Raw genomic sequence first — 136,871 nt, 5'->3', positions numbered from 1 at the left:
TCCATGTCCTCCTGCTACTTGGAGGAGCATGTGAGCAAGGAGGCGGAAGCCCTCATTGCCAAGTTCCAGGAGCTGATGGTAGAGGCTGGGCGCTTCGACCCCTACGACCAGGTGGTGGTGTCGGTGGCCAAAGTCATTGGTACCATGTGCTTTGGGCAGCACTTTCCCCAGAGCAGTGAAGAGATGCTCAGCCTTGTGAAGAACAGTCAGGATTTTGTGGAGTCCGCCTCCTCTACGAACCCCGTGGACTTCTTCCCTATCCTGCGATACCTGCCCAACCCCACCCTGCAGAGGTTCAAGGCCTTCAACCGGAGGTTTGTGCGCTTCCTGCAGAAAACAGTCCAGGAGCACTACCAGGGCTTTGACAAGGTGAGCCCAGCATGCAGGTGGGGAGGGGCCACCCTGCAGAGCCTGGGGTGGCCCCTCTCACCCAGCTCCAAAGGCTGGGAAGTCTCTGGGACACCTTGGAGCAGCTGTGGGACCTGAAGCCAACCCCTCTCCCTGTGTGGCCTCGGTTTCCTCATCCCCACAGCCTCCTTCTCAGAGCATCTGAAAGCCTCAGAGAGATAAGGCTGTGCGTGGGGCCCTGGCAGAACCCTGCCATGTGGGGGGCTGTTACTATGTGTGAGAAGGCTTTTGTTGCTTAGGAACCTGTACCCTGAAAGAGACTAATCCCCAGCTCAGGTGTCACTTTGCTTCCTGTACTCAAACCCCCCCCCTTTGATATTGGACCCCTGGGGTTACTGGGAGGAAGGGTCAAAGAGGCAGGAAATGATACTTTAAGCCCTCCCCTAGGCTGCTACCACCTCCTGCTGTGAGCAAAGCCCACTGCCTAGAGGTGTGGGGGGTGCCGCATGGGGTGGGGCAAGGTGCTGCCTTTGGTCCTGGAAGTGCTGGCGTGCTCCTGAGCGTCTGCCCCCTCAGAACAGTGTCCAGGACATCACCGGTGCCCTGTTCCAGCACTGCGAGAAGGACTCCAGCGGTGGCCTCGTCCCCCATGAGAAGATTGTCAACCTTATCAATGACATCTTTGGGGCCGGTAGGAAACAGGCCGCAGCCCCTCCATGCATCTGTGCCTGCCATTTACCCACAGAACTGCCCAGGCCCAAGTGAGGCAGATAACTCGCCTCCACACACCAGACAGTACAGAACCCGGAAGTCTGCCCAGGTTCAGGGTGCCAACTCAGCAAAGTCCCTCTCCTCCTCGGGGCCTCAGTTTCCCCATCTGAACAATAAAGGGCTCTCTGGCCTATAAGTCTAAGCCCCTGTAGTTCCAGCAGCTAATTATGAAACCAGTGACTCAAGTTGGGGGGTGGGGGTGGGAATGAGGAAGGCAGAGAAAGACAACGCTTGGTATGTACGCGGTGGGTGCTTGGTAAATGTTGGTTTCTTGTTCCTGCTTTCCTTCCTTCCTCGCCTTGCCCATTCCTCACCTTGCCCATTGCCCATTCCTCACCTTGCCCATTGCCCATTCCTCACCTTGCCCATTCCTCACCTTGCCCATTCCTCGCCTTGCCCATTCCTCGCCTTGCCCACGCTGCCCAGGATTTGACACAGTGACAACAGCCATCTCCTGGAGCCTTATGTACCTTGTTACAAATCCTGAGATGCAGAGAAAGATCCAGGAGGAACTGGGTATGTGGAGAGAAGCCTGGGGGCCCCAGGCCATTTGTTCAATCTATACATAGCTGCTTTGTACCTACTATGTGCAAGCCCTGGGCATACAATTGTGTCCACCCTTGTCTAGAAGATGCTGGGAGAGGGTTGGTGGGTGTCAGACGTGTAAATAGACGTAGAGTGACACCACATAGAGTGACATTTGGGATAATAAGGGATGCAGATATCATGGAGCAGGCAGGCAGCCCGTAAGCCCTGTCTGTCCTCTGTGGCCTGCAGACACAGTGATTGGCAGGGCACGGCAGCCCCGGCTCTCAGACAGACCCCAGCTGCCCTATATGGAGGCCTTCATCCTGGAGACCTTCCGACACTCCTCCTTTGTCCCCTTCACCATCCCCCACAGGTGAGTCCTACCTATTGTGCCCTCCCTCTTCTCATCCTCACATGGTTTCTCCTCCAAGCGTCTCAGTTCTCGCCCTGCTTCAGCACCGGCTTCCTGACCACGACACCATGTTCCTCACAGACCCTCGGCCTCTAGTCTGCCTATTCAGTCCAAATATGACCATACTCCCCATTTCTCAGGAGAAAGTCACACTCCTGACCTCAGCTCTCATTCACCACTGTTCACATTCCCCGCTACAAGTGCTCTCACCGCGGCCAGGCTGGCCTCACCCTTCCTCACAAGCGTGATCCAGCCAGCCCCCAATCTCACTTTTGCTGGACCTTTTGCTTCGAGTGCCTTCTAACCTCTTCTCTGGCTAACCAGAATCCTATCCCTGCCCAAGGTCAATCCTGACACAAACTTCTCCCCTAGAAGCCTTTCTTGATTCATCCAGCTGGCACAGCTCATTTCGGATATCTTGTAGGACTTACAATCATTTGTCCCTGATTATGTCCTGGGATTTTAACAATGTCAGGAGAGTTTAGTGCACACTTCCTCTGCCCATGGGTTGGTCTAGTTATTCCCAGAGTAAGAGGCCTAACTCCTCGACCATGCTGGGCATTCCCCAGGCTCCTGAGGGTGGCCAAGTACACAGCTGGGCACAAATAGAAGTGTCGTAAACACTTGTTTAGGTTGAAGAACAGGAGCCAAGGAAGGGGAAGGACCATTTTCCCCCTTTCCTCCTCCTGACATTTCCTCCCTGTGGAGGATATAGAGACCGTGGTGGGCAGGCTGTTGGGGTGGGGTGGATGTAGGAGCAAGAAGCTCCCAGAGACATGCCTGTTTTTCAGCCCCTGAGTCTGACAGAGCCCTCTTCCTTCCGCAGCACGACAAGGGACACAACACTGAATGGCTTCTACATTCCCAAGGAGCGCTGCGTCTTCGTAAATCAGTGGCATGTCAATCATGACCAGTAAGTACATACCCCCCACTAACAAGCGTGTGAAGTTCAGCGTCGGGAAGGATTGGCTGTCCCTCTAGAAACTGGTTATGTCGTATAATAGAGGAATAGTGCCTCGATTGCTATATAACCTTCTCTAAGTGACAAAATTTAGGTTCATGTTTCTCAAACTTTAGAGCACATAAGAATTAACCAGGGGGAAGAAGAAGAAAAAAGAATTAACCAGGAAGTTGGTTGCGGATTTTGGCACCTCATCCCCCAAGCTTCCCCTTTGGTAGCTAAGGTGGAGTGCTCAGGTGATTTGGTGTGAATGGCCTAGGACCCTCTCTTTGGAAAACCCCTCTTTAGTCTATAGGTAGGGGGACCACGTCATTTACCATCCAAACAGGGGCACTTCTGAGTGTGGGATGCTGTCAGTAATTACTCTGAAACAATAAGCATAAACCAAGATACACTATGGATTCCCCTTGTATACTAATGAGACAGAAGATAATTTAATATTAAAAAACACTATTTTCAAGGCTGATTGTTTTAGAAAGAGCTATATAAACACTCAAGTATAGTTTGGTCCCTTTCCCCACTCTCCTTTCATTGCTCTTGATCTATTCTAACACTTGTGATATCAACAGAAGTCTGTTCAGAAGCCTCCCTCCAGACCTTTCCTCCCAGGGCCTCCCAGCCCAGAGATCCCAGTTCCTCTGTTCCTCTTGCAGGAAGCTGTGGGAGGACCCATTTGAGTTCCGGCCAGAGCGATTCCTCACTGCTGATGGGACTGCCATCAACAAGACCTTGAGTGAGAAAGTGATTCTCTTTGGCATGGGCAAGCGCCGGTGCATAGGGGAGGTGCTGGCCAAGTCAGAGCTCTTCCTTTTCCTGGCCATCCTGCTACAGCAGCTGGAGTTCAGCGTGCCACCGGGTGTGAAAGTGGACCTAACCCCCATCTACGGGCTGACCATGAAGCACGCCCACTGTAATCATGTCCAGGCACGGCTACGCTTCTCTGTCAAGTGAAGAAGGCACCAGCATGCTGATGCAGAAGGACGGATACCGGTCACCCATGAGCCTCAGCCTTTTTTTCCCTTTCTTTATTTCTTTTAGTAATGTCTTTATTGAGATATAATTCATGCAGGAGAAGAGAATTTTTCCCATTTTCCCTTCTAGATTCTTTGGATGGCTTAAAATTAAGTTGACATAGACAGAGTAAGAGGAGAAAAACAAATTTAATTTTGTGCATACAGAAGGCCATAGAAATATGAGACTCAAAGAAGTGACCGATGCAGGCTGCTTTTATACTTTTAAGACAAATAAACAATTATTTGTGAAGATTTGACAAAACAAAGGAGTTTGGGCTTCAGGTAGCAAATTAATGAAGAAGTAACAAAGTTTGTTTATATAACCTTCTGGGCCTTGAATTCCCTATCTCAGGTGATAAGTATGCCTGGTATAGGAAGGAAATCTTCACATGGGAGATTTTTTATTTCCTGCTTTGAGGGTGACAAAGAAGGGGTAGAGAGTTCTTCTTGTACCAGCTGTTTCTTAAGCAACTTTAATTCAAAATAATCTATATGCTGAAATGGCAAATTTTGGGGGGCTTATTTTGCTCCCCCTTATTCACACAACATACAATTCACCTCCTTAAAGTGTACAACCCATGGCTTTTAGTATATTTACAGAGTTGTGCTATCACACAACAATCAATTTTAGAACTTTTCATCACCCGAAAAAGAACCCCATATCCATTAACAGTCACTGCCCATTTCCCCTTAACCCACCTTCCCTGCCCTACCAGCCCCAGGCATTTACTAATTTTCTTTTTGTCTCTATAGATTTGGCTACTCTGGACATTTCATATAAGTGCAATTATACAATAAGTGGTCTTTTGTGACTGGCTTCTTCACTTAGCATGTTTTCAAGGTTCATCCATGTTGTAGCATAAATGGTTTTTTGAGTCCTGAAACTAGGCCCAGTCATTGATGAGTACATCTTTCCCTGCTCTCTCTTTTCTCTTTTCCTGTATGATTCAAGTCTTTCAACACTTAAAGAGAACAGGGAGGAAGGGACCCAGCCTTGTGGGCCAAATTCAGCTGGGTGAATGGGGATCCCTCATGTCTCATCCTCAAAAGGTAGAGCATCTGACTCCCCACAAGGTCCTGATTTGTTCATCCTCAGCTAGGAGAAGATAAACTCCCCAGAAATACTTAGATTACCTGCAAAAGACCCAGGTCTCATCAAAGAGCACTATCAAAAGAGTGAAAAGATAAGCCACAAAATGGGAGAAAACATTTGCAATTCATATATCTAATAAAGGATTAATATCCAGAATATAATTAGGAACTCCTACAACTCAACAACAACAACAACAAAACACAATTCAAAACTCAGAAAAAGACTTGAATAGACAGTTCTGTAAAGAAGATATGCAAATGGACACAGACACTAAAAGATGCTTAACATGATTAGTTATTAGAAAAATGCAAATAAAAACCACAATGAGATACCATTTCATACCTACTAGAATAACAATTTTAAAAAGCTAGATGGTTATAAATATAAGTTGTTATATGGAAGCCTCATGGTAACCACAAAGCAAAAACTATAGTAGATACACAAAAGATAAATAGAAAGGAATCCAAACATACCATTATAGAAAATCATTATATCACAAAGGAAGAGAGCAAGAGAAAAAGAAAGGAACAGAAGAACTACAAAGTAATTTGCAAAATGACAATAAATACATACTTATCAATAATTACTTTGGATATAAATGGACTAAATTCTCCAATCAAAAAACAGAGTGGCTGAACAAATTTTTTTTTAAAAAAGGCCCATCCATAAGTTGCCTACAAGAGACTCACTTCAGCTACAAGGACATACAGACTGAAAGAGAAAGAATGGAAAAGATATTCCATGCAAATGGAAACCAAAAGAAAGCTGGGGTAGATATACTTACATCAGACAAAAATAGACTTTAAAACAAAGACTGTAATAAGAGACAAAGAAGGTCATTATAGAATGATAGTCAATTCGACGAGAGGATATAACATTCATAAGTATTTATTCACCCACCACAGGAACACCTAAATATGTAAAGCAAATATTAACAGACCTAAAGAGAGAAATAGACAGCAATACAATAATAGTAGGGAAATTTAATACCCCACTGTCATCAATGGATAGATCATCCAGACAGAAAATTAATGTGGAAATATTGGTCTTAAATGACACATTAGACCAGATAGCCTTAACAGATATATACAGAACATTTGATCCAAAAGCAACAGAACACACATTCTTCTCTTCAAGTACACCTGGAACATTTTCCAGGATAGATCACATGTTAAGCCACAAAACAAATCTTAATAATTTTAAGAAAACTGAAATCATATCAAACATCTTTTCTGACCACAATAGTATGAGAAAATAAATCAATTGCAAGAAGGAAACTGGAAAATTCACAGATATGTGGAAATTAAACAACATGCTACTGAGCAACAAGTGGATCAAAAAAGAAATAAAAAAATACCTTGAGACAAATGAAAATGGAAATACAACATACCAACGCAGAAGCAGTTCTAAGAGGGAAGTTCATAGCAATAAATGCCTACCTCAAGAAACAAGAAAATCTCAAGTAAACAACCTAACTTTATATCTCAAGGAACTAGGAAAAGAAGAATAAACGAAGCTCAAAGTTAGTAGAAGGAAAGAAATAATATAGATCAGAATGGAAATAAGTGAAATAGAGACTAAAAAGACAGTAGGAAAGATCAATGAAACTAAGAGCTGGTTCTTTGAACTGATATTATAAATAAAATTGACAAATTTTTAGCTAGACTCACCAGGCAGATAAATAAATAAAATAAATAAAATTAGAAATGAAAGAGGGGACAGTACAACTGATAACCCAGAAATACAAAGGATTATAAAGACAGCGCTATGAACAATTATATGCTAGCAAGTTGGGTAACCTGGAAGAAATGGATAAATTCCTAGAAACATAAAACCTACAAGACTGAATCATGAAGAAACAGAAAATGTGAACAGACCAATTATTAGTAAGAAGATTGAATCAGTAACCAAAGACCTCCCAAAAAAACAAAAGTCCAGGACCAGACAGCTTCACTGGTGAAGTCTACCAAACAGTCAAAGAAGAATCAATACCAATCCTTCTCAAACTCTTCCAAAAAAATAGAAGAGGAAAGAATAATTCCAATTCATTTATGAGGCCAACATTACTCTGATATCAAAACCAGGCAAAAACCCCACAAGAAAAGAAAATTACAGGCCAATATCCCTGATGAACATAGATTTAAAAATCCTCAATAAAGTATTAACAAACCAAATTCAACAACACATTAAAAGGATCATAGACCACGATCAAGTTGGATTTCTTCCAGGGATGTTAGGGTGCTTCAACTTCTGCAAACCAATCCATGCAATACACCACATTAACAAAATGAAGGATAAAAACCATATGATCACCTCAAGAGATGCAGAAAAGGTATTTAACAAAATTCAACATTCATTTATTATAAAAACTCAGCACAGTGCAAATAGACGGAACGTATTTCAACATAATAAAAGCCATATGTAACAAGCTCACAGTTAGCATCCTAGTCAATTATGAAAAACTGAAAGCTTTTCTTCTAAAATCAGGAAAAACGCAAGGATGCCCACTCTCGCCACTTTTATTTAACATAGTATTGGAAGTCCCGATAAATTAGGCAAGAAAAAGAAATAAAAGCCATCCCAATTTGAAAGGAAGAAGTAAAACGGTCACTATTTGCAGATGACAATACTATATATAGAAAACCCAAAAGGCTCCACCAAAAAACTATTAGAGCTAATAAATGACTTCAGGATACAAAATCAATATACAAAATTCTACAATATACAAAAATACACAGAAATTGAATTCTTATACATGAATAACAAACTAGCAGGAAAAGAAATTAAGAAACAATCCCATTTACAATTACATCAAAGAAAATAAAATACCTAGGAATAAATTTAACCAAAGAAGTGAAAGACTTATACACTGAAAACTATAAGACTTTGATTTAATGAAAGAAATTGAAGAAGTCACAAGTAAATTGAAAGATATTTCATGCTCATGGATTGGAAGAATTAACATTTTTACAATTGTCCATACTAACTGCCCAAAGCAATCTACAGATTTGGTGTAAACCCTATCACGATTCCAAAGGCATTTTTCACAGACATAGAACAAACAATCCCAAAATTTGTGTGGAACCACAAAAGACTCAATTATGAGAAAGAAGAACAAAGCTGGAGACGTGCTCCTTGGTTTCAAACTATATTACAAAGATACAGTGATCAATACAATATTGTAAAATATCAAAATCGACACATAAATCAATAAAACAGAATAGAGCGCCCAGAAATACACCCACACATAAAGAGTCCATTAGTTTATGACAAAGGAGCTATGAATATATAATGGGGAAAGACAAACTCTTTTTTCGTTTGTTTTGTTCAATTACAGTTGACATTCAATATCATTTTATATTGGTTTCAAGAGGACAATCTCTTTAATAAATGGTGTTGGAAAAAGTGGACAGCCATAATGCAAAAGAATGAAACTGGACCACTCTCTTACACCATACACAAAAATTACCTCAAGATACATGAAAGACTTGAACATAAGACCTGAAATCATAAAACTCCTATAAGAAAACATAAGCAGTCAACTATAATTAAATATATACCAGGGGAGCCAAAAATGAATACAAGTGGACACTTTGGTCACACTGCTCAAGCAGTAGTTGGCCATAATCAGAAGTGTCTGGATGCTGATGGTAACCACTTTGAGCACCTCTTGTAATGGCAGAAGTTAAACACAACTTGTATTCATCTTTTGTTACCAGTATATATTGTGTATTACAATTTTAATAGTTTTTCCTTTCTTAAAATGTGTACACATTTTTGGCTATATATATATGTTATATATACATATGATGTGGAGTACAGCATAGGGAATACAGTGGAACTGTAACAGCTATATACAATGTCAGAGGGGTAGTAGAGTAGGAAAGGAGGTTATCACTTTGTGAGGAGTATAAATGTCTAACTATTATATTGTTTTGTACACCTGAAACTAATAAAAAATTAAAACAAAAGAAAACAAGCGATAAGCTCCTTGATATCAATCTTGGCGATGTTTTTTTTGGATTTGACACCAAAAGCAAACGCAAAAATAAACAAGTGGGACTACATCAAACTGAAAAGCTCCTGTGCAACAAAGAAAACTATCAACAAAATGAAAAGCAACTTACTAAAAAGGAGACAATATTTGTACAACTCAATAGCAAAAAATAATCTATTTCTTAAAATGGGCAGGTTGGGGTGGCCAGATGGCTCAGTTGGTTAGAGTGCAGGCTCTCAACAACAAGGTTGCCGGTTCAATTCCCACATGGGATGGTGGGCTGTGCCCACGGCGACTAAAGATTGAAAACGGCAACTGGGTGCCGGCCTGGTGGCTCAGGCGGTTAGAGCTCCATGTTCCTAACTCCGAAGGTTGCCGGTTCGATTCCCACATGAGCCAGTGGTCTCTCAACCACAAATTTGCCAGTTCGATTCCTTGAGTCCCGCAAGGGATGGTGGGCTGCACCTCCTGCAACTAAGATTGAACACGGCACCTTGAGCTGAGTTGCCTCCCAGAAGGCTCAGTTGGTTGGAGCGCGTCCTCTCAACCACAAGGTTGCCAGTTCGATTCCTTGAGTCCCACAAGGGATGGTGGGCTGCGCCCCCTGCAACTAGCAACAGCAACTGGACCTGGAGCAGAGCTGCACCCTCCACAGCTAGATTGAAGGACAACTACTTGGAGCTGATGGGTCCTGGAGAAACACACTGTTCCCCAATATTCTCCAATAAAATTTATTTAAAAAAGAAAAAGAAGGCAGTTGAAGCTGGCAAGGTCACCAAGTCTGCCCAGAAAGCTCAGAAGGCTAAATGAATATTATCCCCAATACTTGTCACCCTAGTCTTAATCGGTAGTGTAAGAACGGTCTCAGAACTGTATGTCTCTGTTGGCCATTTAAGTTTAATACTAAAAGACTGGTTAATGAATACAATGCTTCATAAAACCTTTAGAAGGAAAGGAGAATGTTTTGTGGACCATTTATGTGTGTGTGTGTGTATGTGTGTGTGTGTTTAAGTTATTCGTTTTTTAAATCAGTACTTTTTAATGAAAACAACTTGACCAAAAAATCTGACACAGAATTTTGAGCCCCATTAAAACAAAGTTTAATGAGAAAAAATACATATCTACTAATGCAAGATGTTAATAGGGAAACTGGGAGCAGGGAGAGCAGATATATTGAAACTCTCTATTTTCCACTCATTTTCCTATAACCTAAAACTATTCAAAAAAATGAAATCTACTCACAAGACCACTTTCTGTACATCACACAAGACAGAAGCTGTACAGCCACTGTGGGAAATAATCTAGAGGCTCGAAAACTTCAGAACAGAATTGTCACATGACCCAGCAATCCTTCTTATAGGTGTCTATCCGAAAAGATTGAAAATATTTATCTGTAAAGATACATGTACACCTATATCCATTGCAGCACTACTCACAGTGGCCAAGACGTAGAAACAACCGAAGTGTGCTTTGATAGATGATTGGATTGAAGAACCTGTGGCACATATACACAATGGAATACTATTCTGCCATAAGAAAAGATGAAATAGTGCCTTTTGTGACAACATAGATCTTGAGAATATCATACTAAGTGGAATAAATCAAACATAAGTCAAGAACCATGTGATTTCACTCACATCCACATATGAAACTGAGAGCAACAAACAAACAAGATCCAATCGACACAGACAACAGTATTGTGGGTGTCAGACGAAAAAAGGAGCGGGGAGAGGTGGAAAAGGGTGAAGGGAGTCAAATATATGGTGACGAAAGGAGATTTGACTGGGTGGTGAACACACAATGCAATATACACATGATGATATTTATAGAATTTTATACTTGAAACCCATATAATTTTATTAGCTAATGTCACTCCCACTGCATTTAATAAAATTTTAAAAAGTGTTGCTAATACTTTCTTGTGAATAAATTGCCAATGTGAATTTTAAAAACTTGAGAAAAAATTTTAAAACGAGAGAGAGACTGTAGAGAAGGCTGGGAAAAGACAGGAGCTTTGCGGGGACTGCAGGAATTTTCCGGGGCCAGAGGGGCCAGTGAGTGCCTTTATGTACCCTTCCACCACCATAGACTGGGTGAAGGCTCTATTCGGGTGCTCTGAATTATCTACAAGGTTGCTGCAGTGTAGTCACACAGCAACCTAGCAGTCTGTCCCCTCCAATCTTTCCTTAGGGAAAGGTGACCCTGCGGAATTGTCCCTCATTGGGGTTGAGTTTACGCTACTCTAAGTCTCCATGTTTGGTCCTTGTAAGCAGGGTCTGCAGTCAAAGACGGGTAAGATTTCTCACAGGAGAAACAACCTAAGCCAGACGGGACCCACCTAGGACCCCCATGAGCTAATGTAAAGTTAGGAGGTAGCTGTGCCCCTCCTTCTGAGAACTGCTGACGCATGCCTCAACTGTTGTCCTTTACCCTCAGGTGTAATGGACCCATTAGAACAATAGCATCTCGCCCCTCCTGTTTGGCTCATGGGATAATCTTATCTTGTGAGACTTGTTCCCCCAGGGATTGTATGCACCACACCTTGGTCATTTGGGGGATGGTATGCATCGGTTGCTTTGGGATGATTATGGGATTTGGAATAAATGATTATTGTATGGTGTAAGAGTGCCGCAGACCCTGCCCCTAATCATGTGATCTCTATTGTGAAAAATCAATAAATACCCACGGTGACCCGATTCGGGGGCTCCAGTCCCTTGAGGCTGTGAGTCCCTTGGTCCTCTGTGATTTAACTATATTTGAGTCTCTGTCTCTTTATGATAGTTTAACCCTCGCCGCCTCCCTCGCCTTCCCACGGTTTGTGTTGTGTAGGACGCAACACTGCAGCATGTTCCCAGACATACCACCCGAGCCCATTTTGGCCGGAACTAAGGGAGCATGCAGGATCAACAGGGCATTACAACACACACAGCCTCCCCACCTGAAGCCTCTCTGGCTCAGTGGGCTGGTGTCCTGGACACCATAGGCACCTGCTTGGCCCCAACCAGCCTGCCAAAACCACCCAGCACACATAGCCAACACAGAGGCTGTTTATACATAAGAACACTTTTTAAAGACTGGGAGACATAGATATGTCTAATTCATATAAACATAGAAAGTCAAACAAAATGAAAAGACAGAAGAATATCTCTCAAATGAAGGAACAAGAAAAATCTCCAGAAAAACACCCTAGGGAAATGGAGATAAGTAATTTGTCTGATAAAGAATTAAAAAAAAAAAAAGGATCATAAGGATGCTCACCAAAGTTGAAGAAGGAATTGAGGAACTTAGGGAGAGCTGCAACAGAGTTAGAAAGTACACTAAACAACAAAACCAACATGAAGGATACAATAACTGAAATAAAAAAATACATTAGAAGAAATCAACAGAAGATCAGCTAATACAGAAGAACGGATCAGTGACCTGGAAGACAGATGAGTGGAAATCAACCAATCAGAGCAGCAAAAAGAAAAAAGAATTTTTGAAAAATGAGGATAGTTTAAGGGACCACTTGGGCAACATCAAGCACTCAAACATTCACATTATAGGGATCCCTGTAGGAGAAGAAAGGGAGAAAGGAACAGAAGCTTTATTTTAAGAAATAATGGCTGAGAGCTTTCCTAAGCTGGGAAAGGAAATGGATATCCAGGTCCAGGAAGCATGGAGAATTCCAAACAAGATGAACCTAAAGAGACTCACACCAAGACATATTGTAATTAAAATAGCAAAAGTTACAGATAAAGAGACAATCTTAAAGGAAGCAAGGGGAAAACAATGAATTACATACAAAGGAAACACCATAAGACTGATTTCTCAGCAAGAACTTTATAGGCCAGAAGAGAGTGGCAGGACATTTTTAAAGTGCTGAAAGAAAGGAACCTACAGCCAAGAATAATTTACCTGGCAAGGTTATCATTCAGAATTGAAGGAGAGATAGTTTCCCAGACAAGCAAAGACTAAAGGAATTCATCACCATTAAGCCAGCTTTATAAGAACTATTAAAGGGCCTTCTTTAAGCAGAAAAGCAAAGGCCATAAGCAGAAATAAGAAAACATGAGAAAGAAAAAATTTCACAGGTAAAGCCAAATAGTTAATAAATACAGTAAATCAGACATTTAAAAAGTTACTACAAAGGTCAAAAGAAAAAACAATGTATCAAACTCAACTCAAACTACAATAAGTAGTTAGGACATACACAACACATAAAGATATAAAACATGACATGAATAACAAAGCATGGGTGGGGTGTAAAAATGTAGTCCTTAGAGAATATATTCTAACTTAAACTCCTATTAGCTTAAAACAGACTGCTATATACATAGCAGGTTTAATATACATAAACCTCATGATAACCACAAAGCAAAAGAAGCTTTTGCATATGAAGGAAACCATCAAAAAAAAAAACCAAGAAGACAACCTATTAAAAAGAAGAAAATATTCACAAATGATACATTTGATAAGAGGTTAATATCCAAAAAATATAAGGAACTCATACAACTTAACACCAAAAAAAAAAAAAAAATCTCATTAAAAAATAGGCAGAGGACCTGAATAGACATTTCTCCAAAGAGGGCATACAGATGGACAATAGACATATGAAAAGATGTTCATCAGATAAATGAAAATTAAAACCACACAATGAAATATCACCTGTCAGAATGGCTACCATCAATAAATCAACAAAAAAAGTGTTGGTGAGGATGTGGAGAAAAGGAGACCCTCATACACTGCTGGTGGGAATGTAAATTGGTGCAGTCACTATAGAAAATAATATGGAGGTTCCTCAAAAAATTAAGAATAGAATTACTATATGACCCAGCAATCCCTCTTCTAAGTATCTACCCAAAAAATTTGAAAACATTTCTTTGTAAAGATATATGTACATCTATATCCACTGCAGCACTACTCACAGGCCAAGACATGGAAACAATTAAAATGTGCTTCGATAGATGATTGGATAAAAAGATGTGGCAAAAAAAAGATGTGGTACATATATACAAAGGAATATTACTCAGCCGTAGGAAATGAAATACTGCCATTTGGGACAACATGGATGGATCTTGAGATTATCATGCTAAGCAAAATAAGTCAGACAGAAAAAGTTGAGAACCATGTGATTTCACTCATATGTGGAATATAAAACTGAAAACAAATAAAAACAGATAGACACAGACAACAGCGTGGTGGTTGCCAGAGGGACAGGGGAGTGAGTAGGGAGAAGTAGAAAAAGGTAAAGGGGGTCAAATATATGTTAACGAAAAGAGATTTGACTCTGGGTGGTGAATACACAATGCAATATACAGATGATGTATTTTAGAATTGTATACTTGAAACCTATGTAATTTTATTAATCAATGTCACCCCAATACATTTAATTTAAAAAACAAAATCAGATTTATAGATATAGAGAACTAGATGATGGTTGCCAGAGGGCAGGGGGTGGGAGGATGGGAATCAAAAAGTAAATAAAGTCTATCAATTACAAAAACAAAAAGTCGGCCAGTCCGGTGGCTCAGGGGGTTAGAGCTCCAGACTCCTAATGCCAAAGGCTGCCAGTTCGATTCCCACATGTGCCAGTGGGCTCTCAACCACAAGGTTGCCAGTTCTACTCCACAAGGGATGGTGGGCAGTGCCCCCTGCAACTAACAACGGCAACTGGACATGGAGCTGAGCTGCGCCCTCCATAACTAAGACTGAAAGGACAACAACTTGACTTGGAAAAAGTCCTGGAAATACACAATGTTCCCCAATAGAGTCCTGTTCCCCTTCCGAAATAAAATCTTAAAAGAAAAAAAAAAAAAGACTGGTAACACAATAAAATATTGCCCCCCCCCAAAAAAAAAGGCTCCGGCGTTCCCCTCTCTCTACATAGCCCTGAGAGAGGAGCACTCACTGTGCTCACTTCCATAGTGGTAGAGCCCCCCTTTTCCACTCTGAAAGTCCCTAGTTTCACCTTCAGTCTTTCCACCTGCAAAATGGAGGCAGCGTTGGATTAGCTGATCTCATTAAAGCACTAGGTTCTATGTATATAATACGTTTGTTTTGTTCTTTACAAAATGAGAGAACTGTTCATTATGTTTCATCTCCTGTGTGTGAGCAAGGCTCCTCCCCACACAAAACAGAGACAGAAAACCAGAGTTTGAGGATGCTGAGATTTAGGCTTCTTCCCTCCCCACACACATCTGAACTGACCACCGGCATTCTTCATGTCCCTCCACCCCAAAGCTCTTTCCAAGGACACAAAGCTCTTTCTTTGGAGGGACAAACTGGTTATATTGTGACTCTAGAGTACCCACCCAGGTGTGGGGGGTGGCGGAAGGAAAATAATGGAGGACTCCTCAGGGAGGGTCCTATAAGGAGGTAGGAAAGAATGACACGTAAAGAATGCCTATGCCCACCCATCTACCATGACCCCCTGTTTTCTGGAATAGACTCATCCAGCAACATGGGCAGTAGTGTGGCTCTCTGCAGAGTGAATCCTTTTTTCCTGTTGACTTTCATTACTGTACGAGAGATGTGTTCTGTAGGAAAACATTGCCACTAATAGTTCAAATTGAAAAGTTCCTAAGAAGGTGATTCAAGTGGGGACCAAGGCCTAGGTGTTGGAGCCTAGGGATGAGCCTACAGAGTTCTGCTCCTGCCGGCACGGCCTTCCGAATAGCCCACATACAGAACCGCTGGGCCTCACTCACTTCCTACTTGTCTGACTAGAAGCCACAAAGGCTAATAGAGGTGAGGTGCAATGCCACCCTTGACCAGCAGGAAGTGCTAGTCCATAAACGTACCACCTGCGCTCTTGCGGAAACCTTCCCTCAGTTTATTTTTGTTTACTTTATTACGAATCAAGACTCAGCTTTATCTGTCCTACAAATTATGATTCTCTGAGATAACATGAAAATGAGCCAAACCATTTCCAAAGTGTTCATCCAGTGGCATTCTGGAAGTAATCATTGCTGTCTGTGACTTTGAAGAAAATAATAAATTTAGGAAGTAAAATCAGCTGGACTCTGTGCTAAAATCCTGGAGGGAGGAAGCACCTCACCTGAGCTTCATCTGTCTGTGTCCATGCCTGTCCTTAAACCCAAAGCCAATGCTTCATGGAACCTCCTTCTGAGAGGAGACTCAGCTCACCAGTCAAATGAAGGCAGCACAGCTCTGCCCTTGGGGACCCCATCTGAGGGGGCAGGCAGAGTCCTGCCCTGGGAAGCTGAGGCTAAGCAGCGTGTGACTCTGTCCTGGACATCACAAACTGAGGAGGAGACACAGTCATACCTGCAGGCTCAAATCTGAGGGGAAATGAGCCTGCTCTGAGGGTCCCAGTCTCAGGAGAGGACCACAACTGAAAGTTGGGAGTCTCAAGAAACATGGCCCTATTTGAGGGAAACATGGCCTTGCTCTGGGAGCTCCAGTCTGAGGGGGGCATGGTCCTATCCTTCAGAGCCCCTAACCAGTGGAAAACATTTGTCGTGCAGGGCGGCCTGCGGGGTCTCTGGTCCCGCTCCCCACATAAGAACGCAGGATATGGTGAGGCCAAAGGGAACACCCACGGAGCCATAGATGGGGAGTCATACCACTATAGTCTCACTGGTGGCTGGGTTGGAGACACAGGAAGCAGGAGCCACACTATCTGCAACCTGCCGCCCACTTCTTTGCCAACCAACCTTACTTGCTAGCTGTAATCCGCCTCTCTGCAATCCGCAATCCACACTCTGCCGCTTGCTAACTCAGCCACCATCTTCTTGCTAGCCCCCCTTTTTGCTGCTAGCGTAGCCACGGCAGTTATATTAGTGGCCAATGGCTCACTAGCCATAGTGGCCAACTAGCCACAGCTGATGGCCATCCAGTCACAGTTGATGGTCATTTACTACCCGAGCCAGCACCTCTCCACATACGGCCAGTAGCCTGGAAACTGCACGCCTGGCTCTGTCCCCACAACATTGATGCACCCTAGTGGCATACGAGTATATAAAGAGCCAACAAGCAACAAACAGATATGGCCAGAGTTTCAGGCCCACTAGTCACCCAACGGTCACTGCCCCACTTGGCTCCCTGTGGTCAGGAGTTGACCTGAGCTTCTCACGCACACCTGGCCAATCTTTAACTCACTCAGGTTAGCCTAGGGCTCCCCTCTGGCCATGTCCAAAGTGAGAGGAATTGGACCTGGAAACTTTGCTCCCTCTCCTCCCCCTCCCCACTGCTGCCCCCCACAGCATGCAGGCTGGAACAGTTCTGGCCTGTCCCTTCCTGGGCGGGCTCTGGACACACACATCATCCCAGGCTGTTCTCACAACCCGAGGAGGTGGGCGTCATTATACCCTGTGGAGATAAGGAATCCCAGGCTCAGAAAGCTCGAGCTGGGAATTGGTTGGGAGAGGGTAACTCAGGGCTATGTCCCCTCCACCTTGCAGAGCCCCTCCCCCTGCCTTGCCTCACGCCCTCAGCCAGGGCTGCTCAGAAATGCTACATGATCAATGAACCACGGCTGGACAGTTAAGAGCCCTGAGCTCAGGTACTCGGTGTGGGTGACACTGGCCAAGTCCCTCCCCCTCTCTTGGCCTCAGACCCCCATCTTTAGCCCCCTCTGAGGTCTTCTCCAGCACTGAAAACCTGAGGACTGGGCCAGTAACAATGACCATGTCCTGCCAGCCTCAGTTAAGTGTATGGGCAAGATCCCGTGAGGGGCTGTCCAACTTTGAGGTGCGGAGCACTAGGGCGAGGTACGTTTGGTGAAGATGAGGTTGGTGGGGAACCCCACCTATGCTTCACAGGGAAAATTAAGTAACTTCTCTAAGTCTCCCAGCATGTCCAATTCAGATCCTCAAATCCTTTCATCTGAAATGTCTACCACCACCCTTTCTATATCTTAATTTAGGTTCTTGAGAGAGGCATTTGATTGGCTCAAGCCATCTTTTTGAGCAAAGCCGTATAGGTCAAAGGTCACAAGTCAGTCAGCGATTAGGTCCACTTGGAGCCATGCCCACCTCTATCCAAATAGTCATAGCATGGTAGTGGCTTTGTCAGGTGGGCCCTGCACACTGGGCAGGAGCGACAACGGCACAGGGGAAAAGCTAGAAGAGCTGCAGAAGGGCACAAGAGCCTCCAATCGTCATTTTCCTATCTTCACACCCTCAGTGCAAAGCTACCTGCCCTTGCTCTCAGTCGTCCCTGATCCTCTAAGACTGGATCTCCTGATAAATTAAAGAAAGAACCACTACTGTTCTTATTCTAAACCAGCTCACCCCTTCACTAAAGAAGGCTGGCACTGGGCCTGGTGGTCCTGCCTGGCTCCTTTTTCCCTCAGGATGACCTCTCTCCCAGAATCACATGGGACCCTATGCAAATGTACCCAGCCCCTGAGGACCCCCAGATCTGCCCAGATAAGTTTCAGCCTTAAAGAAACTTACTCCCCAAGGAAGAATTTCCCAACTGACAAAGAAATCTGAGGAGCGAGCAGACTGAACGAAGGGTGGCAAATGCACTTCTGAGGGGGAAACCAAGCAGAAGCTGGACTTTCTTAGTCCAAAGTTTGCATGTCAAAAGTCAGTCAATGAATCTGCCCTCCACCTTATCCTTGTCATGGGCTCTTGACCCTGAGATAGCCACACCCTGAGCCAAGCTCCCCATCCCTCCGTGATACCCGCCTTCGAAATTCATCCCCAGGACCCTGCACTCTGGTTCCCCCTCCACCATGAGGTAACACCAGGTACATAGGACCCCTGGAGTTAGAGCGGTAATTCAAAGACATGCAGCTGTGCTGGGCTCTCAGGCTGTGCAGAGGAGAGGGCACTTTTGGGCAAGTGCCCCTTACCTTGCACTAATGAGGGAGGTCAACTCTGGTCCTCACTGAGGCCACTTGCACTCTCCTGGTGGGCTCTGTGTACCAGCGGATTTTTCTGGTTTCAGGATAACGTGGTGATACTTGATATGCTTCCCCAGGCCACCCCATCCACTGCCCCCACACACACACTCCATTTTGGGCCAGTTTTTAACGATAAGAGTCCAATCCCCAGCATGGCCTGGGAAAGGGAAAGGGGATAAGGGAGGAGGCTGGCTCAGAGGGAGGTCCAAATCCCAGCTCATTCACTAAGCCTGAGCCAGTTGCACAACCTTTCTGAGTCTAAATTTTCTCATCTTGCAGCTGGGCATGGTAATCCTACCCCACGGGGTTGGTGGGAGGCTTAATGAAATAGAGCGTGTAAAGTGCCAGGTATCAGGTTAATGCTACACACACACACACACACATACAGAGGCTGGGAAGGATGGGCTCAGGACAGGACCAAACCCATGACATATGTTGCATACGCTGCTGTGCTTACACCAGGCACATATGTGTGAGCCGGCATTCCCAGGACCCTGTACCCTCTTACTATTGGGGTCTTGCCAGGGCCTGGACTCAGCCCACTTCCTTCCACTGCTCCCCCCACCCAGAGGCTGGGGGGGGATGTTGGCGTGCCAGGGAACAATGGGCCCCCAACCCCTTCCGGCACATTGCGTGAGAAGGAGCTGCCAGAAGGAAACCTACCTCCCAGTGGGACAGGCCACCGCCCACCCCCTTTGCCTGCCCCAGGAAAGCCTGGACACCCGCTGTGCTACTCCAGAGGAGGGCCTCTCACTCTTAGTACATTGTGTCCCTAAGACCTGCTCTGGCTCCCCCACCCTTTTTCAGAGGCATCCCTGAGCTCCTCCCCAGGGGCTGGGTTGGGTCCTCCTGAAAGAGTCCAGGGCCCTGTTCTTCATCTGTGTCCCGTTTGTGGCCTGGCTACAGCAGTCTTCATGAGTGTTGACCAACTGAGCGCAGGAAGCCAGTCCAGAGAAGGTCAGGGGCCTGGGGACAGAAAAGATGAGAGAGAGGGATCCAGCTTGGGGCTCAGCCAAATCTCCTAGACAGCCGACAGGGGTGAGGTCAGAGCCCCATAAATCGCTCCAGAGGGCATAGGGCACACTGCTGGGGGGCCGAGAGTGCTTTCCCTGGAAAGTCCTTTCAGCACTCAGGGTTCCATCTGAGTAGCAGCACCTTTGCCTACACCCCCACCCCACCTGTCTCTCTCTCTCTCTCTCTCCAACGTGTTCCACTGCCTCCACCATCAGACTAGGGGCCCACTGAGGTGAGGGTGTGGAGATGCCACTCTTCATGCCAGGTGGGCTGCTGACCAGAGGCTCTGGACAAAACGCCCTGTCTGGGCACCACTGACCCCACCTAGGAGCTGTGTGTGGGGTGTGGAATGCATGAGGCCTTCCCTGCTGCCGGGCCTTCCTGACCTGGGAGTGAGGTGGACACTAGCCCTGAGCATAGCCTTCTTTGATGTGTGGGTGGAAGCTGAGTTCTGCCTGGATCTCACCCAGTACTATTTTCCACACCGTGGCCCCCAAAGCTCTGGGTAGGGTGTCTGCTCCCAGTCACCAGGTTCAGGACTCCAGGTTCTCAGGTGTGACCATTGCCAGCAAGCTGCAGCAGAAACACACTTCACAAACCTGCGTGATTAACCTGCCTGCTGCTTCCCCACATCCACCCCCACCTCAGAGGAGACGCAAATCTGGGACTAAGATTCCTTGATTCTCACGGCAAGAAGGACTCTCAAGCACACGACGGAGTGGCTCCCTTGGCCCTGAGGGCACAGGAGATAGGAGGCACACCTGCAAACACCCACCCGGCTGCAAGCATGCACATTCCTGGCTGGCGTGCTGACCCACCTGAACATAACACCTGGCACACTCGCGCACATGTGTACACCTGACCACGCCGAGCCCAAGCTTGCCCATGTGCATGCACCCGCAGAGAGTGGGTGCCCCCACATCTGCTGTCTTATACACACTCCCCCAGGACTGGCATTTGACACGCATGCCCACCCCGCCCCCACCCTCGCTGGCACACTGGTACTCGTGCCTGGGCCAGCCCAGGAGCTACACCTCCTTGTGGACGACCTTGGAGATTTAGAGGACACTGGGGTATGGCAGGGCTCTAGGGGGAGACCCCAGGCAGGGCCTCGCGCTGTGTGACAGATGACAGAGCAGTGTTCCCAGCAGTGCTGCCAATTCACTCATTCATACAAGCTTTTATTAAAAGGAAACATTTCAAATCAGTGGGGAAAAGATGTATTATTGAACAAATAATGTTGAAAAAAATTGGGTCCTACCTCCCTCTTAACACCAAAATAAATTCAAATGGATCAAAAATTTAAATATTAGTTATAAAACCGTAAGAGGCCAGAAGTAAACATGGAATTGATTTTTTAAAATAATCTGAGAGTAGAAAAAGCCTATCTAAATCTGATATAAGCCAAAAAGCTATAAAATATCGCTTCTACGAAATAAAAAGAAATCATTTCTGTATTTAAAAGAAGCATGAAAAATCCAAAGACATACAATGAATATGTGCTGGACAGCTTTGCTTTTGCCCCTCCAGGATCCCTCCCACCCTTCACCCTGCTCTCTGTAATGGGAGGCTGACCGCCCAGCCCTCATCCATAGGCTCTCCTGCCCTATGGTTTCTAAGCTGGGTTCAAGGAATGGAAACTCTAACAAGGGGAGATGGGAGATGTCCCCTCAGGCATCTGTCCCCATGCAGCTCTCTCCCTGGGGCTCAAGTAGCTGTCCCCTCCAGTGGTACCTTTCAGGCAACGAACCACCCCTCCAGCTCCCCTACTCCCTGCCTACCCACTTGTAAATATCCCCGTTTGACACTTTCTTCAGATTCAACTGGTTTGAGCATGCCATTTGTTTCCTGTTGGGACCCTCCATGATACATGGGTAAAAGATTAATTTCCTCAATATGGAAAGAGTCCCTATTTTTTTAAATCCAATAAAAAATGGACAAAGAAAATAAACTGTTCACAAAAGAAAATAAAAATTTTTAAAATATAAAGAGATGTGTGACCTCACTTGTAATAAAAGAAATATAACTTAAAATGATATGCAGTTTTTTACCAGATTGGCAAAGATGAAATGTCAGATGACACATTGTGTTGGTAAGGGTGTTGAAAAAAAACAGGCACTCACATTTAATACTGGTGAAAGTGAATTTTAGTTAAAAAGCAAACTTCTAAAACGTGAATTTGAGGTCCAGCCTGGTGGCTCAGGCGGTTGGAGCTCCGTGCTCCTAATGCTGAAGGCTGCCAGTTCAATTCCCGCACGGGCCAATGCCAGATGGCTCAGTTGGTTGGAGCGCGTCCTCTCAACCACAAGGTTGCCCGTTCAATTCCTCGAGTCCCACAAGGGATGGTGGGCAGCGCCCCCTGCAACTAACAACGGGGACTGGACCTGGAGCTGAGCTGCGCCCTCCACAACTAAGACTGAAAGGACAACAACTTGAAGCTGAACGGCACCCTCCACAACTAAGGCTGAAAGGTAAACAACTTGACTTGGAGAAAAGTCCTGGAAGTACACACTGTTCCCCAATAAAGTCCTATTCCCCTTCCCCAATTAAAACCTCTTTTTTTAAAAAAAAAAATTGAATTTGACAATATTTGTCAAAAATTTTAAAGTACAAGTACCCTTTGAACCAGACAATTGTGCTTCTAGAAATTCGTTTCAGTTTACACAGATGATAATAATATGTTGAAGGATTTTTGTTGCAGCATTCCATTAATTCCAAGAATCTGGAAATGACTAAATCAACTATGGTAAATCCACAATAATATAAATGACATTGAAGATCAGGGTATCTAGTTTTTTATGTTTTTAGCCATACTATACTAATATTTGCAGAGACTATCCTGCAGATATGTATGAAAAAAGCAAGTTTCTTCTCCAGAGAAGGCAATGGATGTCTAGGGGACCTGGGTTTGAGAGAGATGTCCTCCGTTTGTAACTTTTGGATTTTGTACAGATTTCCTATATCAAAAAGGAATTTATATTGTATTGATTGAACACCTACCATGTACTAAACACCATGACAGCTCGTGGAGATATGGCAGGGAACAAGATTAGCCTGGTTATCTTCTGCTGTCAGGGAGCTTACAGCCTAGTGAAGAGACAGACACTAAAAAAGTAAACATACAAATAAATACACAATTACAAATCGTAATGGGTGCTATGAAGAGGAAGTTACGGCGCTATGAAGAGACAAATAGGGATGACGACTTCAGATGGGTTGATCAAATCAGGCTTCTGAGAGGAGGTCGAATTAAATAGGAAGAGCAGAGGAAAAAGAGCTCTAGTCAGAGGGGCCAATATGTGCAAAGGTCCTGAGGCAAGAAAAGGCTTACTGTGTGCTCATGGGCAAATGACCACCCCTCTCAGGGAAGGCACAGCCTCACCTGTGAAATAACCCCATTTTAGAGGTGGAGAGACAGAGGCTCAGAAAGGGGAGGGGGCTTTCCCAGGAAAGTGGATGAGCCAGAACCAGCACCTAGATCTTTTGGGTCCTTGAACACAATGCTATTCCAGTTGTCCATTTCGGATCTCTTGCAGAATCGCAGAGACCAGGAGTGGAGGTTAAGGGGGTAAGAAGTTGGCCACTCCCCTGGCTCTGCTCTCCCTCCCCTGCCAGCTCACAGACTGAGGGAGGGGAAAAATCAGGTTTCATGCATGTGCAAGTATGTACACACATGCCATAAGCACCAACCAAGGCCTACAGACAGCTGAGCTGGTCATCTTGGGCCGGGAGCCAGACACCCTCTACTTTGAACCCAGCCTTTGAAAGGCACCCCTCTTACAATGCTGCTTCTTTTGTGTACAAACATCAGTGCTTGTGAATGTGTGTGCTGGTGAATGTGTGTGCTCATTCTCGGTGTGTTTACACCAAGCGCTCCCAGAGGGCCACAGCCAGTTCCCGTTTTCCTCATGGCATCACGAACATTTAAATCTCACAACAATCCCCTGGGGCGTACACTATTATTTACCCCTTTTTCAGATGAGGAAACTGAGGCCCAGAGACATCACATACATGGCCCAGCAAGTAAGTAGCAGAAGAAGGACTCAAACCTAGGGCTGCATGATGGCAAAGTGCCTGCCGTCAGCTGAGCACTAGATAAATGTGCAATAAATGAGCAAATAAGTGAACCTCATGGCACAGATGAGGAAACTGAAGGTTTGATAGGCACCTAGGAAACTGGTGTATGGGCAAGGCTAAACACCCAGCCTTCAATCTGCCCGGCCAGGCCCCCTCCCAGCCTCGGCCACTCCCTCACCCATCCTGCAGGATCCCACACAGCCTGATAGGCAGACAGTAGGTGGGACTGGGCAGGATCTCCTCTTTGCCATCCTTGGATCTGGCTGGACTCTCTGGCCCCTCCCCTGCACCCCTAGGGATGTACCTGGGCAGGCTGACACGGGGCTGCCTTCCCCCCAAGCGACTCTCCCCAGGGGCTGAAGTCCTTGAGTTTGTCTTCTCACGAGGTACCTGTGCTGAAAACCAGTGCAGAGCTGCGAGCTCGGAAGTGGGCTCATCTACACAGGCCTGCTCCTGGTGCACCAGCGCCCCCTGTGAGCCTCCTTTCTCTGCCAGGTCTGTTTCCCTGCAGGGGTGTGCAAGCCCCAGACACTGGAAAAGCAGCACATGGTCTGCACACCCAGGCAATGACCGGGGGTACCCCAGGAAGGTCCGTGCCCATGCCTGAATGTTTCCCACCTGGGCGTGGGCACTACCCTGGAGGCCCCTCTCCGCCTGTGCACTGGGCCCCTTCCTCCCAGCAGCCACACTTTCACGTTTTCTTTGCCCCGGAGGAGGGCAAATTGTCCCTAAATGCTGAGCTGGAAGTTTTCCTAGGCACTCGCTACAACTATAGTCTTCAAAGTCTGCAAACTTTTTCCAGTAGCAGGACTCATTGTTCAAAGGAAACCTTGTCACTTTGCCCTTGCCATTGCCCCCCAAAAAGTCAGGCTGTGATCTGCAGAGATGAGAATGGCCCTTCCTCCCTCAAACCCTGCAGCTGTCCAATTCTGCACCCCTCTTCTCGGGCCAGCCATGTTCTCAGTTCCCAGGCCAGGATCTGCCCCCAACCTCCTGCTCAGAGCTGGAGCCACGAAGAGTGCAGTCTGGGCCACCCCCTGGTGGCCACTTAGAGAAGCACATGTGTCCCACTGCCACTGACGGTCAGTCACCACAGCCCTGGGGACCCCAAATAGACAAAGTGAATTTACTTTGCAAATGCAGCTTCGAGACAAGTCTCCAGGCCTTCCTATTCAGAAATTCTGGAGAAGGCACTAAGACTGGCCAGGGATTCCCCACCCTCTCCCCATCATTCCCTGGTCTGGTCATCATACACCTGAATAGAAATTCCTGGTCCAGTTCCCTACCAAGAGTCCAACTTCTTTCTTTACATCTGGGATAGGGAGCTCACTACCCCCAAGGCTTACCCATCACCTTTTCTGCGCTGGGAGCACTGGGAACACTGACCTCCTGGGACTCACACTGCTCACTTACCTGTTGTGAGAGGTGAGCAAACCAGGGTTACAGATGTGCCGACAGGCACAGAGATTGAGTGGCCCATTCTACAAGCTTGTACACCCCTACCTACCTCTTCTCAGGGCTCTTGTATTCAGAGGAATTAAATCCTAGAATCTTAGTGATGTCTGGAGTCTAGCTGCCCCCTAGATTCTGCCAATGCCACCTGAGCACTTGCTTTCACCAGGCCCCTCCTGGTGCTGTGCCCACCAGTCCTTGCAACACTCTGTAAGGGCAGTGTGCCCATGCCCAACAGGCAGATGGGTACAGGGGTGCAAACGGGAGGTCACTTACCCAGGGCGACACCAATAGGCATTTGCAAAGTTGCACTTAATGTCAGGCGTGCTGGTGGCTCCTGCAGCTCAGAATTCCCTGCACCCACACATGACACCTGGGCCAAAGCCAGGCCCGCCAAGAAGGCTCAGAGCAGACTGTGAAACCAGCAGTTTGTCCCCAGCCTGTCCCTCATGCCCCTTCATCCCAGTCCTGCCTCCCACCTGGAGGCCCAGGACCATTCCACCCAGACCCTGCACCAGCAGCTCCTGCCTGGATGGAAACATCCCCCCCCCCATCCGCCCCCAGCCCCTTCATGCCAAGCAAACCCAGGACCTGGGGCCTGGGGCCTCTGGAACTGCGGTCTGAGAGCCCCCTGGTGGGGCAGGAGAGAAAGCGCAGGCCTCGGCTGATTTGGCGAGTCACCACTGTGGGCCTCCAGAGCCATATAGATAAGGTCTAGATACTACTGTTTTCCTTGAAGGATAACGATCAAATGAGAACAAATGTACAAACACCCAGCACACAGTAGGTATTCAACAGTGTGCCTTCCTCATGCTCACCTTGCTCTTGTTAGCCAGGAACCCCCAGGGGTGTCAGCACTGCTGAGGCTAGGCCAGGTGCCCAGAGGGCCAGCGTGGTGGCGGCCTTGGAATGGGACGGCAGCGCCAGGTGGAGAGCCCTGGGGAATCCTGGCAGCCAGCTGTGGTCTGGCTGTCCCCTACTAGCACCCCATCTGGAAAAGCCCTTCCAGAGCCATGCAGGGGCCACTGGGGTTTCTAGAAAGGCTGCTTTCTGCTCCTCTGTGGAGGAACGACCAACCCGCCCATGCTTTCCGGAAGTGGCCACATCCCCGCCCTTTCCAGTTGCCCTTGTTTTCCTGTCGTCATCTCTCCCGGCCAGCCCTGCCACACTCCCACTCGGGGAGGGTCAGCTCTGCCTCTGGCCCCAGCTGAGCCCGGGAGAGGGTCCTCTCCAGGCTCCTGGCAGCCAGCCTCTTCCAGAACACACATATGCCTGCTCTTCTGGCGTGGCCCTGGGGCTGCGGGCCAGAGTCTTGTGACTTTGCTCTTCCTCCAGCCCCGTCGTTTTCCCTTCCTCGTGGGATCTGCGCTCTGGCCACCAGGCGGCGCTGTTTCCCCCAGACCTGATGAGACCACAAGTCAGGACCGTCAGAGACCAAACTGCAAAAATTACTTTCACTAAAAATTGTACGTATTTACTTAGTAAGATTAGTAAAACTTCACTTAAAAATAATAAAATAAAAGAGGGCAGAAGCCAAGCCATCACGGGGAGTGCAAGGGGAAGACAATGGCCTTTGTCTAATCGCTGCTATGAATCTGGCACTTCCCACGCAGGACCTTACCTCATCCTCCCACCGCCTCAGTAGGGGTGGGGTCAGGGGGCACCGGGCAAGGTTCTCAGTCACGAACAACAGAAACCGACCTCTGGCTAACATAAGCAAAAAATAAACGTACTGCTCACAAAAGCGGCAGAAAAGGGCTCCAGGAAGCCGGCAACAGGAGACAGCTAAGATGGGGCCCCCAGTGCGGTTTGAACAGGATGCTGCCCCTGGCCTCTCGGCTCTCAGCTGCCGCTGAAAATTATCTCCGAGGTCCCTAGTGCTTGTGCTACTTCTTCCCTCCGCCACGTAAGCTCACCCTAGCTGACCTGAAATCTCACGCTGCTTCTGCGTCTCACGCACAGGGAACCAAGGGCTCCTCCCAAGCTTTAGTCCTGTCACCCCAACCTCAGCCCTGATTCATTCAGCCAGCGCTAGGTCCCCGTCACACCAAGCACCGAGACCCAGGCTCGCAGACTCCAGCAGGCCAGCTTTCCCTCCGGCTGCTGCGACTGCTACTGCCTGTGGGAGGGTTGAGGGGGTGGGGGTGGCAGAGGACTGGCTGCCCGACTAGTGGCTGAGGAATTAGAACCGCATGGCTCCAGGGCTGGTGGGGAGTCCTGGGGGAGAACAGATCACCTCTGTAACCAGAAGAGCCCTGCCTGGGGGAAGCAGCGACCTGCACTTCTAGGGGGCTCCCTCTGTCGGGAGAGTGCCTCTGGAGACCCAGTGACAAGGGTAGGGGTTCAGGAACATGGGCTGGGGGCAAGGACAGCAAGGCAGCAGGCAAGGACCTTCTTCTGGGAAGGGGAGCCGTGAGACCTGTGGCAGGAGTGACAGTGGAAACCCCAAGGAGAATTCAGCCACTCATTTATTCCCTCAATACATATTTACTGCGACAGGCTCAGTGCCACCCCGCGGAAGGACAGAGAAAAAGGAGCCCGTCCCTGTCCTCAGAGAGCTTCCCCCACCCAGACACACACTACTTAGAATTAAACTCGCAGGGGCTGTACAACCAAAGGGAAGGGACGTATCCCACGGGGTCCCTGGAACCCACTGAAAAAGGGCACGCCAGGCCCCATCCCTGACGCACAGGTGGCTTCTGGAACTCCTTTTGGCTCAGGAAGGCTCCCCTTCCTATCCAGCCCCACCCCACTCTCAACCACGGGAGGGGACTTTTGAAAGCAGCCCTGATCTGACAGGAACAGATGTTGGCACCAGCTTATTCACAGGTATAACACCTGGACAACAGGATTTGCATGTGATTTGCGAAAGCGTGGCCTGACGCTCGAGCCAGGCAAACCTCTGGTTCCTGCTCCCGGTGCTCTGTCGCCTCACCCTAGGCCACGTTTCCAACCTTTGCACTACAGAGAACACCAGGACCCTTTTCTTGCTTTCCCCTAGACAGTTCCCACGAAGAAGCCAGAACAGGACCGACTGGGCTCCCAATCCGCAAAGCAGAGCCTGGGGACTTCTGGGTGGAGGTTGGTCCAGCTCAGAGCCGAGAGCTGGCAGGTGAAGGTCTCTGGGCAGCTCTGAGCGGAAAGCCCTAACGTGTAAGAGGTTTTGCAAGCCCAGGACTCCAAGGGAGAACCAAGGAAGCTTCTGGACCTGCCCAACCCCAGTGGTCCCTGGGCCCTGGAAAGTAGTCAACACGCCCTCAGTATTGAGTGAATGGATGATGGAGGGCTTCAATTCATCAGCCATTGTGAAACTGTCAGCTCAGGAACAGACAAAAGTCTCAGGGAGCTGGACTTGAATTCATAGAGGACAGCAGGGGAGAGCCAGGACTACACAGCCTGCTTCAGGAGTCAGAGAAAAAATATTCATCTAACTGTCGGCAAGTGAAAGGTGCCTTGAGCCAAAGCACTGTGCCTGCAATTCATACCTCATCTCATCTTAGCATCATAAGTACCCTGTGAGGTCGGCCTCTCACTCCCATTTTAGAGATGATTAAACTGAGGCCCAGGAAGGTTAAGTGCCTTTTGCTTAAGGTCACACAGCTGGGCAGGCGTGAGGCCAAGACTCTAACCCAGAAGCTATTAGGATAAATTGGGTGAGAATGATGCGATGGCATCCTGGGTCCTTCCTCTCCTTCCTAGGATCTGATGGCTGAGTTCCCAGGGATTCCCTCTTCAGTTTCCTTAGCGGCAAAATACAATGATACTTACCTCACAAATATATTGCAAAGGTTAAATGGCAATTAAGACATCTAAAGTGTTTAGGATAGGGTCTGGCACATGGGAAGCCTGGTATCAGTGTTACCTATTATTATTATTACTACTACTACTATTACTAACTGAAATTCATGGCTGGCCGGATGGCTCAGCTGATTGGAGCACATGCTCTTGACAGCGGGGTCGCCAGCTTGATTCCCACATGAGCCAGTGAACTGCGCACTTCACAACTAGATTGAAAACAAAGGCTTGAGCTTGGAGCTGAGCCAACAGTGGGCGACCAGTTGGTTGAGGGTCACTGATTCGATTCCCACCTGGGCCAGTGAGCTGCGCCCTCCACAACTAGATTGAAGGAGCTGAGCTGTGCCCCCCACTAGATTGAGAAAAACGAAAACAAAAAACAACAGCAGCTTGACATCCTGGAGAAATGCACTGTTCCCCAATATTCCCCATTTAAAAAAAAAAAAGAGAGGAAGAAATTCACTCATTCATTCAACCAACATCTGAGAAGCGGGTTCCAGTGGGTTCCAGCCTCCAACTACAGATCCAGAAACCCGCACCCAGGGGAAAGTCAGTGCTACAATGCTGAGAAGTGGGCCATGCGGGGCACAGGAGGGAGGGGGAAGCCTAGCCTTGAGATTTGGGAAGTGTCACTGCAGCTTCCTGGAAGACAACAAGCCAGTCAATTCTCCACCCAGAAGCAGGAAGGATCTTTTAAAAATGCAAATATACAGTCGAGGCTATGGTAAGCCCTCCAATAGCAGGGTCCCTCTGCCCTGAGGAGGGGATCCAAAGACTCCATGGTCCACAGGTGGCCCTGTAGGCTCTGGTCACTCGGTCTCTGCTCCCAAGGCTCGGCCCCCATGCCCTGCACCTTACCCCATCCTGGCCTCTTTCCCTTTCTCCCAAAGCTCAACCCCTTCCTGCTCCAGAGCCTCTGCTCCCGTCGTCCCCTCGGCCTCCCTCGCAGGCCTCTCTCCTCCTGCAGGGTCTGAGCTCTCAGGAGGCAGCTCCAGTGTCCTGTACCTACATCGCTGCTGCACATCCCTCCTGGGGACTCATCGCCTTGGTGACCATCTGTACTCCCCCCAGACGGAACATTCACCAAGACAGGGACTAAGGAGGAGGAAAGAAATATGTGCCATGAGGGAAGCATCAGGAAAGGTGGCAGGGATCCCAGGTACCTTGGCCAATGCATGTCGTGAAGTTGGCTCTGGATCTGCCCACTCTGGGGAGATTGCAAATCAGGGAGCCCAGGACCCTTGACCTTCAAGGTAGAGGACCAGCTCGTTAACCCCCATGGTGTGGTGCGGGAGGCCCTATGTGCATGCTGCCTCAGGCCATAGGAGTGGGGTCCTCCAGCTCCCGATGGCCTCTCAGTTGGGTCACCACCACTAAAGCCCCAAAGCCACCAAGCCACCACCACCAAGACTTCTGCCACCATCATGTGGGAAATAGAGACTAACTTTCCTAGGAAATCCCCTTGGAGCAAATTGGTGCAACGAAGAGAACAGACTTTCATTTGACATTAAAAAAAAAAATGCGTGTGCCTAGTAAGTACTCAGTAAATGTTAGCTATCATCATCAGTAATAATAATAAAGTACCTGGCACATAGGAGGTGCTCATTTAATGGTAATTCCCTGGTCCCAGGGGGACAGAAGTTGGAGACAGTTGGCAGCCACCATCCCCATGGAGTCAGAGCTGCAGGAGAACACCAAATGCAACCCTTTGGTACACAGATGGGGAAACTGAGGCCTGAACAGGGAGGACTTGCCCAAAGGCAGAAGCGATTTCTGTCCCTTGAACTTGGGTCTCTTATGCCAACGCATTGTCCTCATGATAAACTCAGCCAGCCCAAGGAGAGAGATTTTCAACGTGTGACACCCCTAGATTCAGATGGGCAATGCTTGCTCCCAAGGAGAGCTTTGTGCGTTTGGGAGTTCGGGCTCCTGGAGGAGAATGCAGGCTGAGGCTTTGCTTTGCCTCTGCAGGAAGCCCAGCACAGCTTCCTGACTTGGTGCAGCTCATGGAAGCCTGTTCTCCTGCAGATCAGGAAGGGAGAGAGGTGACATGGGAGGTCCACCTGGCCCCCTGTCGATTCCACAGCTGCTGAGTCTTTAGCAGGTGTGGATATCAGCTTGGTCACCCAGCCAAGCAGCCCCTGGTGTTCAGAGAGCAGGGGCCCCTCTGGGCACTTGCTGTCTCCTGGCTTCTGGCCTTCCCTAGGGACCTCAGCCCTAGCACTGGTCTGGTCTCCCTGACCACCTTCCTTAAGCCCCCCTTCGCACTTCTTCACCCCTTGACCCATCCCCACAGGTCAGTGAGACCCTGCAGCAGGGAAGTGGCATTCACACTGGGCCTGAGTGACCTCAAACTCATGCCCTTCCTGCTTGGTCTCCCTGCCCCCCAGATATCCCCAGTGCTGTGTCCTGTTGGTGCCAACACCAGCCCTCTTTCCCAGTGACAACTCCTTCCACCTTCCAGTCTTTTTCTGGAGGAGGCTCATTCCCCAAAGGCCTGGCAGAGTTCCGGGGTGTGAAGGTGATGACAGGGCCAAAGAACAGCTCCCAAAGCGGGAGGGTCAGCCATGCAGGGCACCCCAGGTGCTGTCAGCGAGGGAAGCTGCTCACATCAGCTCAGCCTGGGCACCTGCTCTGCAGGAAGTCGAGGGGACTTTGCTGGAAATCTGCCTTTAATCTTGGCTTCCTGTTTTCTGCCCTGGGGGACGCCCAGACGGGACTGAGTTTCAAACTATTTCACACCAGCTTCTCTAAACTGTCATCTCAAAGCAAAAAGGCTGGGGGGGGGAGGAGCTAGGGTGGCTGAGAAGAGGCCCTTCCCTTCCCAGGAGACCCTGAGAACAGAGTGCAGCCCACCCATGAAGGTGCTTAAGCTCTGGACCTCTGGCCATCAATGACCAACCTAACTTTGCATCAAGCTAGCCCAGTTGGATCTTATCAAAAGGCAGCCCAAAGTTCTGAGCTCCATTCCCGACATCTGGGGTCTCCAGTCTCTCCTCTTTTCTCCTTTCCCTCACGCCAGGGACAGGTAGCCCAGCCTGGGAAAGCTGGTGCTTGTGCCTACCTGGCTGGGATGGGGCTCCTCATCAAATCCTCCCAAATCCTAAAACCCAAGGCCCCTGCTCTAATGATTTCCTTTCCTAAAGTCCACTCCATGGGGAAGCTTTGGAGGTCCTCAGACCCGAAGCCCAGGCCTGGGCGTGGACTCCGAGAAAGTGTTCTCCTGTTCTGAGCCTTGCTGTGTAAAAGGTGGCTCCAAATCCTGGCCTGACATCTCCATGTCTCACAGGTGTCTTCAGCTCAGTTTGTCCAAAATCCAGCTCCTGAGCGTTACTCCCAGCCTGCCCCTCCGCCAGGCCCTCCCACCTCAGCTAACAGTACCACAGTTTCCTCTATTGCTCCAGCCACACCTGAGGACCAGGCCTGCTTTGTCCTGTGGCCTCACTCCCCATACACAGCCCTTCATCAAGAGCTGTCACATGGCTCTCCTTTGTCCCTCAGAGCTCACTCCTGTCACCGCTGACAGGACCATGCAAAGCATCATCCTGGTCTCCTGCCCTTCACTCAATCGTGTTGCTCCTCTGCTTAAAATCCTTCAACAGCTCCCCATTGCTCATGTAAAAACACCCAAACTCATGTAACAAAAGCCTTGGTCCACAGTGCCCTCCAGGACCTGGCCCCTTCCTCATACTACTCTCCCCTGCTTGCTGATCTTGTCACTCAAGCTGCTGAGCCATCTGTATCTGACTCCTGGTCTACTCGCCTCCATCAGGCACTCATACCAGTGTCTAATTGCCCTGATTTATCCTCGTGGGCAAGACCCATGCTTACTCTTTGCTCACTCCTTCATCTCCAGCATCCAGAACAATGCCTAGCACTTAGTAGGTGCTCAATAAGTATTTGTTGAATGAGTGAATGAATGAATGAATGAATGAGGAGGTTGGAAGTTACTTGGCTCTTCCACTAGAGGAGAGTTCTGTGGGGACAGGGCTCTTTATTGATTTGTCCCCTGTGCCTATGGTTCAGGGAAGTTAAAAAAATTATTTCACTCTGCTGTGAAGAGGTGGAGTCAGGATTCAAATGCAAGTCTGTTTGACTCCAAAGTTCACACTCTGGGCCACATAAACCCAGGGAAAATGTCAAATGTACTTGGGGTTAAGGGAAGATGGGTAGGTAACAAACTGGGACAGGGATTAGAGCCTTTTCCCCAAGTCCCCACCATCCTTTCCCATTTTGCAAGCTGATTCAGCCAGGGTAGGGGAGATGTCAACTTCTCCCTTCCAGAAGGTTTTGCAGAGCTGCTGAAATGCTTCCCTTTAGGCTAAGAGGTGGCCCCATCCGGCCCCACTTTATCATTCCATCTTGACCTCAGAGGAAAGAAAGGGAAACCAACTGAGCACCCCTCCACCCTCCCCCAAAGATGTTATCTTGCTGAATCTGTACCATCTCTCATAAAAGAGATGTATTTTGAGCCTGATCTTACAGAAGAGGAAACTGAGCTCCGAGACCTTAAGTAACTAACCCAAGGTCACACAGCTAGTAAGTAAATGGCCCCGCTGAGATTTAAGATTTGAACCTTAAATTCGTGGTTTTTTACACCATAGTATCTCTAAGACTTACTGGATATCTCCTCAAAGGGTAGGGGTGTGACTACCACTCCCCTCCTTAAAGGACTGGAGCCTTAGTGGCAAGCTGACCAGGGGTGCATTGGGTCAGAAGGTCACCTGTGGTTTGGGTGAAGGCACACCCAACTCCTGCTCCTGATATGTAAGGCTCTTTGCAATCTGCAGCCACAGTCTCCCCAGCTCACTCTCCCACAGGACCCTTTACTGTCCACCTCACTCCCTCAACCCCTCGCTTATTGTGAATTCCAAGACTTTGTCAGTACCTCATTTCCCCTACCGGAGAACGTCCCTCCTCTGTGCCCACACAACCTTGATTCTTCCTTCAGGGCCCAGTCCCTAGGAAACGCCTCCACATGTCTTACCTGCACTGGAGTCTCTGGTCTCTCCCCCTCACCGACCCCCATTCTCTAACCCCCCACCCACACCCACTGTCTGCTCCTGTAGCTCAAAGTGGATCTCCCCCCTGCTCCTTGTTAATAATGATATTTAATAACACGCGAGACTTAACTGAAGGCTGACCATGTGCCAGCCTCTGCTCACTAAGCACTTTAAATGCATTAACTCATTTCCTGTCCTACAAAATCTTAAGAAGTTGGTGCTATTATTTCCCCCATTTTATCAAATGGGGAAACTAAAGCCCAGAGAGGTTATTAACTTTCCCAAAGTCACATAGCTGTTGACAACATCCCCGTTGCCTCCAGGCTGAAGACAAAGTCTAAGAAAGTCCCACAAGGCTCTTTGGATCTCTCTGGTCCCTGGTCTTCTGGGGACTTCATCTCCCACCACTCTCCTGGACGTACACTGTCATACTGAGCTATTTCCAGGTTCCAGAGCATCAAGCTCTCTCATCTCTCCCTGCCGTGGTCCATGCTGTTCCCTCTGCCTAGGGTCCCAGCGCTATGAAATCGCCCCATTAGTCTCCCCCTTCTTTTCTGCTTCCTGTGGACCTTGTACACCATTATCAGTTATTTCTTTGAGCTTGTCTGTTGGCCAGTCAGTAGTACCGAGAACACCTTGACAGTAATGTAGTGGTCCTACTAGTAGACTCCGGAACCCCGCCTCTCCCGTCGTCAGCGCCATTAATCGTCTGGGAATAAATGAATGAATGAATGTTTCCTGGTGCAAGTGAGGCCCACTCTTCACAAACAGATTCAAGGAGCGGGGCCCAGGCCCGGCCTCAATCGCTCCTACATCAGGGGAGCTGCGCCCAGCGAAGGCTGCAGGTGGCTCCACGGCGGGCTGGTCGGCCCACTGCGCGGGACCTTCCGGAGTCTCCGTCGCAGGCCTGCAGGTGGGGGCAGGGCGTGGGCGCGGACACACCCCCCGCAGTGCCCCCGGCGCCCGGCAGGGGGCGCGCCCCCCGGCCCACGCCCCACTGGCCCACGCCCCGCCGCACGCCTGGCAGGCCCCCTCGCGCAGGCGCGCTGCGGCGGGCGGAGGATCCGGGCCGCGCTTCCTCTCGCCAGGCCTGTGAGCTTCCTCCCCGCAGAGCCCCGGGCGAGCTGCGCTTGGCCGCCGCCGCCGAGCCCGCCGCCGCCCTCGCGTTCCCGCCCCACCCCGCACCCTGTCGGGGGTCCTGCCGGGGTGGGGTCCGAGTGGGGCGACCCGGCCTCGCCGCCGTCGGGACCGGCCCCCCAGCCAGCGGTCCCTCCCGCCCCAGCCAGCCTGTGGCCGCCGGCGCCTCCGGGGCGTGGAGCGCGGGGAGCCCCCCGCGTCCTGGGCGGCCCCCGGCAGCCGGCGCGACGCTCCAAAATCAAACCGTGGTGGCGGCGTTCGGAAACGGAACTCTGCCGGGGCCGCGCCGGCTACATTGTTTCCTCCCCCGATCCCTCTCGCCCTCCTTCCCCCGCCCTTCTGCCCTGCCCGACCCTGGCCGCGCGGCTGCCCCCTGCGTCCGTCGGGCCGTCCCTCCTCACCCTCTCTCCGCACCCCTGCCTCTTTGTACCGCATCCTCCGGGGACCCCTGCGCCCCTCCCCTCTCCCTGGCGGCATGGACCGTCCCGCAGGCCGCTAATGCTGCCCAAGGCGAGGTGGCCCGGACCGCAGTGCCCTGAAAGGTGAGTGCGTTTGAGTGTTTCCCGAGGGAGGAGGGTGGCGGTCTCACGTCCCGCTTCTGTTACTGCTGTTGCAGCTGCCGTCGCGTCCACTCCCATCCCCCACCGCCCTTACCCCCTCCTTCCCGGTTTCGAATTCTCCCGGGAGTCACTGTCAGCCCGACTGGGAGGGGAGCACAGGACGGAAGTATTGCCCTATGAGCCCCCACAGACTTTGCTCAGGCCAGCCGAGTCTGTCCCCGTTTCCCCCGTGTGGGGTCTGGCTGTAGCCGGGAGGGAAGGGTCAGCCTGGGCCAGAGCCCTGGAGAATGTGCAGTTTGCCATGCCCTACCCAGGGCCTCCCTGCAGGTTCCCTGGTCTGCCTGGTTCCCCTCCCTCGCTTCCCGACAGAGGCCCTGTCTGCTCTAGGAATCCCAGGGCCCAGAGATTGAGCTTGTCACCCTCGGCCTCCCAGAAAACCAGGCTTAAGCCAAGGAACCTCTGACCCTTGGGTGGGGAAACTGGGCAGGGCCTCTGTCCTGGGTAGAGGTGACACTGGGCATTAGGACCATGCCCCCACCTCCTGGCAGCCTGGTCAGCCCATTCTCCCAGGTTCCTCAGGGCCCAGGCCAGGTGTCAGGAAGGGGCGTGTCCAGCCACCAGATCCTTGGAACTTAACTAGGGGTTCCCTTCTTCTCCCCTCCTAGTAGACCAGGGAACTGAGGCTCTAAGGGGGAAGTTGCTCCTCCAGGCTTCTGGCAGAGCTTTGCTGTCTGTCCATCCATCCCCTTCTCACAGAGCTGGACTGCTGTAGGCGGAGGGCAGCCGGGCAGGCACCTTCACTCACCAGGGACACAGGCCCCCACCTGGCCCAAGGGACCCTGTGGGGTGAGCATGTGCTCCCCTACAGAGGGCTGTAGAGGAGGCAGAGGACTTCCGGCCCCAGTTCTGCCTGGGTATGGGCTCAGGCATCTGCACTGCCCCTGGGGCTACCCCCTGGTGCCTGAGGCTGGGTCCCACTGGTGAGGATGTGGGAGCGTCTGTCTGGTGTGGCCCTGGCACTGAGCTGAAACAGCCTGGTATTCAGTCGTGACCCTGCCCTCCCACACCGTTGGCCCAGATGGCATAGGAACAGCCAAATTCAGAGTGTGAACGGGGTCCACATGGGGAAGGTGAGAACCCTGTTTCCACAGGGAGCACCGCACAGCCTTGGCATAGGAGCATTTTCAGGGGTCTGTTCCAAGCTCCCCACACCATGGGGATCTCAGCGTCTTTCTTGATGGGACCCCAGGATAAAGGCAGCAGCAGGAGACTGGGAATGTGGCAGGATCCTCTTGTTCCTGGAAGGGTGGGAGTTTCCCAGGAGGACGCCGAGCCATGTCTGGAGCCCTGCTCAGGCTCTGCCCTTGATTAAAAGTTTTGTTCCAGTCTCCCTGACATGCACAGTGGAGAGGACCCAGATGAGGTCGGCCTGTGAGGCTCCCCTCACCCAGCCCTAACTTCCTTTCCAGCCTGGGGCTGGGGCTGAGGCCTGACATGGTTGAACTGTACCCAGGTGGCCGGGGTCCCACGGCCTTTGTAGAAAGGGGTCTGGCTGCAGGCTGGCACATGTGCAGGGATGTGTTTTCCTACCTGGCGAGCTAGGTGCCTTCCTCCCTCTCAGAAGTGACTGCTTTTCTCTTTGTTGGATCGGGGGCAAGGAAGGACCAGAAAACAGTCCCCAGCACCACTGCAGGGGACACTGGGCCCCAAGACGTTGAGACACTACAGAGCGTACAGGCGGGGGCCGAGGCCCAGGAGCCACGGTTAGCTGCCCCAGCAAGCTGCCAGGTGGGCTGAATGGGCAGGACAGCCTGGGTCCACTTCTGAACTCCCATCTTTTGAGGAATTTCAAAGCCTTGGCACATAACCCCCAAAGAACAGAGGTATTTGGTACCGGAAAGAGAAGGTAGGGAGAGACCCTCATGTGTCTGAGGGGCTTTGCCGTGGTAGAAATGGTCCCAGACACCAGGGCCAGAGCTGGGGGCAGGCGGGGCCCAGGGAAGTGAGTCTGCGCTCATTACGAGAAAATTATGTATGTATTAGTTTCTTAATTTAGAAAGTAACAAAGCACTACAGGAAATGTAGAAAACAAAACAAAAATCACCCACTGTTTCTTCCCTGGCACAGTGACTAGCATTTTGGAGTCCCCTGCCAGTCTTCCCTGGGTTTTTCTCCTTCGTCGCTATTGCCGTGTCAGTGTGCATGCCATGAAACTTTTTTCATTTAATACTGTGTCTGTGGGCATTTTCTCATGCTGCTACATGGTCTGTGTAACTTTGCCTCGGGAAAGCTGTAGAAGTTTCCAAATAGCTGCCACAGCAGCCCTACCCAGACCCTCTTACTAAGAGTATGCACTGTTGTTTCCTGACTGTTGTTGGGGTGGTGGTTGCTACAGGCCCCCAAAGCAGCCAGGAGTATCAGAGAGAGCAGGCAACTTGACACCCATCCAACCTGGTTTCCAGGCCCAGCCATGCCACTTAGGCCCGGGAGGAGGGACCTTGGACAGGTCACCGTTTGAGCCAGGGTTCCTCTATGTACACACCTGGAACAGTGTCCCTGCTCCAGAGGGGAATGTGTGGGCAGTGTGAATGCGCCAAGGTGCTAGAAAGTGCCTGGCACAGCCCCTGGCCGTCACAGGCACTTTGTCGGGGCGGGGGAGGGAGTATTATTGATGGAGTGCCCACCACACGCTGTGGAGAAGACGCTGGGCCAGAGGTGGCTGGTGGCTCACCAGCCAAGGGCTGCTCTGTGGCCCTAAGCCCTTCTAAAACCCTCTGGCCCTGAGGCTCTGGACTGCTCTGGCTGGTGCCTGTCCCGCCTTCCTGCCTGCCCCCTTCCTGTCACCCTGTGATTGGCCGGCCCAGATCATGGCCTGGCCCTGAGAAGATGGGTTACTGGTCGGTTTCTGGGACCTGACCCTACCCATCCTTCTCTTCTGTCAGCGTTGGAGCTGAGTGAACAAGGCCTCTTCTCTGAGAGCCCAGCTGCCTCCCGTCCCCCAGCTTTGGCTACTTCCTAGGCAGGCCCCTCATTTCCCCAGTGGAGATAGAGGCCTACTTTCCCTGGGAAAACTGAGACTTGGGCAGGGAACCCAGGCATTCTGACCCTCAGCCAGCCTCGTCTCTGCACCCTTTCCCAGGGCCCAGGGCAGGGGGGAAGCTGGGGCAGGCAGGGCTTTTAGGGCTCTCCCAGCTGGGAGTGGAAGAGGACCTAGGTGGCCAACAGATCCCTGGGGAAGTCTTATGTGTCAGCAGCCTCCTCCTGGGGAGGTGTTCCCCATCTAACCTGAGTGTGCATTCCCGTGACATTGCGTGCTTCTCTTGTTCGGCTTCTCTGGAGACCAGAGAACTGGGAGTGCCCTCCTGGGACCACCCCCTTGGACAGGAGGAGGAAACCAGTCTCAGCATGGCACCCCTGAGCCTGGGATGGCCCAGGACTACCCCAGGCAGAGGGTCCTCCCCTAGGTGGCCCATTCAGCGCATGACCTCGGACTCTGGCTGCCAGACCTCTGCCTGTGAGCATCTCCCCCCTCCCTGGCCTGGTGCAGGGGAAGTGGGGATTACAGCTGCCCTCCTGTCCCACAGCTTGGGCTGGGATGAGGTCACAGGGTGGGGTCCTCTCCAAGATGCTGGCCTGGCTGGGGTGAGCCCTTTGGATGTTTCTCAGTGCCTCCCCTCCTTGGTTGGGGACAGGATGGGTGGAGGAGCAAGCCACCCCCCACACTAGGCAGGGAGCACTACCTCTCTTTCTCTTCTCTTCTGGGTCCCTTCATCCAAGGGCTGGAAATAGAATCTGCTAAGTAATGATTAAAGTCAAATTTAGACCTAAAAATAAAGAGCTGGTAAAGGAAGAGCTAGTGTGCTCCCTGCGTGGCTGAGGGGAGAAGTGGGCAAGGCGGGACTAGCTTCGGGGGGCCAAGCCCCTTCTTCCCAGGAGAGGCCAAAGCCCACTGGGGTATTGGGAGTGCTTCACCAATTGTGGGGTCTCAGCGAGCAAGACGTAGCCTGCGCCAGTCGGGCAGGTTGGCAGGACCAGGGAGAGAATCCCACTTTTCCCATGGGGAAACTGAGGCCCTGAAGGACGAAGTGGTCTCTCCAGTGCCTGTCTCACCTCTCCTTGGTAGGCCCCCAGGGACCTGAGGGCCCCATGCTGCCCATCTCACCCTTTCTGCCTGCTCAGTTTCTCTTCCTGGTTTTGAGGTACTGTGATGAGAGCAGCTTCTCATCACACACTCGCTGTGTACGCCTCGATGGGGCTGGGCCTCCAACCGCAGCCTTCCTCCGCCTCCCCCGCCCCCACCCCTTCCGTGCTCTGGGCCCAAGTTGCAGGAGCAAGTAGGAGAGAGGCTGCCGGGTGCTCCCCTCTGCCTGTCCTGCTCTCCGCACAGATGGAAGCTTTGTGGGTGGGTGAGAACCTGGTGTCATCTGACTCCTGCCCACCCTGGCTGCTGCTTCTCAGCCCTGCCCAGCACCTGGTCCTCACCCAGACCCGGGCATCTGTGGCCTGTGTTGTCCACACTGCAGTGAGACTGGAGGGGAGAATGAAGAAGGAACCCTGTGAGCTCCCCTGCTGGCCAGTAGGGGAGATCAGACTCAGAGAGGAGTCAGTTAGGGCAGGCTTGTGGTTCCCACTTCCTGGCAGGGCTGGTGGGAGCGCAGATCACAGAAGCTGGGGATCTGCGTAGGCTGGAGCAGCCAGGAGGGCTTCCTGGAGGGGAAGGGCTATGAAAATCAAGAAGCATTTGCGGAAGAAGCAGGGTGCGGGCAGAGGGCAGAGGACGTTGCTTGAGGCTTCTACCCTCTAGGGCTGCGGCTTCTCTGTGTGAGACCTGGTATGGCAGAACGGAGTGGGCACGGATGTAGCTAACCTGTGTTTCCCAAAGCAGGAGGGCCAAGCTCTGGGCAGACCTCCCCTATCTGTCCTTTTTCTTTTCTTTTTTTTTTTGTAAACTTTTATTTATTTAAGGGTGTTTTTCCGGGACCCATCAGCTTCAACTCAAGTAGTTGTTTCAATCTAGTTGCAGGAGGCGCAGCTCACTGGCCCATGTGGGGATCGAACTGGCAACCCTGTTGCTCAGAGCTTGCGCTCTAACCGGCTGAGCCAACCGGCTGCCCCCTATCTGTCCATTTTCACGATGTCATCTGTCCTGCCCAAGGGAAGGTTGGAGGTTTTTCTCCTGACCAAGTTCAGAAAGTTCTGAGCTCAACTCCCTGTTTTACCCCTTGGAAGCTGGGTGACCCTGCTCAGAGCTGTTCCTCATCTGTCAAACAGATCAGCAGGAAAACCTCACAGGGTTTTTGGAGGATAAAGTAACTGAGGCAGGATGGCTCAGTGGGCTCTCATTCTGTGCTTTCCTTTTTGTAGCCTGTCCTTCTGGGAGAGGTGTAGCTATCCTCCTCCCCCACGTGGCAGCAAAGCTGGATGTCCTGTGTGGGGCCCCCATCACTTTCCCTTCCGAGCTCTGTGTTCTGGGGGTCCCATTCTGAGATGGGGAGACCAGGAATCTGGGACCAAAGTTCTAGACAGCCCATGGGCCTCTGGGTTTCAGTCTCCCCACCTGTTACCTGACTAGGAGACGTGGGGTGAGGGACAAGGAGCTGCACGGCTTGTAAGGGCTTGTTGGAGGTCAGCGCGGAGAGGCTGTAAGTAAATGTAGGCACATGAAGAGGCAAACACCACAGCCAGTGCTCAGGGGCAGGCCCCCACTGCCCAGTGATGTAGGTAATTAGGCTCCTGAGCGGTAATTAGAAACCTTTCTGGGCCAGGAGTGTCAGCCTCCAGCCACAGGGGGCTCCCACAGGGGAGGAGATTCCCACTGGCGGCTCTCACTCCAGCCTCCACCCCTCCCACACCGCTACACGCTACACGGAATTTCCAGTGCCACCGAACCATTGGGGTCAGGAAAAAAAGCCAGTGAGTTGCTGTAATTTCATTTTAACATTTTTCAGCCATTAAAGTCGGCCCTCCCCTTAGGAAAGGGGTGCTGAAGGCCAAGGACGGGCTAAGGCGGGGGAAGGGGCCAGGCAACACACTGGAGCCAAATTGGGGCCATCCTTCCAGCACTCCCCTGACCCCCAGGGAAATTTAGGCGTCTCCGAGGGTCTTGTGCCCAGTTCTACAGCTGCCCGACCCTGAGACATCTGCGCAGTGGTGAGGGCTCTGGGACCACCTGCCGAGGTCAATGGGGACCCTCCACCCCCACGGCCTGGTGTGTGGCCAGGGCGTCTAGTGCCTGCAGCCAGGGTGTCCTTTTGCAGAACCAGAGGTGGGGCTGATTTTAGTGCTGCCGAACCAGCCCGACTGCTGACAGCGCCTCGCCTTTCTCAGGTGCACTGCCCTTTCGGAGGGGGCTGCCCAAATTGGAGACTCAGTTATGCTTGTACCTGTCTTGTGACCTGTGGGAAACTTCCCTCGACTTCGACTTCGGAGCCTCCTGGCCCCTTACCCTGAGCCTTCCTCAGCTTTAATTAACTCCCTGTGTGCCAGTTTGAAATCCTCAGCCTGGCCTGATCTTGCGCAGCCCCTCCCAGTGCTCTCAGTCCCCCGCCCCTTCTTCCTGGAAGCCCTCCCTGTTGCCCGTGTCTCCTGTCTGTTGAGGTACTGAGCGCACCTGGCCATAACTGACCATGTGGTAGCCAGGAGGACAGGAGCAGGTCTGCATTTTGGTGGGGCATCGAGTGGAGTTCTTGGGGCCACAAGGGCAGGACCCCCTGAGCCTTTTCCTCCTCCTGCCCATCCCCCCCACAAAACATGGGGCTGGGTGCCAAGGGAGGCTCCTAGAACACTGGTGTAAAGAATGAGAAGGTAAAGTGGACCTCTTGCCTCTAGTGGCTGCCCGTGCCCCGCCCCCCAGACTCCAGCTGGGTCCTGTGGCAGAACCAGTCTCGGGGGGCCATGGCCCTGCACTCCCCCAGGTCTCTTGTGCACTTCCCCTTTCAGTGGGTATTTTTAGCCGGGTGTAAACAGTTACTGAAGGCTCCCACGCCCCATCAGGCAGTCGTTTTGGTGAGAGGTCATGGCAGGAGCCCTTTGACCTACCCTCGTCCTCAGTGGGTGCTTGGCTATGGGGGTCTAAACCAGGGCAGGAGTTTCTGGGCTTTCCCCCCACCCCGCTCCACCCTGCCAGCCTAGGCTCCCAAGAAAGGCCTGCCTGAGGCTGTGGCCACTGACCTCAGTGCTTGGGCACAATGCCCAGCCTGTTCCCGGGGCCCCGGCACAAGGACTGCTGGGAGCAGGCTTTGCGACAGAAAGTTAGAGTGAAGCATTGACTTCACAAAGTTCCCTGTCCCCTAGCCCTGTGGGGGTGGGGTGACAGCTGCTGTCCTTTGGGGTTAAATATAGTCCCATTGGTTATGGGACCTCAATGTGGTGCAGTCAGCCTAGCTTCCCCCTTTTGTTTGTTGGTTCATTCATTCATTCAGCACTCATTTACCCAGCAGCCACTCTGGGCCCAGCCCATGTGGGGACATGCATCAGCCCCCAGCTCTTTCCCTGCACAGCTCCCAGGCCAGGAGCAATGCGGTTCTTGCTGGATGGAGCATGGGCATGTGGGAGAGGCTGTGAGGGCCAGGACAGCCAGCCCAGTTGGGGGACCACGGAAAGCTCCTGGTAGAAGTGGCTTTCCAAAAGTTGTGGACTTTCAGTCTTTTTTTTAGGGGAGATGCATGGAGTTAAAAAAAAAAAAAGTCAAAAAGGACAAAATACACAGTGAAAAGGAAATTTCCCTTGAATTTGATACACCCCCTTCCCATCTTAGAGGCAAACTCTGTCATCAGTTTCCTCTGTGTTTCAAAGATCATCTGTGCATATCTGAATTTGCGGATGAGTTGTATGTCCCCTTGAAAAACACAGTTTGGGGTATACCATATACCTTTCTCTTTCTTACTGCCTTTGGAGTGTTTCAAACCTACCAGAAAGCTGAAATAATAGTATAACGAATACCCATACACCCTTTACCCAGATTCGCCAGTTCTTAACATTGTGCCCCCTTTGCTCAGCCTGTTCTTTTGGATGCATAGACCTGTGTGTGTCTGTGTTGTTCTGCTGATGTGTTTGAGTGTTAGTAGCAGACATCATAGCCTTCACTCTCAAGTAGTTTAGCATGGTCGTTGCCGTAATCACAGTTCCATGGTCACACTTAATGTTGTCTAACATTCCCAGTTTCCCAGTTGTCCCCGAATGGTTTTTACGGCTATTTTTTGCCTCTGAAGCAGAATCCGATTCAGAATCACTCATTGAATCTCATTGTCATGTTTCTCTTTTTCCAGCTTTACTGAGAGATAATTGACGTCACACGGCGTGAGTCTATAAAGTGTGCAGTGTAATGACGTGATGTGCGTGCATGTTGCAGGACAATTACCACAGCAGGGGTAACACGTTCTTCACCTGGCGTAATCATCATCTTGTTGTTGGGGGCGTTCCCTTGGTGTCGTATTTCATCTAGAATATGCCACAGCCTTTGTTTGTTTCGTCACTTATAACATTGGCTTTAAGAATCCAGGCCCATCATTCGGGCCGTGGTTGCACCTCCCTGATGGGAGTCAGGTGAAACCGCTCGGCAGAATACCACCGTGGAAGCTGTGTCCGCGGTGCGTCGGCCGGCGCAGGAGGCAGGCAGTGTCTCTTCTCTCATTGTCGGTGATGCTTCACGTCAGCGTCTGGTTAACGAGGTGTCTGCCAGGCCTCCCTATTGTGAAGGTGCCTTTCCTCTTTCTGGTTCATCGGTGGGGTGGTCCAGCAGCTTCCCGATGACGTGGGCTTGCTTTCGCCATTTCTCCTTACTCTGTCATGAAGCTTGTTGTGTACCGGCAGCTAGAGCTGTTATGTCCCCGTCCCGTCTGGAGTCTGGTGTTCCCTTTTAGGGGTAGTTGGTCATTTATTTACTTGGTCCCTTATTAACAGGCATAAAGATTGTCTCCCTGTCTCCTGCTACTACAAACAATGCTGCAGGGACTGTCCCAGCACATTTTGTTTAGACACATGTGCAGCAGAAGCATTGCTTCCGTTGTGCCCTGAAGGCTGAGTGGAAGTTCCCTGGGTAGAGCAAGGGGAGGGAGTGGGAAGGAAATGCCAAGGCTGATGTGAGAACAGCAGGTGGGAAACAGGTGTAGCTGAGTTGCTGGAGCACCAGCAAGTCTCAGAAAGGTCAAGTGACTTTCCCAAGGTCACACAGCAGAATTGGTGGCAGAGCGAGGAACAGGACTCAGAGCCCCTGACTTCCAGGACAGTGTTCCTGCTGCCTCCACAAAGTGGCCTGAAGCCAGGTTCGCATAACCCGGGAAGGGTCCTCTGTGCCTGACCCAGGACAGCCGCTCTGGCTCTTAGTCCCTGACCTGGAGGGGGTGGCCCAGCTGGACCCTCAGCGCCTTAAGGAGGGATTCCCAACTGGGAGGCTGCTGAACCCCCTGGGCTACGCCAGGGAGGAGCCATCAGAGGCCAGAGCACCTGCAAGCAGGGATTCTGTGTCGCGGCAGGTCTTGTTCCTGGTACCGAGAGGCGGCAGGCCAGCCCTCAGACTAGCCCTGGAGCTGCAGAGTTACCACCAACCCGTTGTGCAGATGGGGATACTGGGTCCCCAGGCCGCAGCCAGCAGAGCAAAGGGGAGAGGTTAGCTCTTCCCTCTTCTCTCCAGATCTTGTCTTCCAAGCCCAGCCCCTGCAGGAAGCCCGTCCTGACCACTGCCGCCTGGGCTTGCCCCTCTCTCAGCACCGCTTGCTTCTCTCTGCTCTGGTGCGCATGCTCTCCTAGGCCAGTGTGGTGCTGGCATGGTGTGGGCAGAAGAGGCAGGGAGGCACGGGGCGGGGGACTGGCCTGAGAGCTCAGCTGTCCCGGGCGAGGATTCTCACTTGAGTTGTGAGCTCAGGCAAGGCCACCTCGGCCTTGCTCGGGGTCCCCATCTGTAAAATGGGGAGAACAGTTGCCTCTCTCTCAGTTGTTAGAGGACTTGATGAGCCATACATGCCAAAGACAAGGCCTGGCACAGAGTAAGTGCTCAGAAAACAGGGCCTGTTATTATTTTTATTATTATCATCAAGTCATTGGGGAGGCGGCGGCAGCTGCTGCAGGCCGGGAAAGGAGTGTTTGCAAACTGACAGCTGGGAGGGTGACTAATGGTGCCACAGCCTCCACGCCCTCCTGCGGTGGCTTCGAGTTATGGGGGGAAGAGGCGGTGTGAGGATATGGAGAGCTAGCAGAACCTCTGTTCAGAAGGGCCTGAAGACTGGGGGCCCCAATTCAAGGTCTGGGCTGTCACCCCTAACTAGCTGTGTGGCTTCAGGCAAATCATTCAACCTTGTGAGCCTCAGTTTCTGCTTCCATAAAATGGGGGTAAGGAGCTTACAGCTCGCACAGCATGTGGCCCACAGGAGCCCAGGGGGTGGTTGCTGTACTCCAGGTGGCTCAGTCGTGCATGTGTGTGATGGTTGGGGGGGCAAGGCTCATCCCCCTTGGGCCTCAGTCTCCCTGTCAGATGGCAGAAGTTGGCCGGCTGGCTTTTGGGGAAGGGAGGAGGGGCAGTGGGTGAGGTTTATGCCAGGCCCTGTGCCAGGTACTTCCGGGCCTCATTCCACTCCCTCCACAGCCTGCTTGCAGGGTATCCCTGTCCCCACCTTTCTGGGTAAAGGATCTGCGGCTCAGAAGGGTTGAGTCATTCACCCTAGTTGCATACTCACCAGAGACAGGTCTGCCTGACTCTAGAACCAGGAGTGTGGCCTGGAAGCGGTGTTGCTTCTCCCAGGTCTGTGCTCTGACACCTTCTTGTTTCCGAGACTACATGCTCTGCTGCTGAGACCCCCAGGTCAGAAGCAAACCCTGGTCCCTCAGGTTGGCATTTGAAGCCCCTATGCCAGGCCCACTCCGAGCAGTGCCCACAGCAGACTGGTGGCTGCTCAGATGGTCAGGGTCTGTCTCCCAGCTCCCCTCTCCAGGGCTGCCAGCTAGGCCAGCTTCGCACGGCTGTACCTGTCTCTCCACCAGCACCTTTGCTCAGGCTGTCACACTAACCTGGGGTGCCCTCTGCAGCCCACTGTGCCTTTCTACGTCCTCCGGTCTCAGGGCTCAGCCCCAGCACTCCCTCCTGCAGGCACCCTCGTAAGCTCTGCAGCCCTTGCTCACCTCACACACACCCCCAGCCACTTCCACTCAGAGGCCTTCGCCCACTACCTGGCCTGGGGTAGGTCATGTTGGTGACCATGGGGAGTCACTGGCCTGGTCTAAGCCTCAGTTTCCTCATCTGTAAAAGAGAAGAGTAGCCCCAGCCCCTGCTTCCTCAGACAGGTACAAGCACGTGTGTGCTGATGGGTTGGCTTGGGGGGCTCTTTAGAGGAGTCAACCTTTTGAAGAAAACATACGCACCAGAAAGTACACTGATCCACGAGGTACGGCTCTGTGAACACAGTGAACCTCCCGGCACGGGGCCAGACAGTCGCATAACCAGCACCCTGAGCCCCCCCACGCCCATAACCAGCACCCTGAGCCCCCCCACGCCCATAACCAGCACCCTGAGCCCCCCCACGCCCATAACCAGCACCCTGAGCCCCCCCACGCCCATAACCAGCACCCTGAGCCCCCCCACGCCCCTTCCAGTCTCGGCCCCCTCCCAGGAGCAGTCGCCATCCTGCACCGTGGATTTGGCCCGATTTTGAACTTTATACGAATGGAACTACATGGCACGTGCTTGTCTGTGTCTGGCTTCTTGGGTGACATGTTTGCACGTTCATCAGTGTGGTCTCATACCTGTAGCTTACTTGGTGTTTGCGGCGATCCCCTGTTCCATGGACATCCCACACTTTATCCATCTGACTCTTGGTGGGCATCTGGGCAGTTCCCAGTTTGAGGTTTATAATAAATCGTGCTGCACTGGACACCTGCCCTGTTCTCCCTTGGGTGTGCACACAGTTGTGGGGTAACTAGGCCATGGGGTCGGTGGACCTTGGCTTTAGAGATACTGCCTGGGCAAGTTTTCATAGACAAAGGGGCCCGTAGAGGACAGGTGGCTTTCCCGAGTCACACAGCACCTTCCCCAGGTTCACAGAACTGCCCTGGGCCCCTTTTCCCCACAGAACAGTTAGCTAGCATCGGGGCTGGGGGAGGATGGGGCAGGTGGCACTGGTGATCCCCAGCCCCCAAACCTTCTTGGCCTGTTAGCCACTGTCAGGCAGTAAGGTCCCCCATGGGCTGAGGGATGGTGGCCCCCTCTGTCCCCCATGGTCTTTGGCCCTCATGCTCCAGCCCCCTCCCCGCTTCAGGGCCCTTAGTCTGCTGAGACTAGGGAGGATGACCCTTGCCCCCAGTCCCAGCCCTGGGGGCTGTTGGCACCGGGACATATTGATGTGGGGAAGGACTGGGGTCTCAGTGACTTGGGACAGGGAGCCATCTCCTCACACCCCTCCCTCCTCAATCTTCCTTTTCTTCCCACAGCTCCCATGGTACCAAGTGACAGCGCAGCCTTCCTGTGACACGGGACGCCAGGTCTTCTGAGAAGATGTCAGCAATACAGGTACCATGGGGGCGGGGTCTAGGCCAGTGAGCGTCCCCCATGGGGTTGCTGAGCAGAAGAGAGAATGAGGGTACAGATCGATTCTTTCCCAGCCCTCTGTCCCAGCCCTGGCTTTCAACAAAGTAGAATTCCAGGGTGCACTCAGACACAGGACCCTCGAGATGGGAGCAGTGGGGGAATCTCAGCTGGAGGGGCCCCAGAGTTCTTGTGGGAGGGGGCGCCAGCCAAGGTGTGTGGCTTCGGAGGTGTGGGCAGGTGGGTGGAGAGGCCCGGCTGCACCCGCCCACTTGTCTGCTGCCCTGCAGGCCGCTTGGCCGTCCGGTACAGAATGTATTGCCAAGTACAACTTCCTCGGTACAGCCGAACAGGACCTTCCTTTCTGCAAGGGAGACGTGCTCACCATTGTGGCTGTCACCAAGGTAACGCACCTCACACACCCACCCCACCTGGCCTCCCACCTCTGGGTCCTGGTTCCCCTGCAGGGAAGCAAGGGCCTGAGAGCATGTCTGAGCTGCCCTCTCCCCAGGACCCCAACTGGTACAAAGCCAAGAATAAGGTGGGCCGTGAGGGCATCATCCCAGCCAACTACGTCCAGAAGCGGGAGGGCGTGAAGGCCGGCACCAAACTCAGCCTCATGCCGTGCGTATCTGAGGAACTTCCTCTTCCAGCCGGGGAAGGAGGGAGGACACGGAGGCGCAGTTCCCACAGAAGAGAGGCAGGAAAGCAGGGAGGTCCGAGGAAAGAGCTGGGACGTCCTGAGGGCTTCTTGCCATGAGGGGAAGGGCGTGGGGCTGGACCTTGGGGGTGGGTGGCGCTAGGACTGAAGAGGGAAGGGCGGCCCCAGGGGGAAGGCCTCCCGGAAGTGGAGCCTGGCAGCCACAGGGGCTGCCGGGGGCACCAGGCTCCGTAGCCCTGCGCTGCTGTGACCCTGGCCCCATGTCCCCCAGCTGGTTCCATGGGAAGATCACGCGGGAGCAGGCGGAGCGGCTCCTGTGCCCGCCAGAGACGGGCCTGTTCCTGGTGCGGGAGAGCACCAACTACCCTGGCGACTACACGCTGTGCGTGAGCTGCGACGGGAAGGTGGAGCATTACCGCATCATGTACCATGCCAGCAAGCTCAGCATCGACGAGGAGGTGTACTTCGAGAACCTCATGCAGCTGGTGGAGGTGAGCGGCCACCGCTGCTCTGGCTGGGTCACGGGCAGTGTCCTCGTTCTCCACGGGGCCGCTATGTGCCCGGTGGGTCCCCGGCCCCATAGGGCCCTCACAGAGAGGGGGCACTACCTACTTCAGGAAATGAAGGGTCAGAGCCATTAAGGCACCCCACCTGAGGCCACGCAGCTATCAATTTGAGGTGCTAGGACTTGAATTTGAGTGTCTTATCTCAGAACTAGCTTCCCTCAAGCCACGCACAGAACTGCATGCCCAAGTGTGTGTATATGAGCATGTCCTGGTGAGCTGCACCTTGATAGCCAGGGTCCCCGGGCGCCTGCCCCCCGTGGATATGCCCTCGTGTCCCTGCAGCTCTGAGGCCAGCTCTGTCGGGCCTGGCCGGGCCACACCGGGCACCCAGGCAGCCTCCCACGTGCCTTCCACACCAACTCTCAGCTCCCTCCCCCTGCAGCCCGGCTGGGCCTCTGGCAGGGGGTGGTCCTGGGCACAGCGAGTATCTGGCCTGAGTCGGGGCTTGCTGTCTGCCTGGGAATGCTGGTAGCAACAATGGTGGGTCTGTCCAGCACCTAGGTATGGGGTGCTGTGGGCAGTGGGCCAGGTGTGCGAGGCTCTCGCCTCCCTAACCCCAGCCCTGCCAGAAACAGGGATCACCCCCACCCAAGGAACACAGGGCTGGGTGGGAAGAGCCTCTGCCTCCCTCTGGTGGTCAGACCTGGGCAGTGCGTGTGAGCGGCTGGTGAGCCTGCCCTGTCCCCTGCAGCACTACACCTCGGATGCAGATGGCCTCTGCACTCGGCTCATCAAGCCAAAGGTCATGGAGGGTACAGTGGCAGCCCAGGATGAGTTCTTCCGCAGTGAGTGGCACCCCATCCCCAGTCTTCACTTGCCTGCCCGCCTCCTGCTACCCAGGCTTCTTGGCATTGCCCCATCCCAGAGGCTCTGGAGACCTCCAAGGGTCTGCACACATGACAGGCCAGTCGGCCGAGGGCAGCCCTGCTGTGACTCTGCTCCAGCCTCAGCACCCCTCATTGCACCCCTCCCTGTCCCCCAGGTGGCTGGGCGCTGAATATGAAGGACCTGAAGCTGCTGCAGACTATTGGGAAGGGCGAGTTTGGAGGTGAGCCGGAGGGGCTGGGAGCCCTTCGAGGGTCCCAGGAACTGTGGGGAGTCTGGGAACAACCCCCACCTCTTTGTTTCCAGACGTGATGCTGGGCGACTACCGAGGGAACAAAGTGGCTGTCAAGTGCATTAAGAACGACGCCACTGCCCAGGCCTTCCTGGCTGAAGCGTCGGTCATGACGTGAGTTGTGCAGGGCTGGGTGGGGAGGCCCCCTGGCGCGGGGGGAGGGAGGAAGAGTCTGGGCAGCCTCTGACCATCCCATCCCATCCCATCCTGTCCTGCCCCAGGCAACTTCGGCATAGCAACCTGGTACAGCTATTGGGCGTGATTGTGGAGGAGAAGGGCGGGCTCTACATCGTGACCGAGTACATGGCCAAGGTGTGTGCCTGCCCCGGGACCCATCCCCCAGGCTGGAGTAAAACACGACTGCCCCAGGCCCCCGCCCCCACCACGCCCTGGGACCCTGCTCTCAGTCCCCTCCCTCCAACTGATGTTTGAAGTCTCCAGGGCTCAGCTTTTGTCCTGGCTCATCACTTACTCACTATGACCTTGGACAACTTGTGTCACCTCTAAGCTTCAGTTCCTTCATCTGTGAAATGGAGATACTAGCAAAGTTTACCTTGGAGATTGATGAGAATTAAGAGATAATGGCTGAGCATAGTGTCCAGCACGAGATTCTGATATTCATGTCAGCTCCTCCCGTGCTCTGCCCCTTTCCTCACACCTCCCAGGGTGTCACCCTTTCCCCAGCCCCAGGCCCGCTGCTCCTGAGGGCTGGAGGGCAAGTCTGACCTGTGGGCCGGTGGGTCTGTCTCCTGCCCCAGGGGAGCCTGGTGGACTATCTGCGGTCACGGGGTCGGTCGGTGCTGGGCGGAGACTGTCTCCTCAAGTTCTCACTGTGAGTGAAGCAGCCCCGGGGGGAGGGGGCCCACCCTGCTATGGGAGCCCCGTCTGAGGGGACATGTGGCTGGCTCGCCCCTAGAGACGTCTGCGAGGCGATGGAATATCTGGAGGGCAACAACTTTGTCCACCGGGACCTGGCTGCCCGCAACGTGCTGGTGTCTGAGGACAATGTGGCCAAGGTCAGCGACTTCGGCCTCACCAAGGAGGCTTCCAGCACCCAGGACACGGGCAAGCTGCCTGTCAAGTGGACAGCCCCCGAGGCCCTGAGAGAGAAGGTGGGTGGGCCTCCCCCGGCCTGCACAGTGGTAGACAGGAGTCCCGGGTCACCCCACCCCCAAATGCCCAGGATCTGACACTGCTTTGCCCATCCACCTGGCAGAAATTCTCCACCAAGTCTGACGTGTGGAGTTTCGGAATCCTCCTCTGGGAAATCTACTCCTTTGGGCGAGTGCCTTATCCAAGAATTGTGAGTGTGGGTGCTGGGGTGTGGCTGGGGATGAGGGAGGGCTTGGCAGGGTGTGGGGGCCTCCTGGGTCTGGGGATGAGGCAGAGCTGAAGGGGACCTCGGAAGAGGGGTGCTGAGTAGGGGTCCGCTCCAGGGATTGGGCCCTGCACAGACTCATGCCCCGCCTGCCCGCAGCCTCTGAAGGACGTTGTCCCTCGGGTGGAGAAGGGCTACAAGATGGATGCCCCCGACGGCTGCCCGCCTGCAGTCTACGAGGTCATGAAGAACTGCTGGCAGCTGGATGCCGCCGTGCGGCCCTCCTTCCTGCAGCTCCGCGAGCAGCTCGAGCACATCAAAAGCCGTGAGCTGCACCTGTGACGGCAGGCCTTGCCCAGGCCCCGGGCCTGTGGGGACTGACCCTGGACAGACTGGCCCTCACGCCCCACTTGCTGGGTCCAAGCCTGACTGAGCCCAGTGGGCCTCTTTCCTGTGTCCCCGTCTGCGCCCCTCTGGCCCCCAGGGACTCCGCCTAAGCCTGGCACCTTCTCTTATGGACCCCCCGTGGGGCGTGCGGAGCCCCTCCGCGGAGGGAAGAGGCCGAGGAGCGGGAGGCAGACGCCCCACCGCGGCCAGGTTTCTCCTGGCCTCCCATCTCTCACCTTCCTAGAGTTTTATTCCTTTCCTTTTTTTGAGATTTTTTCTGTGTGTTTATTTTTTATTGTTTTTCAAGATAAGGAGAAAGAAAGTACCCAGCAAATGGGCATTTTACAAGAAGTACGAATCTTATTTTTCCTGTCCTGCCCTGGAGGGTTGGGGAGACCAGGCCCCTCTCCAGGGACCATGGCCCAGCTTTGTTCCCCATTCCGTGTTCCGTGTCGCCTCGGTCGCCCCGTGTTTGCGCTTGACCATGTTGCACTGTTTGCATGCGCCCGAGGCGGACGTGTCAGGGGCTTGGAGCTCGTGTGCTGCCGCCTGCCTTCCAGATGGAATTGTAATAAACCACTCCATAGGACACCGCTGCCCGGCCTCGGCGCTTCCTCCGCCGAGCCTGCCTGCCCGCCCCCATCCCTGTGCCATCCTGTCCATCCCCTGTCTCTTGTGAGTGGGCCTGCGCTTGCCCTGTGAGTGGAGCGGGTGGGGAGCACCGCCGGGAGAGGTGGCCGCCGCTTTGTGTCAGCTGCACGAGCGAGTGTCCTGTGTCTGCCGTCGGGGGCTCTCATCACCTGCCGCCCCCCACTGCCCTGCTGCAGCCCAGGCTTGGCCCTGGGACCATCTGGGCTCTGGGGCCCCATCCACAGGGTACTGCCTGGGGCGTGGCTGCCTCTCCTGCTGTGTTGTTCAAGCCATCCGTTGAAGGAGGGGAGGAAGCCAGGCCTGACAGGATGGAAATGAGGGTCCCCCTGGTAGGAGGCAACATAAGTATCTCATGCCTCAGAGAGGATGTTGACCCTGGAGGGAGAGGAGAAAGAGGCTCTGAGCTGCTGCTGCTCACGGTTCACCAGAGATGTAGGAACTACTCCATCCCTACCTCCACCACATGCCCAGCCCTGTGCCTGAGGGTGTAAGGGGGGGGAGGCTCTAGGAGGGCACAGATGGAGAATGAGGACCAGCCATGGCATTGTCTCCCGCTCAGGTTCCCCAGGGCAGTGCTCAATGCAGCGGGGGGTTCCCTTGTCCAGTTGGGGCTCTGTCCCCTCCTGCCCTAGCCCACAGGGCCTGAACCCCAGGGCTAAAATCCTGGCATTGCAGTGTGCCTGGAGCCTGCACTGCGGCCCAGCGCCATCTCCCACCCCACTCCCAGCCCAGTACAGCAGCCTCCTTACCCCCCCCCATCTGTCCTCTGCACACTGCCAGGTGCGTTTTTCTAAAATTAGGCCATTCATTCAACAACAAAATATTTGAATACCTGAAATGTGCTAGGAGTGGTGTTCAGTAGTGAGCAATGGACCCTGTGGAGATCACAGGAAGACAATCACAGACAGTTAATTACAAACTGATAAGTGCTATGGAAGAAACACACCATGGGAATCAGATCTTATCTATAGATCAGGGAGGGCTTCCTGGAAGAGGCAGCATGTAAGCTGAGATTGGAAGGATGAACAGGTGAGGGGGTGGGGGGTTAGGTAGCAGCATTCCTGGAACATTTGCTGAGACTGGAGGTGGGCAGCTTGTTCCAGGGTCTCTAAGAAGACGGGAAGGGAGCAACAGGTTCTGAGCAGGAGGGTGACATGTCAGATAATGCATTTTTGAAATGATCGCCCTAGCTGCTGGTGGAGAAAGTCTGAAGGAAGCACAGTGAGGACTGATCCACGGGAGAGGCTGGTGGGAGTGGACAGACCCCAGAGGGAGGTAAGATTTGGTAATCAGTCAGGACAAGGTGAAGGAGAGAGGAGCCATAGCAACGCCTGACTCCAGCAGGATGGATGTGGGAGAGCAGGGGCAGGGGACCGTCTGAACCGGGAACCAGGAGACATGTTGAGAGAACAAGTTCTGTTCAGGACATGATGAGTTTTGAGTGTGCCTTTGAACCTACCAAGAGGGGTTAAGTAAGTTGCTGGACCCCAGAGGCTGGAGAGGGAAATGGGAGTTAACAGCATCTGGCTTGAACCTGAAGCATGTAAGGAGGAGGTCACTGTGGGAGCACATGCATAAGAGAAGGGGGCCCAAGACCAAGCCTGGGGGCACTCTCAACACTCAAAGGTCAAGAGGAGGCTGACCAGGCCAGGTGTGGAGGAGACAGAGTCCCTGTCACCGGCCGAGGGAAGAGTCCAAGACGAGCTAGCAGGTCCCCGTGTCCCAGAAGACACGCGGGAGAGGCCGAGTGCCCATCAGTGCTGGCCACGAGGAGGTCACTGGTGACGTCGGTAGGACCTTGGTTTGGTGGGGACAGATTCTAGATGACAATGGAGGGCCATGCAGGAAGTTCCACACTGAGAAATTTAGCTGTAATGGAGAGGACAAGAGGTAGAGAATTAAGAGGGCAAAAGCTTGAGCAAATTTGACTGCCGAAGGGAAGGACTGAGAGGGAGGCAGAAAATAGAGAGAGGGGTGGGGAAGGGAAGGGAGTGATAGAAGGTGGAGCCTTCCTTAGAGCAAGGAGGGTGAGCTGGAATGGGCCTGCGATGGGAGAGGGACTGTCCTGGAGAGTCAGGCAGCGGTGCCTGGTGAATGTCCGGAGTCGGCTGACGCCGCAGTGGCTGGGAGCTCTGAGTGGACTGTTGCTGATCCAGCGGTCTTCTCTTCACTAAAGGCAGCAGCATGGGCTCTTACTAGCTGGTCCATGCCGGCTCGGTTCAGAGACAGGCAATGGTCTGGTGGCCGTGGGCCATGGAGAGGCCAGGCAGGCACCATAACGGAACTGGAGCAGGTGCGACAATCTTGAACGAGGAACAGGGTCCTGCTGATGGCGCCCTGTGGGAATGCAGGCCTGGGACCTGGACGTGACTATTCTTCCCACCCGGTGGCATGTTAGCTTCCTTTCCATTACTCCCTTTCCTCTCACTTGGTTTATAGCTTGTTTGTCTTCCCCTCTTTCTTTTCTCATCTTTCCCTTCTGTTCTGTGCTGGCCACTGGCTCATCACAGATGAACAAGACATAGGACTCGTGGACTCAAGGAGCTCATGGACTGATGGGATCCCACTCAGAACTCATCTTGGTGCCCAGAATCTGGTGGGCATCTCCCATCGCCCACAGAGAACCAGTGAGATCGAGGAGATGGGGAGCAGGGCAGCTTCTCAGATGCTTGTAGGACAGGCAGCGGCAGAGAGCAAGGTGTTCTGGCGAAGGAAGGGCACTGCCCGGCAAAGGTGGTGAGGTGCACAAGTGGCTGCGGCTGAGGTGCCAGTGGCGTGATCTGGGAGCAAGTACGGCTGGAGAGAAAGCAGGGCCCAGACCTACCAGGCTTTGCAGGCCCCACAAAGAGTCACTTTATGCAAAGATGACCAGGAGCGATTGAAGGGTTTAGGACAGAGAAATGACATGGTCAGATCTGCATTTTAGAAAGATCCTTCTGACTACAGTCTGGCCTGGGAGGTGAGGAGGTGTCCCAAGTGGAAACAGGGAGACGGTGGGGAGGCTGCAGTGGCCAGGCAGGTGATTGACTGGCTGGGCTGGTGAAGCCAAAGCCGGTAGGAGGTGGAGAGGAAGGTAAACAGCTGATGTCTTACTGAGCTGAGCACTCGTTGTCTGCTGGGCCCTGTTCTAAGCACAATAGGTGTGTTACCTCATTAACCCTCCAAACAACTCCTGGAGATATACACTATTATTATCTCCATTTTACAGATGAGGGAACTGAGGCTTGGAGAGAATGGGTACCACAATATGAGAGGGCAAGAGCAGATTGAAGAGCTTGCTGATGGCCGATGAGAGGATGAGACAGAAAGGACTGGGGGATTCCAGTCTCTGGCTCAATAGAATGGGGGTACCATGCATGAGACCCCAACCCTGGAAGAGGATGGGCCAGGCGTTGGAAAAGAGGGGCTTGGTTTGGACATGTCACCTGGGGGCCTGTGTGACATCTGAGCAGAGCTGTTCCCTGCGGAGTTGGATGTTCATTCAAGCCTGTGGCTCTGGAGAGAAGATGGGCTGGAAGTAGAGCTTTGGGGATCATGGCCACAGCAGAGGTGCTTGAAGCCACAGGCATGGATGAGCTCGGCCAGAGAGTACGTGGTGAGTGGAGAAGATGCGGTATATGGAGCCCAGTGTAAGGACTGGGGAGAGAGCGCAATGTCAAAGGAGCAGCAAGCAGTGTGGGGGTGGGGGGCAGGAAGAAGCAGGTGAGCCCTGGGGGGGGGCCTCAGCATGGAGCAGTGGGGGCAGGGGATGTCCATAGTGTTTCACATTGCAGAGACTGGGTTAAGAAGTGTCTACTTGGGTGTCCAGTTAGCTCAGTTGGTTAGAGCGTGGTGCCAATAACACCAAGGTTGCCGGTTCAATCCCCGCATGGGCCACTGTGAGCTGCTCCCTCCTTGAAAAAAAAAAAAAAAAGTGTCCACTCAGCACAGAGAATAGGTCATGGTCAGGCCTTGCATGTGCCGGCAGGGCCGGGATGGGGCCCCCGTTTCCACAACGCAGCTGGGAAAGTGCCGGGAAAGCAGGTGGAGGTGGCTGAGGGCTCAGTGTGGAGAAATGAGCGTTTTCTTTCAGCATGCCCTAGAAGTTTCCATTTACAGCCTTGATTTAATTAACTTGCAGAGCTTCCGTAACTGAATCCTACTGGGAACTTACAAGGATTAGCAAACTTCATCCATCTAGAATCCTTGGCAGATGAGCCAGCCACTCTGGAAAACCAACATTTGGATGAAAATATTTGAAATATAAGATGACTTAATTTTTTTAAAGATTTTATTAGGGAAGGGGGACTTTATTGGGGAACAGTGTGTACTTCCAGGCCTTTTTTCCAAGTCAAGTTGTTGTCCTTTCACTCTCAGTTGTGGAGGGTGCTGTTCAGCTTCAAGTTGTTGTCCTTTCAGTCTTAGTTGTGGAGGGCACAGCTCCAGGTCCAGTTGCCGTTTCTAGTTGCAGGGGGCGCAGCCCACCATCCCTTGCGGGACTCAAGGAATCGAACTGGCAACCTTGTGGTTGAGAGCCCACTGGCCCATGTGGGAATCGAACCGGCAGCCTTCGGAGTTAGGAGCACGGAGCTCTAACTGCCTGAGCCACCGGGCCACCCCCAAGATGACTTATTTTTTTTTAATGTGCTTATTTTGGAAATTATGAAACATATAAAAGTAGAGAGAAGAACATAATGAACCCCCATGTCCCCACCATCCTACTTGAACAGTTAACTCAAGGCCAGTGCTGTGCCACCAAGTCTGGGGAATTTGGAACAGATGCGAGACATTATAGCAATTACTCCAGAGCTTTAACACGTTTCTCCAAAAGACACAAGACTTTTTAGAAATATAATCACAATACATTATTACTCCTGAAAATTTTAATAATAATCCCTTAATTTAATCAGACATCCATTGTTCCAATTTCCCCAATTGTCTCACTTCTTCCCACAGTTGGTTGGTTAAAATTAAGCTCCAAACACGGCACTTGTTTGCTCTCTTTCCGTTTTTCATGTAGTTTACTTGTTGAGGAAACCAGGCTGCTTGGTGGCATGCGTCTTTGGGAATATGGGCGAGAGCTGAGCATTACAGGGGAGAGAGCAGGACAGGGAGGGTGAAGCGGGTGGTGGCCAGACTGCCAGGACACCGGTCTGCAGGACAAAGGCAGGGTGTGGAGGCCTGTCCCGAGCCCAGAGGAGAGGCCAGGGTGACTGAAGGGTAGCCTGTCCCTGTCATTCCTGAAGCTGCTCAGCTGCTGGAGCTGAGGGAAGGTGGAAAGGTGGCCTGAACTCAGGAGCGTGGGCAGAGCTCAGATGGGACAAGTGTCAGAGGTCAGGGATTCAGCTGGTCAGGCTACAGGTAAGGGAGGGGCGTGGCCTGAGGTCAGGCCTGGAAGGAACAGGATGTCTGTGTGGGGAAGGAGGGAGAAGTCAGTGCCAGAAACCAACTCCTAGCCGGTCCCCACCCCCCTCCTCCCCACCTGGCCCTTCCCCGGAGCCCCTCCCTGGCCACCCAGCTAGGGATCCACCCTGGGCAGGGACGTTAGATCCTTTCACAATGCCTGCGGTTTGTGGCCCTACTCCCTTGCTCTGCCTTCTCCTCCTGCTCCTGGCCCCCAACAGCCCTGAAGGGGGCCGTCTTCCTCAGCGAAGATTTGAGTACAAGCTCAGCTTCAAAGGACCAAGGCTGGCATTGCCTGGGACTGGAATACCCTTCTGGAGCCATCATGGAGGTGAGGGGTAGGGTGGGGACCGAGCATGCCCAGGGTTCCTTAGAGTGCTGGAGCAGCTGACCACTCAGGGTGGCTGGGACTTGGTGGGGGGTGAGCCTGCCAGTTCCAGCCTCTGCCTAAGATGGGTCCAGGCCTGGGACAGGCAGTGCCGGGGGCCCAGGATCCCTCCGAGGCTCGTCTCCTCACACCACACCCCAGCCCTATCCACCAGCTGCAGTTTCTCCTCTCTGCCTTAAGGCTTCTCTCTTCTCTTCTGCCTGTCCTCAGAGGATGCTCTCAACCCCCATCCCTGCCTCTTGGACCTGTGAATACACACGCACAGGCTCACATGCTGAGTGCCAGACACACGCACAGGGCAACCGGGGCCAGCATAAACCTCCACTCTCCTGGCTCCATCGTGTGGCTATCCATGACAAGGGGCAGGGGCAAGGGCTGCCTGGAGGGGTACCCTAGCCATGGCCTGTATGTGTGCTGGGTAGAAGCAGGCACGAGACTGAGCGTCGTAGCCCACACGTCTGTGTTCAGGGCCTTCCAAACCGGGACCTACAAAGAGTCTGTCTTCTACCTAATCTTTTTCAAAACGGATGTTGAGGACTTACAAGGACCTATGCAATAGAGCAGACCTTAAATGAAGAGTGAGCAAGAAGAATGAGGCTTGGAGTCGGGGCATGAAATGAGTCCAGGAATGTGGCTTGTTGCCAAAACATATGCTGTGAGGCCTGCCCACCCTTCAGAGTTGAGCCATGGATCTGGTTCAGAGCCTCCTAACAGCAAAGCCAAGATAGAAAGCAGATCCATTGTGTATTTCTGTGTCCATGAGATGGAAGTTCTGAGAAACAGAGCTACTGAGACCAGAACAAATATCCCTTTAAGATGACAGGCCCTATCACGGGTCCTGGCCTAGTCCTCAGAGGCACAGGAAGTAAACAAAGGAGGGGCTGTTTCTCACAGCAGCATGCCAAGCTGCGCGTCAGCACTGGGGTGGCAGAGCCTGTACCATACTCACTGTTATGGGCCAAATTGGGGGTGTCACAGACCATGTGGGGCAGCAGAGGCAGAGGCTCTGGATCACCCAGAGATATGTTCATTGTTCGTTCATTCATTCATTCATTCATTCATCCATCCTTTTATTAGACTCCCTCCCCTGTCCCCCTGGGGCCATCCCAGAGACACAGGGCTTAAGGCGCCCACAGTCTGGGGCGGGGTCCCATGAACAAGCCACATAAGGCTGAAGCCACCAGTGCAGTACACAGTGGGCGATCCTTGCCCCCTGCTAGTCACTTCAGAGGCACTGGTGACTTCCAAGGGCCCCCAGGACTTCTGGCCTTCCAGTCTCCTAGCCTGGACCACCCCAGCCCTGACCTTTGCTGAGTAAACAGGTTGGAATAGCAGTACATGGAAAGTCCTGGCAGGGACAAGGGACTAGGCCCTGGGCCAGGTTCCAGGCTGGCAGGTTAAAGGGGTAGGAAGCCAGCTGGGGTGGGGTCTCTGATCTCCCTCCCTCTGGTTCCTGCCAAGCCTGCCTCAGTTTCTCTCCTCTCTCCTCTTCATCCCCCCTCCTCCCCCACTGGTAACACACACACACACACACACACACACACACACACACACACACACACACACATGCACGCTCCATCCTTCCCCCTTTCCTCCCAGTCCGGCAGGCTAGTTCCACCTCTGCTTTCACACTTTCCTCACTTTGGAGTGCCCTCTAGCCCCCCGACCAGGAAGCCTCCAGCCTCACGTTGGAACACTGGAGCCCTCCAGTGGTTATTCTCTCAAAGGCGCTCCTGTGTGCTGTGTCTCAGGCATGTCTTTTTCCCTCAGAGGGCCTCGGTTTCCTCGTCTCAGAAAGAAAGGATTGGTCTCAAGCTCTCTCCTGGTGAAAGAGGCTTGCACTTTGGAGTTAGGTGGAGCTGAGTTCCAATCCCCTTAGTTCCTTAACTTTTCTGAGCCTCCGGTTCCTCCTCTGTCAGCGGGGGGTCTGGTACAAAGCAGTCTTCACAGGCTTGTGAGGCCCCAGTGAGGGTGCGGGCAGGCTGCTCTTGTGTGGGTCTGGCATTTGTTGTCCTCCACTGGCAAAGGCGCCCAGTTTCGGTGGTTCCAGTGCCCACTTCTTCAGTGGATTCCTGCATCTGACCAGCTGGCATGGTATTTAATGGCAGGCCTTAATATTACCTGCTTCCTCCTCCCAGAGAGAAGCCAGGCCAATGAGGGAGAATAATGGGGCAAAGGGGAAGGTGGGGTGCAGGCCCTGAGCTGCCTGGTCCACAGACGCCATCCTGGGCCTGGAGGAAGTGCGGTTGGCCCCATCCATGCGGAACAGAAGCGGCGCCGTGTGGAGCAGGGCCCCTGTCCTCTTCTCTGGCTGGGAGGTGGAAATGCAGATGAGGGTGACCGGGCTGGGGCGCCGGGGAGCCCAGGGCATGGTGAGTGGCCTCTGCCAAATCCCAGCAGAGGGGGTGCGGCAGGGAGGCGGCAGGTGAGCCCGGGGTCAGTGTCCTGCAGAGGAGCTGAGGAGCTGAGGCCCCGCAGGCTGTGTGGTACACCCGGGGCAGGGGTGAAGTCGGCCCCGTCCTGGGGGGTCTGGCCTCGGGGGACGGCGTTGGGATCCTCTTTGACTCCTCAGCCCAAGACACCCAGGTGAGCAGTGGTCTCCTCCCCACACCACCACCCTCAGCCTCCTTCCCGCCCGCACCCTCACGCCTCTCCCTGCCCACGCTCAGGCTGCCGTCCCCTCCCATGTAGGGCAGCCCTGCCATCCGTGTGCTGGCCAGCGATGGGCACACCCACTCCGAGCTGCTTCGGTAAGGGCCGTCCGTCACCTACCCCCATGCTTGCACTGTCCCCACACTACTCACTCGCGTCCCCGCCCGCGCCTCTGACAGGAAGCCCGCCCCTCCTAGGGCTGCTCCCTCCCACTCAGTCCCGCTGCACCTCCTCTGGGCCCAGGACCAGAGTTTGCTTGCTCTTCCTGGGAACTGCCCCACTGACTCCCCCATTCATTCAGCCCAAGAGCCTCCAATTAGTGGGCGTAGTAAAGTGACGCAGGCGAAGCGCGTGCTGGGTGTCTGCACACACATCATCTCATCTGCTCCCCAACACTCTTGAGAAATGGGGATTATTAGTTTCCAATGACCGGGGAAGACATGAGGCCCAGAGAGGTGAAGTCACTTGCCTAAGGTTACACAGCTGTGTACAGAGCTGAAATCTGAGGCCAGAATTGCCTGTGAAGGGGCCATGTCCTTCCCCTGTGCCAGCTGCCTGCCTGCCAGCGCCCTTCGCTTTCTCCCAGATGACATGGCTTCCCCCCCTGCAGTCTGGTTGCCTCCTCAGTAGCTAGGCCAGTCCATCAGTTTCTCAGCAAACAACTTAGCCCGGAACAACGAGCATAATGGCCGACACTACGGGGTGGAGCTTGCCGTATGCGCGGCGGCACCAGGCACTTGGATTCACGGTCTCAGTTACTCTCCTAACAACGTTATGAGTGCTTTCAATTATTGTCCTCACGTTAAAGATGGGGGAGTGGAAGTTTGGAAGGTGAGATGACTCCCAAGGTCAGCTAGGAGGCACACGCCGGTGGCTGCTGGGAGCTGCCTTCCCCCTGCTCGGTGCCATCTCCCTCTGAGGTGAATGGGGCAGTGGCAGGCACTGTGAGGAGCGTCTGTGTCCATGTGCCCAGAGAAACTAAGGACCTTTCGGCTCAACACCCTTCTCCTAACACCGCAGAGCCTGCTGCTTTGTCCTGCAGGGCAGGCGCCGTAGCTCCTAGGACACCCCTCGTGCTGTCGGCCTGAGTCTGTCCTACTGCAATCCAAGCTTGGCAGAGGGACAGGAAAGAGACGCCTTACTCAGAGGCGCAGGGGAACCAGAGTTTAGGGCACGGGAAGGAGGGTGGGGCAGCTGGAGAAGGTGGTAGGCCTGGGGCCTGAGGGCTGGAATCCCACTGCGGGTCCAGGCTCTGTCCCCCTAGGGAAGAGGAGTCATGGAGAGGCCCTTGGCCCCTTCTGTAAACCCCAAGTCACCGACTCTGCCAGGCATGGCCTGCTCTCCTGCCCCTCTCTCTTCTGCTAAGCTAGACACAGGGACATGCCCCACAGCAGTCATTCAGTTGGGGGATATGGCGCTGCAGGTGTGGGCAGAACGGCCTCTGGGACTGCCCCACTGGCCAGGCCTTGGGTCCTGTGTGGCCTGGCTGGATTCCAAGCCCCCACAGGGATGGAGCCAGTCGGGTGCTGGGCTCTTGCTACCGGGAATTCCGGAACCGGCCCTACCCCTTCAGAGTGCGGCTCACCTACTGGGGACAGAGGCTACACGTGAGTGAACACTCCTGCTTTTGTGGGTCCTCCTGGTGAGGTGTGCAGATTCCAGGCTCGAGCTGAGAAAGGCTGTGTGACCTGTGGCCCACGACCCAACAGACTCCGGCCTGTGCCAGCACACAGGGTCCCTAGCACCTGTGGGAACACATACACTGGTCCTCCTCCCTACAGACTCCTGACTGGCCCAGAGCACATACGTGTGAGGCTAGCATGACACCAGGTGTGCCAAGCTCTCCACGACATTCTGCCACCAAGCCCTGTGACTGCGTGACTCCCTTTAGGGCCAGGACAGCCAGAGAGTCAAACCCCTGCTGGGCACAGGGGAGAGGGGGGGCTCCATCTGCAAGGGGCTGGCTCCCCTGTGCCCTTCAGGTGTCCTTGAACAGCGGCCTCACGCCCAATGACCCAGATGAAGTGTGCGTCGAGGTGGGACCCCTGCTTTTGGCCCCTGGAGGTTTCTTTGGGGTCGCAGCAGCCACCAGCACGCTGGCAGGTGAGGGCCTGCGGACAGGTAAGAGCAGAGGAATGGTGCCTAATGAATCATCCTGGGCACGCTTTCTAAGGATCATTGGGTTTGGGGACAGACATTTCCTCACCATGTGACCTGGGCAAGTCACGAGTCTTCTCCTATGTGCCTTGCAGAGTTGTTGAAAGTCTCAACTAGGGTAAAACACAAGAAGTTTTGGGCCCATAAGTGCCCCTGGCTGGGAGCTGTGGGACAAGTGGCAGAGGGGCAGCCATGCAGGACATTTAGGGAAATGGGGCAAAGCAGAGTCCATGGAGGGACCCACAGCTGGAAAGTGAGGTGCAATCAGAGAGAAGGCGTCCGTGAATGCCAACACTTCTGTCTTTAGACTGGGCACTGGGGAGCCATGGAAGGTTTCTGAGGAGGAGAGTGACATGGGCAGAGCCATGCTGAGGAAATGGCCACCTCGGAGTGGCTTTTGCCAGTAGCAGCCATGCTCTGAGGGCCTGAGCCTGGGGGTGACGATCAGTCTGCTTCCTTGGCTCTAGCCCAGGACTGTCCAATTTTCCTACTCACTGGGGCCACCTCAGGCGGATGGGGGGTCATAGCCCACCCGCCTGCTTGTCTGGCCCTCACGCTTTTCCTACGAAGTAAGATAAGCATCAGAGTTGCCTGAGGCCTGGAATAGATCCGAGCCTGGGGTGGGTGAGGGCTGAGTGAGTGAGCCGGCCGCTGGGTGGCAGGTCCTACCTTCCCTTCTCTCACCCCCTTTCCAGATGACCATGATGTCCTGTCCTTCCTGACATACAGTCTGAGGGAGCCGGGTCCAGAGGTGATGTCAGCCCTGGGCCCACCTTAGGGGGAAGGCTGGGGAGAGGCCCCACTCCCCCGGCCCAGGGGCCCCTACCCCAGATGCTTCTGCTTGTGTCATGGTGCCTTCGGACCTGACAGTCCAGTCATTATGTCTACCTGCTCTCTGAGCTCTGCTCAGGCCAGGCCTTGTGCTGGGCCGTGCTGGGGGCGAAGGGGACCCAGAGCCAGGGCTTGTCCTCAAGGACCTCCCGGGCTGGCTGGGGACCGTGGGCATACAGGCAGGGGGTCCTAACCAGCCAGGACAGCAGACAAGCTGGAAGGAACAGAGGCGGTTAGCTGACAGCACGAGGGCCGTGGACAAAGGCCTGAGGCCTGAGATAGCTGCTGGGGTCTAGGCCCCAGTGGGGTGGAAGCGTGCGGGGACTGGCAGTGGAGCAAGGCTCAGAGGCCCAGAAACACAGGGTCTGGCGGCTGAGCTGAGGGGGAACCAGGGCTCTTCTTTGGCTGGGGTGAACGTTTGGCCAGGGAGAGGGACTGGGCTTGTGGGGGGCCCGGTATGACCCTCTCACCCCTGCATCTCTCACAGGTTTCAGGCCCTAGTTTTTGTCTTCCTCCTCCAGGCTCCCCCACACCCCTTCCTGGAGATGGAGCAGCTCCGCCTGGCGAGACAGCTGGAAGGACTGCGGGCAAAGCTGGACCTGGGCACCAGGGAGGGCATGATTCCAAAGCTGAGCTCCAAAGCCCGGGAAGAGGGTAGGGGCCCAGGGAGCAGGCAGGTGGGGCAGGGGCCCACCGGAGTATCACAGGACCCTCTTCCCTTCGATTCAGGCATCCTTTAACTGATGGGGAGGTAGAAAGCATATCTAAGCAAGCCCCTGCTCTGTCCTCTCCCAACCCCATCACCTAAACACATCTTTCCAGGGGACACTCTTGGAGGCAGAAGCCATGCCTTTCTGGACCCCTCTCCAAGAAGCCCGCAATAGACAGGATCTGTTGCCCCACCCCCTCTGGCTGGCTGGCCCATCTCTGCCCCAACCCCTAGGGGAAAGGATCCCTGATCTGGAGGAGACACTGGGCAGACACAGCCAGATCCTGCAGGCGCTCCAGGGTCTCTCCGAGCAGCTGGCCCAGGCTAAGAGGCAATGGAAGAAGCAGCTGGGGTCCCCAGGCATGGCCGGGCCTGAGGGTACCTGGGTGAGTGGCTCCTCAAACATCCATGCAGGCCTGGAGAGGCTGAGTTCCCTAGGCACGGGGTCCCATGGCACCAGTGGGCTCCCTGGGCTCAGAAAGGGGAGCAAGCACTATACTTGGGAACCACTGTCCCCCAAGGTCTGGAGGGAAAGGAAGGCAGGGGTGAAATGCTGCAGGTCACAGGATGTGTTGGACCTGCCAGACAGGAGGGTGTTCAGCAAGCTAGGTCTGCCCAAGGCGCCACCCCGCTGTGCTGGGAGAGGAGACGCCAGGTATTTGGACAGGGGTCTGTAGATAAGTGACAAAAATAGACTGGGTGCAGTGCATGTAGCTCCACATGTGACTTGATTCCCATACGGCTTGTGAATGCTCAGATGCACCAGAATCGTCATTTCCTCTCCACTGCCATCCTGGCTTCTCCCCAGGGAGTTGGGCCCCACAGCATGCCCAGCCTGGGGCCTGAGAGTCGAACTCAGTCACCATGTTAGATGCTGGGCAGAAGAGGCCAGCGGCTCTTGTGCGCTTCGCTGGGCTTTGGCGGCTCGAGGTTTGAATCTTGTTTCCTAAGGTCAGAGCAGCTGAGGCTGGGCTGCTGCAGTGGGGAAGAGAGCAGGCACGCCACACTTTAAGGCGAGGCCCCTCTGACCCTCCTTCCAGGCCCAGGACTCCTCCTGCCAGATTCTACCCACCCCCGAGAGGGACTGCCACCTCTCCAGGTCTCAGCAAGACTGGGGCCCACTCACTGGGAGATGGTGGGCACTGTGCCCTGGGGAAGGGGAGCGGAGGGGACTGGGCTGTGTCTGTGCTTCCTTCAGGGGTGGAAACACTTCTAGAAAGTGGAGGGTTTCTGAGAAAGCCCTGGAGTGGCCACTGTGGTGGGAAAACCTCCCTCAAGGAGAGGGGTTTGAGAGGAGGGGGAATCCAGAAACTGAGATGGACAGGGGTCAGATAAACTCCATGTCCATAATGAGGAAGGCCAGGTCATCTGGTAAGCAAGGCCTCTAGAAGGAAGAGGGCTGCAGTGCCCTGGGAAGGAGGACTCTGAGAAGAGAGGCCAAAGCCTAGGCCCTAGAGAAGATGCTGGCTTGGGGGCGGCCGGTCAGCTCAGCTGGTTAGAGCGCGGTGCTGATAACACCGAGGTTGCTGGTTCTATCCCCACATGGGCCACTGTGAGCTGTGCCCTCCTTAATAAGGAAAAAGAGGCTGGCTTTCTTGCAGGACTCTGCCAAGGTTAGCACCCTGCTCTGTGGCCAGCAGACTCTGCTCCAGGACCTGCAAGAGATGAGGTAAGGGCACAGGGTGAGAAGGGGTCATGGGGGGGAGGGGAAGGAAAAGCCCTACTCCACCAACTTGCTTCTCTGCCTGGAGTTCCTCTATTAGACCTTGATTACTTTCATCCTTTCCTGAGCACCCAGCGCAAAGCCTGGCACATAGGGAGAGGCTGGGGGCCGTTAGGTTTATTGAGTTGACCTGAATTTAATTGTTTAAATTCAATCAAGTTTAAAGTTTTGAAAGTCCTAGTTTAAAAGTAACTGTCCCTGGGAGGGCCCACACCCAACATTCCCACCCCAGGGAGGGTTAGTGAATCTGAGCCTTTCTCGGGAACAGCTCCTAGGAGAGGACATTTTGAGGGGGTTCTTGGAGGGAGCACAGCCAAGATCAGGCCTAGTGGTGGTAGGGGGTCCCTGACTTCCCTTTGCCCCCAGCATAGAGCCCTGGGGGCAGGGGCTCCTCTCGATGGGGGGAAGTGGGAGGCCTGAGGCTAGATGCTGTGGCTGGGGTGGGAAGGCGGGATGAGGGAGGAGAGCTAAATCCCCTGAAGGCTGGGCATGTAAGGCAGAGCCCAGGGAGCCTGGGCTTTAGGGACACCCTCCTCTGAGCTAACGCTGTCTCAGAGTCAAGAAAGAAGGGCTGGGGTAAGGACAGTCCCCAAGAAGGGGCTCTATGGATGGTGCCTGTTGTCCACCCAGGTGCTAGCGCCGGGGATGAGGAGGAACTGTTAAAGGGTTTGAGAGCCACCAGACGGGGTGATGAGGCCTCTCCCTTGGTTTCCGTTCCCCACCAGGGGTGCGGCTGCTCACGTGGCCTCAAGAGCCCACGTCTTCTACCTGCCTGTGGGCACCAAGCATCATTTCTCAGAGCTGGCCCAGATCCTGAGCCTCCTACAGACGGACCTTCGGGGCCTGGAGGTGAGGGGGGAGGACGGCGCACCGTGGGGCTCAGCCCCCTTCTTCCAACACTTCTGCAGCCCCAGGCCCTCCCGCCTTGGGACCCCTGACAGGCACACCTGTCTGTACCTGTGTGCTTGCATACGTGCACACAGGGACACAGCTCTCGTCTTCTCTCTGCTCTCCGGAGACTCCCGCAGACTCCCAGTGCCAGCAGGGCCCTGGAGACCACTCGGTCACTCCCTGAATGACCAGAAGAGAAGCGGGAGTGAGCTGTGACCAAGATCACTCAGGGCAGCCTGCTCTCCCCCACACCCCTGCCCCGTCTTGTTCTTTCCCTTGCCTTCACCATTACCCTGTCTTTTGCTCTGTTTCTCCTTCTCGCCTCAAGAACCTTCAGCCCCCTGATGATCCCGGGCCCCAGGCCTCCCCAGCTATTCCCCGAGATGGAGCCATGGGTGCTGGTGGGGAGGGGCTGCTTTGTACTCTGCCCCCTCTCCAAGTCCCCTGGATGAGAACCAGGGTGCCCCAAACCTGGGAGAGGGAAACAGAGGCCACAGTGGCCCAGATTCCAGGTCCCCTCCCTCCTTCTGGGCAAGAAGCTGATCCAGGAACTTAGAACTTTCCCTTTTAGAAAGCGGCAGCCAAGGACGCCCGCCCAGCTGGCCAGTCCCCAGGGGCCTTCTCATGTCTGCAGCCCTACATCTTCCTGGTCTTCCTTTTCATCCAGACTGTGGCCTTCTTCTGCTATATGCACTCCAGGTGGGCCTTCCCACAGGCAGCACTTTCTACACCTACCTGGCTTGGTTCTGGGACATAGCCATTTGATTTGAGAGAGAGGGCCCTGAGGCCCAGGACCTGCCTGGTCCCCCAGCTGGCAATGAGCAGTGCCCAGAGTAGAACCCATCTTTTTTTTTTTTTTCAAAAATTTTATTAGGGAAGGGGAACAGGACTTTATTGGGGAACAGTGTGTACTTCCAGGCCTTTTTTCCAAGTCAAATTGTTGTCCTTTCACTCTCAGTTGTGGAGGGGGCAGCTCAGCTTCAAGTTGTTGTCCTTTCAGTCTTAGTTGTGGAGGGCGCAGCTCAGCTCCAGGTCCAGTTGCCGTTGCTAGTTGCAAGGGGCACAGCCCACCATCCCTTGCGGGACTCGAGGAATTGAACCAGCAACCTTGTGGTTGAGAGGACGTGCTCCAACCAACTGAGCCATCCTGGAGCTCCACGGCAGCTCAGCTCAAGGTGCCATGTTCAATCTTAGTTGCAGGGGGCGCTGCCCACCATCCCTTGTGGGACTCGAGGAGTTGAACCAGCAGCCTTGTGGTTGAGAGCCCACTGGCCCATGTGGGAATCCAACCGGCAGCCTTCGGAGTTAGGAGCACGGAGCTCTAACCACCTGAGCCACCGGGCCGACCCCCATCTTTTTTAATAGGCACTCAACCGTTGGTCCTAGCTGAGTCTTGCCTTCACAGAACTCACTCTCGAGTGTGAGAAACTGACAAGTATCTAATAGTTACACCCTATGTGGTCAGTGCCAGGGTGGCAGGAAGCTCAGGATCTATAAGAATACAGGAAAAAGCACTGGCTCCAGCTTGGGGAGGTCATGGAATTGACCTGGAAGCGATATTTGATAGGGGTCATCAAGGCATCTAGTTTTCCAACCTGACAAGATAAGCAAAGGCATAAATGCAGAGGGAAGAGCATGAGAAAAGGCATGGAAGCAGCATGAAAGAAACACAATGTGTTGGAGAAAAAGTGGCAAGTTCAATACTGTCAGAGCAAATGGTGGGACCACTTTGTGAAAATGGGCAAAGAGAATCACAGAGGTTGGAAAGAGGTCACTTTCTGCTCGGTGGGTGTTTGTTGAATGAGTGACACACTTAGAGATCTAGGATGTGCTAAAAAGCTCAGAAATGGGACTGACAGTTCTTGTGATGGAATTTCAAGACAAGGGGAAGCAATGTGGGCCACGGTGGTCCTGGAGGAGCAGTGAAGTGTGCTGAGCTTTGAAAGCAGAGTAGGAAAGGGACGACCTCCACGTGAGGAGAACAGCAAAGGTACGAGGTGGAATGATGACAGGCTTATGTGTAACAAAGGAGTACAATGGTGGCCGTAAGGCTGGAGCCACCTGAATAGACCTTGAATGCCCGGGGGAAAGTGTGGTCCTGATGAGGCAGGCCAAGGGAACCATAGAAGACCCCAGAGCAGGGGAGGCTGTGCAGTGCATGGAGGAAGTGTAGGAAGCCTGGTCTCAAAGGCCCAGAGAAGCAGAGGCCCACGTAACCATCTTCTCCTCTCCCCGGCAGCAAGCAAGAGCTGGACAAGAGCCTTCAGGACTATTTGCGCACAGGCAGCCTTCCCCTGAGCCCTGCGCCATGCACCCCTAGGGACCTGCGGGGTCTGAGAAGGCAGCCCCTCTCCCCCAGCATGCATGCATGACCTACCTCCAAGCCCTGAAGGAGTGTCTACTTTTCGTCACTGGGAAGTAGTTGGTGTCTGGGGGGTGGAGGGTTAGGCCAGTATCCTCTCCCTCTGGGTGCCCAGCTCCTACCTCAGCTTTGGGGGAGCTCCAACCTTATTAAAGTGATTTCCCTCTGCCCATGCTTTGATATGCTTATTTACCTTCCAAGATCGCCTTGATCTCTCTGCAGGCTTTTACCTCTTCTGGAGACGTAGCTGGGAGTGGGCTTCAATAATGCAAGGAGGCCAAGGGGTAGCGTGACTGCCAAAAGATGCAATATGTCACAGACCTTGAGCCCTGAACTATGGCGGGAGAAGGAGTCCCACTGTATAATTCTGTTCCCAAATTCACCAGAACAAGGAGGGGTTCTCCAGGTACCCTGCCCGGCTCAGCCCAGTTGGCATCACCATTAACCACTCTCTCCCTACTCCCTTCAGCTGCAGGGCAGGCAGGTTTCTGAACTCGGAGGCAACCCAGGGAGCCATAATTAGGATCCCCCCCCACCCCCCCGTGGTCTCCCTCCCTTTTCTAGCGTCAAGCTCTTTTTCACAGCTACTGGGACAGCAGGTTGGAGAGAAGGATGGGGTAGGGCCTAGGGCTGGGTCTTTGCCCCTCGCTGCTACTCTCCACTCCTAGCTGAAATCCTGGCTATCAGCAATCGGCGTGAGGAGGGAGTGGCAGGGTTCCAGGGTGCATGTCAGCGCAGCCCATTCCACTCTGGAGCGACCCCACCCCCTAAGGCCCTAATCGGTTGTCAGCAGTGCCCGGCAGAGCTTGGCGTTGAAGGAGGCACGTGGGGGAGGCGGGAGTGCGGAGCCGGCACGTGGTACAGCCTCCTCAGCCCCGTGAATGCCCCCCGCCCCCGATGAGGAGGGATTTAGGAGGTGGGGGCAGGGGCGGGCAGCGGGCGCCGCAGAGCGTGGGGTGGTGGCCCGCGGCGGGAGCTGTCCGCGAGTCCTAGTGCTGAAGTAGGCGCGGACGTGCCCAGTGCCCGGCGCGTGGTAATCGGCTCCCGGTGCCCGGGCCAGTGAAGACCATGGCGTTCATGGTGAAGACCATGGTGGGCAGCCAGCTGAAGAACCTCACTGGGAGCCTGGGGGGCGGCGAGGACAAGGGGGACGGGGACAAGTCGGCGGCTGAAGCGCAGGGCATGAGCCGAGAGGAGTACGAGGAATATCAGAAGCAACTGGTGGAAGAGAAGTGAGTGGGAACCCTTCCCGGCTCCAACGACCCCCTCCCCCACGCCATCCTCCTCCCCCTCCCCCCTCCCCCCCTTCGCCGCCTGGCCCACCCCTAGGGCAGCCTCAGACCTCAAGCCCCTCCCTTACTTTTCTAGACCCTGTAAGAGACTGGAATGTGCCCTCTAGGCTGCCCCCAGTGCCACCCCACCTCAAATCCAGGACGCCCGCCAGCTGCCATCTTCGCTTTAGGGCCCAGAGGAAGTGGGGGCAGGGGCCATAGGGACGTGGGTTGGGGTGGGGGCACGTGCATTTCTGACTGAAACAAGTAATCCTTTAATCCGATCTGGTCCCAGCGTCTGGAGCTCCTCTGAGCCTGAGGCTCTGAGAAAAGCCTGTGCAGCTGAGGGGGGCTCAAAGTCACGGAGACAGACCCTGAGATCAATGCACTGGTAGCTATTGAAGCCACTTGTGTGCTGACAATGCTGGGACAGATGGGCACCTGGAGTGGAGTTAGGAGCTGGACTCCAGAGCTGCTTGGGTCAGATCTTGGCTTTGCTTCTTTTTAACTTGATGAATTTAGGCAAGTTTTTAAAGCTTTCTATGCCTCGGTTTCCTCATCTGTAAAATGGGTATGTAATCATAAAACATGCTTTGTATGTTTATGTAGATTAAATTACTTAATGCATATAAACTGCTTAGCACAGTGCCTGACACACACAGTAAATCATTAAATGTTAGCTATTATCATTTCACTTAATCCTGATAACAGTTTTGTAAATTGCAAAATCTTATATCCATTTTACAAAAGAGGAAAAAGGTATGTGACTTACCCAAGGACATACCAAAAGTGGTAATGGAGCGGGGAAACGAACCCAAGTCTGTTTCAAATACTTCCCCCCACTCGACACAACCTGTCAGGAGGGAAAAGACAGACCGAGTTTGAAGCCAAGAGGGACATATATTAGGGTCCGTAGGGAGAGCCAGACAGTATGACTCACCCCCACCCCCAACCCCCCTCCGGCCCCGCCCCCCACAGCTCCACCCAGAGAGGCAGGTGCGGAGATGAGAAAGGGCGCTGTGATGAGGGAGAGGCCACAGGCTAACCCACCAGGTCGGAGCACCCTCCTGACACAGGCCGTGGGGCGGGAGCGGTGCAGTCGCTGTCCTGACACGGAGACCCTCCTGCCCATCCCCTCAGTCCTGGCAATGACTCCGCCCCCGGTGCCCCCGCAGGATGGAGCGGGACGCACAGTTCACACAGAGAAAGGCAGAGCGCGCCACGCTGCGGAGCCACTTCCGAGACAAATACCAGCTGCCCAAGGTAAGCTTAGGAGCCGGGGCTGTAAGGCGCATCCGGGACCCTGAGCTCCCAGCTCTGGACTCCTTTGCGCGACTTTCAGCTCCTAAGACTCTTGGAGAGCTTGGTTAGATCCTTCGCTCTCTCACTCGTCAATCATTCACGGTTAACTGGAGCCGGCCCAGGACCATCGCTTGGCACTGAGGGGTAGCCCAGTCCTCCGTTTCTGGAGCCAGTCCAGGCCCCTCTGTCCTCCAACCCATACTCCACAACCGGAGTCAGGCCTGGCAGATGAAGAGGTGGAAGGCAGCAGATTTTACCTCGGGGGTGAGTGCTCTTGGGGCTTCTGAACACCCCTGGAGGGTAGGGTGGGGGAGAAGGCAGCACGCTCTGTGTGCCAGGTGCACTTGACCTTCGCACCCTTCCCTAACCCCTCAGTAATTCTGCCAGCTAGTTTTCACCCACATCTACAGATAAGGAAGCTGGGGGACTTGGCTAAGGTCCTACAGCTGGTGAGTGACAGAGCTCAAGCTGTGAATGCTGAGCCTGTGCATCCCTGACTGCCTTCAGGGAATGGGTCTGTCTGCAGAGAGCCAAGTGCCCCCTTGGTTGTCCAGGCAGCCAGGAAGATGTCTTCTCCCCGCACTGTAGCCCCTGGCGGTCTGGACATGTACTACACCTGTTGCCTGAGGAGGGACCTGAGGCACAAGCCACTCCCAGAGCCCACACTATCATCACCTCTGAGGAGAAACAGAAATACAACGCTATCGAACACCAGCCTTGATCTTCCATTTGAATTCGAAGATCAGACATGTGAACATCACATTCACTCATTCAACCAATATTGCTGGAACCTCTGGCTGCCTCTGACTCCCCACAGGGAACCAACCAGTCTTTTGGAAGTCTCTCAAAGGGAGAACTGGTCCAGACAGCCTGCTTTTCTGGGAAGTGGCTGAGTTAAACCCAGCTAGGAAAACAGTCATTCCTCAGATGCTTTCACTAAGCACATAAGAGACTCCTGCCATCAGGGAACTCTGATTCCAGTAGCAGATGGAAGACATGGCTCTAACTGAGTAGGGCAGAAAGCGGAAAGCCCCAGGGCCCCCAAAGGGATATGGAAGTGCGAGCCCCGTTAGTAGGTGCCTTGCAGAGAGAGCACAGATATTGGAATCAGTGACATAGGTTTAAATGTAGCTCTCCCACTTCCTAGTTGTATGACCTTGGGCAAGTTACTTAAATTATCTCAGTGTCAATTTCCTTATTTGTGGAGAAATGGAGAAAACAATACCTACCTCACAGGGTCATTATGAGAACTGAAACACCCAGCTCAGTGTCAGCCCTGTAACAGGTGTGTGAGGGACGGTGCCCATCACTATTATTGGCACCGTCCTTCAGCGCAGTCAACAACAGTCTTCTTACCAAATAGTTACCTACTTAATGTCTGACTTACTGGTGGTAACAGTGACACCCACTACGATCTTACCTTCAGCATCTCAGAGTGAAGTAAGGTGGGATAAAAGTGCAAGGTCTCCATGTCCAAGTGTCAAACTCGTGGTCCTGGGATGTGGGGGTGCGGGCTGAGCTCCCTGGAGCAATGTAGGGGCCAGGAGCCTGGTGCAGGCCCCCTCCCTGCCCCCTCCGCTCAGAGTCCCCACAGACCTCCAACCCCACCCCACCCCTCCCTTCCTGCCTTCAGAACGAGACTGATGAGAGCCAGATCCAGATGGCAGCTGGAGACATGGAGCTGCCCCAGGGGCTGGCGGAGATGATCGAGGAGGACTCAGATGAGCAGGAACGGGCCTCAGTCCTCGGGCAGCTGGCAAGCCTCCCTGGCTTGCACCTCGGCTCACTGAAGGACAAGGCCCAGGCCACCCTGGGGGATCTCAAGCAATCCGCTGAGAAGTGCCACATCATGTGACTGCTCCCCCTGGGGTTGCCCCTTGGGGTGACCAGAGGGCTGGGCCCCACTAGCGACCCTTACCCCACCAAGGCTTCCCCAGCCTGCCTCTGGTCTCTCCCTCTCCACTGGGAGCAACGTCCCCACTCCACCCCTCAGGACTCACCCTCCCTGCTCAGCCTGGGGAAGCCTCCCAAAGCTGTAGGAGTAGGCCCGACCTTCTCTAGCCATGGCCCACATTCCTGCACACAGAGCACCCACAGAGAAACACACAGAGGGACAGAGACCTCGGCACGTGCGAGGCATACGCCACAGACGCATCCTGGCACACACAGACACACATGCACAGGCCAACCCCCCCGTACGCAGCCCCTCTAGACACCCACACTCAGATATGCTTAGAGGAGGCTTCAGGCAGACATCCCAGCAGACAGGAGGCCTGAGTTTGAGTCTCCATGTTTATTCTTAGTGAAACGCACTGCTCCTCAGCTACAAAATGGGGATGGATGGGGTGATTTCTGAGACTCATTCTAGCTTGGCCTCCCTGGCCCCTTGGAGTCAATCCCACCCCTTCTTTGGGCAGGGCAGCAGCTGCAGCCATAGCCTCAAGCAGCTGCCACTGTGGGCTCTGGTTCTTGGGAGCTGAGCAATGCTGTGCAAGGGACCAAGTGCCAAACATGAAGCTGGAACAGTAGCCCAGGCAGCTCCCGACGTCCTCTGGGCCCAGGGCCCAGCCAATTTCTGTTTTGTTCCTGTAGAACTCTCTCTGGATTCCATAGCTGCATCTCCTCATTCAGCTCAGTGAAAAATAAAAATTCCAAGTGACCTGTCTATCCCCCGACTTCTTACTGCTCTTCAGGAGTCTTACTCTCAGCTCCCCAACTCTGCCCTTGGGGGAGTCCTCTACCTCCTCACGCGCTGCTTCATAGGAGTACCAGCCCCTATCAGATGGTCCACCTCTGCCCTCTCAGGGCCCTGGACAAGCACCAGGTCCAGCCAGGGGCCGGATGAAACAGACCTGGGCTTTGAGGAGGATGTAACAGCCAGCTGGATGGGCAGGGCCTCTGGGGCGAGACCTGAGACCACCGGAGGGGCTACCACTCAACCACAGCTGTCTCTCGTACCTGGCCTACGTCCCCTCCTCACCTTGGAGATGGAAGGTGTGACAAAAAGAAGACAGGCAGTGTGTTCTAGCCCTGGCACTGCTGTGCGACTTTGAGCAGATCCTTTTCTTCCTCTGAGCCTGTTTTCACCTCTGTGAAATAAAGAGGCCCTCCCCCTCAAAAAATAATAATGCATGTTTCAAAGGTGACCATTACTTGTAAAGCCCTTGACCCAGGATAGGCCATATCAATAAATGGTAACTCATTCTTTAAAAAAAACTGAAGGACCCAATCTCATCCTGCTCACCTGTAGGGGTCCAGGGAACCACCAGGAGCCTCCACAAGCAGGCTTCCCAGGGTCTGAGCAGGAACCAGGTGCTACAGGCCAGCACCACACCCCACCAGCACTGCCTTGTTGGGAAGCCAGCCAAGATTTACAGGCAGAAAGGCCATGTGAGGGTTTGGTTTCAAGGGCAAAGTTTCCATTAGGCCTCTTTTATAAAACAAGAACAAAGCATGTAACACCTGTGCAATAAATAGTTGCTGCATGAAGGGTCAGGCAGAAGAGAGAAGAGAAAGACAGGATGAGGAATTAGGAGGGCGAGCGCAGGGCAGGACACAGGCCCAGGATCGGGGCAGTGCTGCCCGCTGTCACACTGGGCCCTTCTTGGGTGTCCCCTAGGCTGTCCCCAGGTGCTCACTGGACAAAAACCCCTCCTGACCTTTGTGGAGCTGGAGAAGACCCAAACTGGGGCCCGAGGCTGTGGGGAGAGGTGGGGGGAGGGGCAGGGGCCTCCTCAGAGCATCAGCAGCAGGGCCCATATCAGCACTCCACCCTCCAGGGGCCTCCTGCCAATGGCATGGGACAGACCCCCTCACCCTCAGCGGTTTGCAGAAAGGGCAGGGAGACAGGGCTGCAGGGAGACGGCTGAGCACTCACTGAGCCTCAGAGAACAGGAATGGCTGGGCCTGGGCTCAGGGAGCGGAAGGTGGCTGAGGCCCACACTAGTCTCCTCCTCACAGCCGGGGAACCCCAAGAAGCCCCGAAAGGCTCTGGGGCTCAGGCAGAAATGGGCAAGGAATGCAGGCTGAGGGGTCCCGGGCTCTGCCCGCCTCGCCCTGCTTCCCCCTTCATTCCCCTGCTCTCTGGTTCCTCTGTCAGTCCATGTCCCCTCCAGCTGTGTCGCACACCCACTGCCTCATTCCTGGCTCATACCTGTCCTGCACCCAGGCCCCCAGCTGGGGAGACCTGGCCTAGCTGGAGCCCCCTTCCCAAGCCCTCAGGCCTGTCAGGTGATGACTGCTTTCTTCCCATCCTGTTTCTACTCCCCCTCATTCAGTTCATGACTTGCCCCATGACTGGTCCACCCACCTGGTATGATGTGAGGGCCACAAAGAAAGCCCCCTGCCACCAGAACTTCCCTTTCCATGGTGATTAAAACCCACCATTAAAGCCCATAACTTCGAGCAAGGCGTTCGTCTCCCAGGCTCTCTCCTTCTCTTGCTCCGGTTCTTCTCTCCTTCTTTCATCCTTCTCACCCTTGCAGGCAGACTGAGGATACAGGAAATGTTGAAAGGTGCTGAGACAGCCCCTCTGAACCCCCCAACTACTCTTTCAGGAAGAGAGGGACAGCAAAGATGACCGCCTGCTCAGTTCTCCCGTAATATGGGGATTTCAGGGAGATTGGTGGTGGAGCCCTGGCCCCTGCACGGCTTGTCTCTTTCCACCCATCCAGACAGCTCAGCCTAGTTCCCAGAGGGAGAGGGGTGTGGATCTCAAGTGATTCTCCTGAGCCCCGTTGGTCCCAGGGAGGAGTTGGGGAGGATGGTGACAGGATTTGGAGTTGGGCACCGCCCCGGTTGGGAACCGCCCTGGTGGCCAGATGGTCCCTTCTCAGACACTGGAGGCCCCCCAGAGAGCTGGGGCATTTGGGAAAACGTCTGCTGAGCCAGAGCTGCTGGCCGTGCCTCCTGACCCATCTGAGCCAGAGGCTGCTGGGAGGTGGGGAGCCATATGTGAGGGGACTGGAAGGGAGCCACAAAGCCTGCTGCCCTGCCTCTAGCCCAGTGCCCACCAGGCATAGCTGTGCCCAGAATCCGGGTGAGGCTCCAGGAGAGCAAGGAGGCCAGGGGGCGCTGGGTCTGGGGAACAGCGACATTAAGGCACCTCAGCCCTTACTCAGCAGTGACTGTGCTTGCGTGTGCTGAGCATGAATGCAAGTCTATGTGGGGTCAGCATAGGCTGTGAACTTGGACATGGCTTTTGTGTTTCTGTGTGTGGCTGAGGTCTGTGGCCTGTGAGTGTCTGTGTGTCTGTCTGAAGTCTATGGCCTGTGTCCGTGTGTCTGTCTGAGGCCTGTGGCCTGTGTCTGTTTGCGCATCTGTAGGATTTCGCATGGATAGGTGTAGGTGTTACTCTGCGGAAAGTGGTCACTGACATGTCTCCCTTGTGCCCCAGCCTCAGGGTCGCACCATCTCCCTTTCAGGGAGGGCTGGGACAGCAGCAACCTCTGGGAACAAGAGCCCTCCTAGATGACCTCTTGCAAGAACTGAGGTTCAATGACCTTTCACATCTCCCCAGTGAGCAAAAGAAGGGGCAGGCTGGACACAGGGACCCCTGGGTCCCGCAGGCTGCTCCAGAAGGCCTATCTACTGCCCCAAGGCTGGCCCCTTGGGAGACAGGGGTTCCGAGGCCCAGGTGCTTCCCCAGCATGGCCCATGTGGGGCTGCGTGGAGGTAGGACAGGTAGGACAGATGCGGGAGGCTGTCTGCCCACTCTGGGCACGTTGGCAGTGTTAAAGGTGAAAAGTAGAAACAACTCCCACCTCTAAAAGGAAAACAATTAGTTTTTAAAAAGCAGATTAGCATATTTCCCACAGGTCTCTGCCATTCAGAGAGAGCCCTACAGAGCAAACCCTCCCTCCTCCTCTGGTCCTACTCCTCTGGCTGGGCTGCCTCCCTCCTTGGCATGTGGCTCAGACACAGGAGCAGCCTGGACACCATCCAAACACTGCCCAGGCAGAGCCCAATCCCCATCACGGCCCCGCTCCTCTCCACATCCATGTGTATAAGGACTTCCGGCCGTTGTTCCCAGGCAGCCAATGCGGGGTCTGAGCCAACCCCTCCACCCCATCACCATAGCCACTTTCTCACCCTCATCTTTCCCTACTTCCTCTCTCCTTCCCATCCAATCTTCTCCATTCATCCCCACAACTGGCTCCATTCATTTGCCTCCTTCCTTTCCCTCCTTTACTTATTGAGGCTTTTTTGTTCAGCCCCTTCCAGAGATAACCTGAGTACATCTCTCCCTACATCTGAAAATAACATTTTATTGAATTCTTACTGTGTGCCAGGTTCATGTACATCCTTAGATTCCCAAAGGGCACTTCACGTCATTGTTTTACTAAGGAGCTGGCCAGTCAGTGGGTCTCTTGGCAAGTGGCAGAGCCAGTTTAGCCCCGCCTCCTGCCCTCTAAACCACTGCTCTTCCGTCCCTGGATGGCCAAGCCAAGGATTTCAGGGAAGAGTTCCCTCCCTCCCTGTGCAGGAAGCCCTTTAATGTAGGCTGGAGGGCTGCCTTACTGGTATGCTGCCTTGGTGGCTGCCTGGGGGAAGGGTACCCCTCCCTTAAAACCCCAAAGATGCTCCCAAGTGCTGTTCAGACCAAGACCCTGGGGAGGGGGGGAGGAACTGCTGGAAACGACCCCAGGTGTGGGGGCTCCTGGGAGGCTGGATATGAGCACGACACCCTGGAGGACGGATGCCCTTTTCCCTGTCCAGATCCCTGCTCACTCACCGGCCCAAGGGAAGAGGTAAAGGAGTGTGCAGTGCAGAGCACAGGACCTACAGGGCCAAACTCCTGCAGTGGAGCCGCCTTTCTCCAGGTGCAGAGAGGAAGGGCCTTGCCCTGTCCTCTAGTCCCCTCAGGTGGTGGGAAGGAACGGCAGCTGGTCAGCCTGACTCTCCTGGGTCCCCTGGGGGCTCAGAGCAGGAGGCAGATGTGGCTCCCTCCCCCCAGCCCTCAGGTTACCCAGGGTTTCCTGGGGCCCCTATAGCACTAGCCTGGGAACAATGGCGGCCCACTTCTTTTCTTCCAGGGAAGAAAGCAAGCACAAATTCAGAAAATAATTTAATAGAGAAACAATGACTGACACTCCACACAGGCCTCTGGTAGGGCAGACAGATGACTCTCCCAAGGAGGCGCTGGAGGGCGGAGGGTTAGAAATCACCGACACCCTCTGAGTTGTGGAAAGAACACCCCGAACAACTCCAGGTATGTACAATCTTCTCCAGGTAAAAGTCACTTTGTCCTCCTAAAAGCCCACATCGGGGGCTGAGGACATATTAGCAACCCCGCTGGACAGATGGGGAAACTCCGGCTCAGAAAGGGGAAGGCCGGGGCACACACTGGGGGAGCAACCAGGTCAGACCTGGACGCAGGTTGAAGCCTGAGGGCTTAGCAGCGGCCATGCCTGCTCTCCCAGGCCAGGACCAAAGAGGGACGGAGGCAGGAGGGATGAGCACTGAGCACTCCTCCCCTCCACTGCTGCCTCCTGGGCCGGAGCAGGAACAAGGCATGGGTTTCTCCAATTTGCCACGCCACAACAAAGTATATTACTTTCATGTTTGAAGGATTATCCCAAAATACTGCGAGGGTGGGCAAGAATCAGCTCCCGGGAAGACTGGGGAGTTCTGAGTGCAGACCGTGGGGCAGGTGGTCCCTGAGTAGACTTGGGGGTGCACAGCCCAGCACAAGAATGGATGTGAGTCGCAATCAGGGCTCCCAGCAAGGACAGGGGTAGGGGCGCAGCTGCCCTCGCCCTCTTCTCAGAGCAGAAACAGAAGTCTTCATGCTCAGGGCCCAGCAAGCACCAACTAACCAAGGTCGCATGAAAGAAACACTTCTCCCAGCGCCCGCCCCCCACCGGCCCCCAGCCAGCCTAATGCTCCCAGCATGTGCGCACACCCCCCCACCCCCACCCCCAGGCTGTCAGATGTGCGGGGCTGCAGAGTATCCTGAGGGGTCGGGGATCTCGGAACTGCCCACCCAGGAAGGCTGCTCCACCAGGTTGCAGAGGGCACGAGACTCTGGGCAGCAGCATGAGAGTGCATCCTCCACCTCGGGTCCTGTGGGGTCACTGCAGGCTGCAAGCTGTGGAGGGGGTGTGGGGGAGGGGCTGAAGGGCCAGAAACCGGGGCTGCCCCAGCCCTCACCCCTCCTTGGGTGGAGGGCAGGACACCAGGGTGGAACTCACAGCTCCGAACAGACTCCGACAGCCCCTCCTTATCCAAGGTCTCGGGTTTCCAGGGAGACTCCCTCCGCTGTGGAAGATAAAGGCAGCACGAGGGGTGAGAGGCAGCCAGGGCAAGCACCGGAGCCGCACCAACAGCCACTGAGCAACCAAGCCTGAGGGACAGACAGCAGTGGAGGCCTTTGGATGGGGACCAGGAGACACGCCCGCCCGGGGCTGGGGTGGGTCAGACAGAGAGGAGCAGAGCCCACGGCCGCGCCTTACGGGGCCCAGGCCAAGGCCCACCTTGACCTGCTCCTTCAGGTACTCAGCTCGTGCCATGAGGTTCTGAACCTGCCAAGAGAAGACATGCCTGTGGGTGTGGGGAGGGGCCCTCAGAGTGAGCTCCTCGCTCCTCTGCTGTCCAGAATCCTCCGCCCTGTCAGAACAACTCCGGGGTCCTTTATCTGCTCCTTCCTCCAGGAAGCCTTCCTGATCACACAACCACGCCAGCTTCCTGCTGCTGGATGCCCAGGTCTGCCTGTTCCACTGCCCTGACCTGAGCACCTGAGCCCCAGTGGAGTGCATGGGGCCACCGACTTCTCCTGTCTGGGAGGCTGGACTCCCTGAGAGAACCGGAGGAGGTTCCCCCAGATGGAAGCAGGCTCAAAGGGGAAGACAAGCATCCCAACCCTCCCAAACCCTGCGGGCACCTCAGTGTGAAGCAGCTCCCGCCTCCGGCCTGGGGCCTCCGCTGCAAAGAGAGGGAGGGCATGTGTGAGGGCAGGGCAGCAGGGGCTGGGAGAGTGTGGCGGCAGGGGTCTCACCTGCTAGCAGCAGCAGCAGCTCCCCCAGGCTGTGTTGGTACAGGTCCAGGGCGTCCTGCTCCCCACCAGCTTCCTCCTCCTGCACCAGGGGCACCAGGTCACTGAGGGTCATGACCTAGAGCCTCCCTGCCCCACCTGGACCCCTCTCACTGGGGACAAACCTTGGCCATGGCAGCCGAAGCCACTTCCAGGGCAGCTAGGAGGCGCGGTTTGTCCCGGGACATCTCTGGGTTGAGGGGCAAAGGCTCAGCATGAGGGGAACAGCCAGTTTTTCCACCCCAGGGAGCCGACCCCAATCTGCCTCCCCCCACAGACTGGAGGGAAGTTGCTGGGGGCCTGGTGGTCAGTCAGGAGCTGGGCCTACCTCTGAGAAGGTCTCGCGCAGAAGCCCCCTGCCTCAGCAGGGCCCGATTAGAGGAGGACACGATGGCCTTGAGCTCCTCAGCCCGGGACACATACTGCCCCACCTGCAGGAGCACGAGGGGATGAGGGGGGCAGTCCCGCCCTGTCCCCAAGCCAGCACCCACCACGGGGTTCTCCCCCAGGTCCTCAGGGACTGTCCCAAGCTGTACCACCAGGGGTCACCTGAGGCCGGCCCGACCCCTTCCCAGGACAGGAGTCTCAGTCCTAAGAAAGCCCGTTCCTGCAGCCCCCACACCCCTTGCCTGTTTCCTCCATGGGACTCACTCACCCACCTTTGCCTTAATTGCCTCCTTCCGCTGGGCGTCCACTTCGTCTGCAGAAAGTGGGAGTTCATAGGAGGAGTCTGAGGCAGGGGGACCTGACCCACACTAACTAAACCCTCCAGAATCCCCCAAAGCACTAAGTTCCAGAGGTAGCCTCTCCCTCGTCTCCCACAAAATTCTGGATGGGGAGCTATTTCTGGAATCCATCCAGTGCAGCTACGGCTGAACCACCCCCGCTGCACGCGGACCCCGGCACTCACAGTGCAGAGCCGGCACGAAGAAGTCCAGAGCCTTGCAGTAGAGAGAGAAAGCGGCCACGGCGTCCCCCTCCTGGTCCTTCTGCACAGCCTGCACTACCAGGGCGCTCTGGAGGAGGGGCAGGTCAGAAGTCACGCCCACCACGAAGGGAAAAGAGCAGGTCCCCTGAGCCCATGCACTGCCCCGTGGGGCAAGCCACCTATTCACCACCAAAAGGGGCAGACGAGACCCCCAATCTGCCCTCACCCCAGCCAGTCCCCATTGGCCTGCTCACTGCTCGTGCCATGCTGTCCCCACTGGGCATGTGCTCCAGGTCCACCCAAGAATGGGTGAAGAAGTCCTGGAAGGAGATGCGACGACTGGGATCCCGCTCCAGGAGCCGCTGCAGCAGGTCCCGGCAGTCTCGGGAGAGTGGGGGCCGCAGGGGGAGCTGCAGGGAGAGTGTGGGGGACAGGTCACACTGGGCTCCAACACCTCAGCCCCCACTCTATCCGGGGATGCCCCAGAGGTACATGCTTGACGGTGGAGAATCTGAGAGCCAGAGTGACACTGACAAGTCAAGGGGAAAGGCCACGCCTCGCCCCAGGTTCCTACCCGTGCCCTCACTGGAACCCCAAGCTGTCGCAGAACCCTGGTTGGGGTTCTTCGCCCTTCCCTGGATTATGCTCCTGGGAATGCTGGGCCTGGGTCTGCACAACGACCTGTGGGCTGATCTGGGTCGCTGGAACTGAATGGAGCTTCAAGCATGCCTGTGAGGGGGCAGTGAGGTCTCTAACCCCAGGACCCCTTACTTCCTCTGCCCCCAGTGAGTTGCTGAGGCCCTGCAGGACCCACCTCGATAACCCAGTTACTCCGGATCTTTTCTTCCAGCTCCGTAAACGACCTGGACGCAAAGGGGGGCTGCCCGAAGAGGGCTTCTGTGGAGGGAGGCAGAGGGCAGACTGCGAGGGGACAGGGTCCAGCCTGGCCTGGCCCACTCCTGGGAGGGCCTGACACCCCTCAGAGCAGGGGCCCCAGGGCAGTAGAGTCAGCCTACTCGCTAGAGCCCTTCAGGAGTGGCCAGAGAGGCCTCGCCTCAGGACCCATAGTGCAGGACTCAGGGTGGGGGCAGGGGACAGAGCTCTCACCGTACAGGATGACCCCCACGGACCAGAGGTCCACACGGGCGTCGTACTGCCGCTGACACACCATCTCAGGGGCCATGTAAAGAGGGGAGCCACGGAGCACATGCTTCTCATCCCATGGAGACATGTGCTGTGCGAAGCCGAAGTCTACAGGCAAGAGGCCAGGCAGCAGAGCTCAAATTCCAGCTGCTTCTGCTCTTGGCTTTTGAAGCCTCACACTGAGCACCAGCACAGGGCTCCTCCCCCTTCCAGACTCACCAGGATCGACCCTCCTTCCCGGCCTCTGCTCATTGTTAACTAGGAACACCTCTGTATCTCCCTCTGGGAGCATAAATCCTGCCCCTGCTCTACCAGCTATGAGGACAATGGCCCACCTGGGGTCACAACCCTCCCTCACTGTCCCCTCAAGCTCAGGTTATACCAGACTCGCTGGCCTCCAGCCTCAAGTCAATTTTTCTCCAAATCCTATCAGGGACCACAACCACCCCGTCCCCGCGCGCGCACCCCCAAAACACCGCCGCAGATTGAGTCACAGTTTGAGCCCCAATTCTGGTGCAGACCCCGTCTTGACCCTGGTCACACACTGAGTCTTGATGCTGACCCCCAACCACTGCACTGCTGGGTGCAGTGTGGGTAGCCCAGGAAAGGGCCTGCTGACGGTGACGAGGCTGGTCCCCGGATCTCCCGACCTCTTGCTGTCTGATGACTCACTAGAGGGTTTCCCGAAAACCAGGCCCTCTCTCCAAACCTCACCCCTGCTGTTCCACACTCATACCTGCCAGCTTAAGGTGAGGCTTCTCCAAGGAGCTCAGCAAAATGTTCTGTGGCTTTAGATCCAGGTGAGATATGTTCCGTTCATGCAGAAACTGCAGGGCACTGGCTGGGGAGTAGGACACATGAAGAGAAATAGGTCAGAGGAGCCCATGTCCCACCTACCTTTCGCCGCCCCAAATTCATATCTGCTTCTTCAAGCCTGCACAACCCCAGTTCTGGCCTGGCTGGTCTACTGAATGTTTTGTGTACAAGTACCAGGTTCCTTCCATTTCTAAGACTTTGCGCCCCATTCCCGCCTCAACAGCCCTCGTTCCTCCCTTGCCCCCTCCCAAGTCTCCCCTCCTCCTGGAAGCCTCCCTGGATGCTCCAGCCCTTTTGGTGCCTACTCTTTTCTTAGAAACACACTTGGGCACTAGCACTGGAAAGTTCTACGAGGTCCTTATGTTCTGATCCACATGTGGAAAACCCGGCCTCTTCACTGATGGGGCTCCTTCCTCTGTCTCTTTCAGAGCACGCTTAAGCCAGGGATGGGCACGTGGCAAAGATGGGGCCCTTAAACTCCAAACTGGGGAAGGAGGCAACTGCTAAGAGAGCAGGGGCTCTAAGCCTGGGGCAAGGGTGCAGTGGGAGGGCAGAGACCACCGGAAGGGTGAGGCTGGGGTCAGAGGCTTTTACCCAACTGCTGCATGAAGACCCGAGCCACCTTCTCTGGCAGAATCCGGCGGGTGTGGATGAAGCGAGACAGGTCACCTCCTGCACAGAACTCCATGATGAGGTAGATGTTGTCACTGTCCCACTGCGGTTAGAGGCAGAGGGACAACTTGAAGACAGTGTCCCTTCTCCAGCCCCTTTGGGGGGGTCCCCACCCCAGGTCCACACCTGGAAGTCTTTCAGCTGCACGATGTGGGGGTGTCGAATGCCCTTGAGGATCTCAATCTCTGTCAGGAGGTTTTCCACAGATGCCTTGTTCAGACTCTTCTTGGCCACACACTTGATAGCTACCACCTCTCGAGTGTCCTTCTGCGGGGACAGGAGATTTGAGGGCTCTGCCTCGAGGGAGCCAGAGCCGCTGCCCGGCCAGAAAGGCTGTGGTTCCCGCTGCCCCTTTCCCCGCACTGGGTCTGCCCAGTCACGCCGGCATCCAGGCTCCCCACCTTGCCCTCTCCGGCCAGTGAGGCCCCCTCAGCCAGCCGGGTGTCCTCCAGCCCTCTGCTCCGTGAGCCCTTGCATTGTCCCTGGGCGCCCCCGCGAAGGCATGCCGTTCCGTGTCCAGCCCTCCGGAGCCTGTCCCCGCCTCCTCCGGCCCACCGAGTCTCCTCCCGGTTTTGAGCCTCGTGTCCAGCCACCGACCCGAGGCTCCACCCAGGTGTTCACCTGCCCCTAAGACAAAACTGGGGTGTGTGAACTTGTGTTTGTTGTTAAGACCTAAAGGTGGCAGTCCGCTCCCACCTCGTCGGGCAAGGTCCGCTCGCGGAGCGGCAGGCCGCGGGCCGCAAGCTGCTCTCACCCCCACTTTCCCGCCCCAGCTCGCTCGGGGTCCGGCGGGCACCGGTCCCCTGGTTCCGGCCTCGGCCCGCACCCACCTTGGCGTAGGCCTTATACACGGTGGCGTACGTGCCACTGCCTAGGCGCTCGGTGAGGATGAAGCCGTCCAGCCGCGGGGGACCCCAGCCGGGACCTGCCATCCCGGCCGCCCCCCGCCAGCCACCAGGCGCTTCCGGCTTTTAGGAGCTGGTTCCGGTCAGGCGTCCGACGGAAGGGCCGCGCGGCGACAGGGCGGGACTCCACGCTGCCCCCAGAGCTGCTCGGCGGAAGTGCAGCGCGGGGGGCGGAGCCCGGAGCCCGGCTCCCCGCCCCGCCCCGCCCCCGCCCCGCCCCCGCCCCGCCCCCGCCCCGCCCCCGCCCCGCAGGTGCCGCGAGTGCTGCTGCCCCCACCCGCACTGGATATCACAAGATCTGATCCTCCAGTACCCGCAAGATCCATCTCGGGAAACTGAGGCCCCCGCGGGCCGCACATACTAAAAATAGAGGCGAGGTCACCCGCGAATCCCATGCAGGCTCGGATAGCGTCCTAGAGATCCCCCACGTGAGAAACAAGAAGGGAGGAGCCCGACCAAACAGGTGTGTGCGGATGGGGCGAGTCAGAGGCCCCTGCCCCCAAGGCCAGCAGCTCTTAAAGTGGAAGTACTGGGACAACAAAGTACTACGTAAGTGGCCAATAGTCATCTCAGGAACGGGCTCGTCCCCAGGGGTGAGAGGCTTGTCCTGTCACAGACCAGCCAGGAGGCAGGTGGCCAGATGCAGCGTCTTGCCTGTCCCCTCTCACCTATCGCTGGAGCCCTCATCCCTTACCCCTGTGGGCCACCCCATCCTCCCAAGTCCAGCAGACATGAGGACCAGTGTTGTCTGAAAATGTCTTTTTATTTAAGCACAAAATCGAGACATAACATATACATTTGTACATGGAGAAAACATTCCAGAAAGAAGTCTGTAAAACCTTGGTCACTGCCTATCATTCAGTGGCTCTGGGGCCGAGTGGGCTGGCAGCCTGAGGGCGGCCACTGGGGTGGCCAGCTTTTTTGAGCTGTCCCCTCAGTCCACACCCCCACTCCTACAGCCTCTGGAAGACAGGGTGCAGGTGTTAACCATGGACTCCTAGTTGCCCATCACAGTGACACACGTCTTGGAACATCCCTAGGACCAGTGGCAGGTGACCTAGACTCCACGAGGGGTATGGGGGCCCCTGGAGGATTAGTCCGGAACCCTCCAAAAGGGGGCTTATCAGTCCAGCTCGGAGGATGCAGTTCTGGCCGGATGGGCCTGCCCTCCCGAAGTGTTACACAAGTAGATATTGCTGAGATGAGGTGCGGAGTGGGTAGAATCTGAGGCCAAGGCAGAGGACAGCTGTCCCCCAGGAGGTGAGGAAAACAAAACAGGGCCAAACACCTCACACCAGAGCAGTCAGAGCGCCCTCCTAGAAGACTGCTAAAGGCTGGCAAGACAACTCAAGGCTGTCTTCTGTCCTTCCCCACCCCCAAATCCCAACCAACCCCACTGCACATTCAGTAAGTCTAAAGAGAGAAGGGCTCAGGGAGAGCCTCAGAGGGCACAGGGTGCTGCCCACAGCAGGAGGGTGCAAGGGGCCGAAAGGGCTATCATCTGTTTGTGAAAAACACAGGCAGGAAAGAGGCTGGGGAAGCAGGCGAGACGCTCTGGAAGCACAGAGACCTGTCCAGAGTGATCTGGGGAAGAGAGCTGTCTGCAAGCCCGGACGCAGCTCACTGAAAGGGAAGCCGCTGGGAGGTTACCCCGTAGGGGCAAGAAGAGAGGACAGGGCTGTGGAAGCCACAGGCAGGGTCTGTGGAGCCGGGTTCAGGCCAGGCTGCTGGGGGAGGCGTGAGGCCCAGGACGCCGACAGAAATACAATGCTAGCTGGGGTGGGCACAGGTCGGCCGGTGACCCAAGTGCATACGTGCATGCGTGAGTGTAGGGAAAAGAGAACTTCAGTGCCACTGCTTCCAGAGAGACCAAAGAATCCTACCAAACCACCATCAGAGAAGGAAAGACCTTTTTTCCCTTTGTGTAAAAAAGTCCCTGTGCCTCCCTCTCCTTCCCTCAGGTGAAAAGGAGAGCTGGTTGCTGAGAGAGGAGAAGAGCCACAGCACGCCTGTCCAGGTCTGTGCTGGGCACACGTACTGCGTAAGGCACCCATGGGAAGTACGGGTCAGAAGGCAGGCTAGAGGCAAGGCCGTAGCAGAGGGAGGACAGTCAACACTAATTCCCCTGGAAGGCTCCTTGGGCAGCAGACGAGGCAGCGCTGCGGAAGGTCCTGCTGCTGAAGATGCCCTGGGAAAACTCCTGCTGGGCCTGCTGGAAGCTGGCCCCCGTCCGGCGGTACAGGGAGTGCACCTGGGGCAAGAGGCTGTGTGAGGGCGGCCCCAGCCCACCGAGCTTCCCACCCAGAGCCAGGGAGAAAGCTGCTGGCCTCTGGGGACCCAGGAGGCCCCACTGTGGAGCGATGAACACCCCCACAGTAAAGGCAGGGGAGAGGAGCCTGCTTCCTCGGTTTGCTGGCGGCCCAGCACCCACCACTCACCCGCTTCAGGAGGAAGAGGGAGAGCGCGGTGCAGAGGGTGAAGAAGCCAGCCGCCACCATCATGATGATTGACACAGCCAAGTTCTGCCTCAGGGTGGACAGCGCTGCAATCCAACCACTGCAAAGGGAGCAGGAGGCCGGACAGGGCACGTGGGCGAGGGCCCCACGGGTTCCCAGGGAGCTTCCTCCAGGTGGCCGCTGGAGGACCACCCACGCATCCCCCTGCAGCACCCGGCTCTGTGGCCCAGAAGCCTTTGGGGCCCCCCACTGCCCCTGGGGAACCTGTGGGCCACCTGACATCTGAAGGGAGGATGTGGCTGCTGCCCTGCCAGTCAGGAGCAGCACTGGGTACGGCCTTTTCCTGCTGCTGGAAGGCCTGCTGCCCACTCCTTGAGGGCCCACCCTCTGGAAAGGAGAACTACTGGCCAACCCACTGCATTCATCCTGTCACCTCAGCGCCTCCCACTGGGGCCAGGGACAGCCCCTCAGTCAGTCATGTCTCTTTCCTTTCCTCATTTATACCAGGGAATATCCTCATACTTCAGGAGTTAAACACTTCCTACTGTGTTTCCCCGAAAATAAGACCTAGCTAGACCATCATCTCTAATGCGTCTTTTGGAGCAAAAATTAATATAGACCCGATATTATATTATATTATAAGACCAGTTCTTATATAAGACCTGGTATTACATTATATTATGTTATATTATATTATATTATGTTATATTATATTATACCCTGTCTTATATTAAAATAAGACCAGGTCTTATATTAATCTTTGCTCCAAAAGACGCAGTAGAGCTGATGGTCCGGCTAGATCTTATTTTGAGGGAAACACGGTGCAAAGCTACAGATATCAAAACAGTGTGGTACTGGCATAAGGCCAGCCATATAAATAGATAAGTGGCATAGAATTAAGAGTTCAGAAACAAACCCATACATCTGTCGTCAACTGCTATTCACAAGGGTCAAGACCAGTGAATGGGAAAGATGGTCTCCGAAACAGATGGTGCTGGGACAATGGGATACCCACAGGCAGAACAGTTAAGCTGGAGCCTTACTTCAACCATACACGAAAATTAACTCAAAACAGATCAACAGCTTAGTAACAAGTCACACTATAAAACTTAGGAAAAAACACAGTTAACTCTTCATGACCTTGGATTTGGCAATGGTTGTTAAATATGACACCCAAAGCACAAGCAACAAAAGAAAAAGATAAATGTGATACTATCAAGATTGAAAGAATAACACAGAATTAAAAAAAAAAACGACCTGTAAATTACATATCTGATAAAAAGCTAGTATCCGGAATATATAAAGAACTCAACAACAAAAAGAGAATCCAATTACTGACTTAGCAAAGACCTTCAACAGATATTTCTCCAAATAAGATACACAAATGGGGGTGGGGGGAGGGAGATGAGGGTAAGGGGGATCAAATATATGGTGATAAAAGGAGAACTGACTCTGGGTGGTGAACACGCAGTGGGATTTATAGATGATGTAATACAGAATTGTACACCTGAAATTATGTAATTTCATTAACAATTGTCACCCCAATAAATAAATTTAAAAAAAAAAAGATACACAAATGACCAACACACACATAAAAGATGAACAATCAGGAAGTGCCAGTCAAAACCCATGAGATATAACACCTGTTGGTTGACAATAAGAGAAAAAAGAAAAAAATAACAAGTGTTGGCAGGACATAGAGAAACTCTCATACACTGCTATTGGGCATGTAAAGTGGCCGCTATGGGAAACAATTGGCAGTTCCTCGGTAAATTAGACACAGAACTGCCATGTGACCCAGCTATTCCACTCCTACATACAAAAACCCAAAAGAACTGAAAACAGGTACTAAAAACTTGTAAACAGATGTTTGTAGCAGCACTATTCACAACAGCAAAAAGGTAAAACAACCCAAATCCCTATGAACTGCTGGGGGGATGAACAAGATGCAGTTTACCCTACCAATGGAACATTCTGCCGTAAAAAGGAATGAGATACTGATCCATGCTACAACATGGAGCGTGCAAACACCACGCTGTGTGAACGAAGCCAGACACAACACGCCACATGCGGCATGATTCCATTTAGATGAAATGTCCAGGCAAATCCAGAGAGACCGAAAGCAGTTTAATAGTTGCTAAGGGCTCAGAGAAGGAGGGAATGCAGAGGGACTGCTAATGGGTGTGGAGTTTCCCTCTGGGGTGGTGAAAATGTCCCGGAACAAGACAGAGGTGGTGACTGGACAGCACTGTGAAGGTAACTAAATGCACTGAATTGTATACTTTAAAACGGTTTTTGGGGTGGCTGCTTAGCTCAGTGGGTTAGAGCGTGGTGCTAATAACACCAAGGTTGCCGGTTCGGTCCCTGCATGGGCCACTGTGAGCAGTGCCCTCCTTAAAAAAAAACAACAAAAAACACAAAAAATAAAATAAAATGGTTTAAGGGGTAAATAAAATGATCAATTTTATGTTATGTATATTTTATAATCAATAACAAAAGGGCGTGATTATATCCACCCTGCCGTGAGTGTTAGGAAGTGAGATGAGAAAGGCACTGGGAGGGGGGAGGCTGCAGAGGCTGTGAGGGGCGGCGCCAGGACAGGAAAGCAAGCCTCGGGGTTCCCTGAGTCCAAGGTGCAAACAGCAGTTATTAGTCACAGCCTTTCTACCAGGATCTCACTGAGGGTACAGAGTAATGAAATTGGGTCTTTAGACAAAGAGAAAGGGGGCCAGATTAGAGACAACACAGGAGAATAAGAGGGGTGGGGGGAGGGCAGCAGGCCCTGCTCGGAGTTCCAGGTGAATCAGCCCCCTCCCCACTGCTCAGGACCTGCCAGCTCCACTGGAGGAAGGGGACCAAAACAGTGCACCCCTTCCAGCCTCAGGCCTTTAGCCAAATGTAATGTTTCCTGGGCACTGAGGCAGAAAGGAAAACATCAGCCATCAGCTTTTCTTTTTGAGACTAATTCTGAGCGGAGGCCTACAGCACCCAGGAAACTCAAGCCAACCATATGCTCAGAGAGCAGGCAGAGGAGCCCACCCAGAAGAGGTTACAGGACCTCTGGAAAAAGTCACAGCTCAGGATCTGCAAAGACCAGGCTACCATCAGCAGTCACTCAAACCCAAGGGCTTGTCTGGGACATGTGGAAAGGACACCGGCCTCTAGGAGGGCTTGGCAGAAGAAAAGGAGGAGGCTGCAATCCAGCCCAGGCAGCCTGAGGACTCGGGCCACGTTCACCCACAACACCCCAGAAAGTGGTGGGCAGGCAAGACAGTGAGTGACTGGCCACCAGTGAAGAACTGGAGAGGGGCCCGCAGGCAGATCCACGCTGGCCCAGCCACCGCTCTCCCCACCGTGGTGCAAGCGGGGTCATTGGTGGGGGCTCTCTGCGGCTGTGAAATAGGGTGACAGAGGCTGAACCTCGCCTCCAAAGCACAGTTCCCTCTGTACTGCCCCAGGTCTCACCTGTCCCCCAGGTTAGGGATGCCGATCAACTGGATGATATAGATCCCTATTTGACAAAAAAATACGAAGAAGAACACGAAGAAGCTGAAAGAGTTGTCGGACCTGTGGAAAGAGGGGGAATCAGAAGTCACAGGAGGGCTTAGGCCTGACTCCTCAGCATTCCTCACTTGATCTGCCATTTCTCCTCCCTAGGAGCCAGGATAGAGGCGGGAGAGAAGACAGCTCCAGGGGCCCAGCCACACCGTGTCTACAGACACAGACACCTCTGACTATAACCCAAAAGGGCCTGCCTTTCGCTGCCTTCCCATCAAGGGGTCAGTGCTTGACCCTTCCTCAAAGAGCTAACAAAGTTGCTTCCCCAAAGGGACAATATAAAGAGCTTAACAGTCCATCTCCTGGAGTATTTGCATTTCCTAACAGGGAAAAAAATCTAAGCCAAAAGAATAACCCTCTAACAATAAAACTGTACACCTGGCTGGCAGAAAGGGTGTCTGGGGAGAAAACACTAGACAACACTGGTGTCTGGAGTACCTCCGTCTCCATGACCTTGAGAGCTGGAATAGTCAGAGTTCAGGTCCTGCCTGCTCAGTGCATGGGATGGGGGTTCAGCTACCGCCCTGCCCCCTATTCCTGGGGCCTGCTGGACTCCTAGCCCAGAAAGCATCAGCTCTGAGGCACAATCCCAAAAGCGCTAGGCGTCTGTGAAGTGGATCCATTAATGTCCACAGTATATTCTAGGGCAATCGGTCAAATATTGGCACTCAGATGCTACAGAGGAACTAGGGAGGGTGGGGAGGGGTGTAGGTGAGCACAAAGAATGAGTCACTGAGAGGATATCTGAGTCCGGCTCTAGCAGAGACACACCCTAGAGCCTCAGAAGGGAGCTGGCAAGTCCCCTCCCTCTTCCCAGGGGCTGAAATCCTGCACCAGAAAGACCAGGCACAGTGGGAGGACTAGTAAGGCTCCTGCTCTCCTCCCTAGGTCTCCTGGCCTGGTCCAAGGACAGTGCCCAGAGCAGACCTCAGCTACAACAAAGGGGAATGACTCCGATCCCTGCCTGCTCGGGCTGTGGGTGGGGCTGGAAGGGAATTTCCCATCATTCTCTTCTGCTCTGGCTGGGACGGGGCCCCGGGGATCATGGCCCTTGCCCGGCTACCTGGGAGGTCAGCCATACACTACCCCCTCGCCCCAGCCCCACTAACCTGAAGGCCTTATAGATGGGTCGGTACCAACAAAGGAAGGCACAAGGGGTGAAGATCACAAACCACAGGATCGAGAGACCGAAGTCCACCCCCTTGCTGCTGTCGACCAGGAACCAGGCCAGGCAGGCAAGCAGGTTCAGGAACAGAGTCACTGAGTGCACTGCGGAGGGGCAGAGACACATGGGCTGCAGCCAAGGTGGCTGAAGGGCCCCCGACATGGCCACCAGCCCAGGGAGGAGGTGAGGTCCATGTGAAGGGCAGCTGCAGCAGGAGTAGAGGCCTCCCAGGGGTAGCTCCCATTCCTGCTTTTCTGGGACCAAACCAGCTCCTAAGAAGTAAGGGGACAGCCCAGGATTCGACGGGTGGCAGTGGAGGGGGTGTGGACCCAAGGGCTGATCTGTGGGGAATGAAGTCTTTTCCTGGGGTGACCCGCAGGGGCGCGACAAGGAGTCTCTGCCTCACTCCTAGGAGCCCAGGGGTCTGAGGGGACGCCTCTGTGCAACAGGCTCGCACCCTCTGGCTAATCCCACCCACTTGACGCGTTGTCTGGACTAGCCCTTGAGGGAAGGTTCCCAGGACAGGGAGCGGATGGGAGGGCCACTTCTCCCACAGCCCGGCCAGCCCTGAGGAAGGCTGCAGTCTGCCAGGGAGGAGCAGCCAGAGCATAGATGGGGTTCTCGGGACACACGCCACCTCCTCCTTGAGCTCAGAGGGGCAGGAGCCGACTCACACATCCAAAGATAGTAGAGCATCTTGCATATCCGCTGGTAGTCGGCCGGGATCTCTGTGGAGAAGTCCTGATAGAAGCAGGGCTTGACAGGGCACCAAAAGGGGAGGGGCGGCCAATTGTTCTCTCTCACTGTGAGGAAAGACAGGACGAGATGAGGCCCACTTCAGCAGCAGCCGGCAGGGGGCACACACTGGCCCGGCTATGGGCCCCCAGGGCTCCCAGAGGGGCACCAGTAAGCAGGGCGCAGGGTCTCCATGGGTACGAGTGGGATGGGACACACGCCCAGAAGCTCACTCCAAAATAATGGACCCCAAATGCACTGGGAAACAGAGCTAAACAGCTTAAGCGATTATTTTTATCAACAACAGCCCATAAGCAAGGAACCGAGGGCCAGTGCCCTGCTGGATCAAAGAATTTTAGGGCCGGGAAGGAGCGCAGAAATAAGCCACACCTACGAGTCTCACAGTGCAGGCCTGCACTCCCACCCTGCCGCTCTCACCAGGCCCACACCATTCTGAGATGACCGAGAGCTCCACAAAGGTGAGGCTGCCCCAGGAACAACAGGCGAGGGCACTGTCCACCTAGGCCTGGCGGCCCAGGGCCCGCCGGCCTCCCTTACCATGTAGGCTGGCCACAGTGTTCTGTAGCTCCCGCTCCTTGCGTTCCAGCTCGGCTGCCTTCCTGTCCAGTTCTTCCTGCTGCCGGAGCAGGCTTGCCTGGGCTGCAGAGGCCACAGCCTGGAGCGAAAGGGGGACGTGGGAGCAACCGGACCCGAGAGACAGAGGGCGAGTGAGGGACGTGCCCCACGTAGGGAGAGCCAAGCGGGCAGTCCCAGCCCCTGAGTGGTAGGCGCCTGAGACCACCACAGAGAGGCCTGTCCCCCACTGGCCCTCACTACCTCTGGCGCACCGTTACCGGGGCTCTCCTCTCCCCTTCATCCTGAAGTGAGACAGGAGAACCATCCCCTATACTGGAGTCCAGGCCAAGTTCAGATATAGTGACTTCGAGGTGGTATCAATGAGTAAGAGGTCTCAGAAGAGACTGCCCCGTAGCCAGGGACCCAGGGACCAAAGCCTCACTTGAGAAGCCTGGAGGAGGTATGTGGAAAGAGGAACAGTGCCAGCGTGCTAGCAGTGAGGGGGGAAGCGAGGCACTGGGGGATCTCTAGTTAAGCCCCTCCCCCTGCTCTGCTGCCAGGAGCTGCCCCGAGGTCCCCCTGCACTGTGACCGGCTGCGGCCCAGGAGGGCCCCTTAGGCTTGGGCCTGCTCTGCCAGGCTTCCATGGTGTGCAGAGCCCAAGCACTATCCCCTCCCCAGGCAGAGCAGAGCCTCCGACTGAGGCAGCCAGGGGCCTGTATGTGAGGCTGAGCAGAGCTGGGCCCGGAGTTCCAGCTCACGGCTCTGCTCCTCCTGGGAAGTGCAGATGGGGGGCCCAGTTCCCCCGAAGTCTAAAGTCCTTTCAGGGAGCAAGTATCAAACTGGTCATCTCACCGAATGACAAGCCCGGCATATGTGTACATACATATGTGTGTTTCCTCTCTCTCCTCTCTCATTCTCTCTCTCTCCAAAAGGAGTGCTCAAAAAGCTAAGGCGGGGAGGCCAGATGGCTCGGTTGGTTAGAGCGGGAGCTCTTAACAAGGTTCAATTCCCGCATGGGATGGTGGGTTGCGCCCCCTGCAAGTAAGATTGAATAGGGCAACTGGACTTGAAGCTGAGCTGCGCCCTCCACAACTAGATTGAAAAGGAGCTGCCGCTGAGCTGCTGGAGGGGCGTCTAGATGGCTCAGCTGGTTAGAGCACCAGCTCTTAACAACAAGGTTGCTGGTTCAATTCCCGAATGGGATGGTGGGCTGTGCCCCCTCCAACTAAAGATTGAAAACGGTAACTGGACTTGGAGCTGAGCTGCGCCCTCCACAACTAGATTGAAGAACAAAAACTTGGAGCTGATGGGCCCTGGAGAAACACACTTTTCCCCAATAGTCTCCAATAAAAATAAAAAATAAAAAGTTAAGGCTGCCTTCAAGAGGAAAATTCTGGGCACTGGGGTAGCAGCAGGACCAGAATAGACAACACTGAGGGTGTTCAATCTCTTCTCCCCAAGTCTGACTTTAGTTGAGCAAGACCCAAGACCCTACAACCCACCACCACACTACCCAGTTGGACAAAAAGGACGCCTCGCCTCTAGGCCTTGTATTACAAGATTCTGGGGCCGTGGATGGGGCCCAGGCGCCCAGGCAGGGCAGCACTTCCAGATTGAACCAGCCAGACGACGGGAGTAGCCGGGGGCCCCCGGGGCCCAGAGCCCAGCTTGGGCAGGCAGGCTCGGGCACCGTGCTCACTGCACTGCCTACCTTTGGAAGCTTTCGCATGTAGCTGTCTCTGAGAATACTATCTCCTCCCAGCAGCCTCTGCCTCTCTGAGAGCTCGCTCACTGCCAGGAATCTGGCAGGCAGGAACTTGCTGGCCTGTCTAAGCAGGAGCTGCAACATACAACTCACTGTGGGTCATGCTCACCAGGGCGGAGAGGGGCATAAGGCAGGGCAGTGAGGCAGCAGGGGGAAAGCTGGGCACCAAGCAGACAAGAGTCAGTGTTTGGTGACAGAACAAAGGAAAACAGGAAGGAAGGCAGGAATAAATGAGTTTAAAAAAACCCAGAAAGATCCTGGGCCCTGAGTGAGAGAACAAACCAAAAGCCCAGGGAGGATCTGGAATGGCATGGCCAGGGCACTGTTCTGTCTGATGACACCTGGGAGCCAGTGTGGTGAGTAGGGCTTGTTGGTTTGTGCTGGAGTGGGGTGCGGGGTGAGGGTCTGCGCAAGCAGACCCTCAACATGCGAGTGACGACCCCAAAGAGATTATCAAGAGGGCCCTTGAAGGGGAACCAGGGGTGAAGGCCCTGTGCCCACCCTCCAATCTCAGGACTCAGCTACTGATCTGGGTGCTTTCATTTCTGGGAAGAAGAGGCAAAAGGGACCTCTGTCAACAGTACCTGGGGTGTTGGCTGGGTTGGTTCCACCGAGGGCTGGAGAACCGCTGGCTGGGAGGGCCCCGGGAGCTGGGTGACAGGAACCGTTGTGGCTGCATTTGCCTGCGCGGGATGGATCCAAGGAGCGAGGTGAGTGGACCGCACTCATTAGCCACACGGGGCAAACCCACAGCAGGGTGAGTGATGTGCCTGCCTGTGAGATGCACTCCCTCGGGGCCTCCCGCTGCAGCTTCTCAGCCGAAAGCCTCTGGCTTGGCAGTGTGATGCCCGACCCAGCACCCCTGGCCTTTCTGGCCCCAGGGCACCTGGCACTGCTCTACCCGCCCTCCTCAGCGAGGGGCGCACATCGTGGACCCCAAGGGGAGAATTCCTGACTTCCTCATCTTTCCCCACCCTGCAAGTTCAGGTTAAGATTGTCTCCTGGCTGCTGTGTGCTACCGTGGGCTGCCATGGGCTGCCATGAGTGGCCGGCCGTTGATCTATAACCGGCGACTCAACCGGAGTGGGGGGGGTGGAAAAGCGGGGAAAGACTGTCCGCTGGAGGACTAAAGCTTTTCAGAGCACTTTGTTTCTGCCAAGGCTCCTTGTCCCAGAGACCCCAGCACCACCCAAAGAACCCGGCGAAAGGGGGCATGCTCACCAACCTCTGAGAAGGGGTTGAATTCAGCCAGGCCACCTTGTGGGGCATTGGTCAGCTGGGTCACAGAGGGATCCTGAGAAGGTGAGAAAGAGCCATTAGGCGTAAGGAGAAGAGAGAACATTGGTGAGAGGGAGAGACGTCACCAGCTCAGGGCCAACAGGCAAACCCAGCAACACGGGGCTGAAGCGAGGCTGCTGAGAGCCCTTCCCGGGGCCCCGAGCAGCCTCTCCTGAAGGCTCCTGTGCACGGCCCGCCCGGCCACGCAGAGCTGCAAACCTTGTCCCCTTTCTGGAAAGGGGCTGGGTTTCAGCCCAGATGACTGCCCATAAGACACAACACAAGCTTTACACTCTGAGGCCTGGGAAGTGACACCACACGTGCTGCTGTCAGTGCCCTTTACAGGTTCACTCGGTCCTTAGTATTTACTTCCAGGTAGTGGGGGCTGGGGCGGGGGCGGGTTGGTGAATGAGGTGGCGACTTTTCCCTTTATAACCATTCTGTACAGTTGTACTTATTATTTTATAGAAAGCCTTTATTCCTCTTAGTTTTTAAAGGACAGCTCAAGGTTCTGGAACAAAAACATGCTGCCGGCTGCCTGTGCTGATTTGATTAAATCAGGCAGACTTGCTAGGATGTGAAGGGTGCAGATAAAAAGCCAGAAAAATGATTTTGGTTGTTTTTTTCTGGATTCTTTTGAAAAAAATGCGAAAATGTCCTCAGAACACAGCCTCTCCCTAAGTGTTGAACCTCTCCTTTCCCACCCCCGGCCAGGGCCTGCACAGGGCTCTCTGCCACCCCCTCACCCTGACGGTTCCGGCCGGGCTCTCCCCAGCCGGCACTCACCCAGCAGAGGTCTATCACCTCACCTGCCCCATACATAACAGGTGTGGGGCTCAGCTCAACAGCGATGCTTGGGCTCTGGGGGAAACAGCTGTGGTGAGGGTGGGCAGACAGCCACTGCACTCTGCCAAGGCCCGTGGCAAGCTCCCATCTGCACACCTCACCCTCCCACCCCCGTGTCTCACTACTCACCCAGAAGCTCCTATCCTTCTGGCCTAGCCTCACCTCCACCAGGAAGCCTCCATAGGTTGCATTCTTAAACACAGTATTAACATTAGATAGGCCCCCAGAGAACCCCCTCAATTTTTCTATTGAGAGAGTTCTGTGGAGGTATGCAATAGTTGTCCTGGGTCTCAAGATAGGAGCTGGCTCCCTATTCTAAACATTTCTAGGGCTCAGGGTCAGGTTGAGTATGTTCTCTAACCTTTTCACACGTATCAACTCTCATTTTCCCAGCTGGGCCACCAGTTCCTAGAGGGTAAGACTGTCTGACCGGCCCTAGGGCCTAGCTCAGAGCTGGGCACACCCACCAACTCACTCCTTGTCTCTGGTTGGGCCTCACACTCTGTACCCCCACCCACTCTCCTCTGCAAAGAAGCAGTGTAGCTATGTCCTTTTTGCTGGACACCATCCCTGCCTGGTGGCTCCTGCAACTTGGACAAAGTGACGAGGTAGGTTCGGGAGAATACTTGGAGATGGAGGAACTGGCCTTGAGGTTATGTTTTGAGGGAACGACTAGCAGATTTCTCCTGGAATGAGTGGGCTAGCTTCCTGCAAGAAAGATTGGGGCTTAGTATCTGTTCCCCTTTTAGACTGGGCAGACACGAAGCCACAGCAGAGTGAGGGAGCTGAAGTCCCACGAGTCCCACATGAGACCCACCATCCGAGGAACTGGTTACTCCAGCCGGACTCGCCCCAGCACACAGGACGGAAGGCAGCTCTGGTGGCAGTTTCACTAGCTGGCATACACATGCTTAATAGGCACCTCCAGGCCCATGAAGAGGTGTCACTTCCTTTACCAAGGGCAGCCAGAAGAGGACTCTGGGGGCAGGGAGCCAACTACCCTGTCCACACCGATCCCTCCTCCTTTTTCCAAAATCTTGAAGACACAGGCTCACCACAAACCAATCCCACCTTTACAAAGAGGCTATCAACTCTGAGCCAGGTGCTTCTGCGTCCGGTTCATACTCTGGCTTCCATGTGCCCAGTGAAGAGATTGTAGAGAGCTGCAGCTCAGGCTACACACGAGAATAAATGTTGCATGCTGCAGGTCTCCTCTGCTTTCTCTGGAAGGCACTGCCCAAATGCCAGGCTGCAGAGAGTAGGGCACTGGCATCGCAGCGGCAGCCCGAGGGCCCAGAGCACCTTGCTTGTGAAGAGGAGCCTAGAACACTCTGGGAGACACGGGGACTTCCCACCTGAGGTGACCTGGGCTCTTTCCGAAAGATGTGGGTGGTTTCAAGAGAAGCTGAGGCCTGGGAGAGTGAGGGAGGGACAGAGGGAAGGAGAGAGAGAAGGAGGAGGAGGACTCAGGAAGGGAGCTGACATTTACTGAGTGTCTATCGTGTGCCAGGCTCCCCACACCAGGAAGCTACTATGAACTTCTAGTCACCCCAGAACTGGCCACTGTGCCAAGCCATCGGAAAAGAAGGATCTAGCAGCCTTTTTCAAGCTGGTTCCTTGAGAGGAGAGAGCCTCACTGCCCTAAGGCATCCTGTTTGCAGTGACTGGACTTCTCGCCGTGCATCTAACACTGCCCTCCTTACGGTCCCTACTTGGGAGAATGGAGAAAACAGTCATCAAATCAGTTTGTGTGTCCGGCGGCTCAGCCGGGACCCTCCTCCTATTCCACTACCCTGGGACAGGGAGTATTTGCAGTTTGCAGCTGGAGAAAGCGCCGGCCTGGAGGGGCAGCAGCTCATCCAGGATCTCAGAGGTACTGGCTGAGCCTGAGTCTGAATCCAACTCTGTCTCTGAAGACACAAGTGGCAAACCTGAGTGAGAGGGCAAAGCCCAGGTCTGCCTAGGTCAGCAGTACACCCCACAGCCAGAGACAGCGCCCACAGATGGAAGGTGCTCCATCACATGTGGCTGAATGGACGAACTCCACTCTGGAAGGACCTGACAAGTGCCCCAGTAGTGGCTGGGACAACTGCTTCTGCTCATTTCTTTATCCCTGGGCCTCAGAAAAGTCCTGGGGAACACCCTCGGCAGGACACATGCAGTCTGCCAACTGGGGCTCACACCGGCGGGCCCGAGTGAGGACCCTCAGTCACAGATTCAAGTCAACAGCAGCAATCCTTCCCACTCCCCAAGCATCAGCTGACTCATAAGTGGGTCAAGCAGTTATTTAAAAGGATGGTAAGAGCTAAGTTTCACTTACAAAGAAGTAACCTAAAACTCCCTTGGTGCCGAAGGCCTCAGACTGGCTAAGGCCTTGTACTGAATTTATAACAAAAAGCTGCTGCACTCAGTTCTTTTCATTCTGTGAACAGTCACAGTGTGACGGACACACCGAGTTGAACAGGGCGCAGCTCTTGCCCTTCCAGTCTGCAAGCGAGATGGGGAGCTGAGACCTTCGCACCCAGAACCAGAGGCAGGGCGGAGTGAGACAGGCGGGGAGGAGAGGGAGGTCCGCGGGGCTTCAAGAGGAGGGAAGGAAGGCCCACCACAGCCCAGGGGCAGGGGAACACTTCCTCGTCAAGGGTGTGAGGGCCCCCGCAGAGTTGGGCCAGAGCTCGGCAAGGGAAGGGGCCTTGACCAACATTCTTGTTTTCACTGGTTTGGCAATCTCTTCCCCTATGTCTCACAGGTCCTGGCTGTGCTCGAGCTCTGTGACTTTTCCTCGCTTTCCCACCCTACACTCCACCCAAACTCCCAGTGTGGGGTTTACTTCAGGCTCCAAATAAACACATTAAATAAGTACCTCATGGACTAAAAAAAGTCAGCCATTCTCTCTGGGAGGCATAGAGTGACCAATACTTTGGAGCCACTGTGAAGTCCTATTTGCTTTGGAGGCTGTGTGTCACAGAAGAAGGACAAGCATCCCCAGACAGGCTGGCTGGGTACCAAGCACACAGTCACAGCTAACCTTGGTAGTCTCTGACCCAGAACCTGAGAATCCATCCTCAGGAAATATGACAAAAAACATGTAAAAAGCTGTACCTGCAAGATATTCATTGCACCAATATTTGCCACAGGAGAAAAAGCAGGAGATGACTCGAATACCCACCGACAGTAAGAACAGTATGGTTTCTTGTTTCCTCGATGGCCTCAACAGCCATTAAAAATCACAGCTATGAACACAGGGCAGCAACACAGAAAAGGCTTTGTTACATGAATACATATTTTTTTTTTTTTTGTCAAAAGCACTCACATGAAAAGAGACTGGCAGGAAAACACATCAAAATAACAATGGTTATAAAAACTGGTAGAAACATGACTGATGTATTTAGTTTTCCAAATTTTCTATAATGTGATTATGCTATTTTTACTTTAAAAACACACGTACTTTTAAAAAAGAGCTTGAGTCCCCACCAATGAGCAAGGGCCCTCTCGGGGCCCTCCCTGCATGGCGGTGATGTACAGAATCTCCCAGAAGCAGCCTCAGCCACCTGGCCTGGCCTCCGGGCCCTGCACCACCTGCTGTGAGCACTCCTGTCTGCACAGCCCATCCACAGTCACACGGAACCGCCTGCCACCTCCCTATACAACCCATTCCACACCAAGCACAGGGCGAGAGCACCAAGGACAAGCATTGGTTCTTGGCCTCAAGAAGCAAACAGCGCAGAGCAGGAAACAGGCCAGGGTGGCGGAGACAGCACGTGGTCAGTGCTGTAAAGGTGGGGGCAACACACAGAGGGACGCAGGGACGAGGCTCTCTGGGGGAGTCAGGGAAGGCTTCACTGCGGTGGCATCGGAGTGGACCTTAAGAGGCTGAAGGACTTGGCACGCACTAAAGCAGGAGGCAAAAACAGTGTTTGTAAACACATGGCATCTTTAACAACAGCTTGCGTGGGAAGGAGGTGGCAGAAGAAGGTAACTGGGGTCAAATATATGGTGATGGAAGGTGAACACACAATATCAACCGATGGTGCCAAAAAAATGTATACAAGTGGACACTTTGGTCAGCGTTGCTCAAGCAGCAGTTCACCATCATCAGAAGTGTCTGGACGCTGATGGGAACCACTTTGAGCCCCTCCTGTAACTGCAGAAGTCAGATGTGACCTGTATTCATATTTGTTATCAGTGTATATTATCACAATTTTAATAGTTTTTTTCTTTCTTAAAGTGTGTATACATTTTTTTTGGTACCCTCTGTGTAGATGACGTGTTACAGAATTGTACACTTGAAGTCTGTGTCCGTTTACTAACCATTGTCACTCCAATAAATTTTAAATAAATAAAAACAGCTTGCATGTGCACAGGGAATGGGAGAAGATTCTGGGGGCTGGACAGTGGGTTGTGGAGCCAGGAGCAGCAGGGAACCAGCCTGAAGCGTCGCACCAGAATGCAGGAGTTGGGACTTCGGCCTGTGGGCCATGGAGGGAGACCCCGAGATTGTGAGCAGGGAGTGCCGTGACCGTCTCCTCCAGCAGCGAGAGCCCGCTGCACGGGGAGACGGATGCTGGGCAGACTGGCGGGGACGCGACAGGGTGACAGTGAGGACTGAACTACGCCAGGGCAGCTGGGGATGGACAAAGGGGACGGACTCCAGGGACCCTGCTCAGGTAGATGCCACAGGCTCGGCCACTCTCTGTATTGGTCGGGGAATGGCGCTACTGCAAGGCAAGAGGGGGGGCAGGGAAGGGAAAGGAAGTTGAGTGACAGCTTGCTAGCTTGGGTGATGGGGGAACAGGGCCACCAATGAGCAAGAGAAGTAATGATGGGAGAAGAAGAACGGGTTTTCCAGGAGTGGGTGTGTGGGAGCAGGGAGAGGACCCGAGAAGGTACTGGGTCGGACTGGAGATACCTATGGAATATACCTGGTTGCAATGGTAGGAAATGGCCAGGTGACAGCTGAGTACTGGTTTGAAGCGCAGGAGAGAGGTGAGGGCTAGAGTTCTAGACCTGAGATCGTTGTCATGTGGATGCTATTCTGAAGCCACGTCAGTGGAGGAACTTACTCAGAGACGTATACAGTGAGAACAAAGCCAAGGACAGAACTCCAGGACACCCCTAAACACATGAGACAGAAAATGAAAACAGGCGGAGGAGGTCAGAGTTAGCAGAGTTAGAGGCCAAGGATGGAGAGAATTTCAAGGACCACCAAACGTGTGTGTATCTCACAAGCAGTGGACAACCGCAGGCCCCGGCTCTGGGCGAGTGAGGCGGTGTGGGGGCCGTGGGGGTGACGCACGTGAGTGGCCTTTGGTTCTTGGTGCTCCTTGAACTGAAATACCCTGTTTCCATCTGCCAGGCTTTGTGCTCTCGACCCGAGCCTTTTCTACCACAGGAGTCTGCCCTTCCTCTTCTGATCCCTTTGGCAAGTTTGCCTGCCCTATCATACCCCTGGTGCTGTCACAGTCAGTGAGCGCTTGCTCTTCTGTCAGATCAGAAGCTCTGGCAGGCCATGTGCCCATTTACCTTGGTGTCCGACACGGGCCCTCAGGGCAGCAGGGGCTCAGGGACGAGCAGAAATGTGTCAGCACCTCAAAGGAGCACCGCTGGAGAGGTCCCCGTTTGCTAATGTGCGCACAGCACTCATCTCTGAACAAGTGGCAGCTACCCCTTGTTTGTCCTGCGCAAGCGTTACCTTTCCTCTGCACATAGAATTAGTCTTAACACAAGCGCAGAGTCAAAGTTCAGCTGTCTCTGGCCAAGCGCTAACACCAAGCCTGGCTCCGAGCACCGACCAGACAGGCAGAGAGACAGTGCACCCGGGCAGCTGTCTATAGTTGGCTACACAATAGGAGCCTTGCCATTTTCAAAATTCTTGAGACAGTGCTCCTGTTCCACAGGAAATCTCTACCAGGTCCACTGGTGGGTTTCAGAATTCCCAAAGTTACAGTGAAACTGGAGCCCATCCTCTCTGGGAAGTGGCAAAACCCTCAATGTCTGTGCTCAGAACCTCATGTACCTTCATTCACACCCAAGTCACGTTTCTGCCACCACTTTCTCCTCCCACAGGAGAGAAATGTTTTAAATCCTTGGGAAGCAGCCACACCACTGAGATTATCTTTTAACTGCAGGGAGGCAACGTGTGAAAGCGATATTGTGTGATCTGGCAACCCACAAAGACGGAAAGGCTTTCTCTGTTCAGCACCACCAGCTGGTCCAGCCCCCTCCCGGAGATCAACACCGGCAGCGGGCGCCGGGGGTAATCTGGCAGAAATGCCAACGGGGAAAGCAGCCCTGGGGTTTGCCTGGTGAGCTGCTTGTTAGCGGGCGACTGAAAAATCAAATGCCTGCCTTTAGCCCTCCACCTCTTCGTTACAGGAGCGAACGGGGAGCCTTGGGATCAGACACGCTGGAATCAGTCCAAAGCAGGACCCGCGTACCCAGAGGGCACCCAGCAAATGCGCCATCATTAACACAGGGATTAGGGAGTGCCAGCGGGGGTTGTGACATCAGTCGGCAACACTTGGCTTGCAGTTTCCTGCTTCCTCCTACAGATTTGGTAAAACTTCTGCTGCACTCCCGTGACAACTTTCCTTCCAGGGCTCTCACTTTGCAGGAAGTTTTCTAGTAATCCCAGTTATACCTATAGGCAAGGAACAGGTAAGAAGCCCACACCCACAGTGCGGGCTAGGGGTGCGTAAAGAACATGGGTAAGGAAGTCAACTTAAAGTGGCACGAGAGATTCGCGGGACATTGAGAGTTACCAGAAAAAGGATTCCATGGTCGAATAACTTTGAGAAATGCTGGGTCAAATAAAGCTGAGTAAATGTCTTTACTGTAGGATTCCTCAGAGCCTGTAACAAACTAACAAGCCTTGTCAATCTTCAGGTAAAATGAAATAAGCAGAGATTCCCCAACTTACTTGAGCGCAGAACCCTGGGCATCTTTCAGGACTGGTATCCCTGGGAAGATACGCTGCTTCAAAGTACCATCTTTAAAAGCCCAATACGGTCTGTATTACTCCAGCCCCACATACTGGGGAAAATAGCTTCGCTAATCCTAATTGTTACTTTCACCCCTACCAATACTGTCATTTCAATGGTGACCGTGGTGATGATATCACAGCCTGTCCTTAGCTGGCCTAAATAACTCCAAGGCAGCGTAAGACCAACATCTGAACTTCAAAAACCTTTAAAACAACACTGTCCTGGCAATGAGACCCAGGTCTGGGGCCCTTACTGCTGCAAATTAGCTGGTGACTCTGGCATGTCCCAACTTCACTGGGTTCTTGGTTTTCTCATCTCTAACCTGAAGGGGTTGCGATGGATTTCTGAGGATGTTCCCGGCTCTGACAGTCCACCCTGGACTCTGAACACCCAGCAGATTTTCATAACCCATCACCAAGTAACAGAAAAAGGGACTCTGCTCTGAAGGCTGGGGAAGTGTGACAGTTTCTGGGCCTATCACCTCTCTCCTGAGCTCTGTGCCAACACCCTGGGTAAATGAAGCTGGGCTCACACCCAGCCACGCTCCCAATGTTCCAGCCCCGGCAGTCAGGGAAGCAGACACTACCATCACCAGGAGAGGGAGGGCAGCTCTCCAGGAGAAGGAGCTTGGGGCCTTCCAAAGCTCCTTCTCCCCACACAACTGTGTGCCAGAGGAAAAGCCCAGCCCAGGGTAAGGAAGCGGAGAACAGCAGCCATCCAGCTCTCCTCCCCACACAGGATCCCCCACCAGATGTTGCTCTTCGCAGGACCACAGCTGCTTCCTGTCCTGCCATATCTGGGGTCTGCCTGATGGACGGTTGAATGCAGAAGTTACTACCACAGTTTGCACAATCATTTCTGGGTTTGGAGATGTGGTTTAAGACTTTCAAGCTGCTATTAATACAGGCCCGACACAGGCCAATTATTTTGCCCACTGCTAGCACTGGGAACAAGCTTTCTGTATCTTTGAACGGCTGACTGCCTCTGTCAGACCGCAGTAGACATTTTATTTGTGATTCTGACAGGATCAAATAAGAAAGCAAATGATTACACAGCACACACATCAAAGGGCTGCTAGATCCTTAATACAGCTCAAACTCCAGTATTATATAGCAGTTTTGTAATTAAAGCAAAACAATTACCAGAAGACACTGGCAGAAAAAAAAAAAAGCAAATATTCTTTCTTTACTCAACTAATAGAGATGACTGCGTTACATAAGAGACAAGGTCCTTGCAAAGATTCTGTCAAGTAGCATTAAGCGACAAGAGGAATGTCCGGAATTCTGTGACGTTACAGAGAACAAGCTACCAAAATCTGCCTGAGGGCTGCCATTGGCTAAGTCACCTTGAGAACAAGAAAGAAGCATGAGATTTTCACTTTCCTGACAGTGTATAATAATTTTGTCCTAGTCTCCTTTGTCTTGGCTTTGACCCCTGAAGGGATTCAAGGGGGGGAAAGCTCAAGCTGTGAGTTGCAGGAAGGACCCCTCCAAGGACTTCCCTTCCACCTGCAGGAAACTTGGAAGCTGCCAACGACCCGAGGACAAGCAGGATAAGTGAATGCGCCGCCAGGTGACATCCTGGCAGAGCAGAAACCTCAGGGTTCATAAATCACCGTGGGCACGAGCAAGCTTTCCTAGAACCGGCTGTGAGCAGACACAAAACAAGGTGTCAGAGGGGTAGTAGCACGGGGGAGGCGCATAAATGTCTGACTATTACGTTGTTTAGTACACTATCACTTTGCGAGGCGTAGAAATGTCTATTACATTGTTTTGTGCACCTGACACTAATACAATTTTTTTAAATTGAAAATAATAATGCTATAACAGAAAGCTTCTCAAAAATAAGTAAATAACACAAAATAAAATAAAGAGGCACAGGCACTTGGCGCCAACAGGAGTCCCAGCGTCATCGGGAAAAAGAACACCCCTGCGCTCCCAGTTCCAAGGCAGACGGGCTTGGCTTCCTCCCGCCGGCCGCCCGCCCAGAGGCCAGGCCAGCCGAGGCCAGCGCCCCCAGCACCCCGCCAGCGCCCCCGGGCTCCCAGGCCCTCCGAGCCCCGCCTCGTCCTCCCTCCCGAAGCTGCGCTCTTCGGTTCAGCCCAAACCAGTTCAAACCAGGTCCAGTGGCCACGGCTTCAAATTCCTACCAAGGCCCGATCTCAGCCTCTCACCCTCTCCCAGCCTTCCTTTCCTGACAAACCTCGGGGGGCTCGCCTGGGTCTTATCCGCTAATTTGGCTGTCGGGGGGGGCGGGGCAGTCTTGGCATTTTCCACATTTCTCCATCCCACCAGAGGTTTTCACCCCTATGCTGCCGCCGTCACTCCCTCTCCCAACGTGACTCAAGCCAAGACTGCGGCATGTGGTAGCCACATTTCCCCCCCGGTGAAGTCACTTCTCTCCGTGACGCTAAGGGGGTGTCCAGTCTGCTCCAGGCCCTTCCTCAGCGGTGCCCGTCAGACGGGCTTCGCCTGGAGAACTAGAGGGCCCTTCTCCCCAGGCTACAGCGCCCCGCCCCTCCAGGGCCACCTGTTGCTAGTCCCGCCCTCCAGACGCTACAATAGGCCAGCCCTCAGAGCCCGCTCTCCCATTGGGCAGTCAGCCCGTCTCTCCTACGCCACGTCTCCCGGCTCTGGCGAAAGACGCCCGGTGGCGGCCTTTGGCCTTAGAGAGAGAGCTGTGAGTTGGAGCCTCTACCTGGAAGGGGTTTATGTCCACTGGGTCCGCGAAGGGGTTTGTCTCGAAGGCCGACATGGCGGTCGGGGGCCGACGAGCGGGTTCCGCGAGCGCTTCTGCCTTCGGGCACCTAGACCCAGCGGCGCTCTTCGCGTAAACCCTCCACTTCCGGGAGTGAGGCGGACGTTCTTGCGCAGGCGCAGCGTCCTCCCGAGCGGCACGGTGCCGTGCGTCACAGAGGTCCGCTCCGCCCTCTCGCCCGGCCCAGCCCCGGGCCCGCGGTGTGCCCTCCGCTTCCGCCTGCTGCTTCCCTGTGCCGCTTCTTCGCGGGTCCCGGCGGCACAGAGGGACCGGGGAGCCAGAGGCGGGGCCCAGACCGTTCTCAACCGCCTCTCGGTCTGATAGTGAACTTCCCAAGTTAACTGCCCACAGTGGAGCCGGAAACTTAACCCTTCATTTCCCTGGAGGGCAAGTTTGGAAGGCCCGCACTGATTGAGGCGCGGACGGGACTGTGAGCCTGCTCACACGCGGAGGGTTCTGACGGCAGGGGCCGAGCGGAGGGGCTGTCCTGCAGAACTGACCGTGTAGCTGCCTCCCCCGTGAGCTGAGAGCTGCGGCGTTTTTCGGCCCTGCCCCCTGACGCCCAGACAGGTGTAGGGCTTAGGCTGGGATTTGAACCTGGGCATCAAGCATCTGTTAAGTGAATGAGGGGGTTCAGCAACAGAGCCATCAGCCGCGGGGGACACGCCCGATGGCTCTCCTCACAGGCTTACCTTAGTTATTCATGTCTCTGGCTTTGTTGGTCCCTGCTGCCACCGAATGCAGCCCAGCCACTGTCATTCTTTACCCTGGACTAGTACAGGCCTGCTAATTGCTCTGTCGTTCACGTAACCAGAGACCTATTTAAAGGGACAAAATTATTAGGGAATTTTCTGTTTAAAATCACTCAATTATTTTCCATAAAGGCCCAAATTCTTCGTTTGGTCTCCAGGTGCGGCAGTATTTCCCCCGCCTACTTATCCTCCCTTTATTGTGCCCACCCGTGCATTCCAGCCCTCCTGGTGACTTTTCAGTTCCTCAGATTTCCTGTTCCCTTCAGCCTCAGGACCTTTGCACCTGGCAGTCCTTTGTCTGGCATGCTCTTAGCCCATGCTCTCATCATCGCCTAGTGAACTCCTACTCATCCTTCAAATCCAGGCTCAGATGCTCCTTCCTCAGGAGTAGCCTCTTCACTCTGTAGGTTAGATCAGCTCCCTGCCCCACAACACAAACTCCTCATTACCCTCTACTTTTTCTTTATCGCATAGACATGACTCCCGTAACTCCTGCCTGGAGGGTGGAAGGTGGGGCTGAGTGTTCCAAGCTTCTCATCAAGGCTTGGTGTTACTGGTGACAGCCCCATTCTGAAGCTATCCTGGAGCCCACCAAGAGTTGCCTCATTAGGACAAAAAGTGTGGTTGATCACCCATGAAATTCCAAGGGATTTAGGAGCTCTGTGTCAGAAATGGGTCAAAGACCAAATATTAGAACAAAAGCTGCCCCTGGTAGCTTCACTGCTTAGGAAATTACAAAGGTTTTAGGACTTCTGGCCAGGAGCTGGTTATTATATCACAGCACCACAGGCAGCATAAAGAGATCTTTGCTGTCTGTAGCCTGAGACAACAGTGCACACAACACACGCTCCTCGTCTGCCAGGCTGGTATAATGCTGGGTGGGACAGAAAGAATGGAACTCGATACCATCAGTGTGAAGCTTGTCTACCCATCTGTCTCTGAAGACCCCTGGGATCTGTCCACTTCCCTGTGAAAAAAACAGAATGCAGTTAGTCACACATTCACTTATTCAACAAGGGAAGAGGTATAACACATTGGAACTCTATGCTCTTGGACCAGTTACTTCATCTCTCTGCGACCCATTTTTCTCATCTCTAAAATGGGGCTCATGGCAGTACTTATTGCATAGGATTGTCTTAAGAATGAAGTGAGAGAATTCTTGAAAGGGATTTAGCACAGGATTTAGTACATAACAATAAATGTTAGCTACTATATAGCTTGAGCCCTCAGCTGGCACTGGCAGAAATGTGACACTGAATTATACACATGGTCCAGCTGAGGAGAGAGAGGAAAGATCATCACTGGGTAATAAAGTGTGATCAGTTCTACTAGAGACAGACAAGCAAGAGGTAAGGGGGAAAGGTTCTAGGTTCTCTAAACACCCTGGTTTCCCCTACAGATACATTTTTCTGACGTGGGGCAGGGGCTCTGCCCCGACAATCTAGGTTCTTCCTTCCCCTCAAAGATACTATGAGGAAGTGACTAACTGGCTTCAGTGTGGTGGTGATAGTGGAAGGTGCTCCAAGAACCCCTGTGCCTAAACTAATTCCTCATTCTTCTCCCAGAAGGTTCATGGCTGGGGGGCGGGGGGGTGGAGATGAGGAGGAGAGGTATTCAAAGGTAGGAGATGTGTGAGGTGTGCTGTTTGTATGATTCTTGTGGTTTCCATTTTATTATTCCTTAGTGTATGGTGAAACTTCCTTTGAAATGCAGGCTGATTTATCTAAGCCAAGGGACCACAGGGGAGGTTGATATTCACAGCTAGACAGAGAATTACAGAAACAGTACCCCCCTCTTTTTCTGGACATGTGTGGTAGAGACTGTGGGAACCAGTGTGGGGGAAGGGGAGGGGAGGCAAAGTCAGGACTGTAGCCCCTCATTCCAGGTTTTCTGGAGCTTTGGCTGCTGTGTTCCTGGGCCCCTCCAGCTGGCTGTCCTCCTCGTGGGCTTTTGACTGAGGAGGTCCGGATGTCAGAGCCTTTCTCCACAGGATATAGCAAGATTACTCCACAGCCACGGCCCAGCGCATCCTTCGCCATGCAGAGCTCTGGGTGCCTCTCCCTCACTTCTGTGTGGGCAGCTCAGCCTGGAGGAGGGGCTGAGGTTCTGAGTTCTGCAGTACTTGGGACAAGGAGGATGAGAGGAGCACCTGGCAATGGCTGCTTTTCTGCATCTCACTCATACCATCTGCCCCTCCCACAAGCCTGTCAGCTCGGCATTATTATCCCATTTTACAGAGGAAGAAAACAAGGCTCAGACACAGTAAGGGCCTTGCATGTGACATGTGCCATCGTCAAGCATCAGTGAGGCCCTGCTTAGGGCACAGCAATTCTTTTCTCAAATCCACTAATGACTGCGATACTCAGAGTACAACCTGAAGTCCCCACAACAGTCTCCAAAGTTCTGCCTAGCACCTTTCCTCTCTGACCACCCCTGTCCTATCACTCAGCTCCAGCCACACTGGCCTCTTACTGGCTATTTACTCCAGAACATGACAGGCACATTCCCACGTTCCCACCTTAGGGCCTTCACTCTAGCTGTTTCTTCTGCCCAGAACACTCTCTCCTCCTCACCTCTAAGTCTGTGCTTAAACCTCAGCTTCTCAATAAAGTTTACCTAGACAACCTTTTAAATTCTGCAAGCTGCCTCCCACTCCCACCCACCCCTTTACTTTTTTTTGAAATTATGGCTCTTTATTTTCACGTGACAGTTCAAAGGAAGTCATAGCTTCTGTTTAATGTAAAAATACACCCCCCCACACACACAAAAAACAAAACCGTGGGCTTAAAGGAAACCCACCTGTCACTAGGAACCTGGCTAAAGGATTCATATTTTTAGAAGGGAAGCACAATGCAGAATTCTCTAGAGAGTAGTTTTTAAAGTTGGTGGGGGGTGGTTAAATCTAGTTTGGGAGCTTATTTCCCAGGCTTAAAGTGATTTGGGGGAGGTATCACAGTGCTAGGTATAGGATGATGGGACAGTGGTCACTGCCAAGGGCCTTGGAACATATCTTGCTGTCACACAATGCAGGTAACAAAGAGTGAGACACCAAAAAGTAATCAAGGCGCCAACAAACATTTTTGGATGAAGCATTCATCATATAGGTCCAAAATGTGTAGACATAGGCCGTTGGGGTAAAGGTGCCGGAAACAGTCGGCACAGACTGCAGCAATTTCCCAAAGCCTTGACGCTCTTGTGGAGTGAAACCAGCATTCTTTTTTTGTTTCCCTTGGGGTTTCAAAGGTCAGTTTCTTCATGAGCCACACTGAGGTCCCCACAAAGCACAAGAGACTTGCAGGAAGCCAAGCCCTTCAGGAACTTGTGAAAGGCTCCATCCCAGCGCTGCCGGTACTCGAGGCGAACCAGACCTCAGCCTGCATTAGGTACATAGGCTGTTACCAGCAGAAATGTGCCCATTTCAGGCACAATCACTGGGCCTTCCTGATCATGTTCCTCCTCCCCAGGGCCATAGGAGACTGAGTGGGCAGTGGTGGGAGAGTAGGCCCACACCCCTGTACCCTTCCTTGTCTGAAGGAGCTGACCAGTACTGATGGGAGAGTCCCGAAAGCTCTTGACGTTTAGCTGGTAGTTTATTCTCTGAACATTTGGTCTCTTGTAGGCACAGGGTATCTGAGCTTTCTTCCTTAACCCAATCTAAACTCTTCTTCTTAATCCAGGCTCGAAGCCTATACACATTCCAGGAGATCTTGAGTGTGGCCGATTTGCCACTGGGTAAGGTTTTCTTGTCTGGGGGTCCTCCTACAGGACTGGTCCCTCTTCTGCCACTTTTTAACTTTCCTTTGCTCCAGCTCCCGCCTTGCTCTTCTTGGCCTCTGACTTCTAGGCTCTTCCTCAACTTCGGCCACCGCTCTCTTTTTCCCACGCTTTGGCATCACTGTAACGAATACCCTCCTGCGCCACGTCGCCCAACGAAGCAGTATTTTTACCGTTACCTGCTAGAATCCCGGCCTGGCTCCTCCTTGCCCGAGCACAAAGAATGGAGCCCCTCCCTTACTTTAATAGCACTTATTTTTCAACATACGATAAGACTTACTTATTGTACTTGTTTGCTTGTCTTCACCAGAATGGAAGCTCTACAAAACCAAAGGCATCGGGATCTTGTTCTCGGATGTTATCTCCAGCTCTTAGAACAGTTCACGCATGGCATTTAGCAGGTTCTCAATAAATGTGTCCGGTGAAGGAACGATTAAACACTGAAACCTAAGATTGCGGGCTAGAAGCTTCTGAGCTGGTGGGGGCTCCTCCTGGTTGCTGAAGGTGGGAGACGGACTCAGAGTGCGGGGATAGCCGCCCTGGGCTCACAGCACCCACCGGAGATTCTTGAGGAACTACATTTCCCATGAAGCTCTGGGCGCAGAAGGCCGCGGGTGCTGCCGGGAAGGGCATACGTACTTGAAGGCTTGTCGGGTGCCGAGAGGATGGCGGCTCCGAGAGGTGTGCTGTGCGCCGGGATGCAGGCGAGCGTGGGGGTGGGTCGCGTGCTGGGGACACTTCCGGACATGATATGCCAGGTCGAACCCACTCTTGGGGCTCCGTGGAAAGATGGATGGGCGCCGGGCAGAGGAGGGACACCAGCGGAGGGGATTGAGCCGTTATTGCAGCCCTCGAGGGGAGGGGCCGCGCGTGGGTCTCTCAGGTGGCGTGCGGTGCAGTAGGTTCCTCCCGCTCCCTCGGCATCACCTCAGCACAGCTCTCTGCCTCAGGTCAGCAGAAGATCCTCACTGCCGGGTTTGCAGATGGGAGCACTGAGACTTGCAGAGAAGGGTCTCAGCTAACAACCTGCAAACCCTTTATTTGACTTTGCCTTCAGACAAAACCCTCAGCTCGTGTCTCCTTTCCCGGGGACAGTAGGGTCTGGCCTAAGGGGTGGCGGGGAAGCTGACCCTCTTTCTGTGCCCCCAGTATTCCCACTGTCCTGCGTGGTGCAGCAGTATGCCTGGGGGAAGATGGGCTCTAACAGTGAAGTGGCTCGGCTGCTGGCCAGCAGTGACCCGCGGGCCGGGATTTCGGAGGACCAGCCGTATGCAGAGGTGAGACCCGGGCTGTACTTCAGCCCACTTGAGCAGCAGGTGAGACTAAGGGACTTCTCCACTCAAAAGGGCTGAGGCGAGTCACGAGGATCAGCTGCGAGCGGGGGAGGCGGTGGAGAGGGAGAAGGCCCGCTGGGCTCTTCAGAGGGCGTTGGTGAAGGTGGCTGTGGCACCGGAAGGAGAGAGGCTTTTGTCCTAATGGGCTGAGATTTCCAGTACCGCCTTCCTCCAAGAACTCGCGGCGCGTACTGAATTTTAACTCAGCCGTCTTTGACAATTAAAATATTTACTTTGACTAACTTTTTACATTTTTAAACCTAAAATGCTAAATATTTCTCCTGCCCATTTAGTGGAGAAAAAGGCAAAGTATAGGAAGCCTTTAGCCTCTACTTCTGAGACTGGAGTATGAATGCTAACACCTCACAGAACCATTTGAGAGTCAGAGCTTTTCAGTGACCTTGACAGTGCAACTGTCATTCTCCTTATTGGACAGATGAGGAAACTGAAACCCAGAGACAGGAAATAACTAGTCCAAGCCTCCCCAGGTGGCTAGAGGCAGAACCTGGACGAGAGCCTGGGTCTCCTGACCCCTGGTGTCTGGGGTCTGCTGCCTCCCTTTATGTCCTTGATGGCATAAGCCTTTATACCCAGTCCTGGGAGCCCGGTCTCGGGACTCAGCTGCCCTATGGGGAGCACAGGGTAACTATGATTGGGGCAGGCAAACTGGTGGTGCCAGGTTCTTTTATTTCCCCCCAAATTTCCCGTTTTTTCCAGCTGTGGATGGGGACCCACCCCCGGGGAGATGCCAAAATTCTTGACAACCGCATCTCACAAAAGACGCTAGGCCAATGGATTGCTGAGAACCAGGACTGCTTGGGCTCCAAGGTCAAGGACACCTTTAATGGCAAGCTGCCCTTCCTCTTCAAAGTGCTCTCGGTTGAAACGGCCCTGTCCATCCAGGCACACCCTAACAAGGTACAGGATCAGTGGGACACAGAGGCCAGGGTAGAGAAGAGCTTATGTTAAGGCCCTCCCATGACTTTTACTCCACCCCTGCCAGGCTCCGGACCAAAACTAAATTCAGGCGTGACAACTCCGAATTTAGCTCCCCAAGGCCAGATGCTGGGACACATGCTGGCAGGCTAAGTCTAAGTCTGGCATAACTGATGTCTATGCCAGAGGAGTTTCTCCAAGCTTCTTCCTGGGCTCCCTTGACCCAGCCCAGGACTATTCGTATCTGCCATTTTCCCAAATGGTTCTTTGGGAGAGTTCACCCCTTCTAGCGCAGAGCAGGCACCCTCGCCGTTGCCTCAGCCCCACCCCCAGGGAGTCTTTCTGCAACAAGCCCAGGAGTCACCGCATAAGCATTGTCTGTCTAAACTCATTTCTAAATGGGCAAAGTACGACCTAGAGAAGTGAGGGATTTACCCAAAGTCACAGCTTGTTAGCATCAGAGCTTGGCTTGGTGTTTGGGTGTCGCGATTGGCAGTCCAGGCCTCGTAAAGTCTGCCCCTGCTGTCCCCCAGATTTGGCCCATGTCCCTGCCCTGGGTTGGCTGAACCCAGAGTTTCAGCATTATGCCTTGACTGGGCTGATTGCGAGAGATAGGAAGTTACTGCTATCTGGCGACTGGAGAACACAGAGAGCAAGGGCTGGGTGGGACTGGTGTCCTGCTAGGTGACGGCACCTTGACCGTCCTCTTCCCCTGGCCATCCCACAGGAGCTGGCAGAAAAGCTGCACCTCCAGGCTCCACAGCACTACCCCGATGCCAACCATAAGCCAGAGATGGCTATTGCCCTCACCTCCTTCCAGGGCTTATGTGGCTTCCGGCCCATTGAGGAGATTGTGACCTTTCTGACGAGTAAGGCTGGGCAGAATGCTGAGAGCGTGCACACTGGGCTTAGGATGCATGGCCACCCTAGGGCAGAGCCAGGCCGTGGCCAGGAGCAGAGGGGCTGCTTGGCTTCATGAATTCCTGAAGTCACTGGGAAAGGCCATGAGACCAGGCTCAGGTGTGGCTGCAAAGTTTGCTTAGCATTGCTTGGCTCCTTGGTTAGGGATGGGATGGGATGGGGAGGCCTCCTCAAACTTCCCACTTCTACGGGTTCCATCTTGCCTTTCCTGATGTGGGCCCTGGCCTGGCCTTGCCTTCCTGCAGAAGTGCCCGAGTTCCATTTCCTAATTGGAGATAATGCAGCAACACAGCTAAAGCAGAGCCTGAGCCGTGACTCCCAGGCCGTGGCCTCTGCTCTACAGAGCTGTTTCTCCCACCTGATGAAGAGCGAGAAGAAGGTGGTGGTGGAGCAGCTCAACCTGTTGGTAAAGCGGATCTCCCAGCAAGGTGGGTATTGTGGCCTGGGTGCAGTGCCCCTCCTGGGTCCCCGGCGTAGACATTAGGCTGTGGGACAGGGTTCTCAACCCCTTTGAGCAAGTGGAACTAAAGTGGGTCCGACTTGGATGGCCTGCTGGTGACTTAGCATTTCTTTCTCAGTCTGTGGAGTAGGGCCCTAGGTTGAATGCTGCTTCCTAACTGGCCATCCTCTCTATGTGGCTGGAGACAGACTAGCCTGGAAGACTGTTAGGATGTCTTTCACTCAGGTGTTCTGAGGTTTCCCCAGTCCTACAGCTGCTCCCCATGGCTGGATTTGTACTTTGGGCTAGAGAGCAGGAAGAGGAAAGGTGATCCACCCTCTCCTCCAAAGGCCTGATGCCCAGAGCTCTCAATCAGTAGATTTTTCCTGGAACACCTGCTCTGTGCCCAACCTTGTGCTAACTAAGAGTCCAGGAAATGACTGGAGGATGTGGTCATGTCACGTTTGGGTTGGAGAGACAATACAGTGAAAAACAAGGCAGAAGGGACTCAGCCATGAGCTTATGTGGCACATATGATGTGCCCTCGTACAGGTGACCCCAGAGTTCTCCTGGTACTGTCTCTGCACATTTCCCCTGCTACCTTTGAGCCACAAGGAACAGTTTTCTGTTTTCTTTGTTGTTTGGTGTTTCCTCTGCTTGCATGCCTGTCCCTTTAGGATTCCTGCCCTCGCAGCAGAAGTGATTCCTCCCACTTGCAGCTCCCGTAGCTCATGTCAGGTATAGCCCTTAGCACCTGTGAGTCTTGTCACCACATGCAACTCAGGGCAGGGACCCATCTCCGTGAGCTTTGTGTGGCCCAGTGCTTAACAGAGTAAGCATTTGGCACGTCTGTATGAAGACATGAAGACTCAGAACCACCCTCCAATCCAGACCAGCTGGTTTCACTGTGGCATTGACACACCCTGCTTTTACTTACAAATACCCTCCCTCTACACATTCATGACAACTCACCCCTTTCCCAAGAAGCCTTCTGTCACCACTAGCCCAAGCTGATTCGCCCTCCTGATCAGACTGCAGGACACATTTTGGCGCTTAGCACATTCTGCCTCATGCTATCTGGGGGACCAACCATCTCCATTTGCCTGGGACGAGTAATTAGCTGCGATGCAGTACTTTCCCTGCTGAAAAAGGGGAAGGCCTGGGCTAACTGGGAGAGCTCGTCCCCCGACAGGAAACTCTTGGCTTATCTCCTAACTAGATTTTGAGCTCCTAGATTAGTGGTTCTCAACCAGGGCACATTGGCAGTGGTCTGAGACATTTGGTTTGCAAAACCTGGGTTGGGGTGCTAGTGGTGTCTGGTGGGTAGAGCCCAGGGATGCTGCTATAATCCTACAATACACATTGACGGTCTCCATAACAAAGAACTACCCGGCCCAAAATGTCCGTAGTGCTGAGGTTGAGAAACACTGTCCTAAAAAACCACTCTAGACCCTTCCAAGACCCTGCCCAAGACCCTTCCCATAACACCAGTGTCTTTTCTGCTGGTGCCATTTGGTGGTCATGACACTTTTAATGCCTAGTGTAGTGCTGGGCATTTAGATGGTTAAAACGGGAAAAACGGCATCTGTGCAGGCTGGAATCTCGGGGCTGGCTGGCCCCCAAATGATGGGCACGTGGCCAGAACATGCCCACCAATTTCTGCACTGCTGTGGGCAGGGACTACTCCTGAGTGTTCCTAAGTGGCCTCGGCGTGCTCTGTGACTTCCAGTGGCTGCTGGGAACAATGTGGAGGACGTCTGTGGGGGCCTCCTGCTGCAGCTGCACCGGCAGTACCCAGGAGATATCGGATGCTTTGCCATCTACTTCCTGAACCTGCTGACCCTGAAGCCAGGGGACGCCATGTTTCTGGAGGCCAACGTGCCCCATGCCTACCTGAGCGGAGGTGAGCCACATTTCAGCAGTGAACCCCACTGCCATCCCCCTTGGGCCTTGTTTCCCCATCTGAATGGGGGAGAGGCTGGTCGAGGAGCCCTTCAAGGTCCCATCGAGCTCTGACCTCCTAGGGTTCCTGGGGTCAGCAGGGAAGCGGGCAAGAGGATGATGGGTGCCAGGTCGGTGTTGGGCACTGCTGGAATCATCACAGCAACCCTGGAGGGCATGACACAGTTCAGCCCTGTCAGCCTGTCAGTGTATGTGGGAACCGCAGTATATGGGACCAAGGCTCTTCTCTCCCCTGTGTCACACCGCCTTCATGTCCTGTCATCCCAGAGATGGCTTACATTTAAAGTGCACGTTGTCACTTTTGACGCTGGCTGTTTGTCCACTCGTGGACAGGCTTTACAGCATAGAGTCTGGGGAGGGTTGCAGCTCCCCCAAGAGTGAACATGACTCCCTGACAACAGCAGGTGGCCTGTCACCCGTTTTTGGTGTAGTTTAGCTCATTCTCCCAGACTTGCCATTCAGTTTTACCTAACTGCAGGAGGTCATGGTGCTCGGCTTAGAAGGCCCAGCCCTGGAGAGCCAAACTCCAAGGCTCCTTTCTCAGCGTAGCACATGACAACTCTGTCCCCAGACTGCGTGGAGTGCATGGCGTGTTCAGACAACACGGTACGTGCTGGCCTGACACCCAAGTTCATTGATGTGCCAACTCTGTGTGAAATGCTCAGCTACACCCCCAGCCCCAGCAAGGACAGGCTCTTTCCTCCAACAAGGAGTCAGGAAGACCCCTACCTCTCTATCTATGACCCGCCTGTACCAGATTTCACTGTTATGAAAATGGAGGTAAGGAGGGGGGCCAGGGTGGGTGTCTTTTGTGGGGTATGGAAAACCCTGGCAAAGGCTACAATGTGGACTGTTCCCTGGGCTGAGTTTCCTTGTGTCAAACTCACTTGGGGGGGTGGGGAGACAGCCGCAGGGCCTGCACATCCTCCCTATACCAGGGATAAGACATGGGCCTCCATGTTGGCAGAAGCCTGAGCGGGGGCAGAGGCGGCAGGGCTCTCCCTCACTGCCCCATGAGCTGGCAGAGCCGTCTGAGCTGCACTGGCCTCGTCTCTTCCTGCCCAGGTCCCTGGCTCTGTCCCTGAGTATGAGGTCGTGGCACTGGACTCTGCCAGCATCCTCCTGATGGTGCAGGGTACAGTGACAGTCAGCTCTCCCACGGCCCAGGCGGCAATCCCCCTGCAGCGTGGGGGGGTGCTCTTCATGGGGGCCAACGAGAGCGTCTCACTGAAGCTCACGGTGCCTGAGGACCTGCTGGTGTTCCGTGCCTGCTGCCTGCTGTAGAGGCCACAGCAAGCTCCTGCCGTCCCCCGGGATCCTGGCCAGCCTGCCCTCAGGCCCAGCCTAGCTGCCTTCCCTGCTCTGGATGCTCAGGGGACGCCTTAGGGGAGTGGGTGTGGGGCAGTGAGCGGGCCTAGGCTGACCCATCTCCTTCCCGGGAGGGGCCCGTGTCAAGACCAAGGGCTGACATTTCCCTTGTATTCTCAGCACACCTGAGCCAGGCTCACCGCAGGAGACAGCAGCTGTTCCACCTACAGCATGAAATAGGCTGGTGAAATCTATGATTAGCTCAGCATGTTACAGCAGAAGGGTAGGTAATTAATTTGTAGGAAGTGAGTTGTGGCCCTGAGGCTGCCTGTTTTGATGGCTGAAGAGAAGGGAAAGGGTAGGCGTGTGGACCAGTGTCACGCGGGAGACCCTGCTTGCTGCGCCATTTGTGGTGCGAGGCGGCCTGCGTGGTCTCTGGTCCCGCTCCCCACATAAGAACACAGGATACGGTGAGGCCAAGAGGAACACCCACGGAGCCATAGGTGGGGGAGTCACACCACTATAGTCTCTCGGGAGGCTGGATCCACACGACCCGCAACCTGCTGTCCGCTTCTCTGCCGGCCAACCCACCGACTGACTCTCCTTGACTCGACTCACCAGGGCAGCCTCGGCAGTTATATCAGGGGCTAATGGCTCACTGGTCACAGCTGACGGCCATCCACTACCCGGGCCAGCACCTTTCCACGTGAGGCCGAGCCTGGAAACTGTTCTCTGGGGCTCTGTCCCCACAACCAGTGTAGTTCATAGTTACCCTCTTGCTGTCAAGGCAATTAAAGATCACTTATGTTGAGGCTATGGGGGTGCAGAGCACCCAGCCTTTGTCTGTCTAGTCCCTGAAGTGGGCAGGCTGGACCCCAGAGCCCTTTTCTAGGAAGGAGAGGGAGAGGCAGCCAGCTTCAGCCTCAGATATAGCGTGCAGGTGGGCCTTGGGCCCTCCAGCCCTGCAGACAGTGGAAGGTGGGTCTAATGAGCAAGCTTCTCCAGGGTTTTAGTTGGCCTTTGGGCAGGGATCAGCACGCCGAGGCCAGCAGGTGGTGTCTGCCACACCTATGCATTTACGTACTGTCCGCCTGCTTTCTGGGTACAATGGCAAAGTGGGCCCTTCACAAAGAACGTTTGTCAACCACTTCTCTAGAGCAGTCATTGTAGATACAGGGACTCAGGGACAGAACAGCCCCATCTGTGTTGTGCAGAGCAAGCTAGCTACCTGTTCTAAACCGACAAGACGTCCCTAGAAGGGCATCCACTCCCCTAGTGCCTACCCTCACCTGTGCAGGAGGCTGCATAACTGTCTGTTTGCCACTGAAGTTCCGGACTGGCAGTCTCAGATCACCCCTGACGAGGCAGAGACCCAGGCTATTGGCTCCTATGGGGTAAGGGTTTAGACTCGCACAAAAGGAGCTTTCTGGGCTGCTGCCCACACTAGGCTCCCTGTACAGCTGAATTCTAGGAAACTACCTTCAAAAAAGTTCTGGTTTTGAGGTTGCTGGTTAGTTCTGTTGGTTGGAGCGTGGTGCTGATGACACCAAGGTTGCCAGTTTGATCTCTGAATGGGCCACTGTGAGCTGCGCCCTCCTTGAAAAAATAAAACAAAACAAAACTGGTTTCTTTGGCCCCCAAATTTCCTCTATTAGGAAAAAAAACAAAAACGGGACCTGGAAAGAAAGGGAACTCATTCTTAAGAGTTTGATGTGCAAAGGCCTATTCCATCCATGGTCTCCAGGCCTGAAAATGACGCCCATTGAGAACAGTAAAGAGGAGAGGTCCTATGAGGAATGGTCACAGGTGGGGCTGCTAGGCCATTTCTCCATTTCAGAATTTAGAAGGGGCAATGACTGCGGCCTCGGCCTTTCTTAAAAATCTTATTGCAGGGTGCCCGGTTAGCTCAGTGGTTAGAGCACAGTGCTCATGACACCCAGGTCGCCAGTTCGATCCCCACATGGGCCAGCAAGCTGCACCCTCCACAACTACACTGAGAACAAAGACTTGACCTGGAGCTGATGGGTCCTGGAAAAACACACTGTTCCCCAATATTCCCCAATAAATTAAGAAAAAAATCTGATTGCAACACAAAGATATCTCAACTAGCATGACTATATTTATTATTAACTTACAGAGCTGGAAAAGCCCAAGCCAAGAGTACTCTGTAAATACCATACAGTACCTCTCCCATGTGCGAGGTAAGCCCACATATACCCCTCTCCCCAGGGCACTATCACCTGCACAATACCCAGCGCTCTGAATTAAGGCAGTTGGGCTCTGGGCACCTCAGTGCCTTTATGGGTGACATTTTAGCCTCTGGCCTCTAGCCGCAAACTGACCATTTCTAGCCTGCCTCACTGCAGTGTCTGTCCCCCATTCCAGGTTCCTGCAACTTTCCACAAAGGTAATGCCTTGCACACAAGGTCACTCAGCTCTGGAAGAGCCTCTCCTGGGACGGGTGCAGCCACATACACTAGTGTTGATTAACAACAACCACCACCTGGGGGGGCTTGGTCTTGGGGTCCTGCTGCTACTCTTACCCCCAGCAGCTTCCAAATGCTTAGGGTGCTCTGCCCTAACCAACTCCCCCACAGAAAAGTGGAACCACACTCGACTGCCACAGCCACGTTTGGCCCCCACTAGGTTTCCTGTTACCACCAATGTCTTCCTTTACACTGTCCTACATCTGAGCCCTTTCTTCATGTACACTTGTCCACCTCTGCAGAAACGAGAGACCTGGATACAGTCTGTGTGGATGGGCAGGGAGTTCAGAACAGAGATGGCTCACTCACTCCCTGTATAGAGTTGCAGAGCCTCATCTGCCTCCCCTGCTCCTCGGGCTCTGCCCGCCTCCCTCCTGCTGTGACACTGCTAGATTGCAGAATACAAGTCAGCCACAGCACCCTGGGTACATCTGTTCCTCTCAGTTTCCTGGGAGTTGAGAAAAGCACCAAGACGAATGCCAATCAAGCAATAGCATTACGCTGATGAGGGTAGTTGACAAATACGGCCTTTTTCTCTGATGTTTGCAGTCTGTCAGTTACCTCACATGGTAGGACGAGAGTCCATGCCATCCCTCATATACTCCTCGTGGCCACCGGACGGCAAAGGAAACAACAGACCAGGCACTTTCCCACGTGGGCCCACGCGCCAATCCTGACTACCATGCCCCTTTGGCTGGGAACCCTGTCTACTCCCGTCCAGCGCACACCACTGTTCTAGGTGGGGCAAAAAAACAACAGACCCACTGAAAAACACATTCTAGGGAGGGATGTGGTCTCCCGAGATGCTGTCTAGTAGGGGTCACGGGTATCTGCCTGCCTTCTGCTGTGTTCACACGGGGCTGAGAGAGGCTACGTGGCACCCAGAGGCTTCCTGTGAAGTCCAATCCTGGCATCCACTTGGGAGGTCCATACACAGGCTGGCGGTACACGCAGGGGTAAGGGAGGCCCCCTGCAATGGCAGAGTGTCTCCTGAGGCAGGGCCTTGGCGGCAGGCGCAGCTGGTCCCGCCATCCCATCTGAGGCTCCGTCTGTGTCAAAGCCAGTACGCCTGCGCCAGCATACTTCTCACCCATTGCTACTTCTCAATTTAAAAGGCCCAACAAATAGGAAGGCACCCGATTGCTCCCTACAGCTCCCTCTGCTGGTATCAAAAATGGAGGCTTCTGGAGAGGCTCCAGTCCCTTCACCCAACCTTTAGCTCAAAGACGAGATGGAGAAACTGGCTAAGACCAAGGAGAAGAAAGGCGACCAAGGAAAGGCAAATATGTACATGGTGGAGCAGTGTTTCTCTAACTAGGGCGGACCGGGCTCACTAAACCTCCCCAGACAGCTGAACCAGTGGGGGATGCTCTGGTCCCGAGATTCTGGAAGCCTTGATCCTGCCGTGTCATCAAGCTGCTGTCCTCCCTGCCACAGCAGGACAGGCACAACCACAAGAGGGCCAGGGGGCCTGCTCAACGCTTTCCTGAAGGGCAAACCCGTAACCAATCTTAGAGGTAGGAGGAGGAGAGCTTAACAAATTTCTTAAACTGGTCCCAAACAGTTAAGTTCTTTTTCAAAGATTCTCAGCTGCAAACCACAAGTGCTATTTTCTGCCTCCACACACCACCACCCAGCACTGCCTGGGCACAAAAGCTCTATTTTTCCCCTCCAAAGAGCATGACGACAAATACCAGTCACGATATCTTCAAAAGTCTTTCTCAGCCAAACTTGTCACTCACTATTAAGAGCCAGAATTCCTCTATTCCTGCCCTTATGAAAGTGGTTTCGCCAAACTCTGCTCCAACGGCAGAGGGAAAATACAGAATTCCACCTATCACTCAGATGGGGGCCCTGGCCTGAGAAGCACCGGGAAGGGGTAACTGCAGGTCACTGACCTTCCCAGAGGGTCAGTGCCTCCAGTGATTCTGGGACTGAGGCAGTTCCCACTGCACTGTGACCTATGAAGAGCCAACAGGGCTCTGCAGGTATGGCGAGCAGGGCCCATCTTAGGGGTTCTGTCTACTGGAGGTTACAGGAGGAAGAGTCCCCAAGACAGCACCAGCAGCAGGAACACGTGGAGGAGGCCACAGACTTGGGGGGGATGAGGTCCAAGTCCTCATCATCTGGAATCTCATCCAGGTGATACCCATCCTGGAGCAGCTGGCGGCTCACATCCTGGTTCACCTGCTAAGAGCAGGAGAGAGAACTGTAAGCCAGGCGGCAAAGCAGAAATGACCGCTGCCCAAAAGGCAGACCCACAGTCCCCTCACCAAGTTTCCTGTCCACGCTCCACTCAGGCCAACCCCACATCCCTGTAGGTAGTGCCATCTCTTCCTATCTGTGCTTTGCTTGCCCAGCAGCGAGGGGTACCCAGGGGCCTGAGCCAGTGCTGTCCAGGCTACACTGTCATGAACCCCCAGGGGACGTGCTCTCACTAAATACTGCGGCATCTGATGTAAATACCAGATTCCAACTTATGTTTGAAAACCAATGCTCTGACCACTCCCACTGGGAATCCAGACTGGTCCCCATGAAGGCTGAAGAATATGGGACAAGGATACTAGAAAAATGGGGTAGCATAGTGAAGGAATATGAATTACAGTAGAACGGGGTGGAGAACATGTCCTTCGATGCCAGCAGAGCTCGTTCCCTGCAAAGTGGAATCCGTCAGCCTGGCTTTACCAGTTCCACTGACCAGAAGGAAAATCAGTCTGGGTGGGTGTAGGACTTTCTCTGACTCTTGGTTAACTTTTCGTTTTAGTTTTAACAATCTTAGGCCCCCAGCTATTCAAGGAGGACACAATTTACAAACTGCCTCGATTCTCTTGGGCAGAAACCCGGGGGTAGTCAAGGGCTTCCAGGAGAAAAGGGAAGAAATCCCAGTGGAGTACAGGCAGGTCCCCAGCACTTCACTTGGCCAAAGGCAGTGAGCTGCACATGCCACGACTTTATGTCCCTTGTTTCTGTCTGGGACAATCACTGAAAACATGTCCAAAAGGCCAGCCCAGGAGTATCTAAGTCTGAATCGTTCCATAGATGGAACAACTGAAGGAACAACAGTTGTTGCGCCTGGAAGAAAGTCAGCTGGGTGGGGGAGGGACAGGAATGCTGATCTCAGATCAAAATCAAAAGAAGGGAGACTAGAATTACTGTGTGACACTGGAGGGCAAGTCTAGGGACACTAAGAGCAGGCAGCAGGAGACGTCTCACATTAGTGAGGAAGACCTAGCTCTAAGAGCTGCCTGAAGGAATGATGTGTATGTGTTGCGGGGAGGGCAGGCAGCGAGGTTTCTTGGAGGCAGTGAGTACCCGGTTACAAGAAACATCCAAGCAAGCAGAGGCTGGTAAACACTTAGCTGACATTTATCTAGAGGATTCCTTTTCCCAGTAGTGGCCTGGACTAGAAGACTTGTGAGGTCATTTCCAGCCCTAAGGGTCCTGGATTTTCAACAGCCCTCCTTAGACACCTATAGCTCTTTTAGGGGACAGGGGCAGAGGAGAAGATTGGAGAACCAACCGGAATCTGGCACAGTGCCTTGCATATAGCAGGCACTAGACAAATGCCTGAAGCCTGGCCCCGCACAGGAAGGCTCTGGACTTGCCTCTGCAGAGGAATACCCGGAGGAGTATGTGGATTCCAGCTCCCCATCACTAGGAGAAGAGGCAGACAGTCAGTTCAGAGGGATGCCTGTGGGCACAGTTGCAAAAGGCACGGTGGGGAGCATGCAAGGGGGTCTGCAGGCCTTAGGAAGCAAGAGCACACCACACAACTCCAGCCCAGAATCTGTTGTGAGTACGAATGGTTCCTTCAAGGGCTCCAGCAGGGACGGTCACTGACACTAAAAGTGCAATGCGAACTCCCCCAGACAAGGCTGGTGCCCCAAATCCGAGAGCAGCACGAGTCCTGAGTCCTCTAAGCAAGCCATCTTGGGAAGGGATAGCGCTCCAAAGACAGCCCTGGAACATGCATAAGGCTCGGCGAAGGGCAGGAACTAGTGAAACGACCAAGCAGCCTGCAGTTTTACCCAGTCACTCCCCAGGGGGTACTTCCAAGGGGAGCACTCACCTGTCAGAGTCGAGGGACACGAGGTTTCCATCTGGACTCTGACTAAGCGCGGTATAACCCTTGTTAAACTTCACTGACCTGAAGGGACATGGGGGAGAAATGAAGCGCAGATGAAGCACGAGCATTGAAGGGAAGGCCAGCGTCGTCGCCCTGGGGGACACAGAACGGACGGCACTACTCCGACTGGCCTCCTCCCGGGTCCCGCAGCCAGCGCTGCCAGCCGCGTATCTGGCCGCAGCTCCTCAGAACACGCACCTGCCTGCACCACGCCCCCCGTGCTCGGGAGGGAAAACCACACGCCCTCCTCCACGGATCAGAGCAAGCAACCCCAAACACCTAATTCCACCCGAGAACAGAATCAGTGCTCCGCGCAGGCAAATGCCGTCCCCTGAGTCTCAGCTCTCATCTGTAAAAGGGGCACTGGACAATGTCTCACCCAGCCCTCAGGGGTGAGCATTCTGTTTTTAAGCATAGCAGGCCGGCGGTCGTCACTGCTCTGCACCCGCACTCGAGACCGGCCGTTATGCCCCCTGTGACTTAGCGAATGGGCCCACGCCCTGACAAAGCTCTCACTCCGCGGCCCTTTCCCGACACAAGCACGTCTCCAGGGGGTTGGGGTGGGGCAGGTCCTTCCCCTTCCCACTTTAAAACAGTGAACCTGACAGGCTGGCGTCAGGGGACCCCTAGCTGCGCCTTAAGCGTGCGTCCTCCGACTCCCAGTCCGCAGACTGAGGGCTCCTCCGCGAGCCGCCGGCAGAGGCGGGGGCGCCGGCTGACACCTTTTCCCGGAAGAGTCGGGGCGATTCGGCGAGGCCCCCAGCATGCCTTTTCTCCGCAGCACGGCTCTGGCCAGGTCCCGGTGCTTCTCTGGAAGTCAAAGGGCCGCGGTCAGCGGGGTGTCCCCCACTCTGCCGTGTCTCCCAAGCGCCAGGGACCCACTCTTGCAGACTTTCGGAGGCGGGAGCAGGCCGTCGGGGCCCCTCCGGAGTCGCCCCAGCGGGGCTCCGGAGCGCTCACGGGGGACGCGGCAGCCCGCCCAGGCAGAGACCCCATCGGGCTGCACTCACGCAGCTTCGCCTGAAAGGAAGGCGCGCGCGTCACCATGTACGGTCCCCGCTTCTCCACAGCCGCCGGGGTGCGCTCCCCCAGCCGCGGGATTCTGCGGTCGCTTCGCCCGGAGGGCGGCTCCGCAGCTCCCGCCACGCGGCCCGGGGCCTCGCCGGGCCCGGGTCCGGGTGTAGATACCCGCGCGGCGTACCCGCCGGGCCCCACGGTCGCCATGGCCCGGCCCCGCCCCGCCGAGTGGGTAGAAAGCAGTCCGCGGGGAAGGAGGCGGTCTTTGAAGACGATGGCTGCGCGCAGGCGCGGGCCGTGCCCGCACCGCCTTCCGGCCCCGCCTGCGGTGGGCGTGGCCTCCCGCCCCGCCCTTCCGTGGGCGGGGGAGCTCCAGTCCCTCCTTTCCGGCGCCCTGCGGGTCTTGCAGTTCGTGTGAACCTTGGGCTGTCGAGGCCATTGCTTTCTCGAGGCAAAATCAAATACTGGTGTGTAAGGAGGGCCGCGGGTGTGCGCACACGGACCGAGTCGTTTACGCTCCTGCACACACGTGCTCTCCGCAGTCTCCCGGGTCAAATGGCCGCAGCCGGACTTCCCCAAGGGCGCGCCCTGGAGAGCTTGGGTTGAACCTGAAAGAGCTGTAAGAGAAAGGGAAGTATTAGCACTCTTCTCCGGAATAGGAAACAGGCCGAGGAGAGGTTCGAGGACCCTGCGGAGGTCACAGAACTAGAGGCAGTGCCAAACCCACGTTATTTCCAACACTACGCGGTGCTGGAGATCTTGGTCGAGGCCTAGTTTCCACATTTTAAAATAGAACCAACGTCACTATCCCTCGTACAGCGACAAACAAGGGTAAAATGGGCTGTAGAAAGAAGGGTGAAAGTGCGCTGAGCCTGTGTGTGTGGTAGGGCACCGAGCTGTCACTGCTCTTGACTTCTCGGGCCCCCAAGGGATGTGCTTGTAACTGGCTGGAAAGAAGCCCCAGATCCTTGTAAGAACCGCCAAATCAAATGAGGCTGTGCAGAGGCTAATTTATTGGCCTCCACAGGGTAGCTCAACAATGTGCAACTTCTGAGCCCCCAGGGGCTCAACCACCCAAACAGTTGAGCAAGACTATGCGTCAGGATAGAAAAAAAGAATTTAGGGATGGAGTTTTTTAAACATTAGAAGCACAAGGGAATGCTAACTGTTTTGATAGATTCTACCCATTCTGACCTCCAGAAACGGCAATTTCCTATGACCTAACTTAATGTTGAAACCTCCTGACCTCCCAATGAAGCTGGTTCCTTACCCCTGCTACTCAATGAGACTGAGACTTGGTCAAATTCACTAGTTAAGTGGTAAACCTAGAATTTGAACCCAGCGCCCTGTGGACTCGAAATAAATGATTTTTCTCATGGCTATGTTGCCTATTAAATTGATGGGGACTTCAAGAGTCAAAGAAAATGTGATTGAAATCCACTCAATGTCACAAATCTCCAGGAACTTGTGGTAAAAAAGAGGCGAGTGCCCTAATCCAAGCCCCTCCTGAGTCTCATCATTAGCGCTCAGTTAATTGCTATGTGATTGAACATGGACCCTGAATCCAAATTAATTGCTCTGCCACTTGCTGGCAAGTTATTTAACCTCTTTATGTCTCAAGTTTCTTCAGCTGAGAAGTGGGGATAACAGTACCTGTTGGAGAGCATTGTGAAGTTAAATTGTCATGTGCTTGAAATGGCACTGAGCATATGGTAACCACTCAGAAATGTAATCTGACAAAGCTTACACAGTGTTTTAAGTACTCAGTGTTTGTTCTCTCACTAGGCTGTGTGCTCCCCAAGGCCAGACTGCCTTACTCACTTCGCATCCCTTGTTTTTAGCACAAAGTCATAGTTACACATGTTGGTTGAATGAATGTCCTGTTTCCTCCTCGTTAACTTTTAGTTAATTTAGAATCATAGAACTTTGGGGTTAGGAGGAATCTTAGAAATGATATAGTCCAAACTCATTTTATTAATGAAGAAATTGTGATTGCCCAACTGTCCTGGCCTGGGTGTGGGCAGTTCTCTTTCCTGTTTAAGATATTATGTTCACCAGGAATCTAAGAAAAATAAATTGCTCTCCACTCCCCAAAACAAACACAAAGAATAAAGACTAGGTTGAAGCGGATGGGTCTCCTGGCAAGAACTGCCACAGCACACAGGGCACAAAGCCCCTCTTCCTCCCCTTCTACTTAGACCCTAACCCAGAGTGACGATGCTGGCTCCCCTGCTGGCCTGGGGACCCCCCTATCCTCCTGTTCATCTCCAGTGTGGCAGATACTATGCCAGGCCCTACAGATCTAATGATGACTACGACAGATAAAGCAACTCCTAGTGGATTCCCAGTCTTCTTTCATTCTTTGTTGTTGGGGGTGGGGTGGAGGTACATTCTTGGCTGTTAGGTGCAGACTCCCACGCTGGCTTTCAGGCCTCCCTGCCCACATTGGGCAATCACATCTTTATCCTTGGCTCCAGATCATGGGAATCCTTCCCATTCTATAACCTTCCTGAGTACTGGGACAGATGAATCTTCCTCATCAATTGAGAATTCTGGTTCTGTCCACTGGCAAGTATCTGGGATTAGGCTTAGGAAGGGATGGGGAACAGTGGTGAATTTTTTCTTATTGAGGTATAATTGACATATAACATTATATTAGTTTCATGTGTACAACACAATGACTTGATACATATTATACATGGCAAAATGATAATCACAATAAGCCTAGTTAACATCAATCACCATACATAGTTAATTTTTTTTCTTTTTTTACTCTTGATGGGGACTTTTAAGATCTACTCTCTTAGCAACTTTCGAATATGCGATACAGTATTAACTATAGTCAACATTCTGTATGTTACATCCCCAGGATTTATTTTATAGCTGAAAGTTTGTACCCTTTGATCCCCTTCACCCATCCCCTAGTTCTAACAGTTTTTTTCCTGCAACCACCCATCTGTTTTCTGTATCCATGATCTTGTTTTGTTCTTTACATTTTACATGTAAGTGAGATCCTACGTTATTTGTCTTTCTCTGTCTTTCTCTACTCATTTCATTTAGCATAATGCTTCAAGGTCCATCCATGTTGTCGCAAATGGCAAGATTTCATTCATTTTTATAGCTGAATTGTATTACACACACAATTTCTTTATCTATTTATCCATCGATGAACACTTAGGTTGTTTTCATATTGTAAATAATGTTGCAGTGAACACAGGGTTGCATATATCTTTCTGAATTAATGTTTTCATTGTCTTTGGATAAATACCCAGAAGTGGGATTGCTGGATCATATAGTAGTTCTATTTTTAATTTTTTGAGGACCCTCCATACTGTTTTCCATAGCAGTGGCACCAATCTGCATTCCCACCAACAGTGCACAAGGGTTCCCTTTTCTCCACATCCTTGTCAACATTTGTTATTCTTGTCTTTTTGATAATAGCCATCCTAACAGGTGTGAGGTTGTGTCTCATTTTGGTTTTGATTTGCATTTCGTTGATAGTTAGTGATGTTGAGGATTTTTTCGTATGCCTGTTGGCCATCTATGTCTTCCTTGGAAACATATCTTTTTAATTCTGCCCATTTTTAAATTGGATTGGTTAATTTCTGTTACAGAGCTATATGAGTTCTTTATATATTTTGGCTATTAACCCCTTATCAGATATATTATTTGCAAACATGTTCTCCCAATGAGTAGGTTGCTTTTTTGTTTTGTTGGTGGTTTCCTTTGCTGTGCAGAAGCTTCCTAGTTTGATGTGGTCCCACTTGTTGACTTTTGCTTTTGTTGCTTTTGCTTTTGGTTGAAGTCAGATCCAGAAAATCATTGCTAAAACCAATGTCAACTTTACTTCCTATATTTTCTTCTAGGAGTTTTATGCTTTCAGGTCTTACATTCAAGTCTTTAACCCATTTTGAGTTAATTTTTGTGTGTGGTGTAAGGTATAAATAATCTGATTTCAGTCTTTTGCATTTGGCTGTCCAGTTTTCCTATCACCATTTATTGAAGATGCTGTCCTTTTCTCCTTTGTTGTTGCCATATATGTGTGGGTTGAATTTGGGTTTTCTATGCTGTTCCATTGACCTATGTGTCTGCTTTTTGCCAGTGCCATGCTGTTTTGATGACTATAGCTATGTAATATAGTTTGGAATCAGGGAGTGTGATGCCTCCAACTTTTTTTTTCTTCTTAAGATTGCTTTGGCTACTCGGGGTCTTTTGTGGTTCCATACAAATTTTAGGATTGTTTGTTCTGTTTCATGAAAAATGTCATTGGAATTTTGATAGGGCTTGCACTGACTCTATAGATTGCTTTTAGTACGTACATTTGAACACTATTAATTCTTCCAATCTATGAGCACACAGTAGCTTGCCATTTATTTGTGTCTTTAATTTCTTTCATCAATGTCTTATAGTTTTTAGTGTACAGGTCTTTCACCTCCTTGGTTAAATTTATTCCTAGGTATTTTATTCTTTTTGATGTAATTGTAAATGGAATTATTTTCTTAATTTCTCTGATATTTCATTGTTAGTTTATAGAAATGCAACACATTTTTATATATTGATTTTGATTCCTGCAACTTTACTGAATTCATTTATTAGTTTAGCAGTTTATTGTTTTTTGGGGGGAAACTTTAGGGTTTTCTATATGTATCATGTCATCTGCAAATAGTGAGTTTTATTTCTCCATTTCCAGTTTAGATACCTTTTATTTCTTCTTCTTGCCTAATTACTCTGGCTAGGACTTCCAATACTATGCTGAATAAAAATGTTGTTCCTGATCTTAGACAAAAAGCTTTCAGTTTTTCACTGTTGAGTAGGATGTTAGCTGTGGGCTTGTCATACATATGTGGCCTTTGTTTCATGTATGTATTTATGTATGTGTTTTGGTAACCTGCTGCCCCAAACAAGGCTTGCCCTTCATGTATGGCCTTTATTAGGTTGAGGCACATTTCCTCTAAACCCATTTATGAGTTTTTATCATAAATGGATGGTGAATTCTGTCAAATGTTTTTTCTGTATCTGTTGAGATGATCATACGATTTTTACCCTTAATTTTGTTAATGTGGTATTTCAGGTTGATTAAGGATGTTGAATCATGCTTGCATCTCTGAAATAAATCCCACTTGATCATATTATATGATCCTTTTAATTTATTGTTAATTTTGTTTTGCTGATTATTGTTGGTTTGTTTAATTTATTGTTGATTATTATTTGATTTGTGTTTAATATTTTGTTGAGGATTTTAAAATCTGTGTTTATCAGGGGTGAATTTTTTTATCCAGCCACTTCCGAGGCTCTTTCCCATCTCACCAGATTTCAGACTCTAGCCTTCAACTTCACCCGTTATTGGTGGAGCACAGAAAACTAACAGATAGAGTCCATGAAGCTGCAGGTCTTTCTGGGCTCTCAGGTCACTTGCCCCACCTTCATCCCCACATTAATTCGTGTCACTTCTCTCTAGGGAGAGAGATTTCCCAGTCTTTGGAACATCCTCATATGGCACTGCCTTACCCACTTTGTATATGTATAAGGAAACTGACAAGTTAACTGACTTTCCTAAGGCCACAATGTTGTAGAATTAAGAGCTGAATACTTATCTGCCTCAAAAGACTGTCCTCTTTTTATACCAGTCAGGTGTGTATCTTTTTTTTTTTAAAGATTTTATTGGGGGAACAGGACTTTATTGGGGAACAGTGTGTATTTCCAGGCATGTGTTTCCAAGCCAAGTTGTTGTCCTTTCAGTCTTAGTTGTGGAGGGCGCAGCTCAGCTCCAGGTCCAGTTGCCGTTGCTAGTTGCAGGGGGCACTGCCCACCATCCCTTGCGGGAGTCGAACTGGCAGCCTTGTGGTTGAGATCCCACTGGCCCATGTGGGAATCGAACCGGCAGCCTTCGGAGTTAGGAGCACGGAGTTCCAACCACCTGAGCTACCAGGCCGGCCCCCAGATGTGTATCTTTAATGTTATGGACTGAATTCTGTCATTTTCCCACCCATACCCTCCAAATTCCTATGTTAAAATCCTAACCCCCAATGTGACTGTATTTGGAGATACAGCGTTAAGGAGGTAATTAAGGGTAAATGAGGGTAGTGTCCTAATCAAATAGGACTAGTGTCCTTATAAGAAAAGACACCAGGGTTGTGCACACAGAGAAAAAGGCCTTGTGAGGACACAGCAAGAAGACAGCTAGCTATCTGCAAGACAGGTAGGCAGACCTCATCAGAAACCAACCCTGCTGGTGCCTTGATCTTGGACTTCCAGCCTCTAGAACTGTGAGAAAATGTTTGTTCTTTAAGCCACCCAGTCTGTGATATTATTATGTCAGTCCTAGCACACTACTATAAATGACAGTCTCCAAAATTTCAGAGAGAAATGTGCAGAATCTGCCTCCAGAGCATAACACTTGCTCCAACAAAATACTTTTAGAATTGAAACACTGGGCAGAAAGCTAATCATAAATAAAGGCATGGCCACAGCTGTGGAGAGCATCATTGCATTTGTCTCTGTTTTTGAATGAACTTCCCCAATGTAGGAAAATGATGCAAAACTGGGCAAAATGAACAATGTCTTTGCAAAATGTGAAGATGGCCTCCTTGTGCTAAGGACAAGCTCCCTGGCAACTAGTTAAATAGCAAAAACCGTGGTGGCAGCTAGCAAAGCTTGGTAAATGGCTAGGCTACAACCATTTTCCCCAGCACCACACTCACGATGATTATTATAATAATTAAGGCCTAGTCTTTCATTCTCTTTATAACCCTGCAAGGTAGCTCCATTTTCAGATAATAAAACTGAAGCATGGGATGGGTAGGTAACTTAACCAGTCATGTGGGTAGCAGATTGGAATGTGAACACAGGTCTGAACCCCAATTTCATTTTCCCACCTTATTATGGTCATAATGCAACATATTATGCTGCATTACATTGCCTAACATCAGCTGGTGGGTAAATGCAATAAAAAGATGCTAGGAGGAGATATGATTGGAATTTCCCATCATCTATGCAATATTCTTACCAAAAACATTTAACTGGATTTTAATGATGAGGAAACAATCTGGCAAATGCAGATTGCGGTGCATTCTACACCACCACTGGTCTTGACTCTCTTTTTTTTTTTTTAAAGTGTTATTGGGGAAGGGGAACAGGACTTTATTGGGAAGCAGTGTGTACTTCCGGGACTTTTCCAAGTCAAGTTGTTGTCCTTTCAGTCTTAGTTGTGGAGGGTGCAGCTCAGCTCCAGGTCCAGTCCCCGTTGTTAGTTGCAAGGGGGCGCAGCCCACCATCCCTTGCAGGAGTTGAACCAGCAACCCTGTGGTTGAGAGCCCTCGCTCCAACCGAGCCATCTGGCCATCGGGAGCTGAGCGGCAGCTCATTGACTTCATTCTAGTTGTGGAGGGCGCAGCTTGCTGGCCCATGTGGGAATCAAACCAGCAGCCCCGTTGCCCAGAGCTCGTGCTCTAACCAACTGAGCCACCCATCTGCCCCTGACTTTGACTCTTTCGAAAAATAAACCATTTTATGCCAAACTGTTTGAAGCATATTGACAGTATTGTGGTTATGTAGGAAGAGAAAGTCCTTATTCTTAGATGTCTACTTAAGTATTTAGGGGTAAAGTGTCATGTCTGCAACTTGCTTTCAAATGGTTGAGAAAAAAAGTGTGTATATATACTAGATATAAAACAAATGTAGCAAACCATTAATTGGTCTGAAATATTTCAAAATAAAGAGTAGGAAAGAAAAAGCTAGAGACCCCATTCTGTTAGGATAGAAGCCATCAAGTGGTGGAAGGATCCTCCTCTTTACATTGTGAACAATATTTACTCTTTACTTCTTTTAGGTAGAGCTAGAATCCATCAAGCTAAAAGATGTACCTATTTTCTCCAGCACAGCAAAGGAGTCAATCCAAGTTTACCAATGGCGAGGGGGGAGGCATACACATTTGATAGCAGTAAGAAATTTATCTAGTCACCTTTGCCTTTTAGTCATAGGCTTGTGATTTAGATGTTTGCTTGCTTTGAAAATTTCTATTAATTTAGATTAGGGGTTGGCAATCTTCTTCTATAAATGGCTAGGTAAAAAAATGTTTTTGACTGGGTCCATGATGGTGGATTAAGTGGACGCTATGCCTACTACCTGCCAGGATCACATCAAAATTACAACTAAATTATAGAAAAATCAACCTCAAGAATCATCTGAAGAGCAGCTAAACAGAACCCCTATAATAACTAAGAATATAAAGAAGAGGCCACATTGAGACTGGTAGGAGGGGTGGAGACACGAAACGGGCTGATCCCAAACCCACAAGTGGTTAAACACCAGGAGGGCTCCTGTGTGGGGGAAGGGAAGTCCACACAACATCTGGCAGTGAAAATCAGCAAGGATCGTCTGTCCTGGTGAAATAGAAAGTGGCTGGAAACCCAGACATCCTCTTAAATGGCCTGCACATAGATTCGCTTGCAAACACTAACCTGGGATCTGCTGTAGGGGTGAAAACTAGAGAGGTGCCAGAGACACATGAGGACAGACTAAGTTGTGTGGCTCTGGAGTGAGGGCTTTGTCCCTGTGTGGACTCTGACTCATGTGCCGCCTAAAAGAGGGTGTTACCTTTTTTATGTTGAACCCTCCCCTAAAAGGCCAAATCTGAGACTGCACTGGTCTGGTAGAATCCACGTGTGAGCACCACCTTGGTGATGCCCTGTGTCCCTGCCCCACCCAGCTAGTGCTGCATCACCCTGGACACTCAGCTCCTGGGCAGCTGGCCCCACCCCACAAGCTGCAGGAGACTTTCATAGCAGGGGGTGGCCCATGGCGGCCTGGAGAACTCTTGGTGCTGGGAAGTTGGCCACAGCTTGAGCTGCTCTTGAGTGTGTTACGGGGATCTGTAGACCTGAGGTGAGTGGTGGCTGGCCACAGTGTTCTCAGGGTGTTTTGCAAAGTGGTCATGGGCCCAGCACTGGCTCAGGAGCCGAGTCTGCAGACTGTGAAACCCACCAGCCATGCTTTGTGACTCCCTGGGACCCTGCCCTGCCCAGCTAGTTGCTGCATCACCAGGAACACTCAACACCAGGCTAACCAGCCGGGCCTATGAAACGAAGGAGGCTCTTTCAACAGTTTAGCCTTAGAGACAGCTCTTAGGTGGCAACAGGGCTGGGGCGGAAGGGCTGGGCCTTTTGCTAAGCAGCTCCAGGTCTAATACTGGTGGCAACTGGCCTCAGTCCACAGTGAAGCCAACCCCACGTCTCTGGGTCCAGCACAGGCAGCAGCCAACCACACAGCCAGCCCGGGAGTCAAACCCACTCATGCCTGGTCACAG

At 53.3% G+C, this 136,871-nt stretch overlaps 8 protein-coding genes, 1 long non-coding RNA gene and 1 pseudogene across 29 annotated transcripts in view; 5 read left to right on the top strand and 5 right to left on the bottom strand.

Annotated features, from left to right (window-relative positions):
- Positions 1-4,913, top strand: part of CYP1A2 (cytochrome P450 family 1 subfamily A member 2) — a 5,548-nt gene extending 635 nt beyond the window's left edge. The window contains exons 1-6 of the mRNA XM_081048725.1: positions 1-369; positions 925-1,039; positions 1,546-1,635; positions 1,897-2,020; positions 2,886-2,972; positions 3,674-4,913. The exon at positions 1-369 is cut by the window's left edge and continues 635 nt beyond it. Coding sequence (XP_080904851.1) covers positions 1-369; positions 925-1,039; positions 1,546-1,635; positions 1,897-2,020; positions 2,886-2,972; positions 3,674-3,971 — 1,083 coding nt within the window. The 3' untranslated portion in view covers positions 3,972-4,913. The remainder of the gene's footprint in view (positions 370-924; positions 1,040-1,545; positions 1,636-1,896; positions 2,021-2,885; positions 2,973-3,673) is intronic.
- Positions 4,914-35,427: 30,514 nt separating this feature from the next.
- CSK (C-terminal Src kinase) lies at positions 35,428-53,168 on the top strand. 3 transcript variants are annotated; one of them, XM_081048497.1, is made up of 14 exons: positions 35,907-35,999; positions 44,285-44,315; positions 48,435-48,513; positions 48,819-48,932; positions 49,040-49,152; positions 49,461-49,680; positions 50,447-50,540; positions 50,738-50,803; positions 50,887-50,986; positions 51,094-51,184; positions 51,631-51,704; positions 51,789-51,984; positions 52,089-52,175; positions 52,350-53,168. In XM_081048497.1, exons 3-14 carry the CDS (start codon positions 48,499-48,501, stop codon positions 52,530-52,532), a joined length of 1,353 nt encoding a protein of 450 aa, XP_080904623.1. In that variant the 5' UTR covers positions 35,907-35,999; positions 44,285-44,315; positions 48,435-48,498; the 3' UTR covers positions 52,533-53,168. The 3 variants fall into 3 exon arrangements, with proteins under 3 accessions (XP_080904621.1, XP_080904623.1, XP_080904622.1); XM_081048495.1 differs by lacking the exon at positions 44,285-44,315 and having other exon boundaries at positions 35,428-35,999; XM_081048496.1 differs by lacking the exons at positions 35,907-35,999; positions 44,285-44,315 and adding an exon at positions 45,563-45,623.
- Positions 53,169-58,766: 5,598 nt separating this feature from the next.
- On the top strand, positions 58,767-70,333 carry LMAN1L (lectin, mannose binding 1 like; the record flags this gene model as incomplete). The annotated part of the gene is made up of 13 exons (XM_081048489.1): positions 58,767-58,941; positions 61,216-61,370; positions 61,477-61,584; positions 61,690-61,748; positions 63,158-63,257; positions 63,633-63,753; positions 64,503-64,558; positions 65,160-65,292; positions 65,582-65,733; positions 66,949-67,016; positions 67,796-67,919; positions 68,533-68,660; positions 70,201-70,333. The coding sequence occupies 13 exons, from the start codon at positions 58,767-58,769 to the stop codon at positions 70,331-70,333; spliced, it is 1,512 nt and encodes a 503-aa protein (XP_080904615.1).
- A 1,058-nt stretch (positions 70,334-71,391) lies between these two features.
- On the top strand, positions 71,392-75,746 carry CPLX3 (complexin 3; the record flags this gene model as incomplete). The annotated part of the gene is made up of 3 exons (XM_081049018.1): positions 71,392-71,555; positions 72,770-72,857; positions 74,530-75,746. The coding sequence occupies 3 exons, from the start codon at positions 71,392-71,394 to the stop codon at positions 74,749-74,751; spliced, it is 474 nt and encodes a 157-aa protein (XP_080905144.1). The 3' UTR covers positions 74,752-75,746.
- Positions 75,747-79,949: 4,203 nt separating this feature from the next.
- ULK3 (unc-51 like kinase 3) lies at positions 79,950-86,540 on the bottom strand. 8 transcript variants are annotated; one of them, XR_013993361.1, is made up of 16 exons: positions 86,317-86,513; positions 85,613-85,753; positions 85,409-85,529; positions 84,735-84,839; positions 83,963-84,106; positions 83,670-83,752; positions 83,110-83,265; positions 82,838-82,943; positions 82,587-82,627; positions 82,256-82,358; positions 82,053-82,117; positions 81,896-81,970; positions 81,778-81,818; positions 81,371-81,418; positions 81,089-81,155; positions 79,950-80,985 (listed from the first exon to the last, which is right to left on the bottom strand). XR_013993361.1 is itself a non-coding variant. In XM_081048653.1 (16 exons), the coding sequence occupies exons 1-16, from the start codon at positions 86,416-86,418 to the stop codon at positions 80,969-80,971; spliced, it is 1,419 nt and encodes a 472-aa protein (XP_080904779.1). In that variant the 5' UTR covers positions 86,419-86,540; the 3' UTR covers positions 79,950-80,968. The 8 variants fall into 8 exon arrangements, 6 of the variants coding, with proteins under 6 accessions (XP_080904779.1, XP_080904781.1, XP_080904777.1 ...); XM_081048653.1 differs by having other exon boundaries at positions 81,892-81,970; positions 86,317-86,540; XM_081048655.1 differs by lacking the exon at positions 86,317-86,513 and adding an exon at positions 85,888-86,124 and having other exon boundaries at positions 81,892-81,970.
- Positions 86,541-87,136: 596 nt separating this feature from the next.
- Positions 87,137-108,606, bottom strand: SCAMP2 (secretory carrier membrane protein 2). Of its 4 annotated transcripts, none has more exons than XM_081049430.1 (10): positions 107,958-108,204; positions 99,590-100,184; positions 97,874-97,942; positions 97,233-97,331; positions 94,864-94,981; positions 94,245-94,373; positions 93,515-93,674; positions 92,313-92,414; positions 88,830-88,947; positions 87,137-88,642 (listed from the first exon to the last, which is right to left on the bottom strand). In XM_081049430.1, exons 2-10 carry the CDS (start codon positions 99,590-99,592, stop codon positions 88,508-88,510), a joined length of 933 nt encoding a protein of 310 aa, XP_080905556.1. In that variant the 5' UTR covers positions 99,593-100,184; positions 107,958-108,204; the 3' UTR covers positions 87,137-88,507. The 4 variants fall into 4 exon arrangements, with proteins under 4 accessions (XP_080905556.1, XP_080905555.1, XP_080905557.1 ...); XM_081049432.1 differs by lacking the exons at positions 99,590-100,184; positions 107,958-108,204 and adding exons at positions 96,595-96,723; positions 108,453-108,601 and having other exon boundaries at positions 87,138-88,642; XM_081049429.1 differs by lacking the exons at positions 99,590-100,184; positions 107,958-108,204 and adding an exon at positions 108,453-108,606.
- Positions 108,607-108,779: 173 nt separating this feature from the next.
- Positions 108,780-110,224, bottom strand: LOC308498099. The gene is made up of 3 exons (XR_013993426.1): positions 110,171-110,224; positions 109,205-109,330; positions 108,780-109,124 (listed from the first exon to the last, which is right to left on the bottom strand). It is a non-coding gene; the product is annotated as an uncharacterized lncRNA (long non-coding RNA).
- A 1,990-nt stretch (positions 110,225-112,214) lies between these two features.
- LOC308498098 (DNA repair nuclease/redox regulator APEX1-like) lies at positions 112,215-113,583 on the bottom strand (annotated as a pseudogene). The gene has a single exon. The product of its transcript is annotated as a DNA repair nuclease/redox regulator APEX1-like (transcript).
- A 62-nt stretch (positions 113,584-113,645) lies between these two features.
- MPI (mannose phosphate isomerase) lies at positions 113,646-120,749 on the top strand. 6 transcript variants are annotated; one of them, XM_081048264.1, is made up of 8 exons: positions 113,646-113,719; positions 114,188-114,315; positions 115,090-115,290; positions 116,036-116,177; positions 116,475-116,657; positions 118,398-118,571; positions 119,202-119,410; positions 119,696-120,749. In XM_081048264.1, exons 1-8 carry the CDS (start codon positions 113,704-113,706, stop codon positions 119,912-119,914), a joined length of 1,272 nt encoding a protein of 423 aa, XP_080904390.1. In that variant the 5' UTR covers positions 113,646-113,703; the 3' UTR covers positions 119,915-120,749. The 6 variants fall into 6 exon arrangements, with proteins under 6 accessions (XP_080904390.1, XP_080904389.1, XP_080904393.1 ...); XM_081048263.1 differs by having other exon boundaries at positions 114,188-114,354; XM_081048267.1 differs by having other exon boundaries at positions 113,680-113,988.
- Positions 120,750-122,037: 1,288 nt separating this feature from the next.
- On the bottom strand, positions 122,038-127,820 carry FAM219B (family with sequence similarity 219 member B). Of its 3 annotated transcripts, none has more exons than XM_081048271.1 (5): positions 127,561-127,820; positions 127,273-127,360; positions 126,494-126,571; positions 125,945-126,078; positions 122,038-124,614 (listed from the first exon to the last, which is right to left on the bottom strand). In XM_081048271.1, exons 1-5 carry the CDS (start codon positions 127,772-127,774, stop codon positions 124,559-124,561), a joined length of 570 nt encoding a protein of 189 aa, XP_080904397.1. In that variant the 5' UTR covers positions 127,775-127,820; the 3' UTR covers positions 122,038-124,558. The 3 variants fall into 3 exon arrangements, with proteins under 3 accessions (XP_080904397.1, XP_080904395.1, XP_080904396.1); XM_081048269.1 differs by having other exon boundaries at positions 126,030-126,078; XM_081048270.1 differs by having other exon boundaries at positions 122,038-124,611; positions 126,030-126,078.
- Between the last annotated feature and the right edge of the window lie 9,051 nt (positions 127,821-136,871).

Source organism: Rhinolophus hipposideros (genome assembly GCF_964194185.1).
Source record: "Rhinolophus hipposideros genome assembly, chromosome: 5".
In the NCBI taxonomy this organism is placed as follows: Eukaryota; Metazoa; Chordata; class Mammalia; order Chiroptera; family Rhinolophidae; genus Rhinolophus; species Rhinolophus hipposideros.
Note: the sequence above shows the minus strand (reverse complement) of the source record. Positions and strands in the feature narration are given on the sequence as shown.

Coding starts and splice junctions, on each gene's coding strand:
- CSK (XM_081048495.1), top strand. Junction 49,681..50,446: donor ACCTCATGCAGCTGGTGGAG/GTGAGCGGCCAC, acceptor TGTCCCCTGCAG/CACTACACCTCGGATGCAGA. Junction 51,985..52,088: donor CCGAGGCCCTGAGAGAGAAG/GTGGGTGGGCCT, acceptor TCCACCTGGCAG/AAATTCTCCACCAAGTCTGA.
- ULK3 (XM_081048650.1), bottom strand. CDS start 86,418: ATGGCAGGTCCCGGCTGGGGTCCCCCGCGGCTGGACGGCTTCATCCTC. Junction 84,840..85,408: donor GGTCTTCATGCAGCAGTTGG/GTAAAAGCCTCT, acceptor CCTACTCCCCAG/CCAGTGCCCTGCAGTTTCTG. Junction 81,971..82,052: donor CTTCGGCTGCCATGGCCAAG/GTTTGTCCCCAG, acceptor CCCCTGGTGCAG/GAGGAGGAAGCTGGTGGGGA.
- SCAMP2 (XM_081049432.1), bottom strand. CDS start 108,509: ATGTCGGCCTTCGAGACAAACCCCTTCGCGGACCCAGTGGACATAAAC. Junction 93,675..94,244: donor GCTCTACTATCTTTGGATGT/GTGAGTCGGCTC, acceptor GCCCCTCCGCAG/TGCACTCAGTGACTCTGTTC. Junction 88,948..92,312: donor ATCCCTAACCTGGGGGACAG/GTGAGACCTGGG, acceptor CTCCCTTTGCAG/TGGTTGGATTGCAGCGCTGT.
- MPI (XM_081048263.1), top strand. Junction 115,291..116,035: donor TCCAGGCACACCCTAACAAG/GTACAGGATCAG, acceptor GCCATCCCACAG/GAGCTGGCAGAAAAGCTGCA. Junction 116,658..118,397: donor AAAGCGGATCTCCCAGCAAG/GTGGGTATTGTG, acceptor TGTGACTTCCAG/TGGCTGCTGGGAACAATGTG.
- FAM219B (XM_081048269.1), bottom strand. CDS start 127,774: ATGGCGACCGTGGGGCCCGGCGGGTACGCCGCGCGGGTATCTACACCC. Junction 127,361..127,560: donor TTCCTTTCAGGCGAAGCTGC/GTGAGTGCAGCC, acceptor TTTGACTTCCAG/AGAAGCACCGGGACCTGGCC. Junction 124,615..126,029: donor CCGGGTATTCCTCTGCAGAG/GCAAGTCCAGAG, acceptor TCCTGCTCTTAG/CAGGTGAACCAGGATGTGAG.